The 144179-nt window shown below is 41.6% G+C and overlaps 1 protein-coding gene and 1 non-coding gene across 2 annotated transcripts; one reads left to right on the forward strand and one right to left on the reverse strand.

Annotated features, from left to right (window-relative positions):
• The first annotated feature begins 1009 nt into the window (after positions 1–1009).
• Positions 1010–99185, forward strand: MYOM2 (myomesin 2). The gene is made up of 36 exons (XM_073336199.2): positions 1010–1116; positions 2328–2450; positions 5649–5787; positions 5983–6140; positions 8595–8687; positions 22836–22924; positions 24651–24701; positions 24993–25157; positions 30363–30524; positions 34321–34462; positions 35490–35689; positions 36960–37013; positions 41449–41576; positions 48012–48195; positions 50416–50590; positions 51022–51143; positions 53972–54159; positions 57365–57491; positions 61376–61554; positions 61785–61899; positions 62838–62994; positions 63109–63215; positions 66972–67016; positions 67402–67538; positions 71707–71851; positions 71963–72022; positions 73872–73939; positions 80235–80348; positions 81813–81900; positions 82696–82734; positions 83458–83563; positions 86368–86531; positions 86859–86895; positions 86996–87018; positions 87778–87833; positions 98572–99185. Exons 1-36 carry the CDS (start codon positions 1010–1012, stop codon positions 98935–98937), a joined length of 4413 nt encoding a protein of 1470 aa, XP_073192300.1. The 3' UTR covers positions 98938–99185.
• Positions 99186–105608: 6423 nt separating this feature from the next.
• LOC140909824 (U6 spliceosomal RNA) lies at positions 105609–105712 on the reverse strand. Its single transcript, XR_012158362.1, has one exon. It is a non-coding gene; the product is annotated as a U6 spliceosomal RNA (small nuclear RNA).
• Positions 105713–144179: the final 38467 nt, after the last annotated feature.

Genomic DNA, 144179 nt, shown 5'->3' on the forward strand with positions numbered 1-144179 from the left:
TCACTGACCTCACTGGGAATTTGCCTGACTAAGGACCTCAGGATTTGGCCCAAAGTGCTTTGCAAACTTTATATATAGGAATTGCTCCACTCACCACTGAAATGCAACCACCTCTACTGTGGAATGTGGCAGCTGTTCAGCTGCTTGCAGCAATCCTGTGTGACCATTTAGGGCAGGAGAACAGGAAGTGAAGAATCCCTGTCCAACTGAAACTGCAAGAGGAATTTAGGCAGGCAGATTATAATTATGCTATCTGTAATATAGCATATTTATCCAGGACACTGGATAAATATATTTATCCAGGACACTGGTGGTAACATCCCTACTTTTTCAAAAAGGTGTCATTGGATTTTTAGTGAATACAAATGGATAATACCTCTGGGAGCACAATAGCTTTTCCTGACTCCATGCATGGGAATTACTTTAGTTTTGAGTTAGTGGGAAGTATGTCATATGAGGTCTCCCATCCAAGTACTGATCATATCCAGCCAGACTTAGGGCTGGTCTACAGTGCGGGGGGATTGATCTAAGTTATGCAACTTCAGCTATATGAATAACGTAGCTGAAGTCGACGTACTTAAATCTACTTATTGCAGTGTCTTCACTGCGGTGTGTCGATGGGAGAGCGTCTCCCATCAATTTCCCTTGCGCTTCTCACTGAGGTGGAGTACCAGAGTCGATGCTAGAGTGACCAGCAGTCGATTTATCGCATCTATACTAGACACGATAAATTGACCCCCGCTGGATGGATCGCTGCCCGTAGATCTGGCTGGTAGCGTAGACATGCCTTTAGTTAGTGAGATCACAGCCTGAGGTGGCTATATTAATCAGATATGACTTTGTCATTCATAAAATGGAATTGCTCAGGCCATAGTAAAATCACAAATACTTCAGCAAATAACAGTATTGTAAGATTCTCAGGAAAGCATCATAATGGGTTGAAAGCCTTGGCTAAATATGACTGCCACTACTTATTTTGTAGGAGTTGGGGCCTGGAGGAAATTGCAGCATGTCATCGAAGAGAGCTCCATTTTACCAGAGAAGGCATAAACACTTTGATCAGTCCTACCGCAACATTCAGACAAGATACTTGCTCCAAGAATATGCAGCAAGAAAGTAAGTATCACACATTTCCCATCAGTGTAGAGGAGCTTTTGTTGCAGAGGAATCCATTTCAAAATGTAGAATTTTGTAAAAGAAAAAAAAGTGACTTTGTTCTGAATTTCAGACGTATGGAGAGCAATGGTTCTCAATACTTTTTCATACTGTGAATTCTCTGTCCCATGATCTCCCTGCTATCTAGCTGGGACCCTCTTCTATTTAGCAATATGGAATGGTCATGGCTCCCTGATAGCTGTTCATTACTTCCAGGTTGGAAACTCCTTCCGGAAAGCAAAGTAATGACTCGTAAAAACTCTCTTTGATTTTAGGGATGACCATTGCTCTAGCATATATCTAAGCATGGGTGCTGTGTTTTTGTTTTTAAAATTCTTCCTGCCAAATCTGTTCCTTGAAGATGTTCACTGCCTTGAAGGGGGCCTCATGCATTATGGGCTATTCCAGGTTGTGGTCCTTGGGATTCTTATTTCCCCTTTTATACCAAGTTACAATTTCTCCCATGTTCAAAATGCCTTTTCTTACCCATGGGTTCAAGGAACCATATGCCTCAAGTTCTGTTGCTAGGGCTACCTGAGATCACCTTTCTCCCAGGGTGTTACTGCAGCACTTCAGATCATCTGAGATGCTTGAGTTGATTGGCCCCACCTGCTATAAATGGAAGGGGGGCTACTGTAAGAGTGTTCACTGTAAGGGGTACATGCTCCTGGAATACATTTCATTCCCTGGTTAATCAGGCCATTTGGTGGCCTTCAGAACATGCCACAAGACTAGCATGAAGGGTTAGAAAAGTGGGGTTGGGAGTTGTTTAGAGGTAGGAAGATACTGTAGGAGGCCTATGCTCTCTGTTGGATGTTTCATAGGAGGGCTTATTGGCCCTGATATTTTACTGAAATTGTTTTTATAAAATTGTGCAATATGGTCAGAGTTTGGGATGGGCACAGTGAATAAAGACACTGTATTAAATTACATAAAAGGGCTGACAGCCTCCACTGAGATGATAACACTACTAGGCATTAGATACTAAGGATGCATGGGAGTGAATGTAACCCAACTTCAGTGTGTGAGACCCCATGTGTAGCTTAAAGTGTAAGTTTCTCACACAACACCGCACAGTTCCATTTAGCTGCTTGAATATAATTTCTTTGAACTTTGTAATTCCATGCTTTATCCGTATAGCCATTTTACAGTAATTTCTTTTTGTTTGGAAGGGTCGCTTCTAGACAGGCAGCTTCTTTTAAGTCCTCTGCCAGTACAGAAAGAACTACATGTAGGCTCTGTGCCAGGAGGTTGCACACCTCAGCCGAAGAAGAGTCACAAGAATACAGGAAAAGGTAAACTTGCATTGGCGCCTTTAAATCACTTTGTTGGGTCAAATGCCATGGAACAGACACTTTTTTTTGTCAGTATACTCTAAGGGAAAATTCCTGGCATTGTTGAAGTCAAGGTCAAAATTTCCACTGTCCTCAGTGGAACCAGGAATTCACCATGAAAGTTTATTGTAAGACACAGCACTAAATTTGCAGTTCAGTAACAAGACAGTCACACGTTTTCATGACTGTTGACAAAAAGCTACCCAGGAACCTCTGAAAGGTAGCAAGGTGGCAAAGTAGGTTCACTGACAGAGCTGTCAACAAGGTGGGAGCCTTCTATGACACTAGGTTCTTCATTAATGTCTCATGGCTAGAATACCAAAGGGCTGTGTGTCTCTTACATTTTATATTTCTTAGACCTTCAGTCCAGGATTTTACTCCAAGTTGGCTGTGAAAACAGACTTAAAACAAGAAGAAATTGAAATCTACACTGAATCTGGCACTTTAAAAATAAGAGAAAATATACTGTGCCCTTACTGAATACTAAGATTATGTGTTGAGGACAGCTTAATTGTATTAGAGTCATCTCCCTAACATCCTATTTATCAAGAGGATAACTTGCCTCAGTTACAGCATTGATATGAAGTCCTATAATAAATGTGCTGACAACTATATTCCATTTCATCAATTTGAGTGGCTGTATATGTCCTGACGTACTCCACAGTAAATACACCAAAGACTCAGCCAATGTCTGTTATGAAGGCTATAGATAGTGGAATGCATTCTTCTTTTTCCTTTGAAGATAATGTGAAGGATTACAAGCTATCCCTTTGATGCCAGTTTTGCCATCATCAAGAGACATGTGCCCTGGAAGCAGGGTGCAGTTTAGAAAAAAATCTTAATCTGTTTTGAATTTTTAACCTATTTCATTATTTAAAGAGATACAGCACATGCTGAACAGTACAAGGCAGAATAATCCTGGAGCTCACATTATGAAGAAATTATACAAAGAAATAGCTTAAACAACCACACAAATAAGGGCTGGATTCAATATTCATTGAAGTAAATGGGAGTCATAGAGTTGAAGGTCAGAAGGGACCACTGGATCATCTCGTATGACCTTCTTTGTATCACAGACCACAAACACCACCCAGCACCCACACGCTAAGAAAACTGAAATGAGACCAAAGTATTACAACCCACAGGAGATTAGACTTTTATGTGCCACAGGCAGAGAATAGGAGGGACAGAGGTACACCAGTGCTCAAGGTCCCTGCATTGGCAGGGAAATGACTAAGTGAGATATACTCAGATAATCCCAGGAAGTGACACACTCCCCAAACTACAGAGGAAGGTAAAAAACTTCTAAGTTCACTGCCAGTCTGACCTCACATAAGGTGATGAGCATGTGAGCTAGAACCAGCCAGCCAAGCACCTGAGAGAGAGATTGCTTGAGGCTGCCTCAGATCTCTGGCTCTCCCCCAACAATGTTCCATCTCCTGCCATGGCCATTCCTGATGGTTCAAGGGAAGGAGGTGTGTGTGTGTTTGTGAAACGCTCCTAGAATACATTGGATCCCTGCTGGTGGCTGGCTGAAACCCTGAAACATGAGCTTTAGGAACATAAGACATAAACCAGAAGTGAGCCCTAGGGCTGTTGAGGAGTTTTTTCATGGGTGGCGGATTGGGTCCTAAGTTCTTATTTTCTGTTGTGAAAGTCATGGAAGGGGCACATTATGTCATACACTTTGTGAAGTTCACCTTGTTGGAATTTCCCTTGAATCAGCCCATTGGCAAGGCAAGCAGGTGTGGATTGCTTCCTGGACCATAACCATCAACAAAGAGGAAGGGGCTCCTCCTCCTAAACATGTTGATGATCTAAGATAATGAGGAGTCTTGGGAAACCTACTGAGAACCAGTGCCTCCACATTGCTCACTACCACTCCCCATTATTCTCCATGGAGGCCTGGCTGCTTCAGGAGCCTTACTCTCTACTGGTGGTTTCTCCCAACACCCTTTTCTGAGATCAGCATTATCAAGGGGGAGATGGGGGGGGAAGGAGAAGAGAGAGGTGCAGAATGACAAGCCTTCTCCTGACCTGGGGTGCCAACACCCCGGTTCCACAGTAGGGACATTCTTACAGCTATTCCTGACAGGTTATGCTAGGTTTGCCCCTCCTGCTCACACTCCTTCAGAGGAGAATATGGTTCAGAATACTTGTATCTTAGGCGTGAAGTGGGAGTGTGAACATGGCCCTCCTCCCTGTGTCTGAAGGACTGCCGGGCGGGGGGTAGTTCATGCTACACCTTTTTACAAAGGTGCATAAGGGCCACTGTTGAGCACATTACTCCTCATGACCTGGCGGCATTATGCTCACTCTTGGTTTATACGGGCAAAATGTCTCCAGCCACTGGTGTACCTCCCTAATTCACTAATCCAGCCTGAGCTATTATGGTTTTAAAGGGTCTCTTGGCCTAGATGCTGGTACACATTCCCTGCATGGTGTGTGGACTCATTCTGCATGAGCTCCTTACACAGCAGCAGAGGATAGGGCAGAGGATCTGTGCAGGGAGCCTGCAGAAACCGCTTCTGCCACGGGGGTGAGGCAGCCTCTACTGTGTGCTTCACTGCCTGAGGGGAGGATACTGCTGCTTTTTCCCCCCTTGGTATTTGAACAGGGTAGTGGCCCAGGATTTGATCTCCAGTTCTTAGAGTTACATGTTGGTGGTTTTTGTCTTCTACAAAATATGGGGTATAGATAATGATACAAATAAGAACAAACAGAAACTGAGAGAGGGGAAACCAATAATACACAAACCACAAAAGGGTAGAGAAAGGAAGGAAAGAGCCTGGATAGTCTTAGGAAATTTGGTATTTGATTTCTGTAGATTTTGTTCTTATAACTTAACTCTATTTGCAGAATCCCTGGGCCACCTCCTCAGCTGGGGTAAATCAGCAGAGTTCCCCTGACTTCAGTTAATTCCCACTGAAGATCTGGCCTCATATGCTCACAGGGAAGAGAAAGCAAACAGAAGGCTCATTCATTTGCAGTTTTTAAGATGTTTGTTTTGAGATCGGGAAATGGTTCACATGATCGAATCTGTATCTGTGTAATGCTGCTAATAGGACTTCCAAGCCCTCATCTGCCTGCTGTGTATCAGTGACAATAATAAAGCCTTGACGCTGGGCTAATCCTAAATAGTTTTCTCTTACCATACAGGACTCATGAGCAAAAGTCTGATATAAGTGAAGAGAAGAGGATCCGGTTTGCTGCCAATTTGGCTGATGTGGAAGAAGAGCTTCGTTCAGCCAGGCTCCTTGCAAGAGAACAGCTGGATAGAGTTACCATACAAAGGATGGTACTGTACCAGAACAATTTAATTTCCTTTCCAAGCAGAACTGTAAACTCAACTGCAGTTTAGAACTGTGCTTCACAGAGCCAAACAGCGGGTTGCATCTGTTAATATTTGAAGATAGCTTTCAGACTAAATCTCTGACTCTGGTGCTAGATGATGCCCCTTCTCTCTGCTTTTTATTTCTATCCTGTGCAATAGGTAGAAGAACAAATGGCCTTGGAAAGATACACCATTGAAGAAAGTATAAGTCGAGCTCCTGAAATTTTGGTACGACTGAGGTCTCATACTGTTTGGGAAAAAATGTCTGTGAGGCTTTACTTCACAGTACAAGGATTTCCTACCCCTGTTGTACAATGGTAAGAGTTTGGCCTTTCCAGTCCTCTAAAACTGGTGTTAAGCTTGTTTTCCATTTGGTAGCTCTGACAGAACTATTCAGTGTCATGTACATAATGGTCATATTAAAAACCCTTCATAATTCTCATAGATATGTGGATAGTAGTTGTGGATACTGCAGTTAAAGGACAAACTTTTTGTAGTGTATCAAGTAAATATATATTTCAGAATGCTAACTGCAAAAAATGGTCATTAATTTAATTGATAATAACCTAGCAAGTGGTAAAATACACTGAGTTTTGCTAAATGTTTTATAACAAGACAATAATATCTAGTATCAGGGGGTAGCTGTGTTAGTCTGTATCCACAAAAACAACAAGGAGTCTGGTGGCACCTTAAAGACTAACAGATTTATTTGAGCGTAAGCTTTCGTGGGTAAAAACCACACTTCTTCAGATGCATAGAGTGAAAATTACAGATGCAGACATAAATATACTGACACATGAAGAGAAGGGAGTTACCTCACAAGTGGAGAACCAGTGCTGACAGGGCCAATTCAATCAGAGTGGATGTAGTCCACTCCCAATAACAGATGAGGAGGTGTCAATTCCAGGAGAGGCAAAACTGCTTTTGTAATGAGCCAGCCACTCCCAGTCCCTATTCAAGTCCAAATTAATGGTGTAAATTTGCAAATGAATATATGAAAATATCTAGTCGTTAAACATTGGACATTGAGAGAGAATGCCTATGCTTGATGAGATGGGAGTGCATTCTTCTGTCAGTTACATGGTGCAACCTCACTAATGGGATTAAAACGATACAACTGGCAGGAGAATTTGGCCTTTGAAATTTATCATCAAAAGTGTTCTAGCTGGGGTAAGTTATCAGGGGTCTTGTCAAGAATCAGAAACCACAATAAGAGGCAAATTTCCACAAAAATCTGAGAATCGTGTTATTCTTAGGCTACAATTCAAAACAGATTTTTAGACCTTTTTGTCAACAGAAGGAAGTTGGGATCTCTTTCTCTGTCTCTAGAAATCCTTATTGAAAGGAAGAGTCAGGTTAACTGGTGGATTTAAAATGATAAAGACGATATCCTGGATGACATAGCCATTTTCAGCACTTGAAAGAAACTCAGGCACATATTTTAAAAATTGGAAATGTAGCTGATAAAATATTTATTCCCCTATGTCTAACATCCCCTACCACTGACTGAGCTAGAAATATGGAGTCTGATTCTTAGCTCCCCTTAAGTTTCTTTTGCACCACTCCAACAGTGCAAAGGGTACTCAAAGTAATTTCAGTCTGCAGCTGAGGATTCCCCTAGAACAGATGAATCATGAGCAGGTCTAGGCTTGGAATAGCCAGACATATGTCAACCCCTCCTGGCACTCCTTCACCAGCATCGTGTGTGTGTGTGTGCCATGGTGGGCTGAAAGCATGCCAGAGTGGGAAGGGCAAAATTAGAGCATCATGCTCTCAGGTGATCCTGGCCAGTACAGCAGCCCTTAGGGGACCATTATCTAGCAGTGCAAGTTGTTCTAACTCATGCAAGGGATCAGTTTGACTGCGCGGACTGAGGAGGGGCACATAAATGGCATGAAGCCACCTCTGTCCTCTTTGCTAGGTACCCAAAATTGCTACTCTGTGGATCTGAGAGCAGAGTGTACTAATTGGGCCCAATTCTGACCTCATTCACAGTAGTGTAAATCAGAAGTCACTCTGATGAAGATATCAGACTGTTGTGAGAACAAAATTAGGACCATAGTTTTTCTGCACTCAGCCCACCCTGTAACCCTCGCCCGCCCCATCACCTCCCTTCCATACTGTGCAAGGCATTTTTTTTTATTTGCATGTGGCAGTAATGACCACGCACACCCTGTCTGGGGCTTTCACTACTTCTGAGTTATGTGGCCAACCTTCGCTCACGTGAATAAAAAATAACATTATGGTACCTAACCTCATATATTATCTATGTGTACAGCATACACAGAGAGATAGCTGTAAGATTTCTAGACTGGGCTAGACTGAACTGTAAGGTTCAGGCCTGAGAAAGGGGTGGCAAATTCTGTCCTAGGGGAAGCCCGGGGGAGAATTGTCTCAGTCACAATTCTGTCCCTGCTGCTCACCCTTTTTACATGAAGTGACTTATAGAGCTAATGAGGATGCAGCTTACTTCTGTTTATGCCAGTTAGCTCTGACGGCTAGTGGGCTGGGGAGTTCAACACACTTTCTCTCATCTCTATCCCCTCCCCACTCACCTGCTCAGGGTGGGTGTGTAGCTTCACATGCCACCCCTGCCCAAACGATAACTACTTCCTTTCATTCCATTGCATGACCATGTATGGGCAGGTCATGGTCAGGCTCTCTGTATCTGTTTATGTATACAGAGAGAGCTCAGTTATTAATACATGACATCCTGTTGGAATAATCTATAACTTTTACTGTGGTTTATTTATTTTTTTCTTGATTGTTAGGTATAAAAATGAGGAATTGATTTCGCCTGCAAGTGAACCGGGAAAGTACAGCATTGAAAGCAAATATGGAGTGCATATGCTGGAGATACACAGGTATATTATTCTGATGAATAACAGAATGTTATTTAGATTATGACTTTTAACTGAAATAATTTCCTGCAAATACATCTGAAAATTTCTATAATGTATTACAAAAGAGTCACAAAATACAGCACACTTAACTTCTGCTTAGCTGTTACTTTGGTTTAGGTGGCAAGATACTTCCCAAGTAGTCTGGATATGGGGTCAGTGTAATGAAAAGCTAGGGATTTCTATCACAGCACCCAAACTGTCAGCAAGAAAAAAAACAAATCTAGAGGTAAGTGAACAGAAAAAAAAAGGATCAATTTAAAAAAAACCCTCATTATAATATTTTAATCTCATCATTCTGGCAGCTAGAGTGGCACAGTTTGTTTTTCTTTAATAGTCTATTCCACCATGGCAGCAACTCTTTGTTCAGAGCTTGAAGCTTAGAAAAGTTTAGCTAGTCGTGGCTAGAAAATTCAACGGACGGTATTTGGCTCTGTTAGCAGGTTGTCATGTTTTACTTACCTTATATATTTGTTTTCCTGTGGGTGGGAATGGGAGAGTCCAATGGTTTCTTTAAAAGGTTTTAAGTTCTGAAAATCTATATTTATCTATTTTAAACCATTATGTCTTGAAGACAATTTAAAAGTCATGGCATGAAAGAAAAACAAATGTCGTAACAGGTGTCAGCACTCAAAACCAACCTTCACTAAACCTCAGCTAGGACACAGAGTTGCAATACTGTATTTCACATATAATATATGACTTGGTACAAGTTTAAAAAAAAAACAAAAGCAACAACAGTGTGGATGGAACAATGGTGTCAAGACAGAAAAATAAGGGTCTAAATATTTTCATCTGTCCTTACTAATTTACCAAAAATCTGACCGCAGGCTACATTCAAACAGTTCAAATATTTGTGTGTGATATTTGGCTGGCCACATATTCACTCACCCATCCTGTCTCCAGCTGTCAGCCATAGCCCTGAGCTAGGCCAGCCAGAAGTAGAGGAACAGTAGTGCACCATTCCTTCTGCTTGAAGCAGGAAGCCCTGTCCCCAAATCTTTGGCTTCTGTGGAAAGGGATAGCTAATCCCTAACCTCCTTCCTTTGGCTCCAGTGGATAGTGGAGAAATTTATTCCTGTCTAGGAGACTTCCACAATAGCCACTGGGCTCTGCCCCACTTATCTTTATTCTTTACTCCCCTTCCTGGATGAGGGAGGAAACTATTAGCCTCTTCCCACATCTTCAGAATTCAGTTTGCTGGCCACTTCCCGCACCCTTTAAGGGCTCAGATCATGGCTGACTCATACCATCTGTCCTGGCCCTTTGGGTGTCAGGAAAGGCTGGTGAGAGACAGCCTGTTCAGAAGTGAGAATGGAAAAACTCTTCCATTGCTATTTGGGAGGGTGAGAGTGGTTGCTAGTGGGTGATGTTTGGGTGACTGAGTCCCAGTGGGTGGCACCTCGGGTGAGTGTGATGGTACCTGGGTGCCTTTGTTGGTGCCAGCAGGTGGCTGTGTGCATGAATGTGGGTATGGTTGCCTGTGAGTAGCATGGGGGCGAGTGGAGTAGTTTTGTGAGTGTCTTTTGTTGTGCCGGTGGATGGATGTCCAGGGGAATATGGGTGGACGTGTTGATGCCTGGCTGGGAGGGTGCTTGTTGCTGATCCCCTCCCCAAATATTTCCCCCCTCTCCTCCCTACCAGGCACCCACACTCGCCTAGATAGCCACCCACTCCCCCATAGGCATCCATACCTACTCACACTCACCCAGACACCCCAACAGAGTCATTGACTGGCACCCACAAACGCTCCCACACCCTCTGGCATTCCCCCTTGCCTAGCCACCACCCACTGGAACCTATGCCCATCCATACTCACCCAGACACACCCACACTTATCCAAACAGCTAACCCCTGGCACCCATACACTCACTTCATCTTTCCTATTCTCTGCCAATACATTCTTTTCCAAGTGAAGCTTCTCAACTTCTTCCTGAATTATTCACCTTTTCCTTGTTTAACAGTTGTTTGCCAAAACGATCCTGTCTAATTGGGGCAGCTTCATGACTGATTCTAACTCCGAGGCATACATTGTCTTGAACTAATATTTTTAAACTCCACTAAGCCACTTTATTACCGCTTTCTTTCATGTGAAACTGGTTTGTGGACTGTATGAAAATGATAGAAATATGACATGCACAAGGCCCTTCTTGAATAGTGAGATGATTGTCATAAAATTGCGGCTGAGGTACGGACAAGCCATGGAAAATTGTGGAAAAGTAATAATGGACCTTGTTATATGTGGTAATAAAAGTCCATTATTACTTTTCTGCTATTTTCTGCTGTTGGCCACCCGAGGCTGAGAGTGGGGGCTCCCGCTGTCAAAATTCAGTGGAAGTCTAATATTGCAGAATACGCAGTTTCTGCAATATTGTAAGTTAAGTAGGGCCTTAGACATGCAAGAAATAAAAGCCCACTTTGATATTACTAGCTATACCTTTTTAATACAAAAAAAATCCTGCCTATTTCTTGTATTTGGAAGGAGAAAAAAAGATGTGGTGTAGTCCTTAAAATGGATGATCCAACTATCTGAAATGTGCTTATATTATTTTTTGGATATAGAACAGCTAAGATCATTTACCTAGCCACTTCTGTACTCTTCTCAGCTGTCCATACCAAAGTGCTGAGCTACATGTCATCTGAGCTGTGGACAGTTTTAAAATGGCTTTGGAATTTCTTGGCTGTCTTCTTAGCACTTCTCCGAAGCTTATGTAGTGAACTTTTACTTATGATGCAAGTGTGATATTTATTCCTATGAATATACTGGGTGTTTCTTGTCCCCAAATAGAAAAATTCTTGAGATGCCAAAAACAGAGCATCACCTCATTTTAAAATTGTAACTGGAAACTTTCATCTGCCCATTTATCTCAGAGGACTCACAACCTGTACAGTAACCCAGATCACCTTCATAGCTCCGTCTCAGATTTTTAAGACATCCTTTGGTCAATTTACCATATCTTCTGGATTCACATGACACAACCCTTTTCATATACTGTTGATTTCTGGCTGCTTGGAGGGGTCTTATGCTAGCCTTTCACCATTGGGGACCTGAGTTCAAGTTCTGTCTTGAGTAGTAACGACAAATGGTGTTGATGTTTGCATTGTAATTCTGACTTGTGCACTTCCCCAAATCCCATTTCACAATTCTCAGAAACATAGGAATTGCCATACTGCATCAGGCTACTGGTCCCTCTAGTCCAGTATCCTGTCTCTGACAGCGAGCAATAGCAGATGTTTTAGAAGAAGGTGCAATAAACTGGGAAGAGAGGTAGATACGCTGGAGGGTAGGGATAGGGTACAGAGGGACCTAGACAAATTAGAGGATTGGGCCAAAAGAAATCTGATGAGGTTCAACAAGGACAAGTGCAGAGTCCTGCACTTAGGACGGAAGAACCCCATGCACCGCTACAGACTAGGGACCGAATGGTTCGGCAGCAGTTCTGCAGAAAAGGACCTAGGGGTTACAGTGGACGAGAAGCTGGATATAAATCAACAGTGTGCCCTTGTTGTCAAGAAGGCCAATGGCATTTTGGGATGTATATGTAGGGGCATTGCTAGCAGATCGAGGGATGTGATCGTTCCCCTCTATTCGACATTGGTGAGGCCTCATCTGGAGTACTGTGTCCAGTTTTGGGCCTCACACTACAAGAAGGATGTGGAAAAATTGCAAAATGTCCAGGGGAGGGCAACAAAACTGATTAGGGGTCTGGAACACATGATTTATGAGGAGAGGCTGAGGGAACTGGGATTGTTTAGTCTGCGGAAGAGAAGAATGAGGGGGGATTTGATAGCTGCTTTCAACTACCTGAAAGGGGGTTCCAAAGAGGATGGATCTAGACTGTTCTCAGTGGGAGCTGATGACAGAACAAGGAGTAATGGTCTCAAGTTGCAGTGGGGGAGGTTTAGGTTGGATATTAGGAAAAACTTTTTCACTAGGAGGGTGGTGAAACACTGGAATGCGTTACCTAGGGAGGTGGTAGAATCTCCTTCCTTAGATATTTTTAAGGTCAGGCTTGACAAAGCCCTGGCTGGGATGATTTAGTTGGGGATTGGTCCTGCTTTGAGCAGGGGGTTGGACTAGATGACCTCCTGAGGTCCCTTCCATCCCTGATATTCTATGATTCTATGAAATGGTTTAGGGGACCATTGGAATAGCCTACCTTTAGGGGAAATTTCTTCTTTACCCAAACCAATTAGAAACTGCAGTATGCCTTGGAGCATACAGGTTTATATCCCTTCTATTTCTGTAACTGATCTAATGTAAGTGTGGATGTTCTCAATTACCAGTATAAATGTCCTATTCTTGTGTTCATCTGATTAAGCTTCAGTGATATCACATAGCAATGTGTTCCCATGGTCATTATAAAGTATTTTCTTTTCACTCTTTAAACTTCTGCTTTTTTCTTTCATTGAATGTCCCCTTGTTCTTGCAATAGAAGAAATAGGATCATTTCCCTATACTAGTCACTAATTTTATGTCTTTATTCCCCCCTAGATGGGCTTCCTTAGTTAAGACAGAAGGCCAATCTTTTCAATATTTCTTCATATGGAAGCCTTTCCTGGCCTCTGATGATTCTTTTCTCCTCGCTCTAAACAGGCTCTATTTCTGTTCTATTCATTTGAGCTAGGATGAACACAGTATTCCAGATGCAGGTGTACCACTGATTTATATAATGGCAGACTATATTTTCTGTATTATTTCTATCCCATTCCTTATACATTCTTTTTTACTGCTACTGATCAGTGGTTTTTGTTATTGTCCACAGTAACATTTAGTCTCTCCTCTAACTGTTTACAGTTAATTTAGACACCGCAATGTTTGTGACTAGGTCAAAAGATTTCTTCCAGCATGGATGCTTTTGTCAAGACTACAAAAAGAAAAGGAATACTAGTGGCACCTAAGAGACTAACCAATTTATTTGAGCATAAGCTTTCGTGAGGTACAGCTCACTTCATCGGATGCATTCAGTGGAAAATACAGTGAGGAGATTTATATACACACAGAACATGAAAAAATGGGTGTTATCATACACACTGTAAGGAGAGCGATCACTTAAGATGAGCTATTACCAGCAGGAGAGTGGGGGTGTGGGGGAAGAAAAACTTTTGTAGTGATAATCAAGGTGGGCCATTTCCAGCAGTTAACAGGAACGTCCGAGGAGCAGTGGGGGGTGGGGGAAATAAACATGGGGAAATAGTTTTACTTTGTGTAATGACACATCCACTCCCAGTCTCTATTCAAGTCTAAGTTAATTGTATCCAGTTTGCAAATTAATTCCAATTCAGCAGTCTCTCGTTGGAGTCTGTTTTTTAAGTCTTTTTGTTCTAATATTGCGACCTGTAGGTCTGAAATCGAGTGACCAGAGAGATTGAAGTGTTCTCCGACTGGTTTATGAATGTTATAATTCTTGACATCTGATTTGTCTCCATTTATTCTTTTATGTAGAGACTGTCCAGTTTGACCAATGTACATGGCAGAGGGGCATTGCTGGCACATGATGACATATATCACATTGGTAGATGTGCAGGTGAACGAGCCTCTGATAGTGTGGCTGATGTGATTAGGCCCTATGATGGTGTCCCCTGAATAGATATGTGGACACAGTTGGCAACGGGCTTTGTTGCAAGGATAGGTTCCTGGGTTAGTGGTTCTGTTGTGTGGTGTATGGTTGCAGGTGAGTATTTGCTTCAGGTTGGGGGGCTGTCAGTAGGCAACGACTGGCCTGTCTCCCAAGATTTGTGAGAGTGATGGGTTGTCCTTCAGGATAGGCTGTAGATCCTTGATGATGCCTTGGAGAGGTTTTAGTTGGGGGCTGAAGGTGGTGGCTAGTGGCGTTCTGTTATTATCTTTGTTGGGCCTGTCCTGTAGTAGGTGACTTCTGGGTACTCTTCTGGCTCTGTCAATTTGTTTCTTCACTTCAGCAGGTGGGTATTGTAGTTGTAAGAATGCTTGATAGAGATCTTGTAGGTGTTTGTCTCTGTCTGAGGGGTTGGAGCAAATGCGGTTGTATTGTAGAGCTTGATTGTAGACGATGGATCGTGTGGTGTGGTCTGGGTGAAAGCTGGAGGCATGTAGGTAGGAATAGCGGTCAGTGGGTTTCCGGTATAGGGTGGTGTTTATGTGACCATTGTTTATTAGCACTGTAGTGTCCAGGAAGTGGATCTCTTGTGTGGACTGGTCCAGGCTGAGGTTGATGTGGGGATGGAAATTGTTGAAATCATGGTGGAATTCCTCAAGGGCTTCTTTTCCATGGGTCCAGATGATGAAGATGTCATCAATGTAGCACAAGTAGAGTAGGGGCGTTAGGGGACGAGAGCTGAGGAAGCGTTGTTCTAAGTCAGCCATAAAAATGTTGGCATACTGTGGGGCCATGTGGGTACCCATAGCAGTGCCGCTGATTTGAAGGTATACATTGTCCTCAAATGTGAAATAGTTATGGGTGAGGATAAAGTCACAAAGTTCAGCCACCAGGTTTGCCGTGACATTATCGGGGATACTGTTCCTGACGGCTTGTAGTCCATCTTTGTGTCGAATGTTGGTGTAGAGGGCTTCTACATCCATAGTGGCTTCCATTGGTCAAACTGGACAGTCTCTACGTAAAAGAATAAATGGACACAAATCAGATGTCAAGAATTATAACATTCATAAACCAGTCGGAGAACACTTCAGTCTCTCTGGTCACTCGATTTCAGACCTACAGGTCGCAATATTAGAACAAAAAGACTTCAAAAACAGGCTCCAACGAGAGACTGCTGAATTGGAATGGAATTAATTTGCAAACTGGATATAATTAACTTAGGCTTGAATAGAGACTGGGAGTGGATGTGTCATTACACAAAGTAAAACTATTTCCCCATGTTTATTTCCTCCACCCCTCACTGCTCCTCGGACGTTCCTGTTAACTGCTGGAAATGGCCCATCCTAGGAGTTCCCATCCTAGCACATACAAGCTGAGCTGCAAGAGCTAAGAAATATGGAGTGAGGTAAAAGACAAAATGACTGACCAAGGACCATGTGTTGTGGCTACTCCTGCAGTGAAAGAAGGACAGAAGGACTATGAAACTTCATGAGTTCAATTTGGTAGCATTTCTGACAAAAATCTTCCTTCATGAGGGAGGCAGTTAGTGGAGGAGGCTATAGAGGGGACTGCAAACACCATAGGGGCTGTTATGCACTCCAGCCACACCCCTTCTCACACCCTCCCCCAGCACAGCACTGACATGCCTCCTAAACTGGGAGCATGGATAAAGCTGTTCTACTGGCAGAGCAAAACTGAAACATTAAGCACCCCAGCTATGGCCCCTCCGACCCTCAGCCACCCCTACCAGGCCACCTATACTAGGAAGCAGGTGTCAAAATCTTACGCTGGGTCTGCGCTGACTGGAGAACCATCCGTTTCCCCAGCTCCATACTAGAGGAAGAGCTGATTAAAATAAAGCGTGTGTGTGTGTGTGTGTGCGTGTGTGGGGGGGAGTCAGGAAAAATTTTTGGGGCCCTCCCATCTCCATTGTCCACATTTTGAAAGTTAGCAAAACTTTGACCATCTCTACCAGAGGGTATCCCCTGGGGATCATCTACAGCCTTTTATGCCCAGGCAATGGAAAAGGTCCTCAGCATAGGAGAGACTCAGGACAACTGAATTCATACCGAAAGTGGGTGTCTTTAACCAAATGCGTGGTTACTACAGTCTCCATTCTGTTTTTGACATGGGTTGAAATGAATGCCAATTCAGGCAAAAATGTTATTTCACTCTGCACTCCTGTGGCGCAATCTATGCTAGCCAGACGGATGAACATGTGCATTTTAAATGTACGTATCTGCCAGTGTAAAGGTCCCAGTGCAAATATTAACACTCAAGAACATGATAAAGATTCAGGGCAGTTTTACCTTCACACAAACTATCATTATCTTGGGACAGACCTAATTCTGCATTCCCATCTCATGCTATTGAAGATAAACTGTATGCATTTCATCTGACCTTTTCAAAGTTTAGGAAACACATTCTTGACCAGAATATTAGGATAACTGATGAAGAAACCACTCCCCAGCCTCTGTAGACACCAAGAATCCACCATAATTTTTACACAAGATCCCGTATACCTTGGACTATCACTTAGGAAATTTAGTTTTGTTCAGATGTCCAACCAGAATAGATGCATTCAATAAAATTGATAGTTTGCTCACTGATATTGAATCTTAGGGCCTTATTCAAAGGCGAATCATTAGGAGCTGGTATAATCTGCACCTTTTTCTGGCCTCCCTCAAAGTACAAGTTAAACCAACATGATATGTAACTTACACCCACTGACCACGTTACACATTACCTTGATTTTGGCCCACTGAATCTAAAGACATTCAAAGGTCTCTCTGCACTGCATTCAGCTGTGTGATTGCAGCTGCTTTAGCTTTAATCTACTAGCCCGGCTGAAAATAGCAGTGAAGACGTGGCAGTATAGGCTTTGGCACAGGCTAGGGAATGCGTGTATGTATTCAATATCATGGACAGGCATGTACAGTCCATGCTGAAGTCCATGCCACTGTGTCTTCACTGCTATAGTTTTAGCCATGCTAACCAGATTAAAGCTAGCACGGTTATACCTAGCTGAGTTGCAATCACATCTTCACTTGCAGTGTAGACGTATCCTAAACTGGTGTAACGCATATGAGGCAGAACTAGATTAGAGAGACATAGCCGGAAATGGTCAATTGTCAAATTTCAAAGTAGTAGTCTCTAGCAAATGTGTAGACCTTATCTTCAAGTTACAAATTGCACAGAAGCCGGATTGTGTCACAAACCACTCATATTTATATTAATATAAATATGTCTTTTGCATGTTTACATACAACTGAAGAAACCTGTATGTACATATAAGCTCAAATAGCTTCCCTCCTCTGGGGGTATGTCTACACTTTGAACTGGAAGTGTAAATTCTGGCTCAAGGAGACTTACCCACTGTAGCTCTGAGCGATCATACTAAAAATAGAGCGTAGCTTTGGCAGGGCAAGCAGTAGGTGGGGCTAGTCACCTGAGGTACATCCCTACTGTCTTGGACAGGATCGTACTCGGGGTGGCTAGCCCCTTCCACCGCTTGTGTAGCCGTGGCTACACTGTAATTGTTGTGGGCTAGCTCAATCACAGCTCACATGGGTATGTATCCTTGAGCCGAGAGTTGCACCCCCAGCTATAAGTGTAGATTTATTCTAATCTAATGGAAATTTGTCAGCTTGAAATCTAACCAGTTTAAAAAATTGAATGATTCGTAGAGCTAGTGAATAACCAGCTTTTTGGATCAGTGGCTGAACTGCTGAATAGGAAAAAACCAAACCAAACCAAAAAGCAGTTTAGATCTATCTAAAATAAGCCCTGTTCAATTTTTCAGGCATAATGAAAAAGTTGAAAATTTTTGTTTTGGGGTCAAGCAAAACATTTTCTTTGACCCTAAATGTTTATTTGCCAAGGTTGTTTACCTTTATAAAGTGTATTTTAAAATAAAATTGAGTGAAATTCCAAAATAAATCATCTTTACAAACAAGAAGTTGAAATGACTTGTGTCAGAAATCCTAAATGAACCAGTTTGACATTTCTTAATTTTTTTGTGTTTGACTGACACAGTTTGCCAAAATTGACTTGAATTTGAGAGTTGTTTTGGTGGAACCAATGGAAAAAATGATTTTTACAATTTTTTTTGCCCAGCTCTAATTATTAGTAGTAAAAATACTTCACCCACCCAAATTCCCTACCAATACTACTGATTTTAAATCACATTATGCTATTTTTATAAATGTTTTTTCTGTCCTTTTGTTGTGTGAAAGACTTTCACAAACAGGAGAAACTACTATGGGCCAAATTCTTATCACTTATAACAGAATAAGCCAATCAACTGGGGGTTGCACATGTGTAACCGAGAGCAGAATTTGAGACAGTACGTTTATATATTCGTTTGACAAATTAATCGAACATCTCACTGTGCTTTCTTATTTCATGGAAACAATCCTGCATTTCTTGCATTCTGATTTGAGTCAAACAAAGGTTTGAGTGGCAAAGGAAGACAGGATGGGGCCCTACATCAGTTTAAAAAAGACATTTCTACAGTTTCCTGATTACTTGCATGCCATATGGTGGTAACTAAATAAATCATGGTTCTGAATACTGTGTAATTTTGATAACTAGCAATGTTTATTAACTGGTTACCAGTAATCAAATACATCCCACTAATACAGCGGTTCTCAAACTGTGGGTTGGGACCCCATTTTCATTGCGTTGCCAGGGCTGGTTTAGACTTGCTGGGACCCGGGGTCAAAGCCCAAACCCCACTGCCTAGGGCCGAAGCTCGAGGGCTTCAGCCCTGGGTGGTGGGGCTCAGGTTACAGGCTTCAGCTTTGCCCCCACGCCTGCTTGGTGCAGCAGGACTTGGGCTTTGCCCCCCCCTCCCCCCGACCCAGGACAACGGGGCTCGGTGAGCTCAGGCTTCAGTCCCCCCTCCTGGGGTTGTGTAGTAATTTTTGTTGTCAGAAGGGAGTCTCCGTGCAGTGAAATTTGAGAACCTCTGCACTAATAGGTATGAAAGCAAATGCTGAGTAAAGATGACGAATCCACTATTTTTAAAGTGGTATTTGGTTAAAAGTTATCCTTTTGATATATTATTATTTGATCCTCCCATTATCAGTACTAAGTCAAGTAAAAATGTTTAAATAATAATGAAAGCAAAGAAATCTAAGATTAAAGCTCTCAGTTCATTCTTTGCTTGTTTCATTATACCAAGGCATTTTGGCGGTGGGTTGTGAAAAGAGTGTGAATCCTATATCCCATGTATGTTTCAATGCTTAGGCATTATTGGGTGGGTTAAGAAGAGAGTGGAAAACTTACTGCAGGTTTTCCTTGCTTTTGACATTTTGCATCACACTGTTAATGTTATTTTATACTGATAATTTTATATTATATTTTTTCCTGTGTTTCTTATAAAGTCTAAGTACAGAAATATCATATTAACAAGCTAAGAATTAATGTCCAAAGTTTCGTGAGACCAGATACCATAGCAAAGGATCAGTTAAACTTTAGATATATTTGTGAACAATTATTGGTTTATATTTTGAGCGTGTATTAAAAAAGCATCTATTGTGAGTTAAAATTTGCTTAATTTGTTTTCCCAGCATACAATATTTCACCGTAACCCTACAGCGCTGTCATGTTTTTAGGGCACTATCCTGGGCTTTTGTGGTAACACAAGCCAGTCTCGGGGTTGTTGTTGTGTCTTTGATAATTAATTGTAAAATATACTCTGTATTATTCCACTTTGTTTTGTAAAATGCATGGCTGAAGATCTGCCTTTAGGGGGTGCTGTGAGCCCTGTACATTTATAGTGATGTAATTCCATTGCTCGACCCATCATCTGGTCATGTTTACTCTCACGAAAAGGCAAATTTTCTGAAAATAAGCGGGATGGGTTGTTCCACTTTGTGGCATGTCACAGTCCAGAGTATATGACAAGGCTCAAAAGCAAGTGTGTGACATGCCTGCTATGTGAGCAACACCCATGCTGTATGCCACAAAATCTGCAATCCTTTTGGGTATTTTGCATCAAACTTTTTTCAGTTTGTTCTGTTCTTTCACACTTGGTTTCCATCATCTTGTAGCCATATTTTTATCTATTTCATCTGTGAGTTTCCAGGATGATGCCAAATTATTCTTCTGAGATGAAAGTGAATGCAGGCATGTGCAGGGTTGCTTCTTAAAAGTCATGGTCTCCAATAAATGGAGAGAGCTTCTCTTAAATTGCACAAAGTCCTCAGATCATGAACCTACTCACGTGTCATGTATATTTACATAAAATTTATTTTTACGCAACCAAAATACAAAGAGCTATTCTCTTTTCCCGTACCACAACTTTACATCAGTGTAACTCCAGGGGAGTTACTCCTGTTTGAACTCGGTGTAAAAAGAATCAGGCCCATTGTCCTTGGATGTGGAAGTTTGCACTGGAATCTTAACACGAACAGATATGCAAACATGTTGCCAGTTCCACACCAAAGAAGGCTCTGAAGAGTGAGTTATTCCACCATTGGACCCTCTGCTGCTGCACTAAGGATCCTTTAAAAAATAAAGTTGGTTGGTCCTTAATCAACTTCTTTTCTTAAATAAAAAAATATCAGGTCAAACCCATTTGTCTATAGCAATATTAGGCCAGATTCCCTGGACTGCTCTGTTACCTATGTGTTGCCTGAGTGGTACAAAGGGAAAAGAAACGGCTTGCAATTTCCTGCAATGTGATATATGCCATCATGTGCCAGAAATGCCCCTCTGCCATGTACATTGGTCAAAGCGGACACTCTCTATGCAAAAGAATAAATGGACACAAATCTGACATCAGGAATTATAACATTCAAAAACCAGTCGGACAACACTTCAGTCTCACTTGTCACTCAATAACAGACCTAAAAGTGGCAATTCTTCAACAGAGCTTGGAGTGGTGGTCATGGAACCCCTATCCCTAGGACAATGCATCTCATGCCTTCTGGTTGATGAGGTTTCTTTCTGATACCTTCCCTCAGAGGGCTCTTCCAAATCCTTCTCCACAGTAGTACCTGTGGAGAAAGCCTCAAAACAGTTTCGCCCCTCTATCTGCATTGGGGGTACATAGGTTCTCCTCTTTCTTCTGGAGGTCACCTGCTGCCAATACTCTTCCCCGTTCTGTACTGCACACTCTGATTCTTTGGCATGTTTTGCTTCCAGAACCAAACACTGACTTCTATCCAGAAAATCTTGATTTTCTCTGATGTAATGGAGGGTTGATACCTGGTTCTCTAGTCCTCTAACCTTCTCTTCCAATATACAGACCAGCTTGCACTTTGTACATACGAAGTCGCTTCTGTCCTCTGGGAGAAAGACAAACATGGCACATTCTGTGCAGGTCACAACAGCTGATCGCTCACTATCCATGTCTTCCTTCTAAGAGGCTCCTCAGGTGTTGTATGTACTATTCACAGGAGCCTGAAAGGCAGAAACACTCTGCGAACTCCCCCCAGGCAAACTCCCTCTGTTTGCCTGACCTCGGTTTGCTGCTTATTCGTTCACAACTGACTGCCTTTTTATAAGGCTGCTGGCTTGAAGCAGGTGGTCTGGCTCAAAGCCTTTCCTCCAATCAACCACTCAAGGCCCACCTGGAACAAAGCACTCCCAATTCACACTTTTCAATCAAACACCCACACGGTAAAACAGTCACACTATTAGAACAAACAAACACATGATCAAACAGTCACACTATCTGAACAAACAAGCACGGGGTCAAACAAATGTTCTGCAGAAAAAAACAAGCACACAGTCAAACAGTCACACTGTTCAAACAAACAAGCACAAGGTCAAACAAATGCAGAAAAGGACCTGGGGATTACAGTGAACAAGAAGCTGGATATGAGTCACCAGTGTGCCCTTGTTGCCAAGAAGGTCCATGGCATATTGGGCTGTATTAGTAGGAGCATTGCCAGTAGATCAAGGGAAGTGATTATTCCCCTCTATTCGGCACTGGTGAGGCCACACCTGGAGTATTGCATCCAGTTTTGGTCCCTCCACTACAGAAGGGATGTGGACAAATTGGAGAGAGTCCAGCAGAGGGCAACAAAAATGATTAGGGGACTGGAACACATGACTTACGAGGAGAGGCTGAGGGAACTGGGGTTATTTAGTCTGCAGAAGAGAAGCGTGAGGGGGGATTTGATAGCAGCCTTCAATTACCTGAAGGGGGGTTCCAAAGAGGATGGAGCTCGGCCGTTCTCAGTGGTGGCAGATGACAGAACAAGAAGCAGTGGTCTCAAATTGCAGTAGGGGAGGTGTAGGTTGGATATTAGGAAACACCATTTCACTAGGAAGGTGGTGAAGCACTGGAATGGGTTACCTAGGGAGGTGGTGGAATCTCCATCCTTAAAGGTTTTTAAGGCCCAGCTTGACAAATCCCCAGCTGAGATGATTTAGTTGGTGTTGGTCCTGCTTTGAGCAGGGGGTTGGACTAGATGACCTCCTGAGGTCTCTTCCAACCCTAGTATTCTATGATTCTATGATCTTTACTTATGAATTTTGTTTATATTAACAGTACTTTATTTTCCTCTTTTCCCCACAGAGCTAATTTTGATGATACTGCTACCTATACAGCAGTTGCAACAAATATCCATGGGCAGGTGTCAACCAATGCTGCTGTGGTTGTGAGGAGTAAGTCCTATATAGCAATTAAACCTGGAATAAATATAATAAAAAAATCAGTCCTCATCCTCAAAGGAAACCTGCATAGCACCCTCAAAAGATGAGCCTGGGGACAAACATTCTTAACTCTGCTAGACACTAAAAACCACGGACTTAATAGAGACACTGTTTTTATGGCTTGCTACAACATTTTGTAGCACACACTACTGCCTGCCAACCCTTGATTGTCCACGTTATGCGTGAAACCCTTATGCTCATGTAAGCGGGGGAATAGTCCCGCTATTGTGGGGAACTTTCCTGGCTTCTGCACTACCCCAGTGAAGTGGGCTAGTGAAAGGATCCGAGTCCTCACTCCCACTTCTTTTACCCAGTGGCCTCCCTGCCCTTGAGGACTCCCCTTCCACTCTCCTGTCTGGCAGAGGCCTCGTAACCCCAACAAGGCTGGGCCCAGGATTCCTGGGGGGCTCGACCCCCAACCCTGCTGTGGTCACCTAGGACAGGAGCTAGGGTGTCCCCACTCCGGGGTACTTTCTCTGCATTTGGCACTTCTCTGACCCACTGACCATTATATACAAGTTAAAGGAAATGCAAGTTATTTAATCAACAATTAATTTTAAAAAGAATAAGGAAAAATGGGAAAGGTTAAAGGAAACACATCAACCCGCTCTGTGGCAGGGAATATCACAAACGGTGTCTCTGGAACGTCAGGGCAGTTCACAGTCTGTTCCTTGTAAGTCCCAGGCCTACTTCTCAGGCCCTGGCTGTGCTGCAGGGATGCTGTGGGTTGGACGCTTGCTCTGGTGGTGGCCACACGCTCTCAGGCTCTAAGTGGTAGGACCCTTCTTCCCAGTGTCGCCCCCACCCTGTTGGGGTTACGATCCAAGCGTGGCCTGCAGAGCCTCTTGGCTGAGGCGTCTCCCTGTGCTGGGCCCACTGCCCAGGGTCCCCCTCGCTCTCCCCAGCTGCTCACCGCACCCAGCTCCGGACTGCTCCAGTCCCAGCTCCACCACTCTCTCTCTGCTACTCTGCCTCCAGCTCCCTGGGCTGCTTCTCTGGCCCCTTTGCCTCTGGTTGCTGCAGCTCTGCTCCCAGGACAGGTGTGCTCTGCAGGCTGCTTCTGTGACTCTGCTCCCAGCACTGACCTGCTTCGTGGGCTGCTTTTCTGGTCCCTCTGGATCTGGCACAGCTCTGCTCCCCAGCTTAGCTTGGGCCCCTGCTTTCTCCTTAGCTCGGCCCCACTCCGTCTGACCCAGGCAAATCCAGCTCACACGGAGAACGGGACCTCCTTTGCTTCCTGACCCTCTGATTAGCCCGCCCGCCCTGTCATTCAGGCTGACCTGAGAACATTGGCCTCTCCCCATTGTTCCTGGGGACCATCCGTCTCAGGGTCCTGGTTTCCCATAGACCTTTCCCCTTTTAGTACTGGGAGCTAGCCAACCAAAACACCGCCACTGAATGTTAGTAAGAGGTCAACAGTCCCCTTACACTCAGTAATCTGTTCTACCTTGTATTGAGTTCAGACACTCTGGTTATTTTCTCCAGAACTGAAGAAAAGTGCTGTCTGAATCTTGAAAGCTTGTGCCTTCCACCGACAGAAGTTGGTCTAACAAAAGATATTACCTAACCTACCTTGTCTCTTTCATATGCTGGTACCAGCATGGCTACAATACTGCTACAAATAAGAAATAAATATCACACTCGTTTGGGTTGGATCTTAACTGTCCTTGTTTTACAGGGTTCAGAGGGGATGAAGAGCCATACCCTGCTGGGATATTACCCATCAATTGTAAGTATGTTTTCCTGTTTGTGAGAAAATGTAGACACGTTATGCAATCTTATCATTGTCAGGAGCCCGAGGAATATTTTTTCAGCTCAGAATAATAAATATTGCCTCTGGCTTTGCTTAAGATGTCACAATGTAAGATGTCCATATGCTTTTAACTTTCCAGCTACAAGTATTGACCAGCAGTATGTATCAGCTTTGGATTCAATCTACTGCTTTTATCTGGACAATAATCCTTTAGTGCCAAGTATCATGTACTAGTGCTCAATAGTCTCCTGATTTCTCTGTGTGCAGTGCCCCTGCCATCAGAAGTTTGCTTCACCCATATTGATGTTCAGTTTTTGGAGAAGTTTGGTGTCACGTTTGGGATGGAAGGTGAAACAGTTACCCTCAAATGTGCTCTGCTGATCACTCCAGATCTGACAAGGCTTCGACCTCGCGCTGAATGGTACAGAGATGGTAAGTGGATTTGCACTGAGATAATGTACATGCCTCTATGTAACTGAGTTTTAATTGTTCAGGTGTGGATTCTCTCCCTCAAGTCTGTATGTAGGCTTAGAATTCACCTTCCTAAGAGAAAAAAGATTGATTGTAACACAGTTCCCAATATATCTCCTTTTACCTCCTGTCATTATCTCAGATGAGAGATATTTTCCTTCATAGTCCAACTCTTCTGGAGTGAGTGTTGTCCAAAATGACCATGTTTGAAGAGTAAGAAGAAGTAGATGCCAAAATAACTTGGTAAGGGACACAGAGTGTTATGGAGAAGCTAACCGGGCAGTTTGAAGGAATCTGAACTTAGTGTCAACTGTCGAGACACAGATTCATCTCCTGAGGATTTGCATAGGTACAGTAGAACCTCAGAGTCACGAACACCTCGAGAATGGAGGTTGTTCGTAACTCTGAAGAAAACATTATGGTTGTTCTTTCAAAGTTTACCACTGAACATTGACTTAATATGGCTCTCAAACTTTACTATGCAGAAGAAAAATGCTGCTTTTAACCATCTTAATTTAAATGAAACAAGCACAGAACCAGTTTCCTGACCTTGTCAGATCTTTATTTAAACTTTCCCTTTATTTTTTTAATAGTTTACATTTAGTACAGTAGTGTACTATACAGCGTTTGCTTTTTTCTTTTTGTCTCTGCTGCCTGATTGCGTACTTCTGGTTCCAAATGAGGTGTGTGGTTGACCAGTCAGTTCGTAACTCTGGTGTTCGTAACTCTGAGGTTCTACTGTGCCTGTAGGTAGTGCCAACCACACATCATTTGACAGAGGCATCTATCATATTAATTGTTTCAGAAGTGTGGAGATTTACAAAGGCCCTAATAAGCACCCCCCTCACCCAGAATATCATTGGTCTCTTGATGGCCCCCTCCTCCTAACTCCATTCTGTTGCTTTCATCTGCATTAAAATGTGGGGATGTTGGGTGGAGGATTTATCTGCTGTCATAGTTAATCGGACTTCTTCCCGCTAAACTCTTGACATACATGTGGACACAGAAAACAGCCTCTCATCCACCCAAAGAAACGTTATAAGCAAACAAATATACTTGTGAAATAATAATTCCATTTCTCCTACAAGCTAGGAAGGAAGAGACACAGAATGATTTTATTGTTATTTCTATTTTTAAATACTTGGGAGGTGATCACATACTATAGTGATGGAGTCATGTAAGTACATAGAAGAAACCTGGTTATTGGAGAAGGACATTTGTGGAACAACAGCCCCATGTGCTCAGAGAAACATAACCACAAAGGCATTCAAATGTTTTGTATTACTGTACTGTCACTTCAGTAGCCAAGAATTCCCATTGGGCACTCCAGGCTGAAATTCTTTGGGTGGCTGTGTGTTAGAAACCTACAGGAACACTCTTTAATTTATACCTATTAGTGTAATTTTAGGTATTTTTTGGGAGGGAGGAGGAAGGGGAGGATATTTATTTGTAAGTAAATCATTCATAAAACATAAAAGTAACTAATACAAATATGTTCATTGGCTGTTAGGAGGGATCACTAGAGATTTCTCTTGCCAACGTACCTAGATACCCTCAAGCAGGACTCTGAAGAGGACATCTTGGATGTAGTGAGATGTAGTGAGAATATGGATCATTTGTCACGATCACTTGGGGCAGCCTCTCTCTGAAGTGCCCACATTTTGGAGGGAGGATTCCCACACAACTGTTGCTGGAATTGTGCCCCTGCCAGTCTGATGGAAATACTCACAATCACCAAGGTGTATGTGTGAAAGTGACAAACAACAATGGGGCAAACAAGATAGATAGGAAAAATACAAGACTATTTGTTTACATAAAGCAGGAATGGATTTTGGCTGGAAATGCCACTTTTTAATTTCAGATCTATGCTACGTATATATCTATTCTTGTCTGATCCTTTGGGGCAGGGACTGCTTTTTTGTTCTGGGTTTGTCAATGCTTAGCACAAGGGGTCCTGGTCCAAGACTGGAGCTCCTAGGTGCTACCACAATACAAATAATAAACAATAACTACAGTTTTATTCACTGTGAGCCAAACCCTGATGCCTGTATTCTGGGTGCTGAACCTGCTCCCACTGGGAGCTCGTTTCAGCCATCAGTTTTCACATTGTTGTTAGTCAGGCAAAACTCTGACTGGGCCCAATCCAGAAAGGTGCTGAAATATATAGCAGTTGCCACTGAAGCTAAACGGAATTGCAGGTATCCAACAGATGTCCAATTGTACTCAATTTTTAGTTCAATGGGAATTTTCCTTGGATTATGAAAAGTGGAAAAGGACTTCAAGATTTGGGCCTGTAGGTTTAGTCCCTAAGGACACCAACATATTCTCATTAAGATACGTGAAGATTTGTACGGTTGGTGTAACTTCCTCAAGCACTGGGATGAGAATATCCTCACTGAGGTGAAGATTGGGGGTGAAATCCTGGCCCCACTGAAGTCAATAGGTGTCTTGCCATTGACTTGAATGAGGCTAGGATTTCAGTCCAATATCCAAATGATTTAATGAAAAATAAAACGGTATTGTTCTCTTGAACACTAGCGGTAAAAACTGACCTGCGCACATGCGTATCACACTGACATCATGGGGAAGCTTACGTGGCGAGATTTCCTCAAAGAATAGCAGGGATTAATGTGATTATTATATTATTGTAGTAAACACCTGCTATATGCTTCAAATTGTGGCAGTGACAGGAGACCCACTGCATAAATTTTTGGGGGCAAGAAGGTTAATAATGGAACTAACATGATGACTGTCTTTTAAAGTGCTCTAGTTTCAGAGGGACTCTGGCCTTGAACTCAAATCTTGGACTAACATTTATTATTTCAGACAATTTATATTTAATTTTGGTTTGGTACTAAAATAATTTCTATTTTTCTTAAACGTTTACTGATTTTATTATGCAAATGATATACAACTAAAGACACGAGATGGCTCTCTGTGGATTACTTATATTAATTATACGCAAGAGAATGTTGTGTTTATTCAAAATTAATAAACTTCAGAGTAGTTGTTGGTCACTAAACTCTAGGAGATATGTAAATCTATTGAATCAAATCCTCTGAAATGGTTTCAAGGTTCTGACACTATAAGCAGTACATATAAAATTCCTACCTTAATTTAAACCGGTTTAAGATGCTAAAGAAACTGAAATGAAATTATTATTGAAGATTGTACATCTAAGTCCAGTTTGGATATGATTTTGTCTGGTTGCAGATTTTTTTAAAAAAAATTCTAAAGTAATAAATGCATTATAAAGATGTAGGGTCAGATTCTTCACTCATTTGTATGGGTATCTGAAGAACTCCATGGAGGTCCAAGGAGTTACATCAGATTTACGCAAAAGTGAGTGAGTGCAGAATTTGGCTGATGTTTTAACATAACATAATATGTAACATGGGAAATTAATGTGAGGGAAAAACCCGAAACACAGTAATTTCTATCAATGCATATATGATTTAAATAGAAACAAGCTGCAACTTTTAGGGAATGTTTGGCCTAATTAACACATGGCAGAGTTCTGAGTTTTCAGGGTACCTTGAGTGAGTCAAGATCCCTGGCACTTCCAGACTCATTCTCTAGCAGATTCTCGAGGAATTGATAGCATATAGTACATGGAGAAAGAGGCACATTCGAGTAGTTTGAGAACAGAACGAAGAGCCTGGAACTCAGATATTATGGTCATAGCAGACCACATAACTGCCTAGACAGACAGAACTCCTGAGTCCTATTCTAGGCTCCAAAGCTGACTCCCTTTCTGGCCTTGCTTGGGAAGTCACTGAAGCCCCTATATTTTCAAACTTGAATGCCTAAAGAAAGGAACCCATATCCACATTCAGGCACCTAAGTAAGTGGCCTGATTTTCAGAGGAGCTGAGCACTCAGTCTTGAACTTCATTGTGATCACTTTGCTCCAAGTTTTTCATAAACTGGAAATAAATTAAAAAGAAAATGCAAAAGTTCTAGCTGCAGGGGGCTTTCAGCTTTCATCGCAGACTGTTCACACAGCTCTATACAATGCAGTGAGCACAAACTGTGCAAGATGCAATAGAAAGGGGAATTGTAGGTATGTCATATAAGGAGCCCATGATTAAGAGCTGGAAAGAGATCTCACTGCAATTACCTTGTACAAATCCTGAAAAATTCCCTTAAGAATCAGGCTTGCAGGAAATACCTGGGTAATGGTATAACTTATTGCTTCAATTTATGTAGTCAGATGGCCAGATATTCATTACCTGGTCCTTTACTGTCAGCTTTATCATCTGAAGATTTGTCACATTTTTTTCCACCCCCTGTGCTTCACCACTGTGGAGCTCTGTCTTCAATATATATATTCATTGGCTAAAATAATTTGTCTGCAACCTTTTGAACATCTACTCCAAGTGTATTTGAGCAACAGGGTAATAACCAAGCATAGCGCTGTGGCTGAACTTTGAATGTAGTGCTGCTGCGTTGATTTGAATAGCACTCAGTGGGTTAAAAATCAAAAGTTCTCCAATCAATGATTAAAAGAAAAGAAGACAGAGGGACTTTCTTGGCCATCATAAAATATTCTGCTCATTCCATTGCTCCCAGCTCACTAGTCAATCAGACTAATTTACATTAATCGTGGGGCGCCACCTCTGACCTGTGAGAAATTCAGATTTAATTGGATTCGCTGCTCAGCAGGCATGTCTGGAGGGTTTAAGAGTCAGTGGATCTTTACAGCAAGGCTTCAGATTAAGCCTTTAAAGTTAAAGAAAGAAATCTGACTAATCTGACATTTGACCTGAATAGGTAGAAAAGGGTATTTAAAAGCATAAACATTACACATTGCTGTCGTTATTGTGTACTTTAGATTTTCAGCATTGTTTCAAAATGGGGCTTAAAATATTTTCTTTTCAGTCTATTAAAAATGATGGTGAAGGGAAGTCATTCCCTTTGCTGTAGCAGGTACAGCACAGAATAGCTAAATTGTACACTCCTCTACCCATACTCATTGGTCAAATGAGTTTTCATGGGCACAGCTTAGTTCTTGTAGATAAATATTTTCATAGCATACTAATACTACCATGTTGAGTAAAGCTGGCATAAACAGCAGTCCATGCCACTGATTAACACAGAAGTGAGCTTGGATGAAGATTGCTATTGCTAATTCAGTGACACATGCTTGATCACAATTCTCTTCCAGGTGTGCTAATAAAAGACTCCAAGTGGACAAAAACGTACTTTGGAGAAGGCCAGGCAGCACTGTCTTTCACGCACCTGAACAAGGATGATGAAGGCTTATACACCCTGCGCATAATCACAAAAGGCGGGGTGACCGAATACAGTGCATTCATGTTTGTCAGAGGTATGCTTTTCATTCTTCGTTGGGAGAAGACTTAGCAAATGCAATTAGGAAAAGTCACTTAATTTAGTACCATAGTATAATAAAGGAAGCCTAAAAGAAGTCCAAAGCATGGCATTATATAGATGTGAAATTTATCCACTGGTCTCTGTCAGGGACAATATAGTCACACTGTACCAGGAGAAGCTCAAGGTGTGATTGTGCTCCTGAAAATATGATCCTTTCTAGAGACCCAAGGAGGCCATTCTTCATGATGGTGCAGCCTACTCCTTTCTTCACAGAGGGCCATCTTTTCTGACTGGCACGCTACAGCGTAACAGGGTGCTGTCTGCTCCTGCCTCCTCGCACCACAGAAACTTGCTCAGACTCCATGGTTGTGTACCCACACCATGCCATTTGTTTACATTCCTTCCCCATGCTTATGGGACTTTCGGGACTCGAGAGGAGCACAGGTCTCCCTTTTATGAGATCTCTGAGACTGGCCTCAGTTAGGTCTGTTCCTCTCTCCCCCTCACTTCCTTCCTGTGCCTTTCTTATCAGTCTCCAGCTGATGGGCTATTTGACTCTTTAGCTCACCCACCCCTCACACCTGATTAGATAATTAACTTCAATTGCACCAGTCTACCTTCGCTGGGGGAACTAATTGGTGTAGAATGATCAGCATGTAGGATCACTGGTTAATTCCCTACACTCTGTCACATAGAGCCTTGAACGTGCCTGCACCAAACCCCTCCTCTTTGTGCTGGCTTTTGCTACTGGGCTCACTTGGCTGGGTCAGGCCATTTACGTTCTCAAGTTCAGGGACTGTTATGCCTGACCCTTGCACAGAGGGTGGGGGGGGAGGGGGAAAGAAAGATTCTAGTACCCTCCCTTCAGTGTATCAGAGCCAGTCACAGCCTAGCACTTTGTTTAACACTTGGGGAAGAGACAGAAAAAGTTGGCTTGCCAAAGGACTGTGTTTTTCACAAGAGACATAGATGAAAAACAGAGGAACATATTAAAATAGAATACAGGTCAGAGTTTGCCCTCATATTTGCATTCACAACTCCCACTGAATCAGCCTGAGCTCCCACATGCATCTGTGGGCAGAGCATGGCTCTACATTTCTTTTGTTTTTAAAAATGAGTATGTTTCTGTCTGTGCGGTTCTTTAATTCTGATCCTCAGCACTGGTAAATTGGTGCAGCTCCACTGAAGTCAAGGAAGCTATGCTGATATACTCCCACTGAGGATCTGGCCTGTTCTGTTTACAAGTGTACCAGCGTGTGCATATGGTCTTCCTCACAAAGATTTCATCCAGACAGTTCCATTTGTTTGGTGGGGTATGGGTGGTGGCTCAGTGTTCATCATTTCCTGTGGGGCTAGCGCACAAACTGCATTGGCTCTATGGCTACACTGCATTTTAACCCCCACACGGTGCGAGTCTCAGAGCCTGATTCTACTGACTCGAGGTCTCACTATAGCACTAAAAACTGTGTAGACATTCAGGCTCAGACTCTGAGGCCAGGGAGTAGGTGTGTTCTAGAGCCCAAGCTCCAGTCTGTGCCTGAATATTCACACAGCTATTTTTAGTGCCATAGCATGACCTACGTGAGCCTGAGTCTGTAAACCCAGTCTCTGAGACTCAGCCCCATGGGTTTTAAAATGTAGTATAGACGTACCATCTGTCCCTGGCAGCCACACTCCCTGCTCTCACTAGAGCCAGGCTACTAGGCTTTCCTTGTTCCTAGTCCACTCCCTTGGAGGGAGAATCCCACTTGAAAAGGTCATGGAAAGCATATTAGCATTCTTGGGGAATCTCCGCTGTGCAGGTAGGTGAATAATGAGCATATCCTTTCCCCACCTACACTTTGACCCCTTCTCACTCACAGGTCCCTGGATTTGTGGAGAGCCCTCCATGAGATCCATATCAAGGGGAGACAAAGTGCTAAAGTGGTACCTGATCCCCGTTTTCATGTGGGCCGTGATCTGAAGGTAGAGGGTAACCTCTGTGTATATAACATAAGAGTTCAATCAGGCCCATAGTTCTGAAATTTCAAAGGGTGGGATCATATAGGGGCCTGGCCCTGAGCATCTACCTCTCAACACCATTGTCATTGCAATAGGATGGCAAGTTGTGGACAGAGATACAGGACTTCTCTGACTCACCCTAAACTCAGGGGCTAGAATCCTGCATAAAGATACAGCATAAAAACTTCAGCAGGTGGATGTTTCTTGAGGTGCAGTATGTCTCTGAGAATACGCAGAGTAAGCCTTAGGAACAGTCAAGACTTGGGAAGAAGCTTTGTCATAAATAGAAAGGGTAACCACCTTTCTGTATACAGTGCTATACAATCCCTCCTGGCCAGAGACAAAGTCCTTTTACCTGTAATGGGTTAAGAAGCTAAGGTAACCTCGCTGGCACCCGACCCAAAATAACCAATGGGGACAAGATACTTTCAAATCTGGAGGGGGGGGGGAGGAAGGCTTTTGTCTGTCTGTGTGATACCTTTGCCAGGAACAGATCAAGGATGCAAGCCCTCCAACTCCTGTAAAGTTAGTAAGTAATCTAGCTAGAAAATGCATTAGGTTTTCTTTGTTTTGGCTTGTGAAATTTGCAGTGCTGGAGGAAATGTGTATTCCTGTTTTTGTGTCTTTTTGTAACTTAAGGTTTTGCCTCGAGGGATTCTCTATGTTTTGAATCTGACTGCCTGTAAGATTATCTTCCATTCTGATCTTACAGAGTTGTTCTCTTATCTTTTTTTGTTCTTCTAATAAAGTTCTGTTTTTTAAGAATCTGATTGGGTTTTTTGGGTCTTAAAAATCCAAGGCTGGTTTGTGCTCATCTTGTTTATTCTCAAGCCTCCCCTGGAAAGGGGGTGTATGGGCTTGGGGGGATATTTTGGGGAAATAGGAACTCCCAGTGGTCCTTTCCTTGTTCTTTGTCTAAATCACTTGGTGGTAGCAGCATACTGTTCAAAGACAAGGTGAAATTTATGCCTTGGGAAAGTTTTTAACCTAAAGGTGGTAAAAATAAGCGTAGGGGTTTTTTCATGCGGGTCCCCACATCAGTACCCTAGAGTTCAGAGTGGGGAGGGAACCTTGACAAGTTTAGATTGAGGTTTCTGTTGGGTGGTGGTTGTTTCTGTCAACAGTAGAGACAAAACCAGGAAAGACGAAGTTTGGAATTTATCCAATAGCTGTATATGCCTTTCCAAGCAGAATGAAAACTCCACCTGTTAATAGTCTTCATTAGGAGTTGTGGGCACTCAACACTTCTTAGGATCAGGCCACATATAGGTGTCTCATCTGAGAAACATTAATTACTTATCGGTGTCTGTATCTCAAGGTTTGAATTAGGAGGTACCCTTAGAAATATAGCAAATGCTCCCACGCCAAATAGCCTTAGGAAATGTCTTTTTGATGACCACATGATCTTCAGTGAGTGCCTCTCTCTGACTAAGGAATGAATGAAATCCATCTTTCTGAGGGGTGACATTTTCAGAAGCACAAAGGGAAGTTAGTTGTTCAACTCCTATTGAAAGACAGTGAGAATTTGGTGCCTATTATCTATTTCAACCCTCCAAAATTTTCAGCCAGGTTTCTAAACCTATAGATAGACCTCACTGGGCTTGCTTCACCACTGTGTTATTCCAGTGTAACCTCAGGGAAATCACTGGAGTCTCACTGGGATAAAACAGGAGTAGTAGATGGATTGGGCAATCTGTGTAATTCATCTTTGTTGTGCTATACAACGGAGTCTCTCTCCAAACCTGAGAAGTATTGTAGTCAAATCTGATTTGATTTTTTTTCTGATCTAGATGCTGACGCATTAATTGCTGGGGCACCTGGGGCACCAATGGATGTTAAATGCTATGATGCTAACAGAGATTATGTCATTGTAACCTGGAAACCACCAAATACAGCCAGTGAGAGTCCAGTCATAGGATATTTTGTCGACAGGTGTGTGTAAATTTGTTTTTGTGTATCAACCTGTATGTACTGAAAAAAGTCACTATTTTTATGCCCTGCATCCCAATACTGAGTCTATTTGGGGCCACTGTAGTTCCTGGAACAAGTTAGAGCAGCCTTAGGGCTGTTCTGATTTGCATCCTATGGGAGCAGCCCTCAAGGGGTTGTTCCAGTTGCTGGGGAGCATTACGTGAAGCAGTGTTCCAACCATACCCTCTTCTCCTTCACGTTATCTTAAACTGGTGTTTGTGTACTCCAGACAGTGATTCATCCAAACCAAGGGACTACTCAGCTGGCAGTTTAAGCCAAATTATAGCCCTTTTGTTCCTGAAATCTGCTCTAAATTATGTTGGAGGTCCTGCACAGGACAGGAAAGTCAGGATTAGGGGAATCCAAGGCCACCTTTGCACTCCTCTTGACCTGCAAGGAGTGCTCCTCAGCTGTAGTCAAAGCCCAGTATCTCATCCTTAATATTTAAAATGAGCAATGTACTATACACACAAATATTACTGATATAATTTCAGGATATATAGTATTCTATATTAAAAATAACAATGTACCCACTGTTGCTACATTGTTGTATCTGATACACTGTAGTTATGTCCTATCTCCCAGACTTCTGGGAACTGTAGGTAAATGTTGATTTTAAAATGGCATTCACTAGGGTGAAATTCACCACTCTGTTGAGGGCTTTACTATGTCTATGGACTATTTAAGTTCCATTTAAACAATCAAAATAAGGCTTTACATAGTGCGTGGACCATGGGTAAATTTCACCCATTAAGTGTATAATCTAGTGTATCGTTCCTTTTGATATAACACAACAAATTTTCTCTCCGTAATAAAGTATTATGGGCCATATACCCAGCTGACATCAATCGGGGTTTCTCCATGAAAGTCAATGAAGCTACACCGATTTACGTCAGCTGTGGATCTGGCTCTCTGTTAGTAGGCACAATACTAATTGCGCATGTTCACTTTGGCACCCTGATAAATGATCTCCTTTTCTTACTCCTAGATGTGAAGTGGGTACTGAAAACTGGGTCCAGTGCAATGATGCTCCAGTAAAAATCTGCAAATACCCTGTAACTGGACTGTTTGAGGGACGGTCTTACACATTCCGTGTGAGAGCAGTGAACAAGTCAGGTATTAGCAGGCCATCTAGAGTCTCTGAAGCAGTTGCAGCTCTTGATCCTGTTGACCTGGACAGATTACAAAGTACGTAATGCAACCACGAAGAAGCTGTTCCACATTTACACTGTAATTTTTGAAAGAAAGGTTTTATTTTCTGGTTCTGTTGGTGGGTAACCAAATGGGCAGTGCCAACCTCTTCATTTTAGATCTGCTTTTCAGCTTCCATTCTTTCCCAGAGCTCATCCACTTGCTATTTATAACAAGGACACTCCCACTGTGACAGCAAGGTCCACACTAGCAACTTGCCAAGAGCCCAAGGGTGCCAATTCATTTACATATATTTGCACAATTTTTAAATGTAAAAGAAATGCTTAAAGTCATAATGGATAACATTTTCAAAGGCACATAAAGGCCAGATTTTGAAAGGTATTTAGATATTGTTCTGCTCTGTGTTGCAACACATAAGGGCCAGGCTTTGGAAGGTATTTAGGGGCCTATTCAAAATCTGGTCCTATGTCTCATTTTCAAAGGTACTGTGATGCTGAGTGGAACAGTGCCTAAATGCCTTTAAAAATCAGGACCAAAGTCACTTTTGAAAATATTACTCTATGTCTGTGTTAGCTGAATGGAATTTGCTTGTTTGTATTCACTAGCAGTAAAAACCTACAGTCTATCATCTATTTTTTCACATGCAGTTGTTACAGGAAGAGGCCAGCCATTGGCTGCATATTGCTCATCTATCACACCCTGGGCACCCTTGATATTCTGGTCTGTAAGGAACACTGTCAGTGCTGCTCAAGGTCTAGGCTATGGTACCTGCTGGAGAGCAGTTAGATGGACATTCACTTTGACTGAAATTTAACACTATGCAAAGGGTCAGCATAAAGGCTATGGATTTGTGACACCCTACTTAAGCTCTGTTTTGTGCTGGCCTTCTGTCCAGGGGTGAATTTCACCCATTATGAAGACCAAAAATTCACTTGTTCCTTGTAACATGTTGTGCCTCAGTTAGCTCACTCACGTACCTTCATGTCCAGTCCTCAAAAGTCCAGTTGATAACACACATTGCCATGGCACTGATTTCATCAATTAACAATAGGATTCTTTTTTTCAGTTAATCTTTAAATGGTCCCTTACTGTTTGTGAGTGAGTACTAGTCAGTGTGAATAAAGGTGGAAGAATCAGTGTGTAACAATGAATGAGAATCCATATGTACAAAGCTGCAATACCGGCGTTGAGATAGCAGACACTACACAAAAGTGTTTGTCAGCACTGATAAAAGAGAGTCTTCAAAATCTGTAAATACTCTTTATTGCACAGAGAACTAACTGTAAATGAATGTTTTGGTCTACAGCTGTTCATCTGGATGGAGGCAGAGAAATTGTAATATATCAGGATGACCTTGAAGGTATGTAGCGCTACCATGATTTCATTTAATCTTTTTATATCCAAGGAATTTAAGATTATAATTAGAAACATGAGATCTTGAAAAAAAAAATCCACCCCTTAAGAAAATTAAATAAACGCAAAAGTCTGAGGGGTAGCATAGATTCATAATTTTGATTGTGCCATTTTCATTATGCATTTCTCCTTCTTTCTTTCAGTAGTCATGATCTGAGATTAAAACAGACGAAACTCGTGTTTGATTATTGCTAATTTATTTCTTATCCCTGTCCTATGAGCCTAGTGTGGCTTTTTGGTCAAAGTTTGAAGCTTTGGTAAACATTGCGTTTGCCATTTTTAATAGAAGTACATTAAATCCATCTTTATTCAAAGATATACTTTTCCTGAGAAGTGCTAAGTGTTTGCCACAGCCAGCGATGCCCGGAAGAGTTAGCGATTCTAAAAGTAATTCTCAGGATGAGATCCTAGATGCCTTCTACCTTTAATTTTGTTCTGGTAGAGTATTTGTGCTGCTTACTTTGCCTAGCAAGATACAAATGTTAACTAGGATAGCGAGTACTGTTAAAGATAAAAGGGTCTGATTAACCACTCTCACATCAGTATTAAAGTGGTGGAACTGCACTAATAGTGTGACATAGTGGAGTTTATACCTGTAATGGAATGCAGAGGCTGGCTAAGAGATTTGTGATGCCTTTGTCTGTAGGCATTCTGAACTGCAGAATGGAAAACTTTAAAGGTCCTTGATCTTGACAATGTTTGTTACTAATGAAATGACAGTGTTACTAGACCGTCCAATGTTTAAAAATAATCACAATTAATAGCAATTTTAATTGCAGTGTTAATAATAGAATAATAATTATTTAAATTTATCATAAATATTTTGGGATGTTTTTCTACATTTTCAAATATATTGACTTCAATTACAACACAGAATACAAAGTGTACAGTGCTCACTTTATATTATTTTTGATGGCACTGTAAAAATTATAAACAAAAGAAATAGTATTTTTCAATTCACCTCGTACAAGTATGGTAGTGCAATCTCTTTATCGTGAAAGTGCAATTTACAAAATGTAGAATTTTTTTGTTACAGAACTGCACTAAAAAACAAAACAATGTAAAAGTTTAGAGACTACAGTTCCACTCAGTCCTACTTCTTGTTCAGCCAACTGCTAAGGCAAACAAATTTCTTTACGTTTACAGGAGATAATGCGCACTTCTTATTGAAAATGTCGTCTGAAAGTGAGAACAGGTGTTCGCATGGCACTTTTGTAGCCAGCATTGCAAGGTACTTATGTGCCAGATATGCTAAACATTTGTATGCCCCTTCATGCTTCAGCCACCGTTCCAGAGGACATCCTTCCATGCTGATGATGCTCATTAAAAAAATAATGTGTTAATTAAATTTGTGACTGAAATCCTTGGAGAGATTTGTATGCCTCCTGCTCTGTTTTACCTGCATTCTGCCATATATTTCATGTTGTAGCAGTCTCGGATGGTGACCCAGTGCATGTTGTTCATTTTAAGAACACTTTCACTGCAGATTTGACAAAACCAATGTGAGATTTCTAAGGATAGATACAGCACTCTACCCAAGGTTTAAGAATCTGAAGTGCCTTCCAAAATCTGAGAAGGACGAGGTATGGAGCATGCTTTCAGATATCTTAAAAGAGAAACATGCTGATGCAGAAACTACAGAACCTGAACCACGAAAAAAGAAAATCAACCTTCTGCTGGTGGCATCTGACTCAGATGATGAAAATGAACATGCATTGGTCTGCACTGTTTTGAATCATTGGTTGAAGCAGGAAGGGACTTATGAATCTTTAGCTCATGTAGCACATAGATATCTTGCAATGCCAGCTATGACAGTGCCATGCGAATGCCTGTTCTAACTTTCAGGTGACATTGTAAACGAGAAGTGGGCAGCATTATTGCCTGCAAATGTAAACAAACTTGTTTGTCTGAGCGATTAGCTGAACAAGAAGTAGGACTGATTGGACTTGTAGGTTCTAAAGTTTTACATTTTTTAAATACAGTTTTTTTGTTACATAATTCAACATTTGCAAGTTCAACTTTCATGATAAAGAGATTGCACTACAGTACTTGTAATGGGGGAACTGAAAAATACAATTTCTTTTGTTTTTTACAGTGCAAATATTTGTCATAAAAATAAAGTGAGCACTGTACATTTTGTATTCTGTGTTGTAATTGAAATCAATATATTTGAAAATGTAGAAAAAGATCCAAATATATTTATAATAAATTTAAATTGGTATTCTATTATTGTTTAACAGTATGATTAAACTGTGATTAATTATGACTATTTTTTTAAATCTAGTTAATTTGTTTTATGTTAATTGCTTGAGTTAACAGTGATTAATTTACAGCCCTAACTGTTACACAAGATCACATAATCAGAGGGTTCTCCTCACTTATACTGGTTTTACATGGGTGCAATTCCAGTTACTTCAATGTACATCCATGTGAGAAGTGAATCAAGCCCAGGGCTTTGTATTTTGAATTTTTCAGGCACCAGCAAGGGTATTTAGATTTCTAAATACCCGACTTGTGGGTACTAGCCAGGAATATAGATATCTAAATGCTATTAATTATAAACCTATTTACTTAAATCGGCAAAATTGGAGGCTAGCTTTAAAAATGTTGGCTCCTTAGATCACATAATTTATCTCCCTACCAGTGTCAGATGACCTTGCAATCTGTAAGAAGAGGTTGTTAATTGTACCAGTACAATATTACATTATATATGATGTCATCTTTGGAATTCTAAGGGGTGAATATTTACCACACACTGTGGGGATTTAGCTATGTGAATTCTCCTGATGTTCATGGGAGCCTCTTGGCCCAATCCTGATTCATTCTGCTGAAAATAGATCTTTTAGAGCTTAAAATAATTTTATTTATGATACTTCAGCAAGTGTCTTAAACTCAACAGATCAATGTGTTTATCCAAAGAACGCACGTGCCATTTGCAGAGGATCAAACAAATAAAAAATACATTATGAACGACAATAAATGATGTCAATTGTTAGATGCAAACTTCAAAGCTTCTGATTTTGATTGGGGAAAAAAGTATCATAAAAGAAAATAACTTCAACTACATAGCAGGCTGGCTCACGGATCTATTGACATTGCTTAGAATCATCTAAAGATTCATTTTCATGATTAATATTATCATCTGGAAGAGACATTTTCTCTCTTTTTTTAATTTCAAATTCTAAGCATTTATCTATGCACTGTGCTTGCACTTAGAAAAAGAAAAATGACAAAATTACCTTAAAAACCACAAACAAAAGCTATGTCACACTGTATGTTTTAAACCAGGAGAACAGGATGTGCACAGACCTATGTTGAATTACCATTTCTGAAAATTACCATTTTTGCCTGTTGACATCTTATTCAGAGCCAGACAAATATGATTGAAGGTGACGTTGCTAGGCCCTAATCCTGCTCCTCATTACACCAGCGTGTAACTCCATTGAGACAGATCCTAGCCCGTTTGTATCCCTACAGTGACAGAGTGGCCCTAAAGCTGCCCTAACTGGGCAATGTAGGATTCTCTCAGGTTGGCACAGAGCTATACTGGCTCTATGCTACCATCCTTGCAGCCATTGGTGTGGCAATGGAAAGGGGTGAGGCCAGACCACTGCTGCACCCAGTTGATCCCCAGGAGGCATAATGGCCTGTGAAGGTAGGATCAAGGTGGCTGTGCAATGCATTTGCACTCCTCTGATCCTGAGCCTGTATGGCTGCTCTAAATTATATTGGCTGGTCATGTCACCCATATGGTAGGAGATATCATGAATACCTTTTTCCTGCCCACTTTACAGTAAGCTCCTTTTGTGTTTAAATGCTCCAGTCTTTTGAGTGAATCCTCCTTCTAGTTCAGTTTTCTATAGTAACTCTTGGACTCATCAGTTTTGATCAAACATGCAGGGCCCGCTCCAGGTACCGGCGGCAAGTCGGCGGTGAGCCCTGCAGTCCCTCTCTTTCTCTTCGGCGGCAGCTCAACCAGGCTTGTTTATTTTTTTTTCCCCCTTCGCTGCTTGGGGCGGCAAAAAAGCTGGAGCTGGCCCTGCAAACATGTCTTTTATATGCATATAGTGAGTAGGTTTTGCCAAGGCATTTGGCACATCAGATTAAAGTAATTCAAACGTGATCAAGGAAAAATCACGTGAGACAAATGAAAAGCTTCTATCTATGTGCTATTGAATATGTTACTTTGGTTGTGAAAATAAATACCCTGCTTGTAATTTGCATGCTTAGTGCTTCAAAATAGAAATGACGCAAACCATTAAACCGTAAAGCGGATACTTTAGCCCTTAATAGGCTCGAGTTTGGAAAGATGAGCTGTAGCATAAATGCTGACCTGGGGTTAATCTCTGGTTTAACACTGACTAAGTTTATTACTCCTCCAGGCGATGTTCAGATTCCAGGACCTCCCACCAATGTACATGCTTCAGAAACCAGCAAAACATATGTTGTACTCAGCTGGGAGCCACCTGTTCCCCGTGGCAAAGAGCCATTAATGTATTTCATTGAGAAGGTACTGTATAGTTGCATTGAGCTGTAAGCCATATACAATTTAATTCAAATAATTTTCAGAGCTGCAAAATGAACAATAAGACTAGCACTCACTGAGGTCTCGCAGGACTTGACCGTGGGACTTTAGAGAAGGCATTGACAATCGAATAAGTTCAAGAGCCATAAAAAATTGCCGCTGTGCTATTTTGTTACTGCTATCAAAAATGATAACAAAACTACAATGTATTGTAACAATTTAATAGAGAGCAGCACCTTAATCTTCTCCTCCCTCAAGGCTGGATTGGTACTTTGCAGTCTGCCCTTATTAAGGGGCAGCACATAGTTTCCCTTCCCCAGCAGCACAGCAGAGATTGAATTGTGGCTCACAGTTTGGTCCCTGGTTTCCCTTTTCTCCATGGAGGAAGTAAGCTGTGCCAGCTCCTTTCCTGGTGCAACTTATTTCCCCCTCTGCAGTGGCTGAACTATGCTAGCCTGTACATTGAAGCTCCACCCACTCCCCATTCCTGCATGTTCACTCCCTGTCCACCAGAGCAGGAGGAGATTTTGCTACCTGGTAGTGGTTGCTCTCCTTCCTGCTCTGTTACTCGTGATACAGATAGCCTGTGCTGGTAAGCAAAGGATGATCACCCCCAACATCTGCTTCTTTTGCTCCTGTTGTCTAACTGGGAGACATCTCTGGTGGAATTCCCATGACCAGGTTGTCTTCCTCCACTACAAATTCAGTCTCTCCTCCTTCAGTTCTGCCATCTTCCTAACAAAACAGCTCTCCTTCTCCAACTTTAACTGAATCTAATGTCAAAAATCCTAGCCATATTTCACCACTTTTGCCTCACGCCACACACCCTGCCCTCCTCCTGACTCCATTTCTGTCTCCACACAGGATCTCATTGGTGAAAACTGAGAAAATAATATGCGACCTGCCTTCCCTTCTCCTCCAACTCTCGCCCCCCTCTTCCCTGTCATTGGCACAAACATTTCTCATATGCTGTCCTCCCCTAACTCCTCCACTTGCTCCAGTGACCCCATCCCAACCCATTTCCTGATATCCCTTGTGCCCAATCTCATCCCCATCTTACTCATCCCATTAACTTTCACTCTGCTCTGGCTTTTTCTCTTCATGATACATGCATGCTTTGGTCTCTCACAGTTAAAGAAAAATGCCCACACTCTTGACCCCACTTGCCTCTCCAACTAGTATTCCAGCTCTCTTCTCCCTTTCATCTGTAAGCTCAGTGAACATGCTGTCTACAATCACTGTCTGGAATGTCTTCTCCAATTACATGCTAGACCCTGTCCAATCTGGATTTTGCCCCTTGGACTCCATTGAAACTATCCTCCCCAAAGTCTCTATTGAGCTCTTCTTAAGTAAAGCTCAGAACCAGGACTCCAGCCACATCCTTCTTGACCTGCTGGCTGCCTTCAACATCATCAGCCATGCTCCTTTTCTTGAAATCTTCTCTTCCTTTGGCTTCTGTGATGCTATCCTTTCCTGATTCTCTTCCTACCTCTCTAATCGTTCCTTAACATTTCTTTTGGAAGATCCTTCTCATTTTCCCTCCAACTTTCTGTGGAGTTCTACAGGAATCTGTCTTTTGTCCCCTTCTCTTCTTCCTCTACACCTTATCTCTGGGTAATCCCATCAACACACACAATTTCAGCTATCATCTCTGCGCTTTCAACTCTCAGATTTACCTCTCTACTCCAGACCTGTCTCCTTTTGTCCAAATTAAAATCTCAGCCTGTCTTTGACATCTCCTTGTGGATGTCTAGCCACCAGCTCAGACTCAACATGGCTACAGCAGAACTCTTAATCTTCTGTCCCTGCTTCTGTTCCAAGCTGTCCCTGCTACCTCCTTTCTCAATCACTGTGGACCATACCACCATTCGGCCTATCACCGAAGCCTGTAACCAAAGCATCATTTTCAACTTCGAGCTCTTTAGATCAGTGGTTCTCAACGTGTGGTCTGCAGACCCTTAGGGATACGCCACTATAATCAAGGGGAGGGTCTGGAAACTGATTGGTCCCTCCCAGAGGTGATGTGTGGTGGTGGGGGGAAGCATGCAGAGTCACGACCCCCCAGATTTCTGCCTTCTTAGGGGACCCAGCCAGAGGGACTGCCACAGACTCTGCCTCACAGGGCATTGGGGGTGGGCAAGGCCTTGGGCAACCTCTCGCCAGATTGCCCAGCAGTGAATAGGCAGCGGCTCTCCCAGTGGCCAGTCACTGCGAGTCCATGCAGTGCAGGAAGAAGGGAAGCAACAGGACAGCTGTCTGGGGGCTGAGGACCCCTTTCCTTGCTACACGGGGCTGCTTCTCCTTCCCTGCTACTGGAGCCCACTGAGATGAGTCGGGGTGGAGGTGGTGCTCTCTCCCTGAGCCCCACCATGCGGGGCTGGCCAGCCCTGCCCCAGAACATTTCTCTGCAGTTGCCTCTGGTCCCTCCGCTGCAGCTGCAGCTACCAGATCCTGCCCACCCTAGCCCGCTAGGTAAGCGGAGCTGGCAAACACCTCTTGCAGGGCCTCAGAGTCCGCCTGGGAAGGGCGACAGGGCCAGGGGAGGGGAAGAGGCCCACAGGGAGGTGCTGACTGACGGATTGGCACTGAATTCTGGGCTTTTGTCAGCTGCCCTGCCCCTGTGACAAGGAGTGTGACATTGTTCCTCACCCCCTCCAACACTCCCCAGGGACCGCCTCCCCATATACAAACACTCCTTCAGCATCCTCCCAGTACACAGACACCCCTCCAACATCTCCCAGATATCCACATATATCACCTAGCAATGCTGTAGTTTATCATTAGTATCTGGTAAGCTGTTAATATTTTAATTTGCAATGTTTTTGGTTGATCTGTTCAAATAATAATAATTTCTCTACAGAAGTATTTGAGATAACTATTAAAGTAACATAAAGAACCAAAAATTGTGAACAACAAAATAATGAGAGGAGAGTGGGGGGGCGGGGTGTCCACAGGTTTGTCTATTTAAGTTTAGGTGTCCCTGTGTAAAAAATGGTTGAGAACCACTGCTCTAGGTCATCACAACCAGACGGTCTAAATCTTGCAGATTTTTCTGCATAACAGCTCTAAGATACGGCCTTTGCTGTCCATCCACACTGCTAAAACTCTCATTCAAGGTCAAGGTCTCATCTTGTATCTTAATTACTGCAACATCTTTTCCCTCTGTCCTTGAAAAATGCTATCTTGCCCTGCTCGTAGCCCATTCAGAATACTGATGCAAAGATCATTTTTTGAGCCCATTGCTTTGACCATGTTATGCCTCTGTATGCATCTCTCCACTGGCTCCTCCTTCTCTATTGCATCAAACATAAGCTGCTTGTCTTCATTTGCAACACCCTTCACACCCTATTTCCATCCTATCTATCATCTCTCATTTACTGTTGAGATGTCGACTCCCACCTTGGATTGACCCGTCATGCCAGCTTTCATCACCCACTTGTTAAATATTCAAACAAGCATCTTTATGCTTTCTTTCATGCTGTCCCTTGTGCTTGGGAAAAGATCCCCATAAATAGAGCCCTGCAAATCTGCAGACCATTTTGTGGGATTTGATGTGGATACAAATTTTATATCTGCACAGGGCTCTACTGATAAATAGCTGCAAATCTAACTCATTATCCTCTTTCAAAACCCTCTTTAAAACTCTCCTTTGCTGTGATGCCTACAAAAAACTTGACAACTTTTAGGCCGCTGGTACTCTTATACCAATATTGTCGCTTTTTGTTTCAGTGTAATCTCCCATTGGTCTGTCCGTACACATCTGTTGTCTCTTGCCTTATACTTAAGTTGTAAGCTATGCAAATTCAAATAATATGAAGAGTCATAACCCCTCTATGCTAGAGTGTACCCACAATCTTGCCCTAAATGTCGACGTGGTCATATTCATATGCACAAGATTTACTGAAGGTGTTTTACAAGTACAGAAACAACATACATGAACAGATACCAGGCAATAGGACAAATGAACAATTCATTAAATACAAAACTTACTAAAGAAAAGCAAGACTGAGAACTAAAAAGTTAATAGAACAAGGTTTCTTTATGCAAATGAATGCCCAACCCTGCAAATCCTTACTCTTGTGAGTAGTTCTTACTTATGTGAGTAATCCACTCATTGCAAACAGGAATCTTTATCCTTTATATAGCATAGACTTCTATTAAATTAATTTTAAAGTTCATATATCTAACCTATCATAATAATCAACAGTGAAAAAGAATGTTTAAAGGTCTAACGAAACACAAAACCCAGGTGGGGTTCTCCCAGCTGTATAACTATAAGGAAAAGCAGTACCAGCTGCCAAGTACACAAGAAATGCTGAGACAGATTAAATCCAGTGCAGAGTAAAATTTAAAAGATTCAATAAAATATATCTGGATTTTAAATTTTAACTAAATATAAAACAGTACATTGATTTTTGTCTTGTCAGTCACACTGAAGCATGCACAATTAAATTCCTTCAAGTCCAGGCTTGATACTAATATATCAAATATAGAGCATAACAACATTCTTTCCATATTTTTCACCTTTTCATTAAAGAAAAAAAGTTATTTTTTTTTCTATAGAGAACAATGTGCAAGTGCGGTATCCACTAAAAAAGATTTACAAATATAGATTTGGGGTATTTTACCTTTTTTATTATTCATTTGTGGTCGTGCCCATTTTATATAAGGTGCTTTCCAAACGGTCACAAAAGACTATCTAGGCTTCAAGGAGTTTACAGTCTAGGTGGTTTTTCTTTTTAAATCTTCTGTTCATATAATCCCATGAAAAAAAAAATCACATTTATGCACCCGTCGGTGAGTGTCCTAAGAAAAATCAAACTGTCGACTGGACAATTCAGTTTTCCCTAAAGCCACTGAAATAATCTGTGACTCAGTTTATTCTGGGTCAACAGTTTATTTTAAGAAATTAATGGAGAGAAAAGTTCTCAGAGTGCTTGCTTCCTGGAGCTTTGTCTGGGCTCTCTTCCATATGCAATAAAGACAGTAGTTGAGCTTGTCACAGTTCAGGGCAACTGTACCTGTATTTCCCCCGGCGATGGTGCACCAAGGGAACCTACACTCAGGTTTCTGTCTCCCCAGCCATCCACCCCTCTGTTCAAAGACATGAATTTTTCTCTCTCCTAACCAGGGTATTTCCAGGCTGCACAGGTCTCTGCGGGCACTGTGAATTCTCCAGCCAAGTCAGACTGCCGAATCAGTCCTGCTCTGCTTTTCTCCTCAGAGGCTATAAAAAGTGTAATCACCCACAGTTAAGTTACCACACAGCTCTTTCTAAGCAGGCCCATTTATTCTTGAGGTAAAAGCATTACAGAAAAAACTATAAAAAAAACCCTACAGGCATGCTAATAAGCTTACCAAAGATCACCCCAACTCCAGGACTCTGGTCAGTGTCAGACATTACAACTCTTTCCTGTTGGTCCTGTTGAAGGTCCTGTCCATTTACTAGATCAGAAAGAAGACCCCGAGTCAGTTTAAACTCCAGTTAACTGATCCAAAGTGTCCTTTCTTTGTTTGCCGGGCTCTAGAGAATCCAGTCTGAATCAGTGTGTGTAAATCTTTCCAAGTTGTGGTGCCCTTTGGGAGGTGTTACAACCTGAGTGAATTTGCCACTGTTCTTAGTTCCCAGAGGACTGTGCTCTCTCTCCCCACACAATCCTGGGCCACAGTGATACATAAACTTAATAAGAGTGAGAGCTAACTCAACTCAATAAGAGCTGTCCAGGGTATTTCAAGAAATTGCCGCCTGTCACAGAGCTCAGCTAATATTCTATTGAATTATTCAAAACTAGTTTGGTCATTTTGTGAAAGTCTAGAAGAACGCAGGGTGTGGTTGTGACCTGATTCTATAGAGTGTGCAAAGGTGTGGTAGGGAGTAAGAAATCCCACAGCCCTTTTGCAGATTCTCTATTGGGGCTACTTGCATTGCAACTGAGCTCTGTGTGCTCAAAGGATTGTAGGGGCTGCACCTGAGATGCGATGGACTTGCCTTTGTGGCCCCCTCTACCCCAAACAACTGAGCTGCATGGCAATGCAGGGTTTATGTTGCATTCCATAAAATATATCACTATTCCCCCAGTGCAACAAGGGCCCTAAGAAAAATTAAGTTTCTCTTTTAGGCACAGTGCCACCCAATGCTCCCCCTGGGACTATGCACTCATGTTCTATCGCCTACTCTGGACATGCAAATAGCACAATCTAGTCCTTAACTAAAAAACTCAGATACCATAGCGTTCTGCATACTGTAAATGCCTAGCTAGATCAGCAGACACAGACAGGCTGTCAGTCAGAACTCAAGAAAGCATGAGCCGTTCCAAAACTATTCTGTGGTTTAATTTCTTACATCAGATTCATGAATGCATCCAATATGCCCACTTTTTTAACAATTCTGAAGTAATCATCATCTTTATTTTTTGGTAGTCTGCGGTTGGCAGTGGAAGCTGGCAAAGGGTCAATGCCCAGGTTGCAGTGAGATCTCCTCGCTATGCAGTGTTTGATCTTTCAGAAGGAAAATCATATGTTTTCCGAGTCTTGTCAGCAAACAAGCATGGCATTAGCGATCCTTCTGAAACAACACCACCAATTCAAGCACAAGAGACCATTGGTAAGACAGCATAGTAAATGCCACTGATACTTAAAAAAATGCAAATAAAGTATGCTTTTAAAAATTAAAGTGTGCATTATAATCAAATTGAATTGTATGAACAGGTGTATTTTTCAAGGGCAACCAACTTGCCACATTTTTGTTGCATTTGGGATTCTGCATAGCTATTGCATCTCCTTTTGCTGTGTAATGGAAGTGTTAAAATGTTAAATTAATTTCAGTTGGTCGTTCTTCAATGGCGCTTATTAATGTGAATTTTTACAAAAGTAGGACTAGATATCCTGGCCAGACTCCAGTTTAGGTAATTATAGGCTACCTTAATTTCCCTGTAGCTTCAGTTAGATGAAATAGCCTTTCCTTCCCTTCCTAATAACCCTGTTGAGGATTGTTGCTGGTGCAGAATTCCAATTTTTCACAGGTGGCTGCATTTCAGTGATAACTGAAGATATGTCTGCACACACAGTGGCTACTTTTCAAAATTCACCTAAATTGTATACTTGGATCCCACATGTACACATGCAAATGGGAATTTAGGGGAGCAATTACCTACTTTGTGTTCAAAAGTGTGGTTGTGTACTCAGTTTAACAGTGGTCACAAACAGAAAGCACCAGTTGCCACATTATGGAACTCAGATATCACAGTATTTCAATATACTTACTAAAGAATAAGAAACAACTATATTATTTAATATGGCACAATATATAAAATGCTAATAGATACTGACTTATATCAACCAGGGTTTTAAAAATTCAACTCACCACCTATAAGGTAATTTGAGATCATTTGGGATGAAATAAAAATATTTTGTGTTTGTACTTCTATAGTAGCTTTGATTTATACCTACTTAATAAACATAAAATACTTAAATTGTTTCCCTGACATTACGGGGGCCTCGGGCCCTGGTGCATCTCGGGTCCTTTCTATCTTCTGCCTGTGGCACAAAATAGTCTAGTGTTCTGTGAGCTGTAATACCATGGTCTAATTTTGATTATTGGGTCTATTGTGTGGGTGCTGGGTGGTGTTGATGGCCTGTGATGTACAGGAGATCAGTCTTGGTCCCTTCTGGCCTTAAACTCTGACTCTAAATCGCAGAACACTCCACTGAGGTAGGCAATAAAAATACTGGATTTATTTTACCCAGCTCTAAAAATCAGCCACACCTAGGAACAGCTGAACATGGCACAGTGACAACTTGGGACAGGAAGTGAAAGATACCATTTCAATTGAAACTGCAAGAACATTTTAGGTAGGGAGAATTTAATTACCTGAGCTGGAATTTATGGTTAACCTTCCTACCATTCAAGCTGCAGTACCAGGTAAATGTGCAGTACCGTGTAAGGTATTATTATTATATTTAAATAGTAACAGACCAGAAATTGTGTCCATCTTCTTTCTTTAGTTTTGTGCTGCTTGCTACAGTTCCGGCTACAGTCACTTGATCCTTTTACTGATATAGCTTTGTGAGCTATTATTCACTGCTGGGTGAAATTTACTCCTGTGCACAAGCTCCATGCACCACTTATGTCCCGTATTTTGAGGCCATAAGTGGAAGTTACTTGGTGCATAGACCTTGTACAGACCTTCAGCACAGAGGTGAATTTCTCCTCACTATAAAGATATTCAGGCCCCCATTCAGGATTTAAGTCTATCTATATTCAGGGAATCCATCCCCGTTTAACTAAGTTCAGTTAAGACTTGCTTAACTTCACACATGTGCTTAACTGCTGTAATGAATAGCAATGCTTTCCTAAATCAGGGCCTTATCAGTTGTTTTGAAAGTAGTTTTTCCTACTGTTTTTTTAGTTTTGTAGTCTTTGTACTTTTGTAAGTTTCATTTGCTTCTGATAGGTTCAAGAATACTATAGTGGGTGCATTTAAAACATTTCTTCTGCTAGTATTCATTGTAAGGGCAAGCGTTCGTTCTCATACTGAGATACTCTTTCAAAGAGAAGAAACTTTAAGTGAGTCTACTTTATATAATGTAAGTAAAATCAATAAAGCCCTGCAGTATGTAACAGGAATAGCCAGACATATGAATCACTTATAGTACAGCAACTATGCCAATGTATCACATAACAAAATGAATAGAAAAAGTCACAGCTAGTAAGATTTAAATCCTGGAAAGTATACAATGCTGTATCTAGTTGAATTAGTCACTACTTGTTTATATATCCGTTACTATAAACCTAGTGAACATTTCTGATATCTCTTTTGCATAGGTGTCCCATCTGCTCCTGGTCGCATACTGGCAACAAGAAATACAAAAACATCAGTTGTAGTACAGTGGGACAAGCCAAAACATGAAGAAGATCTGTTTGGCTATTATATTGATACTTCTGTGGTTGGAACAAACCACTGGGAACCTTGCAATCATAAACCTATTAAATATAATAGGTACTGGTAATACCTCCGTGTATCCAGATAGTTTGAAATCTATTGCATATTAATATGCTGTACAGAGCTAGTTGGAAGCTTTCTAACAAAATGTTTTCTATGAAAATGTCTATTTTCAGGAAATTGAAGTTTTTATGGGAAATGTCCATCTTTGATGATAGGGGGCGAGGGGAGGGATTTTCACCAAGCAACCAAAACCTTGAAAGCTGAAAAAGAATTCAGATGGTGTAGCAAAAATTCGTTTTCATTGACATGTTCCTGTGGAGGAAAAAGGCATTTTCTGACCATATCTAATAATATACCCCACCCTTTCATCAGAAATCTATGTCTATCCCACCCGTAGTAAGTGGCTCAGAACATTAAAGAATCTGTTAAGGATACATGATTTAAAATGAACAACAAATATTTGATGGTTTTTTTTTTTAAATCAGGTTTGTGGTTCATGGTCTGACAACTGGAGAGAATTACATCTTCCGTGTGAAAGCTGCGAATGCTGTGGGGGTCAGTGAAAATTCTCAAGAATCTGAACCTATAACAGTACAGGCAGCCCTCAGTAAGTGTGGTTCTGGGCAGCTCTGCTTTGCATTTGTTTTGTGGGTTAAAATTTTGATACCAACTAACTCCTATGGTCTTATTTAGACTAAGAGTACCCTTTTCAGACATGGAACATCTGTCAGCGTGTTAAAGTTTACTATCATGCATTTGGCTACTGTGCAGGGAAAAGACAGTGTAAAGGAAGAAAGTTTTTTTTATGAAAGACATTTTAGAAATCCAGGGCCAGATTTACCCCTATTCCCAGGCTGCTTTGTGTTGTTAAACTTGCCTGTGACAGATTTCTAATGCTCATTTAGGGCAAATCAGTTTACTAGTCAATCTGGTGCACCAAGAAGACTTTCAGGTACTACCAGGCTACACCCAACAGAAAATTGTTTGATTGCTGGAACAGTCAAGGCAAATGCCTTTCCTGTCTCTCACAAACAGCCTTGGATGCCTTCTAGTTGGTTATTATTTATTTATTACCCTTACCTAACCACCATCACAGTCATATGCAGCAAGTCTATTTACAGCTTTTCCTAATCCTCAGCCTTTTCTCCCGAAAGAGAAAGAACTCTTACCATCCTGAGATCCTCTTTCTGAGCTTTGCTAGCCTTTTCCTTTGGACTTCCTTTCGGTGCTTTTAACTAGCCTCTCCACCAGGTGGGATAATTTAGCTCTTTAGCTAATAAACCCCCAGTCTGCTTAGGCAATTAAGTCCTCTCCTCTTCCATCAGGCCTTTCCTAGTAAAGCTAATGAATGCTTAACTGATCAGAGTGCTGGATCAGCTACTGGCTGTCACAATTAGATCAGTAGGTTTGATGGAAACCCAGATTTCCTTTTAATACAAAATATAGTCGGGAAGATCCGCATCTTCCAGCATTCTGCAAGCAAAGCCTCAATCTAAGCAATCCATTTCTGCCCTTAGTTGCATGCTCCATTGGCTTGAATAGGCATCATACAGGCTTATTGGAGGGCATAATGGTTCCTAGGGCCACAATGCACACACACAGGTAAAGTATAATCTCTATTTCTATTCTGCCTTTGATTCCCCAATTGCATTCACAGCCTTGAGACTTGAATGAAAAGTAACAAAAATGTCCTGCACTTGGAAGATCAGTTTGATTTAATAGTGTATTCTTTCAGTAAGAAAAATTTTCAATTAAATATTTGAATGTGTTCTCTTTCAAAGTTGCAGAGGAAGGACAATCAACATTGCTTTCAGAAATATTTTTTTAAAAGATTTGGATATTAGAAGACTTTTCCTTAACCTTTGATATTTTATTATTGAAAAAAATCTATTCTATTTGATTGTTTTAGGAGGGAGTGTACCTCATATCGGTAGGTAGTAGGAAAGTATGCTTACATTTGTTTACCTTTAGATTCTAATACACCTGCACTTTTTAACGTTGCAGCATCTCTTCTCAGGCACCATTGCAGTCACTTAGTCAGTTGGAAGGCATCAAAATAAAATAAAAATAACAGATTTTTTGGAATTTGTCTTCACATTTTATTTGAAGTTGTTGGTTGCATGGGGCTGCATCATTTAACACTGCACCGTCTTATGGCCCAACCTTGCAAACCCATACACCTGTGAGTAGTGCTTATCCATATCAGCAGTCATAACTGGGAACTTAATGGGAGCACTCACATAGCTGAAGTGACTGACATGTGTGGGTTTGCAGGATCGAGGCTTTCCACCGGTAAGAATTCACTGGTGCTCACTACTATTTAACTTGATGGGGTAATAGCAGAAAAGCCCAGGCTGGTTAACAAAAGCTAGACCCACTCTGAGGTGCTGAGATACGTTTCACATGCTTTATTACAACTGGCTGTGAATGGTGCTCTGGAGTTTCACCCGTATTTGGAAAAGAACAATGCCTGTCTTTGCTGATTGCTGTCAGTACTTCATGCTGATCGTAAATACAGCTCTAAAAGCAGAGACTATATTGGGCCTCGGGTAGATTTTTTTTTCTAGTCTTTTAAATGTGATGGGCCAAATTCTATGCAGGAAGACCCAGTAACTCAGCTGAAATGCTCTGGGGAGCTCCAGGGGAGGGAACCTAGCTAGCACTGCTTAGAGAACTACAGATACAGGAAGGGGCACCTTTAGCGAAGGTTATGATCACAGATGGCAAATGCAAGATAGTGCTGGGGGAAGTGCATGTTAGGCCTGTTGAATAGGAGTAACAAGCAGCACAGGAAAACAATCTTACAAACCCTCTTGCAAGCTCTGGAGATATGCCTTCTCCTGGCTTTAGCAGGTATAATGTCTTCGGGGAAAACTCACAAAGAACATTATTCTTCCTGGTTCAATGTAGCTTAGGCTTGTGGCATCTTAACAAAGCTCACAGCAGTGAACATAGCAACCTCGGTTTGAAGTACATGCTAGAAGATTTCAGAAGCCTTGGTCAGGAGGTATTTTCATTAACATCAACATTGCTGAAGACCCTTTAGTGTTGAGTGAGACATCCTTGCACCTATTTGAACATTTCAGCGTATTAGGAATGTGTTGATCCAGACAGCCTTCTGTTCCATTCCATTCCAGCCATTTTATAACTTGCATTGTCAGCATTATTGCCAAAGAATGCAAAATCTGATAATATTGGGCAGACATAGCAGCAAAAACTCTTTTGGCAAAGGGTCTCTTACTTGCTTGCTGTTGTTCACCAAGGTATTAGTCATCTCAAAGTGAATTTTTATTACTATTCTTACAGACCATTGCGTAGATGCAGTAACCTGTAGCCATATGTTATAGAAGAGAAGAGGGGGAAAATGACTGTATTTCTTCTAGCTGTTGTGTTTTGAACACTGTACTAATACTCAGTATGCTTATTTTCTTGTAGCCTGTCCATCACATCCTTATGGCATCACACTCCTTAACTGTGATGGTCACTCAATGACTCTCGGGTGGAAACTGCCAAAGTTCAGCGGAGGATCACCAGTCCTTGGTTATTATATAGATAAGAGGGAGGCTCATCACCATAACTGGCATGAAGTCAATTCTTCCCCTGTTAAGGAGAGAATTTATACGGTTGGTATTATTTTACTCTTGGACAATTGGCAAAGTTTTACTTGTTTGAAGGGACACTACTAAAAATGGCTCAGTCCCCTCAACTGTGTGTTGTGGAGAGCTACAAAGTGTGACAAACTTGAGAATTGGGGTGGAGAGGCATGCAGAGGGAAAGACAGCAATGCAGTACAATCCACTGCCCCCCTAGACCTAGAGAAGTATGGCTGGTTGATGAGGGAGATTTGAGGAATAGATTGGAAACATGTTTCCTATTCAGGGCAGAGTAACTTGTGATCTAAAAAGGTGTCATACACCAGGTCTTTAACATATGGTGGGAGGGCAGACGAATATGGCTGAGCAGGCTACTATGCTGCCTGTAGTGTGGGAGGTCTGGAGAGAGAACAGAGATGGGCCAAGATCAAAGGAAGCAGGCCTGCCCTTTCTGTGGCTCTCTCCCCTCAGCTAAAAAGAAAATCATGCTCCAGCCCTACCACTTTGCCTCTGGTCCAGCTTCCAGTGGAGAGCAAACTCTGTTCTAGAGCAACAGAGGGTCATTATGGATTGATTGATGGTACTTCACATAATTTATGAGGTGCTTTCCAAACAGAGAATAGGGCATGGCTCTTGCCCCAAGGAATTTACAATCTGAAGACACAGAGAGAGATTGGGTGGAAGGGATACAACCATTTAGTAGTGAAGGTGGTGCTTCACCACGTTGGGGTAAAATTAGGTTAAATTATTACATTTTTATTTATTTTTCAAATTTTCTTTCATTTGAAGCATCAAGGATTGGCTACAACTAGAGATCAGACACCTGGTGTCTTGGTCACGTGCTTAGGGGGTTAACCTGCTTGGCATATTTCAGGATGGTAGGGACCTTTCCTCAGGGTCAGATTGGCAGGGACCAGGAGATGGGAGGTTGCCTTCTTCCAGCATGGGGCATGGATCACCTGCTAGGATTGTCTGGGCATGCCTCATCTAATCAATTCTCTGCCATGGCAGGGGAGTCAAGCATTGGTGGCAGCTCAGTCTCTCCTGTTCTCTGCCCGTGGCACACAATGGTGTAGGACTGAACTGCTTTAGTCTAACCCAAGATACTGGACTCCATATAAGGGTAACTGGATGGAATGTAATAGGGGAAGTCAGATTAGATGATTTAATGGTCCCTTCTGGCCTTGAACTCTATAAAACTATAAATTAGAAATTATTCGCAAATACTCCTCAGAATTATCAGTATGAGTCCCCTAATTTCCCCATAAGCCTCTCAGCAGGAGTGAGTCTTTAGGAGAGATTTTAATGCAAAGGAGGCAATATCCTTGCTGATGAGCTCATGCACAGGAGCCAGCATGGAAGACACAGGGATGTATGTGTGAGAGCTGACAACTGAAAGGAAAGGCGGGCATTACTGGCTGAGCAGCTGGAGCAGGGGGCATTGGGGAATGAAAGAAGGGCGGATAAGTATGAAAGGGCAGAGTTAGTCAGGGTGTTAAGTTTTTTCTTCTATGCCTTTGTAAACAAATAATGCAAATTAAGAAAAACAAATTAGTCTTTAATTCATTTGGTATCTAAGGTCACAGTCCTCCAAGTGGCTGTGCTTGGATGCAGGAGTGTATCTGCTTGCAGTCATCTGAAGGATCGAAGCCTGAAATACTGATTGAAATAAACAAAACAAAGCTTTTAGGCACATAACATATTTTATGATGTCTGGTAAGCATACTAGGCCCTCTGATACACAGTATTAGAACATAAATAGATAGAGAGAAACCAGGAAATCTATGGAGATTCATCCTTTTCCTAAATTAAATAATTGTACCTTACTCCATAAATATGTTTTCCCCTTAACTGGTGGAGGGTTAAACCATTTTTACTGGCTGCACTAAGTTCTTATGTTGTTAGTTAGTTTATATTTTAAGAAATTCTGGCTAAATTCTTTTAGTGCCTGGCATTCTCCTAGCTCAGTTTGGTTTTGCTTTGATCTTGTATTTGACGCTAGTTCAGAAAAACTTTCAAGCATAAATCTCTCTATTCCCATCAAAAATTAAATACTACATTAAGATCCTTCTATTATCTCCTTTTTCTCAAAGACTACTGACCTAGTTTCTCTAACATTTGTGAACATCTAAGATCCTCCAGGCCCTCCACAGTGGTGCCTGTGATTAGCTGAGCCTTCCCTTTCACAATTTTAACGGAAAATAAAACGGGAAGGAAATCTGCAGAGTCTGTGGAGGGTCCAAATGCAGAACCACCACAGTGATTGTGCTGCTCAAGGGGCCAGGCCACAAATAGGCCCTGGGACTTTATGGTCTCCATAAGCTGCAAAGCTGAGCTCAAATAGTGACGCGCTCACCATAAAAAGCCAGGAGAATGACAGATGTGACTAGTGGCTCTGGCTTGGATCTACTGGCCACCAGCTGTGCCCTGCTGATCTCATCCCCAGTGCTATCTCCTCCCTTTCTAGTGTCTATAATATTTAAAGAAAAGAAATAAAAGCCCTACACAACTAAGTACAACAACTGAGGAAAAGCACCCAAACAAGACAAATGCAGGATCTGAGTTATTTAAATATACTCCTCTCCCAAGGGGTTTATTTCCTTTCCCCTTAGATTTCTGTTATCCACCCTTCTTCCCCTTCCACTCCTCAGGATGTGTCATTATTTCCTGTTATGACCTAGGTTGTGCCCTTGTCTTATTCAGCCGAGAAGTACGGCCTCTCTAACACCCCCGGCTCAGTCAATAAGGCCTACATGTATCTGGGCTCTGATTGAACACAGCTCCTGCTCTTCAGATATACCCCCTTGTGAGCAATTGGTTGGGGAGGGGATAGAAGAGTAGAGAGTGGGCATAGGTGATGGAGATGATCCTCTAAGTAGCTGGTCACTCATGAGGTCAAAGTAAGCTCCACCTTTTCCAGAGTGCAAAAATGTATTTCCCACTGCAGCAAGAGGAGGGAAGAGGAGGAACTGTGACTTGAAGGGGTGTGTGTGAGGGACATTACTAAGGCTGATTGTGTGATGGCGAAAGCTGTGCCTATATGAGCTCTCTTGTTTAGACTGTAAGATCCTTGGAACAGGATCTTGTTTTACTTCCTTGTACAATCTATAGTGCTTAATAATGATTACATCAATCAGTGAATAAATGAAGGTTTTTATTATTAAATTTCCAAGGCCTTGAATAAAAAGTAATACATTTTCATGTATATTAATTTGTCCTTGGCTGTTTTGAAAAGGTAGAGGATTTGACAGAAAACTCCTTCTATGAATTCAAAGTTGCTGCTACAAACCTGGCTGGTATAGGACTTCTCTCAGATCCCAGCGAGCACTTTATGTGTAAAGCCTGGACCATGCCAGAACCTGGTAAGTCTATTAGTTCCTCATAATACTCAATTTAATGCAAATTCCTTGCAACACAGTCAGTTTGAAATCCCAGTGTGAATATAGAAGGAAGCTGTAATTTTCTTACAAGAGTTCCTGTCAAATTGCTTCAGTAGGATGTGTCTGATTTTCAAAAAGCTAAACTAGAAGTGTACTAAATTTGCTGTTACACTGTGAGTGGATGAGATGGCCCAGGTGATATGAAGTGTGTTGGGGGGAGGGATAGCTCAGTGGTTTGAGCATTGACCTGCTAAACCCAGGGTTGTGAGTTCAATCTTTGAGGGGGCCAGTTAGGGATCTGGGCCAAAAATTGGGGGATTGGTCCTGCTTTGAGCAGGGGGTTGGATAGATGACCTCCTGAGGTCCCTTCCAACGCAGATATTCTATGTTAAGGTTTGAATCAGACACTTATTAGTGGTGAACAAAAGTCATTGTCACTCGATGGCTCTGTGTCCTGTGTGAAATGAATTGATGCCTTCAGTCAATTGCAAGTGAACTGATATATCCATAGCACAATATACACCCTTACAGTTGCACCCATTACTGGCAGTCCCAACAATGTAAGTGATCTCTAATAAGGCAGTTTATAAATAGGCTGACACAGGAAACAAGCCACTACTAGGAAGGCTATTGGCAGTGTCTAGCAAAGACTAAGGGAATGTTCTATATCCCACTGAAGTCAGTCAGGGTATGTCTATGCTACAAAGAAACCGCAGCACCAAGTCTTGAGCCCTAGTCAACTGACTCAGGCTCACAGGGCTACAGCCCAGGCTCTGAAACCCTGTGTGTGTGTGTCTCAGAGCTCAGGCTCCAGCCTGTGCCTGAACATCAACCAAGCAATTTTAGCCAAGCAGCCGGAGTCAATTAGCCTGGACTCTGAAAATCGGTGCTGTGGATTTTTTTTATTGAAGTGTAGATGTACCCCTACACTCTTCCCATTGACTTCAGTGGGAGTTGTGTTGGGCCCTAAACAAACAGAGAGGTAAAAGCCCTATTTGTAGTCCCAACAGGACAGCATTATGGCCCATTAGCATATTGCGAGGAAAACTGCAGTTCTGCTCTCCATCCTCCTCAAGCTTCAGGCTTCAGGACTGTTAATCACAAGCACTAAATTTACTTTTAAAAAATGTTAAATGAGAAAATGTTACTGGCCCAAGATTCACAGATCACAAATGCTTAACCCGTGTAGGATTGTAAAAAGTAACTCTTCTTTGGTTATTATTGGGGAGCATTCAGAGCGATAATTTTGACTCCAATTTTATTTAATTTCAGGTTCTTTAGTAAAGGGCACATTTTGATGCCCTCATTCACCTTAAGTAGCACCTTTCTTCATGAATGGTCCCATTGACTTCAATGGATCTATTCATGTCTGCTTCCTGAACCAAATGCCTTATTGCATTAATTTTCTCTGGGGAAATTTAAACTGCTTTTCCTACAACTAGATAAAAGTTCTCCCTGACTCCAGTGTGGCTTGATGGGGTTTTAAGTCAGAGGATAATTTTATGATTCTTTTTATTTTATATATGGAAAATAACTTTGGACTGGAATGAGAAACATTTAGCGAAATTCTCCATTGAGTTATACAAGTCCTATCTGTTGGCTTCTATGATATTACAATGGTGTAAGTAAGAGAAATTGACTTGCTGTCCATTATCACATGTGAGATTTTCACATTCTTTTGTAAGTACTGAGGATCAAAATGACATCAAGGGGTAGTTACTCTTCTGAATGGGCCAAGTACTGCACTGATTTACTCCCTCTGAAATCTTCCACAAAGTCAGTGGAATTACCCAGTGTGTGAACAAGCAAGGATTTTGCCCTTTTGAGTTTATGTCTAAAAATAAAATAAAAGGTGTCTTCAGGAGACAAAGAGGAAATAGCTTTCATTTCCATGATGAACTGCTTGATCTTTTGCGCTCCGCAGTCTGATTGCATTGTTCTCATTTATGCAGTTAACTGAACAGGTGGTATTAAATTTCTTCCTGCTAGAAAAAAAGCTGTTAAAATGTTCTCCAAATGTTCTTTGAAAGTAGTGTTAGAAAATGGCTTAGCAACAACCAAAAGGAGGAAGTGTGATTTGAATTAGGATGGAGTGAAAGTCTGAGCCTTTTATGCTTATTACATAAAGAAATTCCATAAAAACATACATGTCTACCACACACCTGTAATTGCTGTGGATATTGGAAGAGCTCTTACACATTTTGGTACAGAAGTGAGGTTCTTCTACAGGTAGGCCAAAACCCAATGCAAGGTTTCCAATTTCTAGTCCAGTGTGTAGGGGAATAGCTGGTGTCCATTTTTTTTCCTACAAAGCCCCAATCTTAGGTATATCTGTGAGCCTCTATGAGTTTACAATGTCAGCTAATGAATTAGTATTCTACATGAATTAGAACGACAAAAGATTGCACTGTTTACTAGTAGTATAGAGTCCTCTTCATCAAGTCTCGGACTACATTTTTCTTCCACCTTCTAGGACTTTAGCAAATACATCTGCCTATAGGAAATTTAACTATTAGTGGCCATAAAGACATTGAGCTTGGGATTTTCAAAGGACCCTAAGACAGTTAGGAATCGAACTTCAGCTCCTTTAGGCTCCTTTGGCAATCTCAGCCTTACATTTACATGAGAAATCTCTTACCTGTACTCATTGGTCTGAAAAAGTGCACAGGTTTATAAAGAAAACTCACTGGTAAATTTATGAATGGAATTGTATGACAAGGTTGCCTGAGACAGCAGGGGACTAGACTTGATGAACAAAGAGGTCCCTTCCAATCCTATGTTCTGTATTTTATATCCAATGGAGAATCACCCCTTTATTGCTCACTAATGATATCCTTATGCATGTCTGCAGAATTATATCCATTATAGCATTTCATGTTGGTTATTTATCATTATTGAAAGTCAGATGGAATGGAGGGAAACACTAATTTATTCAAAAGAACCTGTTTTTGTTCTGTATTTTTGAATGATAGCTGTATACTATTGTAGGTTTGTTCTGTGTGATTACTGTTTTGTACTCTGTTAATAAAACTGAGTTTGAACATTTTCATATATAAAGAAATATTGTAAATTGTGTGGTACCAGAACAATTTCAGTGAAAGAAAAAGAAGATGTGGTGGTGAGAATATAAGCCTTCAATATACAAAGACACAAGAACACACATATACTACTTACAGTGTCAGGGGAATTTGAGTGCCTACTATTTTAATAGTTCTTTGTCTAAATGTCCTCTTGAATTCCCTTCCTCTAGGGTGATCTACACCCATCCTCAGACTGAAAAGTGATCTTCTGTCAATGCATATAGAGCCTGATCCAAATCCGATCAAATACATGCAAAATCTCCCACTGACTTCAGTGGGCTTTGGATCAGGCCAGTGGCTCCTGTTTCATACTCACCAATAAAATAGAAACAATAAAACTGAAAATGGAAGTATTGATGCTTAGTCACCAATTTGATTCCAAACTCAACGGAGCAGCCTTGAATTTGAAATAGTGAATTAAAATAACAATAAAAAGAAGCATCTATCCCTCCTCAGAATATTTTAGAGTGCCTGGATTTTCCAGATGAATAATTTAACCTCAAAATTAAACAACTGGGATCCAGCTAACAATGTACGCTTTGGAATACTAATGTTATTCTTGCATAAGGGAGGTGGTGCAGTAAACAGTTTTTGTGAGTTGACATAGACATAGGCATTTTAACCTGAGAAAGTATTGCAATATATACAACTTCTTTTTCTAAAGGGGGGGAATTGAAACGAAACAAAACAAAAAAATAAATTGTACATTCCTCCCCCGTCCAAAAGGGCCAGGTTATAAAACGTTATTAAGTTTGACTAATTTTTTCAATATTCAAAATATTTTAGGGCCTGCCTATGATCTGACATTCTGTGAAGTTAGGAATACATCACTGGTACTTCTATGGAAAGCACCTGTGTACATTGGTGACAGTCCTGTTACTGGGTATTTTGTGGACTATAAGGAAGTAGATTCAGAAGAGTGGACCACTGCTAATGAAAATCAAATATCACACTGTTACTTAGAGGTAACACTTCATTTACTACAAGGTTGTTGTAGTTATTGTTGTTTCAATGAAAAAGTGACCAAGCAAGAAAACCTGGAGGTGAAAACCTGGCCCCATTGAAATGAATAAAAGTTTTACCATTGATTTCAATGGGGCTAGGATATCACCCTTGGACTTCTGCTAACAAATTCTTATTACTCAGTTATACAAATTTATGTAATTAACACAAACTTCACTCTGTCCTTTTCAAGGTCAGTGATTTACATGAGGGCAAAACCTATGTTTTCAAAGTCCGTGCAGTAAATAAAGCCGGTGTAGGCAAATCATCTGATATTTCTGAGCCAGTGCTTGTCGAGGCAAAACCAGGTATGAACTAAATTATGTTATCCCCCAAACATAAAATGTAGATATAATTTAGAAAATGGTGTAAACACTACTGTAGCAGAAATAAGTATTCCAGGAACTCAGGAGAGTTTAATGTTGGTACTGAAAAACTTGTCAGTTTTAACTGAGATAACTATATCTGCTGATATGGTTATCAAAATATTGGCAGTGTGTCCTTGTAATTTCTTTTACTTACTGAGGGAAAATACCTGGATTAATACAAATGCTGAGATTAGCTAACTGTAAATCTTATTTAGTTATTTAAAGCAACTGGAAAGTTTTTAAGCATTGCCTTTTCCGTTAAATCTAATTAGGAACAAGACATTTACAACAACCACTGTCAGTGCTATCTACTGTGGTAGGTGTTGAAAGGACATGTATTATACACAAGGGTATTAAAAAAAAATTTTAGTTACCATGTTGCTAAATAATTAATAAGGCCTCATTTTGCCACCCTTATTCACACTGAGTAGTACTCCAAAACTAGTCTCGCTGATTTCAGTGAGTCTGCTGATACAGTAAAGTATTGCCTAATTTGAGTGTGAGAGGCATAACCTGGTATGCTGATTGTTAACACTGCAAGAATTTTTAAATAATTTAGTTTGTGTTATAATTTATGTTACTAGTTTACTTTTCAAGTTTACAGTTAGTTTTTTTTCATAGCTTAGTATCACTAAGCATTTTTTAGACTTCTGTTTCCTTGTACATTATAAGAAACCCCATTCTAGGATGTTAAGCAAATCACTTCAATGCATGCTTAAAGTTAGGAATGTGCTGAAGCCCGTTTTAATGTGCTTAAGACACATTGCTGAAGAAGAATGGATTTAAGTACCTGCTTAAGTGCTTTGCTGAACTGGGGCCTTGAAGAATAAATGCTGTTTATTGACTGCTGTGTTTGTGAACTGATTCTTAATTTTCAGGAACTAAGGAAATTACTGCAGATGTGGATGAAGAAGGTAACATTTACCTAGCTTTTGATTGCCCAGAAGTTACAGAGGCATCAGATTTTACTTGGTCTAAATCCTATGAAGAGATTACTGATCTTGACAAATTTAATGTTGAAACAACTGGAGAGCAGTAAGTTCTGCAACTCTGTATAAAGGCACTAGAAGTTTGTTCTTGTAAAACTTTGCCCACTTGTGACAAAGCCACTAACTGTGTATATATATATATTTTTAATGATTTCTTTAGTTCTAAGTTGTACTTCAAAAATCCTGATAAAATGGACTTGGGAACCTATTCTGTAGCTGTTAGTGACACAGATGGCATCTCATCCAGCTTTAAAATGGATGAGAAAGGTAAGAGCACTATTATTTAAGCACTGCCTCTCTTTATTTGTGGGGCTATATTAAGAAAACCAGATGTACAAGCAAACTAGGTAATTTCATAAGAAGTTACTTATGGTTCCTGACACTAAAGCACCCATTCTATTTTGTGCAGAAGAGCAAAATAAATATGAATGAACAGGCATTCTGGGAGTGGCTGTCTATTTTCCTGGTTAGCATACAAGTGAAATTTCAGCATTGTGTACTTAAGGAAATAGTTAATTAAAAAAAAAGATAAAGGTTGTACACAATTAGTATTAATTTTCAAATTTACTGTAATGCAAGGATGCAATAAAATCTGCAAGAAAACAAAACAAAAAAACACTACCAAAAAAAATCTGGTAGTTTCAATTGCACGAGCAATTCAGTTAAGCTTCTGAAAATCCAATTAGCTGTGTGCACTATTTGGTGAACTTATGTCCCTAATTCTACAGTTAACATGCTCTGAAAAGCTGGCCCATAGTATGTGTCTTTAATAATCAACCATGTAACAGCTAATTAACCTAAATTCAAAATCCTATACACTATCCAAAGTGACTTAAATAGTTTGAAAAATACAGATACAACCTCTGGAGTTAAATGTATAGAACTAGGTTATAAGTCTAAGATGCAGAGCTGTAATGGGAAGGAAGGAGGAAGAACTATATTAGTTGAATAGCAGTGTCTTGAGATATTAGGCCAAATTCTTCTCTCAGTTACCTTGACATAAATCTGGAGTAGCTATGCTCTACTTCACTGGGGTTGCCATTATTTAGTGTGCCCATCACCATCCAAGGGAAGCTGGGAGGGTGAGGGTATTGGAGAGGTTCACTTGCTACATTTTAGCAAGGGTCACACCCATGCTCCCTCCAGTGATCTCCTGGCAGTTGTTGCGGTACTTAGAGGGTGGTGATCTGGTCACACCCTTCCCTGTCACCCTTTTATGCCATCAGCAGCTACAGACAGCTCTGGTTGTTGTCCTCCCAAATAGACGTTGTATTTTATGGCTGCCTCTTGTGTGGCTGCATCTATATACGACCCAGCATAATTTGGCCCATTAATTTTGGATTAGATCTAGACTTCTTCCTACTTTAAGGCAGGCTTTACTATTCAGGGAACCTTCCTATCTTCCTCCCAATTATATTTTTTTATTCATCTACATTCATCTTTTCCTTCAAATATTATCTGCCTACTTTCTAATAACTGATTTGTAATGCATCTTGAGATCTAACCCAAACCTCACATTTTACAGCTTTCAATTATTGTCACATAATGTATATGCTTTCTTTTAAGCATCTAAAGCTGACCCAAAGCCCATAGAATTCAACTGGAAACTTGATTTACACTCAAAATAAATTAAAGGTGGGTGGAATCAAGTATTAGAGGTGGGACATTCAATGGGACTTGTGCTCCAAGGACTTGAGCTAAGTGACTTAGCTCATGTGTACACTGCAATCAGAGGGGCAATTGCAGCTCAGGTAGATGTACTCACACCTGCATTAATCTAGCTAGCATTGAAGCCAGGATAGCACAGGCTAGGAACACAAGTACGTGCCTAGGTGGATGGAGCGTGCTTGCACTGCATTTTGTGAAACAGACTGAAAGATGATCTCATTACAATTTCAGAAGATATGAAAAAATCTAGGGATGGGATTTTCAAAAGTGCCTAAATGACTTAGGCCCATTGAATGTAACTGAATATCAGCAGGACTTGTGCTCCTAAGTCAGACACTGAAAATCCCACTCCTGGATTTTTTTTTCTTTTCCTATGAAACTGTAATGAGGTCACCTTGTAGACTTATTTATTCCATGAGAAACACACTTGAACCCTTTCAAGAGATCTTTCATACCATACATTAACTTTCCCTTCTCTGTTCGCCCAATCCTTGATTACTGCGGGACAGTAGCATCACTGTAGTGAGGCTGAGACCAATTTACTCTAAGAGCTGATTTTTCTAAGTATTCTGCAATCCACATAATTATTCAGATGTTTAAAAAATTGTTGTGCCTGTATTCAACCGCTTCATGTACTTTGCACAAACTACCCCAGAGATGCCAGATTCTACTGTCCCTTGACCCTTGTCCTAACTATTCACTCTGGAATGTCACTTGCACTTACTTATGTCCTGTAGTACACTGTAATGTATGCCAGTGGACTGCTACAGATTGCCGTGGCAAGAATAGACTGTTATGCCCCTGTACTTGTATTACCAATCTAACTCAGCACAGAAATGAGGGGTCCATGATCCTTTTGGGTGTAGATGCACCTCTTCTCCTATCATAGTGTGAACTGTGGCAACCTGCTGTAAGTAAGCTTAGATCAATCAATATAGCTGTCCCTAAAACTGTGAAGGGCAGCTGGAATCCACACAGACGAGTGAGAGAGCACAATTCTGTAGATCACAGCCCACTGCGTAATAAGTCACATTTACTGTGTCTTACTCATTATAGGGCAGTTTTTCTTACACCTACTCATTATAGGACAGTTTTTCTGAAACCTAGTTATAGTGTATCCCTAGTAGTGCTTGGCAGGATTAAGGTTTAGGGGCAGGACTGGTGTGTACCTTAACTCTGTATTTCCTGGTATTCACAGGCTTAGATCTAGGTGCACTTGATGCTCTAAAGGCATTGATGGTCAACCTTCACTCTGAGTTAATGAAGTTTTGGGGCACTGAATAGCCATTATTATTCTGTCTAGTCTTAGACAACCCCATCTGTACATACTAAAGATGTGGCTTTTAAAGGCCTTTAAAGCCTTTAAAGGCTTTGTCTAGAATATTTAATTTATCATTGTTATTATTAGTTTTAAGTTAACACATATCACTGATCCATCTGTGCATCCAGTTGTATTTTTAGTGGGCCCATCACCATAGCATCTGTGTGCCACCCTAACACATTCCTAGTCTTTTTTTTGCTGAAAGCCATGCACTGTGACCCAACCCTGGTAGTATTTCCCCCACTAAACTTAAATCCTTTCTTCCTCTGCCATGACTAACACATGGAATGATCATTTTACTTTTTGTCTGCTCTTCCCATACGTATTTTGTCTGCTCTTCCCCTTACTTATTCCACCATTGAAAATAATCTCTTAGCTATCCAGACATTTCCCAAAACTAGATCAAATCCTCTGCAACTTTTTTAAATCCTCCACTGTGTCCTAAAATCCTTGATCGTTTCCTCTTGTCTTTGTATTATCTGTAAATTTTGAAATGATGCACTTAGTTTCTTCCTCCAAGTCCCTACCAGTAATAAATATGTTAAGTAGGATTAGTCCTATTTCCCAGCTACGTGGAACCTAGCCTGGTACACAATCTTCATAAGGATTTACTGCTATTTGAACCTTTCCTACCAACCAGCTCTCAATCTAGCTGTTTTAGCAAAGAAACCTTTTGGAAATGATACGTCAGTGAGCCAGGTCAGCAGATAAAGAGGGTGTTAGATGCAGGTTAGGTGCATAATGCCTATATATCTTTAGTGTAAATCCCATAGAATGAGTTTTAGCTCCATGCTTACATTCTCATACATTTTAAATATGAAAACTTACTAACTCCATGGGCCAGAATTTTAAGTTTTTCCTGTCTTCTGAAATTTAGCTTTTGAGACCTGAATTTTCAGAGACTTTTGGAGTATTTTTCCCACAAGCCATAAGCAGATTATTTATGCATTGATGCTGATTTGTACACTGTTTTAACAGTTGCATTTTAACTCTGTCAGAATAAATTAATACCTCAAACTTTTTAACAATTTCAGAGCTTGAACGTCTGATGACACTAAGCCATGATATAAAGAACCCAAGTAAGTAGAACTTCTGAATTTAATAGACAGTTCATGAAACAATTACACATTGATGGCTGTGCTTCCCAAGGACAATGACAGTCTCATTTTTCACAGCAAAATTTGCTTGCTTATCTTTTGATTAATTTAAAACAAATTTTAGCTCTTATCTGATAGCAATCTTCATCACTCAAGAGTCCTTCGATGTTGTCCATACTGGCAGGGTGTCTATTATGCAAAATCCTCAAACACTGCGTTAAGGATGTAGTGGAGATCGTGCTCTGACTCCTAGAAAGAAGCTTTAAAATGCATAACAAGGGTACAGGAGAGTTTTGTTTTTTATTCCTCTCTTCTTGCTCACAAGGGTTCATGCATTATTGACTTTTGCTTGCTTTTATTCTTGTAGCAATTCCTCTGAAATCAGAATTAGCTTATGAGATGTTTGATAAAGGAGAGGTTCGTTTCTGGGTTCAAGCTGAGAGCTTGTCACCGAATGCCAGCTTCAGATTTGTTATTAATGATAAAGAAGTTGTAAACAGTGATGTAAGTACATGTGGAAGGCTATAGTTGCCTTTACGTCACTTTTGCATGTGAATTACTTAAATCTGCATTGTCTACCCTATTATTAATGTTGATGTATTGGTAGTGCCTGGAAGGAATGCCACTGTGCTAAGTACTATATACACAACTCATAAAGTGACAGGCCCTGCCCCCAAAGGTCTTATAATTTAAGCATATTCTGAGATATGGAAGCTAGGGATAATTGGACAAACAAGTGATGGGGAGAACAAAGTAACACTGAGATAACCATACGTGGTGTAATAAGCATCAGTCATGGTATGCCTACTGCTCAGCCGTTGCCAAATATTTTGTAGGCATCACAATACAAGTATGATTTAAGAAGGGATTTGAAGGAGGATAATGTGGTGGCTATGCAGGTTTTTATGGGGAGCTTTTCCCATGTGTTGGAATTTTTATTATTTATGCAGAGTATTATCAGAACAATAATCTGCAGGGCTGCCTTGCCACTAGAAGGGTAAGGCAGCAGCTTCCCCTACCTTTGCACTGCTGCACTAAGACCATTCACTGCAATGGACCCTGTAAAGGGATCAGGGAAGGATAAGGGTAAGGATAAGCACCATGCTCTTTCCCCTGCCCAACCCCCAACCATCAGGTCGCAGTGCAGGGCCAGCACACCGGGGGGAGCACATTGCTCACCCTCTGTACATAAAGAGCAGCATTCAGAGAGTCTGTGCCTGTCTGCCACACAATCCCCGCAGTAATCTTTCTGGGGTGGGGTGCTTTCACACTGCTCCCTCAGCATGGCTATGGCTTCAAAGTGATTAATCTGTCCCTTAGGTTGCAGAAAACATTTTTGATAAGAGAAGTTTGTCTGCATTTTTTGCAAACCCTAGAGAGCAAAGAACATTCCCCTGGATTACATATTGACAGGATTAAGAGAGAATATTTCTCTGTTAGAATAATAAATTTCTTTCCCCCTTATAGCTTTTCTTGAGAAGTAATAAACTGTAACATTGAAAACATGAATAAAAGATTACTCGCATCTATTGAAGTTTCAATATTCTGGATTTGGAACTGTTTACAGAACTGATTCATCTATTTTTAGTGTGCATCTGTTTTGAAAGAGTTGACATCATAGATAGCCTCTTGCAGTCGAGCTGTATTATTTCACCATTTTAATTAGTAATCCACAGGTGACATTTACTTGTGGAGATTGATGATATTTTTGTGGAAAGTCACATAAAAGTCTTGTATTTATGGTACCCATAAAATCATTGAACTTCATCTTGCTGCATAATGGCAACAGCTCGAAGCCTAATTATTTTCCAAAACCTGCCTAGAGACTGGACTGCAGTCAGTGAACATGTTCAATAGACCATTGTGCTGGTGAGAATGTAGTTTGATTCTGGTCATTGATGAGAATGAAATAACTTTCTTCTGGGCCCTAATTGGGAAAACTTCCTTTGGTCCCACTTCTGAAAGATGTTTGAAATGTAGTAATGTGAAAATGGAATTAACTGGCACTGTTTAGTCATTTTAATCTTGCTCCCTGTGCCCAAAAGTAAGAAATATAACAAATTCAAGAAGCAAGAAAAAGGACAAGATTGAGCCTTTGTATTTTCCCTTTTCTAATTTCCTTTCTACTGCTGGAAACACCAATTTAGTTTTCTCTCTTGGGTCTGTTTCTGTACCATTGAAATCAGTGGGCATTTTGCCATTGACTTCAATGAGTACAGGGTCTGGAATCAGAGACCAAGAGAAATGTTTTCTTGATTTAGTTGTACTGCTTGATACTTAATTTAATGCATAACATGTAGCTTCTCTTCATTTCACACACAAATCCCTCTTTTTAATCATGACCACCAACTCTTTTGTACCTTCTTTACCTACAGACTTTGATTATATATGCCAATGTCCTGTTTAATGTGGTGACTGAGCCAATTCTCCTTTATCCTGTGATATTACTTTACTATGTATGTTCAAAGAAAGAAGTCAACATCCAGATTTTATGACCACATCTCCATTGTAATTATGTGCAAATAATGTACATATTCTCCTCTCTGTATGTCATTCCATTAATAAATACTCTAGTTATCATACTGGTTCTTTCTTTACTTCTCCCTTCATTATTTTTTCCCATGACATTCATTTCATAGTTGCTTCCTTGATATTTTAAATTAAACCTTCAGATTTCAGTACCAGTAATCTATTTTTCAAAATGGCCTCTTGTCCTTAACAAGTAAAGGCCTGATCCTGCTAACTCTTCTTGACACAAGTTGTTATTGATACTAGTAGGCACATTGATTTTAGTGGAACTCTTCACATAAGTAAGGACTTTATATGGGAAATTAATCTGAACCTATCTTTCTTTTCTATTTCTGTTAGCAGCTCTTCCATCCTTTCTGTTCCTCAGGATTCTGTAATTTGTAGACCCATGCTCTCTTTCTCACTCCACGTCAAACCCACCAGTTTTTTCTCAACGGTACCTCCAAGATCGTCACCTTGACTACTGTAACCTCTTCCCATCGTGCCCGTGATCCTTGCACCTTACCTCTCTTCAATCCATCCAAAACGCTGACACAAAATCATCTCCCTCACTTGTTGCTCCAAACTTGTCCAGCTCTCTTTGGATTCCTTCATATTGTTTGGCAGTAGTTGATTCCCCTTTTGTTAATGTGCTTTCCATGCCTGTTTGTTTATTTTTTTTTGCATTTCATTTATTCTGCTATAACTTTTTTATGTTTCATATCAAATAATGTAGCTTCTTATTTTGCTTTATTTATTGCATTTATAATTTTGTTCATATTTTCAGTTTCCCTCTATTTAGTTTTAGATCTTTATTTTCTTTATTGAATGGCATATGTTCTCACTATTGTTTATATGTTTAAGACCTGTTTCTGTGAGCCACTTGATTCCACTGGAAGTTGAGAGAGCTCAGCTCTTTACCACAACATGCCATAAGTATTTCCCTTGTATGATTTGTACTTTTGAAAATGTCAGTAATGATTATTAAAAATACAGGGTCTAATACTGCTCCCATTCAGTATTGAAAGGCCACTCCATTTAACTGGACCAAGATCCGTCTCATAATGAGTGTAATGTAATAATCTAATCTGTAGTAGGGTACATCTGTACTGCAATCATGAGGTATAATAGTATCTTGAGTAGACATGTCTGAGCTCGCTTTAATCTAGCGAGCTCAGGTACTGGAACAGTGAAGCCATGGCCACATGACTGCAGTATAGACATACCCTTAATCTCATGTACACAGTTTTCTTTCCAAAATGATGCCATCTTGTTTCCTTTCCCACATCTTCTTTGCAGCCTATGGAAGAATTCACTCACTGCCTCCTCGTGGCCAGTCGTAACATAGCAGCTCTCTCCCCATCTGGTAGCCCCCTGCAGACCATTGCTTCTTCACTGCAGTGGTGTCTTTTCCTGTAACTCAACCCTCTGGCCAGGTCATGATTTAGTCTATCCCTTCCGGGGTATCAGAAAAATACTACAAAAAAAGTCCAACACTTTGTATCAGACCTTTGGCTCTGACTCTGGGCCTTGTGGTCCTCAGTGTCTTTTCTCAGGGCTCTCTGTTATCCTTGCCCCCTTCTTCATGCTAGCTTCCTTGGTGGCTGGTAGGGGAACCCAGGGCTTCTCACTGCATGGGGTTCCAGCCCAGGGACCCTACAACCAACTGCCAAGTTCTGCTCTTTGGATTGGTTATAGTAGTTCTATCTACAGTGTGAAGATATTTCTCTTAACCTCGACCTTCCAGCTGGCCTCAGTGGAACTCTACTCAGCTCCATGCTGGCTGATATCTTTGCAGTATTGAAGCCAGTAGTAGACTTAATAGTATCCACTCTGTGGGCCAACTACTCATTCACATGAAGCCAGCATGGTCCATTACACTTAGATTTATAAGTGGTGAAAAAAGAATTGTTGTTACGATTATTGAACATTCATATCATAGTAGCAGAGAGGCCCCATTGTACTGGGTACTGTACAAAAACAAATAAAGAGACAGGGCCTGCCCCAGAAAGCTTCATAGTAAGAGGTGAAGAATAGGCAATTGGGACATAAAATCAGCAAATGAATATGGTAATGACTGGTATGTTAGGGAATTATAAATAAATTGCACTACACATCGCATTGTGTAGCTATACTTACCTGCTGTAATGCTATGTAATTCCAGCACCATAGAATTAAGTGTGACTATTCAAATGGCATTATTGAGATGCTGATGGACCAATTTACAATTGAAAATGAAGGAACTTACACTGTACAAATTGAAGATGGAAATGCCAAGAACCAGTCTTCATTAGTTCTCATTGGAGATGGTAAGTTCCCTGAAACATTTGGCTCAGCCTATGAAAAATAAAGCACTTCAATTATTCTTTTGAGTTCTTCAGCAACTAACATTTTTTAATACTTTTCTACCATTAATTTAGCATTCAAGGCTGTATTGGCTGAGGCTGAGCTCCAGAGAAAGGAGTATCTCCGGAAACAAGGTAAGAGAGGAAGGGCTGGTGACTTAGGGCTGAATTTTTGCAGCTAACGGAGCACCTCTTGTGAATGATGAGTGTCCTCAACTCCCCTTGACATCAATAGGAGTTGAGAACACCATGCAGGACATACTGAACACTTTGCATTCTTATTTCCCAAGAAGTCTATATTACACACACTATTTCCCAAGAAGTCTGCTTTAAACACATTTGCACACACTATCAGAAACCATAATTATGCTTTCTTAGGGTCATTTACTGCTCTCAGTTTGTGGTAGAGCTTCCACTATGTGATGATCACACAAGTGCAGGGCAGGTAAAGTTGGGGACCTTATAAGAAGTTCTCTTCTGAATTAACGGGTGTGGGATCCTACTGTAGGCTCTGTCTGATCCAGCAAAGCATTTCAGTATGTGCTTAATTTTAAGCATGCAAGTAGTTCCATTGATATCATTGATCAGTATCTGTGTGTGGGGTGGGGGGGAGAGAGGGGTGTATTCATATGTGCAAAGTGTAGTGTCAAATTCATCCTGTAGTCCTTGGATAGGCAAAACTCCAACAAAGAATAGAGGACTGGGCCCCAAATGTGCACCTATTATTTTCTTTGTATAAAGTTCAGTCTACATTTTATTAGAATTCAAATCAAGAATAATTTTTGCAGTTCAAGGAAATTAGCATACTAGTTAGATGTCTAATTCAGAATACATAGCTGTTAAATCCTTCTTTTAAAATATTTTCATTCTAGTTGTAATTTATAATTATAATTTATTAAGTGTATGTTATTTAGAATGTTTGAAAAAATATTGCTTATTTTATTTGCTCCAAAGTTTGCATAAGTACCTTTGTATAAGTACTAATCTCAGGACACCAGCTAGCAGAATCACAAAAATTAGAGATGGCAAAAACCTATTAGTTCATCCTGTCATCTCCCTGCTAATCCACCTATTTTTATTGATATCCCTAGTATATCTGCATAAATAATGTAATTTTGTATTTTCTGTGTTGGTTTATCTAAAGTCTTATGAACGAAGATACAAAATATTCCCTTCAATGCACAAGCTCCAAGGATTTTTTCCTGTGAGGAGCTGAGCACTGCCAACCCTCATTGATTTCAGTGGGAGTTGTAGGGACTCAACATCTCATAGGATCAGACATTAAATTTATGTTGTTAGGTTCTGATCTTGCAAACACTTAAACATATGCATAACTTTATTCACATGAGTCATCCCACTGACTTCAAAGGGACTGTGCCTGTCAGGAAAGCTACTCATTGGCATGCCTATTTGCAGGATTGGAGTAGATTATGGGGGAACACAAGTAGTTCAGATTTCTCTTTAGCAATATTAGAACATTATTTAAATATGTTTCATTTAATGTAATTTGGAAAAATAATGTTTGGTCAAGGATTTTTGCTTTGAACATATAATTGGGTGAGCATTTTGAGACACTTGTTTATTCTCCAATTCCCTCTCCAGTAAATATTTCATTTGGACATTTATTGGTAACCCTATTCTATCTCTTTCGTATGCTTAGTTGGCAACTGGGTAATATCAAATTTAAGGACTTTATTTGTCTCACTCAGTAAGCTGTAGTGCATTTGGGAATGGTACATCTCCTCAGCTGCAAACTAAGATGGGTCCCACTTTTTTTTTTCCTTCTGTATCCCACATCAATAAGACAAACACCCATTGAAAGGTTTCTCCTTTAGGAAATATGTAGTTCATGAACGACTGGGACCAAGGCTCCTGGATCTACTTTCTATTGGATCAACATCTACTTTCCCCTGCTCATACTGAAGTGAGAAGTGTTCCCTTGTAGGTTCCATAGCATATGTTTTATATTCATTTTGTTTCCCAGGTCCTCATTTTCTGGAGTATTTATACTGGGAAGTTACAGAAGATTGTGAGGTTTTACTTGTCTGTAAGGTGAGAAAACATATTTGGAAACATTTTCCAGGCAGTTGTATAAATCTCACAATAATATGTGAGATAACAGTAACTTGCTGGAGGATTCTCTGCTCCTTGAAGTCTTTAAACCATGCTTTGAGGACTTCTGTAGCTCAGATATAGGTTAGAGGTTTGTTACAGGAGTCGGTGGGTGAGATTCTGTGGCCTGCGTCGTGCAGGAGGTCGGACTAGATGATCATAATGGTCCCTTCTGACCTTAATATCTATGAATCTATGTAGATGATGCATTTTTAAATATTATTTGTTTTTGATAGTGAGCTAAGCAAACAAATATTTCTTGTATGAATTTAGATGACAAAACAGGACTTCTCATATTTTCAGTCAATGGTTTTGAAAAAGTAACATCTTAATTTCAAAGTAATGTATACGGAGTTCTGAGAAAGCTCTTACTGTCATTAATTGTCCTTACATGCTGTTCTAGGAGGCTTGACTATTCTAGTTGCTTTACTTTTTATAAGAACTCATAATGAGAGTAATGAATAATTAAAAGGATTTAATTTGGGAAACATCAAACTCAGGATGTTCACTGCTTTTTGAGCAGCGCAGACACTTTTGTATTAGTTTTAACTACTCATTTTTAATAGGTTTTGGGTTTCTAATTAGAGTTGATTGAATAATTCATTATGAGTAATTTATCTTACACATTTAGTAGCTTTTTTTTCTGTTCACAAATTATCTGTGAACACACATAGGACTTTAGCTTCAGCTCCTGCCCAGCATAACTGTGTGGGGAGGCAAAAGTGCCTCTAAACTGCCATTCTGCTTCTCCCAGTCCTGGAGCTGAACTGCCCTCTGGTACAAATTAGAGCAGCCACATGCCTGTCTCTAACATATATTGGCTAGTACAGCACCCTAAGGACCATTCCTCTAGCCAGAGATAGCTGAAGTGTGCCATGATCCACTCACACCTTCTCCCACCCAAGTCATGCTCTGAGCTATGTCCTCTATATATACTGAGCGAAGCAGGTGCCATCGAGTACACTACACTCACTTTAAACCCTTACAATAGGGTAGTACCAGAAGGACGGAGTTAATTTCTAGGCTCTCATAGAAGAAGGCAAGATGGTTGCCAGGGCTACTTTTCCATCAGTGGTAGATAGAGCTGATACATCTCCAAGGGTGATGGCTTCTGCCTTTATAATGTAGTGCAGGGAATCAAGGTTTCATGCTTCAGTGGTTCCAGAGAGGTTCAGAACACCAACTGAAGACCTGCCCCTTGATGAGACTCATCTGTTTAGCCAGAAGAGAGATGTGTCTTTGCACACCCTGAAGAATTCCAGAGACACCTTTCACTACCTGGATATATATACTCCTGCCCCCAACAGAAAAATTCATAGGCAATCATACAAGCCTAGACCAATGACTCAATTCTACCACCAGAGACCTTATATGAGCAACCCCAAAAGAGACACAGGGTTCAAAAGCCCCACATCTTCCACAGCAGATTCTTCATCCCAATCCCAACCCCAACCCTCAGCTAAGTGTTATTTTTTGATGGGAGATCAAGAGCTGCAAACCACTAAGTTCAACACCCGCTGATCCCCATGCACTTGTTTGGGTTTGTCTAGCACTATTTTTCAACACCTAGAGTGAAATAACAATGGATAAATAGGTTCTGAATGTCATGCATTCTGGCTATACAATAGAGTTTACATCTGTACTACCTCCAATATCTCCTTTCCCACCCCCTTTTGGGGGCTACTCTCCTGAGAAGATTCTTAAACAAGAAGTAGAATCCCTCTTACAGCAAGGAGCAATAGAGTGGGTTCCTTTCGAGTACCAAATGTGGGGTTTTCACTCAATGTACTTCCTAGTACCCAAAAGAAGAGCAGTTGGAGACCCGTTCTTGATCCTTGCCATCTCAACAGTTGTATTCTCAGACTAAAGTTTCAGATGGTCATATTGGCATCTATAATTCCATCCCTGGAGAAAGACGTGGTTTTCAGCTCTTGATATGAATGGCGCCTACATTCACATGGACATCCACCCCGCTCTTGGGAGGTTTCTCAGATTCATGGTGTGCACCAACCACTTTCATTACAGAGTACTCCCTTTTGCCTCCCCCAGGGTCTTTACCAAGGTGTTCTCTGAGGTAGCAGTCTATATCAGATGCCATGGTTTCATGTTTTTCTCCTGTCTCAACGTCTGGCTTCTTGTTGCCAGGACATGCGAAGAGCCTGTGAGTTGACGTTGCCAATGCTGCAACTTCTCTTCTCTTTAGGGGTCAATGCAAACTCCAAAAAGTCCATCCTCACCCTAACACAGACTTTAGACTTTATTGGGATGTCCTTAAATACAATCACAGCAAGGGCTTACCTGCCTATGGACAGGTTTCAGGCAATGAACAATCTCATAGACCAGGTCATAAGAAACTCTTTAGTACTTGTCAAGAGTTGTCTCTCTTTCTCTCCTGGATCATATGGCTTCATGCACTTAGGTCATGCTTTTTGCCAAGTTCCACGTTGGTTGCCTGCAAGCCTGGCCTCAAACAGTGTACTTACCAAATCTGCAGTCCAGGAGCACCATAGTTACTGTTCCCACCAAACTAATATCCCTGCTATGGTAGAAAAATCCCCACTGGGTATGTGTGGGCGTTTCATTCCTTGCCTCCTCACCACATAGGATGACCATTACAGATGCCTCCCTGTTGGGTTGGGGAGCCCACACGAACACTGTACAGCACAGAGCACCTGGACATCCCAAAAGTCCAAGATGTACATCAATATTCTGGAATTGCAAGCAGTTCAAAGGGCTTGAGAAGCCTTTCACCCATTCATTTAAGGTCACCAGGCCCTCATAATGTCAGACATCACACAATCGGATCACCCTATTGGCAGTCTGCCTCTCAGGGAACCTAGTGTACTCTCTCAGCAAACATTTTGCTGTTGATCACAAGTTGGAGCTACACGACTCTGTGATGAATAATATTTTTACTTAGTGGGGGACCCCCACCAGAAACCTGTTTGCCTCCCAAAATGAACAGGAAGTGTGGCATATACTGCTCCAGAGGTGATGCTCTACTTCTTTCATGGTCAGATCACTTGAACGATACCTTCCTTCCACTACCACTCCTATGTTGGGTCTTACAAATAATTCAGCAGGACAGAACATGAGTCATTCTCCTTGCCCCCAACTGGCCCAGACAATTTTTTGGTTTCTGAGCCTCCCATGCATGTTATCTTGGGCACCGATCATATTTCTGATATTTTCCTGTCTCCTGATGCAGTGAAACAGCAAATTCAAGCATCCCAACCACCGTCTGCTTCATTTCAGGGCTTGGTTTTTGGATGGGCATTATCCTCAGAATGATCATGCGGTGAAACTGTACTGAACATCTTTTCTAATAGTAAAAGGATTCCACTAGAAAATGTTACCTAGCCAACTGGAGACATTTTTCTATCTGGGTGCATCAAATATACACCCAGAAGCTGCCTATATGCCTCTTATTTTTGTCTATATACTTTCCTTAAGATTTGTCTATCAACTCCTTATGAGTCCACTTGGTAGCAATCAATGCATACCATCCACCTTCACAGGGTATCTTGATCTTTGCACAGCCACTGAATTGCAGATTCTGGAAAGGCCTAATCAAAGCCTTCTGCCAATAAAAAAAGCCAGGTCCTTGCTAAGCCTCCCTTTGAACCATTAGGTTCTGGCTCCATGTCTCTCCTTTCCATTCAAGTTGTATTCCTGGTAGCGATCACCTCAGCCAGGAGGATTGGTGAGCTTGGAGTCCTGATGACAGATTTACTATATTCCATAGGGACAAAGTTTCATTAAATTCACCCCCAAAGTAGTTTGCATTTCACCTGCACCAGTAAGTTCCAGAATGTCATGCATATTCAGAAGAAAGGAGGCTCCGTTCTCTTGATGTTCAGTCAGCCGTGGCCTTTTACCTGCAGAGAACATAAACAATCAGAAAGTCTCCTAGACTATCTGTCACCACAGCAGAAAGAGTTTCGGGTTAGACTATATTCTCTCAAACTGGATCTTGGGCTGTATTTTGCTCTGCTGTCAGCTGACTGATTTCCCCCCTTCTCTTGGGATAAGGGCTCATTCCACAAGAGTGCACATCAGTGGCATCAATTCAAAAAGTGCCTCTACTTGATAGCTGCAAAGCAGTTACATGGAGTTTTATTCACACGTTTGTGAGACATTGTGCCAGGGTACAGGACTCTGCTGATGCATCTTTTGGAATAGTGGTCCTTCATTTGGCTGTGCCACCTTCATCCTCACACCCTCCTTCTACTTGAGTGCTGCTTGTCATTCACCCATAGTGGAATACACATTGGGACCAGCACTCAAAGAAGAAGAGAAAGTATTTACTTTATAGAAATTAAAAGTTCTTCGAGATGTGTGGTTCCCATATATATTTCACTCCTGACCTCCTTCCCTTCTGCTTCGGGTTGTATTTTGGTTCATGGTAGAGAAGGAGCTGAAGAGGTAGTCAGTCTGCCCTGTCCTTTATCTCCTTGATCAGAGGCACAAGGTGTGCAAGAGTGCATATTCAGACCAATGATTCTCTGGCTCTGGGTGTATGGAGTGCATGCATACCCAGAGTGGAATACAGATAGGGATCACATATCTCAAAGAACCTCCAGTTACTATAAGGTAAATAACTTTCTCTCATTAGTAGCTCAGCAACAACCAACACTCACATCTTCCAGTGATTAACAAAAGAATAAAGAAAATGCAAGAAAAATTTACTACATTTCACACATCGTTTGTATCCCATTCACTCACTGAGATCATGAATTAGACACTATGTAGCGAATAAACCACTCTTGCAGGCCGCCAAGAAGACTTCCAAACAGTGGGCCAAATGCTTAGCTGGGGTAAGATGGCATTGCCCCACTGACTTTGCAAGAAATTCATTGCAGTAATCATTGCCCACAACTTGTGCAATTAGTACAAAAAATCAAAACCAACTTTAAGAACTAGGCATGCAATTGTAGGTCCTGTTTGTTCAGGGGCACAGGAAAGAGATGTACAAATACACAATAAAGAGAAGTCACAAGCTTGCTTTTATAATCATAGATTTTTTTATTACCATATTATTACCAGATTATTTTATAACCATAGATTTGAATTATCAGTTTCTCTTTCATTTTATCTTCTAAGCTCTGAACTCAGGGTTCCTTGCTGTCTTAGTTTAGCTCTCCAAAATGTGCCCAGGTTGAATGCTTAACCGTGTTAGGTAAGAGTGCATCTGCTGAAACCCAGCAACCTTTTATTAGACCTACCTTTAATTTTATGACACTGGTGTGTCTTTATTTAGTATGTGAATGCAACCAACATGAAACAGTGCAGCTTGCAAAACTCTGAGTGACAAATCTTTTAGTGAGAGACCTGCGAAATGACATAAAACAACATCAAAATTACATTGGCAGCACCTCTAAAGAGTGCTGAACTTCTGCTTCTAGTCACTCTCCTTTTAACTGCTTCTTTGAAATCACACATTAAACTCGCCCATCCAGCAGTATTCTAAGTGTCACCTGATACACAGCTATATTTCAAACATAAAGCAACGCTGAAACCGCAGCTGTAGTCTCTTTCTCCATTGTTACTGCTGAAAGGCCACTGCTGCTTCAAGGTCACTCCAACCTCCTGAGCCTTCCTCCCAGCTGCCAATGGATAATTTTGTAGCCAGAACAACCAGAGCACAAAATGATCCAGCCACTTCCCCTTCCACCCATAACTGCCCCTTCTCATCCCTGGCTACTCCCCCAGCATGACCCTAGCAGGTTGATGTATGGCTGCACATGTTGCCCCTGAGTCAACCCAGCCTGGGGGAATTATTTTGGCACTGCCCCTGCTGCCTTTAAGACCCCTGCCAAAGCAATGTAAGTGGGCCTTGGCGGGGATTGGACTCTGCCACATAATGTACATAGGCCCGAAAGAATTGTACCAGACTCTGCCTCCTAGGCAGAGAGTAGAAATTAGTGCTGATGTGGAATGGGTGCAGCTCTGGAATGCCCATTGGGATTCTGTAGTGCTCTGTAACCAGAGTCAGGACAGGCCGTGGAACTCAGGCCATAGAATCTGTATGCTACAGATGTGTTAGGACAAAGATTTGGCCCAGTGCAATTTGATTGTAATGGTTCCATACTCTGCTTATCTGATCTACACAATAGATAATAGCAAAATGTATCCTCTTGTATTGCAAATACAGTTAAATGGAGATATATTTATATATCTATGATATATATATTTATGTCAACATATAATAATATATGCTTTTTCTGTTGTGCAGGTGGCAAACACTAAGAAGGAGACATTTTTCAAATGGTACAAGGATGGTTCTGGGCTTGAGGTTAAAGAGTTGCCTGATTTACAGAAAGGAGTGTGCCAGCTAGCTATTCCAAGGGTATGATATAATCTACCAATTAGCAGTGACAATTTCTGCATAGCATTTTATCAGGTTGAGTCCTAAGACAAGTGTCACTATAGTATTTCTATGGACCATTTTGAATGAAGGTACATTTGCTACTCTCTAGTTTGCTGGCATAAGAGCTAGCGCTAATAAGAGATTGCCCATTTTTATTATCTGCTCAACCAGTTCCTTCAGGACTCGTGTATGGATATGATGTGGTCCTGATGACTTGTTGCTCCTTAATTTATCAATTTGGTCAAACCTCTCATCTCTGACAGTGTCTCATTTTTACTGCCTGAAATGAATAGGTCTGAGGTAGGAATCTCCCCAGCATCCACTACAGTGAAGACTCATGTAAAAAGATTATGTTTGCTTCTCTGTAATGGCCTCATCCTCCTTAATTGCCCCCACTGCTCCCTAGTAGTCCAGAAGACCCAGTGATCCCTTGCACATTTCCTGCTTTGATTGTAAAGCGTTCCCTGTCACTTTATTTTATCTTTGGTTATTTGCCCTTCAAAGTCCCCATTAGCTTTTCTAATTTCCAACTTACAATTTATATGCAATAGTTTATGTGCTTTCTCTTGGCTTCAATTGTGCTGGGTTAATACTTCCTGAAGGATATCTGTTTGGCTTGAATAACTTCTTGTGCCTTGACATTTAGATACACTTTGATTTTCCTCCTGTTTTCCTGCTTCTGTTTTTGTTTAGGACTTATGATTCTATTATGTAACCTCCATGCTAAGTCCAAATATTTAGATTTCCCCACTTTTGACTTTGACCAACTTCCTCATTTAAAAAAAAAATCCCCCTTTCTAAATCATAGTGTAACTTCTCTGGGGATATTGAATTTATTTATACTGTGGTCGCTATTGCTTAGCTATTATTCAACTACAGTTATACAGTTATTCAACAACAGTTACTTCTTGAACCAAATGTGGGGTGCTAATGGGACTAAATCAGGAATATTGAGGCCTCTTACGTGCTCTAGAACGAAATGTTCCTAAAAGCAATAATTTTGTCTGAAGAGAAGTTGTGTCTCTAAACTTCGTCCCAATGATGTGTCCCATTTGACTAGTTTATACATCAATAATTGAAGTTACCCATTATTAGTATCTTTTTTTAGACTTGATTGACTTTTGGATCTCACTAAACTACTCTTGGTTTACACTGATCAGAATCAGGCCATATGTATTTGTTTATATGGAACATCAGAGAGAAGCAACCTTTTGATAGATAATTGAGCTAACTTTGTTTATAGTATAGCATTAGTGATTTAGCACATGTGAATACAATAAAAAGAGCTTAATTACCAGGCCTAATCTAGAGTTTCTTCTCATTGGTAGTCATTGTTGAAACAATTCAAAATAAGATCCTTGATATAGAAAATGGTCTAGTACTTGCTTATATCTCCAGCTCTAATTTCAGTTATACAGTAAATGTGCCATGTTTTATTTCTAGTTGTCTAAAAAGAATCAAGGTGAATATAAGGCAACAGTGTCAGATGACAGAGGTCAGGATGTGACTACTCTTGATATATCAGGAAAAGGTAAAGCTCAATTTTTTATAGTGAAGTAATGCATGACTAACAATTCTTCAAAAGATGGTAAGGCATCTTCCCTTGCAAATGGATAACACAGGAAACTCTTGTGCTCTGTCTAATTTCAAAGCTTTTGCTGTTTTTTAGAGGACTCAGAAACCATATAGGCTCTGGACCAAATTCCTTCAATCTTGGACTGAGCCAAGCATTCTTCCTCAAGTAGATTTCCTCAACTATTCTTGGAGGGAAATATGCATTAATAAAGGAGGCAGAATCATAGACTATCAGGGTTGGAAGGGACCTCGGGAGGTCATCTAGTCCAACCCCCTGCTCAAAGCAGGACCAATCCCCAACCAAATCATCCCAGCCAGGGCTTTGTCAAGCCTGACCTTAAAAACTTCTAAAGAAGGAGATTCCACCACCTTCCTAGGTAACACATTCCAGTGTTTCACCACCCTCCTAGTGAAAAAGTTTTGGTCCAAAAATCTGGTCCAAAATACCAGCTTAGATCACAGGCAGCAAAAGAAGGGTTTATATGTCATGACAAATGATTGAGATAGTGGTGGACTGTTCCAGTTTAATGTGTATTCCCACACATTGCTCAGTAAAATGGTGTCAGAGTTAGTTAAAATATGTGAGTAATATAGAATGATTTATTGCCAACATAAATGTTTCTACATAACTACTACAATTTCTTTTTTTCCCCTAATATGGTGATTTTCCATATAACTTTAAACATAGCAAGGCTATATTCTGAAAAAAATTTACAGTTTGTTGGTATGTTTCCTTTTTTCTTCTCCTCAGTGTTTGATGATATAATCCTGGCAATGAGCAGAGTCATTGGTAAGTAAATGCTGTCTCTGACTTTCATGTAATATTTTGATATTAAAATTATGAGAGCCTGGGGCAAGCAGGAAATCTCTGGGAGTCACAATGCATATCCTATTATGGGCACATTATTAAGTTTCTAAATAGGGATATGATTTTGCTAATTGACTTTATTAAAGGGGAACAAAGTATTATTCCACCTGGCTTGTATTGTTTAATTACTATAAATGTCTTAGGACTATAGTTTATAGTTTTCTTCACATTAGCCTCAGGTAAACAAATGACCATTTATACAATATAGAGAGGGTCTGATTCTGATCCTACTAACACTGATGCAACTCTGGAGTTACTCCAAGGTTCCAACAGAGCTGCATCTGTGTAAAATAGGTGTGAAATCAGTATCAGATCAATATTATTTAATGATCTTTATACAAATAGTTTATTACTTTTAAAATAATCATATTGGTAATAAACTTAATAAACGGCAACAGAAGAATGATACTGGACCAGACCCTGAGCAGGTGTAAATTAGCATAGCTCCATTGAAATCAACAAACTATGCCAGTCTACACCAGTTGAGGACCTTGACCCCAAGATAATAACTATTTCCTAATTATAATTGTAGTTTTTGTAGGTGAACCCATGTGTCGAGAGGGCAAGTATTATGAAAGCCCGATTTGTCTTTTTGCACTACAATACACTGTGTTCTTTAATCGGAATATGTTTTATTTTATGCAGGTAAATCTGCTTCTCCACTGAAGGTCCACTGCACTCCAGAAGGAATAAGACTTCAATGTTTCCTGAAGTACTATGCAGATGAAATGAAAGCTAATTGGTATCAGAAGTAAGTGAGAGTGGCTGGTCAGACCCTGAATTCAGTGGGAGATTTAAATAGATGCTAAGTCTGCAGGGTTTATTTTTATTTATTATCCTTTTTATGACATTCAGATAGCACCTCCCATACCATTGATCATCCCAATGCTCCTGTAAGAGAAGAAAGTGTTATCATTCCCATTTTACAGAGGGGGAACGAAGGTACAGAGATATCAAGTGGCTTGCCCAAGGTCACAAAGGATGTCTGTTGCAGAGCCAGGAACAGAAGGTCTCCAAAGTTCCGGTCAATTGTTTTATCCACAGAAAAGGAGGGTTTGCAGGACAGCATTTTTAAACGCAGTAATTCCTTGATATTCACCAAAGAGTGTGTAGGAAATTAAGTAGTTTGAATTGGACAGAAAGGGCCTTAGTCAGCAACACATTACCCCAGTTTTATGCTCATGTAAAGCCATTGATTTTCATTAAGAAACACAGCCACACAATGGGAGTAACAGTACTGAATTGGGTTCAAGGAGCACAAGGAGAGCATCTATAAAGACTGTTCATAAGGTGAGCTTAGTAACAAATAAGTTTCACCCTTTGAACAAATGTGTTGTTCATATGACTTAAAAAGCAGAAAAACTATTTGCCTATTCACCTTGGCTCATGCTACAGGTACTTAAGATTTAAGGCAGTTTACGCCAAACCCTTATCCAGTGCATATGGGTAGAAGTCCAGAAAATAGAACACTGGCAAAGTGGAGGCATCAACAGACTTATATATATATATATACACACATATTAGAAATGTGCCCAATTGCATAATATGCTTTGCGCACAATTTTGTCTTTTAAAATAAAAAAGTAGCTATAGCTAAGCCAGAAAGGAAATTGCAATCCTGCTATGAACAGAATTATTATAAATCAGAATTATTTAGAGTTAAATCAAAGACTGAAAAAATACTGACTTTCTATTTTAAATTAAATTCCAGCTACCCATTCTTAGAAGGAGGGTAAACAATCTTTGTTTTTCATCAGCCCAGCACATAGCATAGCATGCAAATTCCCAGTCAGCACTGAATCATCCACCACACTGCATACAAATCCTAAAGCCAGCATGCAATCATCCGCTCATTGCTCAGTGGGGAGCATAACATAGTTTCTTGGCAGATATCTATCTGGTCTAGTGAGCTAAAGCTAGTTCTCTTCCGAAATGGTAAGAGTGCTGAAAAAATTCCTTTTCTCATCAAGGTAGCTCTTTGTAGGTATGAGGCCAAATCAATCCTGTTTGGACAAATTATTTATTCAGTCAAAGAGAGGATAATCCTGACTTTATCAATTTAAAAATTAATCCAGGGCAAATATGATTGAGGAGAAGGAAGGAAGGATAGACTATGTTAAATTAAGTTTGGCTAATGGGAGACAAGAGAAAGTTTAGGAAATAGTCTGGAGCAATATAATTACATCAATATTTTTTAAGACCTCCTTATTGATTTATTGTAATTGGGAAGTTTTCTTAAAAGGAATGGCACAACATGGCCTCTGATATGTAGTGTAGTTTCCTAGTGTATATTTCTCTGCCTTTCCCTGTTCATTGGCAGTATAACTATCTGGTTGCAATAGGAGAGTATAACTGAATGTTTTTGCAAGCCATATATGAAGTTCAGCTCTTTTTGAAATACTTTGTTCGCACAAAATTTTTGTACTTTTCTTTGTTATTTTTGAGTGGAAAATATCTACTTTTAAAAAAATGCACTGACAACTAACAGCTGAAAAAAAAGTCTTTGTACTTTCCCCCAAGCCCTTCAGCTTTGGGATGATAGCATGGAGAGATTCAGCCCCCCAAAAGAGGATTTTTTCTGAGGAGGTTAAGATGAAAGTCATACTGCAACTTTAACTATAGCAAAGAAAAAATAGACTCGCACAGGCTCAAGGCCACCAGTGATTGCTCTCGATGATACACAAGACTCTGCACATCCAAAAACCTCTCTGAACATACACTCATCTGAGCTCCAGGCACCTCTAGAAACAAATAAATAGAAATAAATAGAAATCTGACTCAATGACAGAGTATTATATTGAGCCCCCAGAGTCCCATCCCATCTCTGATAGTCGTGTACCAAAGCATAGGCTGGATTCCCTAAGCACCCTATCCAGACTTTACTTTAGAAATTTGCACTTCACCTTTGCTTCTTGATCCACAAACACAGATCACCAAAAGCCATGGAACTTTACAAATAAGTGAGGAAAAAAGATGTCTCAACCTGAGGGGCCAAAGGCACAAAGACACCACAGGATGTATGAGTTATGGATACCTGTAGGTGGGAGCCATCTGGTCATAAAAGGAGAAGAAGATAGATGGAACCCAACAGATATTTCTTCTCATAGATCCATGGGAAAATCAAAATGGCCTGGATTAGGATTGTGAAACCTCCCAGTTTCACCAGGAGTTTCCCAGAGTCGGGCTCTATCTCCTGGAGGATACTGAAGCCAATTTCAGAGATTTTAGGCCATTAAATGTCCAGCAGCGCAGAGGGGCTAAGGCAGGATTGTGGGGGTGGGGGATGTAGGGGCTCTGCGAGCTGCCCCTACCCCGAGTGCCGACTCCGCAGCTCCCATTGCTCCCCAGAATTGATATTTTAACTTTAATGGTTCAGAAATGTTTCATATCCATATTGGGAAGAAAAAAAGAATCCACTGTGAAATTGTTCTCAGTAATTGTAGTTTATTTGTAATTTTAAGTGCATTATGTTATCCTTTATAAATTTAATAGCCAAATATTTTATGCAGAATGTACATCAAAGGATTTTCAAACCTATTTTTGTTCATTTTTCAAGGGAGTCTAAGGTTTCTTCTAGTGAAAAGATGAGGATTGGAGGTAGTGAAGAGGTTGCCTGGCTGCAGATATTTGAGCCCACTGAAAAGGACAAAGGGAAATACACCTTTGAAATTTTTGATGGCAAAGAATCCCATAAGCGCATGGTTGATCTATCTGGACAAGGTAGAATACTGAATATATTGTAGTTATAAGACATGATGCATTTTCATTAACTGGATTAAGTGGAAGAATCACTATAAAAATGGAAAGCTATCAGCCAAATTCAGCTATGCTGTAAGTGGACCCAACTTTTCTGGATACCTTAGAGTTGAGACCATTTCCACCGAGGCTGATTTTGACCCCATATGTTCAGTTTTCATTTGATATGTTGTAATTTTATGAGAGGTTTTAAAAGAACATTAACATAGGAATGAGTGACAACATTTATGTTTACTTGTAGATAAGAACTACATTATATTTTATATAATGCACTGAAATATTTCATTACAGCTTTTGATGATGCATATGCAGAATTCCAGCGACTCAAGTAAGCCATACATTTTTTATTTAGATCCTGTAGTTAGTGCCTTAATTATACAGTAAAATATTAATTTATTTCTGTTCTTTCCCACCATTTCCAACTATAGGGCAGTGGCTTTTGCTGAGAAGAGTAAGTATATTTTACATATTTTAAGAGACAATCTACTTCTAATCTTGTGATTTTTTTTTTTATTTAAAGGCAAACCTAATTCCAAGTTCCCATGTTTTCCATAGTTCCATGACAGCAGAATCAGCACATTGCTGCAGAATTCAGCCACAGGATTTGCTGTCATTTTTCAAAAGTTGTGCGTCTAATTTTCTTTAGTTGCAAAGAAAACCTGCCAAATGAGAACTGGGTGGGTGAATCACTGCTATGCTGTCTTAGAGAGCCTGAAACAATAATTTAAGAGTTGTGAACTTTCTTCATCACACTGCAATGTTGACTCTGAAACATAATGATAGCTACCACCTGGATGCTAAAAGCCTAAATCACTCTTGCTTTGTTGTGTTCCAAAAGCTTATATTGTTCCAAAACCTCTCTAACAACTTCTTCAAGGCAATTGTATGTTTGGTACAAAAATCTGTGGCACATTGTACATTAAAAATTTGAGGGAAGCATAAAATATTTGATATCAAAATAAATAATATCAGGAATACTGTAGGGATTGTATTATTTATTTTCATATTTCATTTAATAAAAATTCCTATTTTTAAGATACTGCTTCTAAATGCTTGAAACTGCCCAAGAATTTCCTTTTGTTCTGAAGTCACCAACTTATTGCTAATACTACATCAGGATTTATAAAGATGAACATATTTAGTGAGTAATAAATTCTTTCAGACTTTGTGATGATTTGTTGTAGTATGATTATTATTTTTTAATTCCTAGATCGTGGTAAAGTGATAGGTGGTTTGCCCGATGTGGTGACTATAATGGAAGGCAAGGTAAGGATGACTTTTGTCATTGAGTCATGTTCGTATGTTAGGATTTCTGTGTTAGTGGGGAGGAGGCAGCGGTGCAGAGAAGTAGAGAACCATGCAGTGTAGCCTTTTGGATGGAGAATGTATTAATTATTATGATTAAGATTTTCAAAGCCGACCGGGGATTTAATGACAAAGTTCCCACTAATTTCAGTGGGAGTTTTGTGGTAAATGCCCCGTCAGCTTTTATTAATCTCCACCCATTATTTAATTTCAATTATTTCTTTTATTATTTACTTGGATGTTTACTGTTCTATGTGTAGCACCCCCCTGCAGCACACCAGATCTGCAAGGGTGGCAAAGTCCCTTATTCGTCCATTTCAGGGGCTTGGTGACCCCTACTTATGGTCAAGTGGGCCCAGGGTCCTGTGCGCTTGTGGCTGGGTTCATAAAATAGCAGACAACTGATAACCCTTACAACCACTAGGAGATTACAATTTATTATTGCAGTGGATGACACTTATTAATAACCTCTCAGTTCCCCACAGGAAGTTGCTATTAACTGAAGGTTGCCAATCAGTGACAGGCAGTTTTGCGGGACTGCAGCCAGGAAAGGAAGCACTGGAATGTGTATAGCCTGGGCCCTTGAGGCCAGGGCAGGGTATAGCTTTGAGAGCACAGGGAGAGGTACAATGAAGCCACATGAGGCCGCAGCTCTCTGTGCTGCAGCCCTCTTGTCTTCTGGAGTCTTGGTGCTGTGGGCTGGGAGGGGCAGCAGCAGGCCAGCCAGTAGTAAAGAGAAGGGCTGCTAAGGCTTTCCACAGGGACTGAAGGCACTGGTGCTGCATGGAACCTCTCCTTGCACTATCTGGGCTGTGCCCTGCCCTGGCATAGTTGTTAATAAGCAGCACGCCTGTTGCCAACATCTCTATCCCATTAACATTAAAGTCAATGGGATGGGATCAGTTCCTGGCAAAATGCTGCTATTAACTGAATGTTGTTAATATTGGGGTTGCTATTAATTGGCATCCACTGTTGAGGAAATCAATGACCAACAGATATTTTTCTTCTTCTTCTTTGAGTAGTGTCCCTGTGGGAGCTCCACTTTTGGTGCGCATGCGCCTCTCAAGCCCTGGATCAGAGATTTTTCTGCTAGCAGTGCCCATTTGGACCAGGCACATGCCCTGTGCCTCCTTGTGGCAGACAAAGGCCGTATAGGGATGCGTAGACAAGCCATCCTTAGTTCCTTCTCTATTGCTCGGCCTGAGCTCTAACATGCCCACCTTGAGCATGTCTCAGCTATTTCATATTCTTCTTATGGTAATATTAATTAGTGTAGTTAGTTGTTAACCTTACTAACTACAACTATTTCTATGTCTACACTAGAGAACTTACAGCGGCACAGCTGTACTGATGCAGCTGCGTTGCTGTAAGATCTGTTGTGTAGTCATTCTATGACGATGGGAGAACTCTCCCGTTGATGTAATTAAACTACGCTCAAAGAGCGACATCAGCAGGAGAAGTTCTGCCGCCAACATCGTGCAGTGCACATAGCCACTTATGCCGACGCTGCTGCATCAATGGCAGTGGCGCTGACTTAGTGTGGTAGTGAAGACAAGCTCTCAGTGTGGTGAACAAAATTAGATGGGACAAGACCAGGGTAATCCTTATAGTACCAACCCAGCCGAGACAAGCTTGGAACCCTTACCTATCTCATCTATGCATCCATCCACAGCTCAAGATACCCATCACTCCGTGTCTCATCTCACAGGATGTGGGACTCATGTTTCACCCCAGGCTAGGGGTTCTCTGCCTGCAGGCATGGTCCCTTAATAATTCAAGGGGCTAGAATCCTCCTGCTCTGACGAAGTGCAACAGGTGTTACTGAATGGTAGGAAGAAGTCAACCCGTACTGCTTATCTGCAGAAATGAAAGAGAATCTCCCATTGGTGCTGTCATTGCTACTTCCCACCTGGATCTGTGCCTCTTTCAGTCATCCTGGATTATCTCCTGGATCTGACGATATCAGGGTCATCAATTAGCTCAGTTAAGGTCCATTTGGCTGCAATATCAGCCTTTCATCTGACTATAGAGGAGTTTTCCATATTTGCTCATCCTGTATTATCTAGATTTATTAAGGGTTTAGGAAATCTCTACCTCCAGCTTAGAGACCCCACTCTGACTTGGGACCTCAACCAAGTACTCAGTTACCCTTATTAACATCCATTTGGAGCTATGGCAACCTGTTCTTTACTCCCTTTATCTATGAAGACGACCTTTCTAGTAGCCATCATGCCATTGCGTAGAGTTGGGAAGATTGGTGCCTTGATGGCAGATTCCCCCCTTTAAGGTAGTCTTTAAGGATAAGTAAAAGCGGCAAAGAGTCCTGTTGCACCTTATAGACTAACAGACATATTGGAGCATAAGCTTTTGTGGGTGAATGCCCACTTCGTTGGATGGTTTCTTTACACCCACATCCTAAATTCTTACCTAAGTTTCTCTTGGAGTTCCACCTTAACCCATCTATTCATATACCAGTGTTTCTCCTGAAGCTCTCTCTTCAGGAGTCTTGTTTTCATACCCTGGATATTAGAAGGGCACTGGCCTTCTTCTTGGATAGGACCAAGCAATTTTGAGGGTCATCCAGGCTGTTCATCTCCTTCATAGATAGATCCAAAGGATCCATGATTTCTGCTCAGAGACTATTGAGATGGATATCTGGATGTATTGTCACTTGTTATAAGACCGCAGGGATTCATCCTCCTGAAAAGGTGATAGCACATTCTATCAAGTCACATGCAACATCCACAGTATTGCTTAAGAATGTACCTGTGTCTGAGATATGTACCTGTGTGGTCTTCAGTACATACATTTGCAAAGCACTATGATTTTATCCATGCCATCAAATCCTATTCAGCACTAGGTACTGCAATTCTGTCCTCAGTTCTGGACTCAGTTCCGAAGATCCCTTCTCCCTCTGGGGAAACTGCTTAGAAGTCGCTTAAAGTTGAACACCCACAAGGACACGACTCAAAGAAGAAGAGGTTACTTACCTCATTCAGTAACTGCATTTCATCGAGATGTGTCCCCCTAAGGGTACTCCACCACTCACCCTTCCTTCCCCTCTGTTTTGGACAGTTCTCTGTGGAGATGTTCAAGTGGAGAAGGAACTGAGGGTGGTTCACCTATGCATCCCTATATAGACTCAGTGTCAGGCATGAGGAGGCACAAGCTGCATGCATGGGCCAAATGGGTACTGCTAGCAGAAAAATCTCCCATCAAGGGCTTGAGAGGCACATATGCACCTGAAATGGAGCATCCATAAGGACACACATCTCGAACTGTAGTTACCATACAGGGTGAGTAACCTCTTATATGATTTTGTGTGTGTGTGTGTGTATGAAAAACAGAACTGCCCCCAAGTTTTCCAACAGGCCTTACCTACTTAGTGCTATAGAAACCTGATGAGAAGGGCTGTTGTCCATGGTGGGAAGTCAATAGTTCTCTCCTTTTGAATGGAGTGGATCTCATGGTCTCCAGCCTTGTCCATCCTCCAGCTCTGGATGCTGGAGAGGCCTGCCAGGCTCATCTGGCAGCTAGTCCTCACAGAAGCAGGGGAGTGTGGGGGTTCAGACTCTCCATCATGAAACTGGTGGCTCTAGATCAGTCTCGAGCGCCAGCGCATAATTTGTAAAGAAAGAGGCGGCAGGGCTCAAAATAGCATCCTCCACACAGCGTGACCTTGCATGCACCGTACGTGCAAGGTCACACCTTCCGCCACTGAGAGAAGAGGGGCCAGAGCTGAAAGTGCAATCAAGTTATAAAAAGCAGTTACAACAAAAGGATGGAACATTTTCTTAGTATGAGGATATATACACATACATATGTGCATATAGGATAACTGACACTTCTAAAGGGACAGTAGGGAATCATAGAAATGTAGGGCTGGAAGGGGCCTTGAGAGGTCATTCGGTACAACCCTCTGTGCTGAGGCAGGACCAAGTAAACTTAGCCCATCCCTGACAGGTGTTTGTACAGCCTGTTTTTAAAAACCTCCAACGACAGGTGTCAGGTTAGTCACATAGAAACAGAGGCATGATGGATGCTAGCAACAACAGCTTTATTGTAAAAAGAATGTGTACTGTCTCTAGCTCTCGATAAAGATGTGCTGCACTATTCTTCACATACCACCACCTAGTGACTAAACGTAATGCAATTGAAACTTTCCATCACCTCTTTTCTTTTCTGCATTTTAACAATTTTTAAAACTATACAATTGTTTTTTTCAAACTAACTTTACATCTCAACACATGTCCATCTGTTAATTATCCCTAAATCACACTGTTTTTTCAACTCTGTGGACAGAACAGATAACTTAGTGAATAGGCTGTCTTTTTATTTGCAAGTTTCAGAGTAGCAGCCGTGTTTGTCTGTATCTGCAAAACTAAAAGGAGTACTTGTGGCACCTTAGAGACGAACAAATGTATTTGAGCATAGACTTTCGTGAGCTACAGCAAGGGCTCTCTCAAGCAGGTTTGGAGTAGGTGAATCTTCTCTTGGTTCTTCATCTGCAGTTTGTAGAGTTTGTTCAGTTGATTGTTCATTCTCTGGAAAAAACTGAAGATGTTGATGGTTCCTGTTGAACTCTCCACCATCTGTCTCAATAGCAGTCTGTTTTCTTTACTACAGCAGGAGTTGTCCATCCTTTACCTCCATCCAGTTTTGACACAAACATTATTACCAGGTTCCAGATCAGGCAATTATCTGAGTGATATAGGCTATAGAAGTGTTCATAAGATCTTTTTGCCTTTTGATCCAATTTGGCTACTCTTCTTAGGTCTGGCCACTTTGGGGCTGAATTCTTTTCCAGGGTTGGAACAGTAATCCTGACTTGCCTTCCCATTAGTAATGATTAACAGTGTAGATCAGAAGAGCAAGGAATGGATCTTCCTGGTTCAATATTTTCTTGGCTGTCTGAACAGCCCTCTCAGCCTCTCCATTTGCTTTTGGGTAACGTGAGCTGCTAGTGATGTGTTCAAAATCATATTTTGTGTAGAATGACTTAAATTTTAGCTGTGGTGAATTGTGGTCCCCATTGCCCATCAGTAGTTGTTCTGGAACAGCACAGTGGATGAATGTGCTCTTTAATTTCTTGGTAACACTGTTACATGTTGCATCTTTCAGATATATTGTTTCAATATCTAAAAAAGTAATCCACTATAATTTGGTAACGGTGTCCTCCGAATTCGTATAAATCTTCTGCTAGCCTCTCCCGGTGTCTGTCTGGTAGAGGTATTATTAGAGGTGCTTTGCGTTGTGTTGGTCTGTTAGTACTGCAATGTTTGCATGAAAATACTTCATTCTTCATATCCTTGCTGATTTCAGGCCACTACACTGACTGACTGGCTCATTCACAGCATTTACTTAGTCTTTGATGTCCTTCATGGATGTGATTTAGAATTTCTCCTCTCAAAGATGGCAATGTGATCACCTTTAATCATTAGTCCGTTGGACTCACTTAATTGTCTTCATACAACAAAATAGTCTTGTGCCATGGCTATAGTGTTCTTGAGATACTTGAGCCATCCTGTTTGAATATAACTAAAAACTTATTTGAATTTGCTTATATGCCCAGGTAGCTTTTTGTAGCAGGTATGGTCATGCACCTCACACTGGGCTGGAAGCTTCCAATTAACAGTCTTTCCATAAATATCCAGTTTCACCCTCCACGCTGGCTATGTGTCATTACACGTGCTTAAACCCAGAAAAAATGGCTCTTGATTCTCGGTGGTCACTTCCTATACTGCCTTTGTTAGGCAGAGAGCTGCAAAATGTCCAATTTTTGTGCATTTATGGCATTTGGCTCCTTTATCTGAGCAATCTTGGACTGTGATCTTTCCCACATCTTGTGCATTTAATCTGAAAAGTGTTATGTCTTACCTGGGGCTTACCCCACATTGCCTTTGAGGATTACTGCAGTTGCTTTTTGCAGCTGTGCTATATGTCCTGTTGTGACCCTGTTTGTAAGTCACTTCTAGGTTTCTTTCTGGCAGTCACTCGTCTCTGTTTTGATTTTTGATGATCTCTGATTGTCTTGCCATTTCTATTTCTGTGTGAAGGGTTAAATCTCTCTTCATTTGCAGTTTATCTGCAGTCCCTGTCGAAAATGCCAATCGGTATTCTGTCTCTAATATGCTCTTTCTTTTTGTCTTCAAAATCACAGTTTTCTGCCCTGTCAGGCAAGTCTCTTATAAAAGGTTCCACAGATTCCCCAGGATTTTGGACCTGCTGGTAGAAAAACGCTTAGTTATAAACCACATTATGCTGAGGTATAAATTGCTCATCAAACATAGCCAGGACCACAGCGTAACTGTTCTTGTGGCTTTCCTCTCCAAAGGCAAAGGACTTAAAGATATAATCAGCTTTCCTGTCCATGGCATAGACTAAGTAATGTGCACCTCCCTGAGATTACTTGTGATGCAAAAACATGGAAACTACTCTTTCCAAACAGGCCACTCTGATGGCCCGTTGAAGTGAAGCTCTCTGGGGAGTGAAACTTTGGCATTTTGATGAAATTCTGCAGTTTCTTTTGTTTTTCTTCTAACACCATGTCAGGTTAATGACAAAGAGACAAAGACAAAATGGATGCTAGCAACCACAACAACTTTATTGTAAAAAGAATGTAGACTGTCTCCAGCACTCAGTAAAGGTGTGCTGCAGTATTCTTCATAAAGTTAGTGACAAAATAGTATACTGCAACCTCCCTTAGTAACCTATTCCAGTACTTAACTATTCTTATAGTTAGAAAATTTATTCTAATATCTAACCTTAATCTCCCTTGCTGCAGATTAAGATGATTACTTCTTGTCCTGCCTTCAATGGACATGGATCATCCTCCTCCTTTTAATAGCCCTTAGTGTATTTGAACACTGTTATCATATGCATGGTTTTTAAGGTGACCACTGTAGTTCAGTAAACCAGAGCAGCCCCAAATACGCAAGAGTGACAATTTGGGATATATACATGCATCCTAGGTATCGGCACTCTGATTCATTCTCAATATTGACATATTAAAAAATCTTCAATATTGATGGGTGTTGAGGGCAAAGTGGTGACATTTAGACATTATGTTCTCTCTCAAATGCTGCAGTTTACATAATTATTGCTTAAGCAAACAGTCACTTTTAAAAACTGCTCTTTTATTTTAATAAAGTATAAGGCCTGATCTTACTCATATGGGTAACTTTATCCATAAGAATAGTTCTATTGATATTGAAGTTACTCAGAAGTATTAATGTTTACAGGATTGGGCCCACAGTTGGGGAGTCCTCTGACATGGGAAGCATGTGGTACCCATAACTGCTTGTTTTTTCAATGTGCAGCATTTAAATGTACAGCAGTTCTGAGCACATTTAATAAGCCACTCCCTACATTCTGAATTGTTTTAATAGATCCTGTGGTCTTGAATAATTTAAATGGAGTTCAAGAAAACAATTAATTGTGTACATGCGCGCACACACACAGACAATTACCTTTCTGGGTCCTGAGAGTTTGTAATTGGGAGGCTGAAGTGAGGGTGGAGGAGCAGGGAGTATATCTGTGGAAGAGGCTGGGGTTTTTTAGTAAAATGGTGGATGTCTGAAGCAGTTCAGTGGCCTGAAATGTTAGAAATAACTCCATTAGAGTGCGATTTGTGGGCAGAATGAAAGGGAGGCAGTCAAAGGTGCATTATATTTGAAATGAACCACATGACTATACACTGTCTCATGTAGGTCTTCCATTTATTGTACTGATATCATCACCACATATATAGTGCATAGACAGGCATATATATTATATAAATATATCTGACATAAATTTCTCTGTCTTATACTTGTAAACTGTACTGTGTATAAAGACATATTCTCCTTAAAGTGTTATTATTTAACCATTAAACAGAGCCTAGATGACTGGAGAGTCTATAATATTAATTGCTTTCACTGTGAATTTAAACATCTCCAGTAATATTCTTGGGAGGCTCGCAGCTGAAGTAGTTTGCTCAGCTCTTCCAATGGTGCGTAAGTAGAAACTTCAAGGATGTTTTTAAATGTATCATTGTCTGAACATCATGTTAGACTAATGGCTTGCCAGGAGTCTGCTGCAGGCAAGACTGCAGTGACAGTCCAACTTACCATCGTCAGACAATGTTACCCTGGGGCTATTATTGAATCACAGTCACTGGTAAGATGGTGGAAAGCTTGTGTCAAAAACAAGGAAAGTTAAAAATATACTTTATGTATCTGTATTTTCAGTCTTCACAAGTCTAAATATATGTATATTAGCCTCCGCTTGATGAGTGAAGCTAAAGTTACACCTCAAAAGGAACCCTTAAACAAGTGTGATCCTTATATATATTGTGGATTCCTTCTCTCCCTCTTCCCAGAAGACCATAGGATCATAGAAATGTGGGGCTGTAAGGTACTTTGAAAAGACAACTAGCCCAGTCCCCTGCACTGAGGTAGGACCAAGGATACCTAGGCCATCCCTGACGGGTGTTTATGTAACCTGCTCTTAAAAAACTTTCAGTGAATGGGATTCCACAACCTCCCCTGGAAGCCTATTCCAGCACTTAACACTGTACTTATATTTAGAAAGCTTTTCCTAATATCTAACCTAAATCTCCCTTGCTGCAGATTAAGCTGATTACTTTTTATCCTACTTTCAGTGGACATAGAGAATAATTGATTACCATTCTCTTGATAACAACCCTTAATATATTTGAAAACTGTTATCCAATCTCCGCCCTCAATCTTCTTTTCTCAAGACTAAATGTGCCCAATTTTTTTAACCTTTCCTGAGAAGTCAGGTTTTCTAAACCTTCTATTATTTTTGTTGCTCTCCTCCATACTCTCTCCAGATTGTCCATATCTTCCTTAAAGTGTGGTGCCCAGAACTGGACATAGTACTGCAAGTGAGCCTCACCAGTGATGAGTAGTGGGACAATCACTTCCCTCGTCTCACGTACAATACTCCAGTTAATACAATCCAGAATTACTTTAGCCTTTTTAGCAACTTCATCACCTTGTTGAACCAATGGAACAGACTGCCTAGGGAGGTTGTGGAAGCTCCTTCCCTGGAGGTTTTCAAAAGGTGGCCGAAGAGCCATCTGTCTTGGGTAGTTTAGAGACAACAAATCCTGCACCTTGGCAGGCGGTTAGACTAGATGATCCTTGCTGTCCCTCCCAACCAATGATTCTATGATTCTATATTCCATTTCTGATCCACTATAAACCACAAATCCTTTTCTGCAGTATTACTGCCTAGCTAGATATTTGCCATATTGTAGTTAGGCACTTGATTTTTCCTTCCTAAGTGTATAGTACTGTGTTCTTGTTGAATTCAGACTAATTCTCTAATTTGTCAAGGTCATTCTGAATTCTAATTTTATCCTTCCAAGTGCTTTAGACCTCTCCCAGCTTGGTGTTATTTATCTGCAAATTGTATACTCTCCTCTCCATTACTGGAGTCACTAATGAAAATATTGAACCAGACCTAGGACAGACCCCTGCAGGACCCTACTAGATATGTCCTCCCAGTCTGACAGTGAATCACTGATAACTACTCTCTGAGTACAATCTTTCAACCAGTTATGCACCCACCTTACAGTGATTTCATTTAGACCACCTTTTCCCAGTTGGCTTATGAGAATGTCATGTGAGACTGTGTGAAAAGCCTTACTAAAATCAAGATATATCACATTTACAGCTTCTCCCCATCCAGTTGGCCAATATTCTGTCAAATAAGGAAATTAGGTTGGTTTGGTATGATTTGTTCATGACAAATCTACTCTGGTTATTCATTATGTAGCCCTATTATCCTTTAGGTGCTTACAAATTGATTGCTTAATAATTTGTTCCAGTATCTTTCCAGATATTGAAGTTAGGCTGTCTGGTCTATAATTCCCCAGATCATCTTTCCCCGGATCCCCTTTTAAAGATAGGTACTATATTTGTCCTTTTCTAGTGCTCTGGGACCTCAGCCATCCTCTGAGTTCTCAAAGATAATCACTAAAGGTTCTAAGACTGCTTCAGCTAGTTCCTTAAGCACAGTAGGGTGGATTTCATCCGGCTCTGCTGACTTGAATATGTCTAATGCAGGGGTTGGCAACCTTTCGCACGCAGCCCATCAGGGTAATCTGCTGGTGGGCCATGAGACATTTTGTTTATGTTGACTGTCTGCAGGCATGGCCCCCCGCAGCTCCCAGTGGCCGTGGTTCACCATTCCCGACCAGTGGGAGCTGCGGGAAGCGGCATGGGCCGCAGTGACGGGCTGGCTGTTGCTTCCCGCAGCTGCAATTGGCCGGGAACAGTGAACCATGGCCACTGGGAGCTGTGGGGAGCCAGGCCTGCAGACAATCAATGTAAACAAAATGTCTTACGACCTGCCAGTGGATTACCCTGATGGGCTGCGTGCCGAAGGTTGCTGACCACTGGTCTAATGTACCTAAATATTTTGGCTTGCAGTCCTTCTCCTTTGTTGCTAATATTAATTGTGTTAAATATCTGGTCACAATTTACCTTTTTACTGAAGACTGATGCAAAATAGGCATTAAACTCCTCAGCCTTCTTGACGTTGCCCATTGTTGGCTCTGCTGAGTAGAAGACCTACACTTTCCTTTGTCTTTTTCTCTTGTTCCTAATGTATAATAAGTGTGGTGACAACCAGCATGCTCAAATAAACCTTCTGTTTCACTGATGCCTAAAATGATTTTTCTTTTCCTTAGACTTTGAATCTGACCTGTTCTGTATTTGGAAATCCTGATCCTGAAGTGGTGTGGCTTTGGAATGACAAGAAATTTGAACTTAATGAACATTATTTAGTTGCACTGGAGCATGGAAATGTTGCCAGCTTTACAATCAAGGGAGTGTCCTCAGAGGACTCAGGCAAATATAGCATCAATGTCAAGAACAAGTATGGTGGGGAAACAGTGGATGTCACTGTAAGTGTGTACAAACATGGTGAAGAGATGCCTGACATTAAACTTTCCCAGTTTGCTAAACCACGGATAATACCACCACCAGCACAAGCCACAGAACCTCCAGAAAAAGCAAAAACAACCTCCACAGCTGAGAAATCCAGTAGGAAATAAAGTTTGAAAACCGTGTTTGACATACAAAACCATATAGATGAGCTGTAGTTGAAGTGTTGCTGCAAATAGGTAACTGCCAGTGTCCAAGGAGATGAGCTTTTAAAGCAGAGGTGGGCAGACTACAACCCAGGGGCCACATCCTCCAGCCTGTTTAATCTGACCGTTGAGCTCCCACTGCGGAGCGGGATTTGGGGCTTGCCCTGCTCCCACGCTCCAGCTGGGAAGCAGGGTCGGAGACTGTTCCGCATGTGTGTGCCGAGGCTCCTGGAAGCAGCAGCATGTCCACCCTCCGGCTCCTACGTTTAGAGGTATCCAGGGGGCTCTGCGCACTGCCCCGACCCCAAGCGCCACCCCTGCAGCTCCCATTGGCTGGGAACTGCGGCAAATGGGAATTACAGGGGCGGTGCCTGCAGAAGGGGCAGCATGCGGAGCTGCCTGGCCACACCTCCACATAGGAGCTGGAGGGGGGACATGCCGCTGCTTCCAAGAGCTGCTTGATGTAAGCGCTGCCCGGAGGTTGCACCCTTGACTTCCTCCCATGCCCCAACCTCCTGCCCCAGCCCTGATCCCTCTCCTGCACCCCAACCCCCTGTCCCAGCCTGGAGTCCCCTCCTGCACCCTGAACTCCTCATTTATGGCCTAACCTCAGAGACTGCACCCCAGATAGAGCCCTCACCCCCTCCTGTACCCCAATCCCAATTTCATGAGCCACCACACAATTTCCATACCCAGATGTGGCCCTTGGGCCAAAAAGTTTCCTCACACCTGTTTTAAAGGCATGCAGTTGTGCAACAGTATTGTACATTTGTGCAATTATATCTTTATGAAAAAATACAATATGGCACGACTTACAAATAGCAACAGGCCCAATATCTGCCATTGGTTTAATTATCAATGGCAGTTTCTATAAAGTTACAGTGATATAAATTTTCTTCGCTGAGAATCAGTTCCCCAGCAACAAAAGTAGCATGCTGTAGTTAAATATGCATTCAGAGCTGCACTTACTCATTACTCACTTGTGGAGTCTCTTTGACTTTGAAGGTGCTCCTCATATGAGTAAGGGAAACTGAGATGGCCACTGTAGTCTGTATTTAGTAGCATTGTTATTCTGTACTGCAAGCTGATCTTTGGTAGTGCTCTACAGATGATCACAGTGGACTTGTTAAAGCATAAGTTACATGGTTGTATTTTGTTTTTCTTGCTTTGTGCTGATAAAACTTAAAAAGTCACCTTGTGCTTCTCACTGCACCAAATCACACCTAACTAATTTGGTTTATTCTCTTTCATTGTTTAATTATGGCTTATTGCATAGTTTCACAGCTGGTAGCATGCAGACAATTGATTTTCAATAAAGAAAACAAACTATGGTTAATCACCGTCACTGTGTGGCACTTACAACATTACGTTTGCTCTTTATGGTATGGGTCAAGATGCAAATTTAAATTGGAAAAACAAGACATGTATACAATTGTGCAGCTTTCTAGGGTTATTATGGGTCAGATCCTGCTTTTGCTAAAACCAATGGCAAGACTCTGATGTCTATGGAGCAGGAGCTTAATATTAGACCCTGATTCTGCAGATACTTAAGCATGTGCTTACCTTGAAGCATGTGAGTAGTCCCATTGCATCAATTTTAGTGGGACTACTCAAGTGCACTTGAATGTTGGCAGGACTGGGGTTTTAGGGCCAGATTATCTATACAATTACAGCCCCATTGTCCATGCAGGCTCTAATCTGTTCATAAATGCCCAGCAGAGAATTCCCCTCTTGGAGGGTAACTTCCTGCTTATACAAGTATGCTGGATCCAGGCCCTGCACCTGTGGCCTCCCCTCCCCGGAGTAGGGTAAGTATCGGGGAGGAAGGAGAGGGGAGGGCATGGTGCAATGGAACTATGCTATTCAAAAACTTCATTGGGTAGGCTCCTATGGCAGTGGTGCAACTCAGCGAAGCCAGCTGCAGCCGTAAGTCATGTTGGGGGTCACAGCTGGCCCCTGAGAATCAGGGAGCCATAACCAGCTGCCTGATGGACACCTCCTACATCAAGTAGTGCTCAGGTGCAGGAGAGAATTGACCTTTAGTGTCCTCCACACAACTGGAAATCCAAGGGTGGACTAGAAATCATGGCCCAAGTCCACAAAGGTATTTAGCCTCCTAGCTCCTATTGAAATCAACAGGAGTTAGGTGCCTAAATACCTTTGAGGATCTGCGCTTAAATACCTAATCCTGCCTCCCTTCCTCATATAAGTATTAGACCTCTACAGCAGTGGGACTACTAGTGTGACTAAGGCAAGCAGGATTTGGTTTGATATTACAGTACCATCTGAACAGCTTTGTGATTAAAAGGAAAACTGATTGACAACAAAATTCTCTTTTAAATGGGGCTACTTTTCCACAGTACCAAATAATGAAGTATGGTGTTATTGAAGAAAAAATCTGCTCTTGAAACCATTATCAACTGTGAGTAGCCAGTGTAAAAATAAGCATAGAAGCTCTGGGAATTAAATATTTTTATAGTATATGTATTAAAATGTATGTAATTCTTTTTGAACCATTTCATTTAACAAACTGCTCTTTTAGGAGCTGTGTATCCTTACAGTTATGAAATGGAGAGGTGAAACGTATGGATGATACAAACAATGTAGAAAAATGTTAGGCAATGGTCAGAAATGGCTATTCCTGTGTGAATCAGACCTGTATTTATGGACTCAGCATATCTAGTCATTAACTGGGATGACCTAAGAGGAAACACCTGCATTTAACATGAGATCATTTGATCTGAGGGGTTTTATAGAAGACAAAAGCAAAGCAAGGATTTATCACTAGAATACCTGACACAGTAAGAAAATGAAATGTTTTATTTGAATTTGACATCACAAGGACGAGACTGACCCTCTTAGTGAAATAAAATAACCCAGTTTTTCAATTATTATTCCAATTTAGTATTTAAGACCTTTTCACTAAACATCAGAGCCAGACTCCACAGCATACAAAGTGAGCATCAGCAAGAATTTAATATTATTCTTATCTCCTTCTACCGTACACAAGTTAAATGTAGTTGAGACTATCAAATTATTGCATGTTATGGCAGCTTTTCAGAGGTATCCTTGGGCACAGCAGACAAGGTTAGACTCATCTCAGTTGTACCTTTTAGCTGGCTCTTTTAGTTAAGCAAGCTTCAGTTATTTCCTTTCAGGCAGAGGGAAATAATTTCTGTACTTCAGCAGAAGATTAACTGTCATAATAAATTATCATTCACTGAAATATTATATTCAAAAGACCTAGGATTTCTTATAAGATGTTTCATCTTTTTCAATGTGGCTACACCTGTTTTCTTTGTACACAGTGATCTCATTTTAAAACCAGTAGTACGAAAATCAGGTGAGCATTCCGTTAAAAGAGATTTTTCAAAGCAGACTTGCATTGAATTGTCCACAGGGATTTTAAGGTCTAATGGGTATTAGAGAGGCAGATAGGGTAGCTTAGTAATCAAGTCAAATTGAATTCATGATTAGGTATGTTAGCATTTGCATGTACCCTTTATAAGCTTAATTTCCCTTTTAGTTTAATTGAATTACATTTTAGGACGGGGTGAGACAAAACTGTATGTTTACTGAGCCAGATCCTTAGCTGGTACAAGTCAGTGGAAGTCAATGAAGTGATACCAGTTTACACAGTTTAGGATCTGGCTTGTAATTTTTACAAAGCCAGGGTCCCATTAAAGTTAGCCATACCTCCTAGAAATACTTTTATTACAGTGCGGGCTTGTCTACACGACAAAATTAAGTTGACTTTATCTAATGCGACCTTGAGCCCCCAAATTAATGAAGTCGATTGTGCATGGCCATACCATGGCCATTGTCTCAATGGAGTGCATCCTCACTCTCAGCTCCTGCATCAATGCACAAAGCAGTGCATCATGGGTAGCTATCCCAAAGTGCAACTTGCCACAGTGTGCTTTGGGAAGTTTGTGCAATGCCACATGGGACCAAAACATTGTCACAGGGGAGAATGGGAACATTGCATCGGCATCCCATGATGCACTGTGCTCCCTCCCTCACATCAATGGCAAACAATCCAGTGGTTTTCGTGCCTTTAAACCACTGTGCATATGCCATACACCAGAAGCCTGGAGCCTGCTCACCTGTGCACTCTTGCTGTGAGCATCTCAAACACCTCATGTCTTCGCCTGCAGTATTTCCAGAGCCAAAGTAGGGTCTGCCACGTGGAACATAGCGATGTCCTGCAAGCAGCCCCGCTGCAAGCCATTTAAAAAAGCAATTCACAATTACTGATGGCAGTCACAGAGCAGCTGCACTCTGCTGAGTGCTGTTTCTGGTCCCATGAAACAAGCACTGACTGGTGGGACTGCATCACTTTGCAGGTATGGGACGATGAGCAGTGGCTGCAGAACTTTCAAATGTGGAAGGCCACCTTCCAGGGACTTTGTGCAGAGCTTTCTCCTGACATGCAGTTCAGCAACACAAAAATGAGAGCTGCTCTGACAGTGGAGAAGCGAGTGGTGATCGCTATTTGGAAGCTTGCAACACCAGACAGTTCCGGTCAGTGAGAAATCAATTTGGAGTAGGTAAATCAACCATGGGAGCTGCTGTACTCCAAATGTGCAGGGCCATTAATTGACTTCTACTATGAAGAGTAGTGAGTCTGGGAAATGTGCAGGACATAGTGGATGAAAGGGATAATGGACTTTTCGCCCACCCCTGATGCAATGCTTTGGGGAGGGTGATTCTGCACCCGGTGATGCTGGCTGGCTGTCCACCAGGATCTGCAGAGGGACTCTACCCTCCTGCTTCTGTTCCTGCAGTTCAATCAGACGCCTCAACATGTCTGCTTGTTCCTTCATAATCCGAAGCATATCATCCTGCACTGCATGCTCTCGCTCATTGGAAGCTTTCCTGCTCTCCATGTCCCTGTCTAACTTCTCGGACAGTGAAATCCTCCATGCTCTCAGCTCTGTGTCAGCTGTCCTGGAAGCGTTCATTATTTCAGTGAACATGTCCTCCTGCGTTCTTTCTCTCCTCCTTCTAATCAGCAAAAGTCTGCTTTCAGGTGTTGATGACATGCAGAAGGACACATTTCGAGCTGTCAGGGGAAAAAATAAAGGAGCCATTGTACATGAATAAAATGTTTCCATAGTAAGGCAGTTTTCATAAAAAACCAACAACCCCTTATTATACTATGTACATATATACAAGCCATAACATAATCAGAATCCGTAACCGTTCATTATGCTGCTTTGTTGCTCCAGCCATGGTGAGTAGGTCCTCCCCGGGTCACAGGTGACCTCACAGGTGGTCTACATGCCCTTTTTTCCCCATGTAAGAGCACTTTTAATGAGAACCTCCCGCACTTCCCCTAGACGACCCTATGTGATATCAGTTTCCTGAGGGTAACAGAGGTGTAAAGGAAGGAGATGCTGCAGGCGTCTGGGAATAGACCTGGTCCTTATGCTGCTATGCTGTGTACCACAATGATGCCAGCAGAATTAATTCAGGAGTTGCATGGGAAGTGTCCTACCATGGTGGAAGAAATAAGACTGCCCTGCCCAGAAACTTTCTGCAAAGATTGCAGAGTACCTCCATGAAAGTTTCCTAAACATGCAATACCACCGAATGTGTGTGCCCACTAAAGTTTAACTGGACTTTCATTTTAAATGTTTACTCGTGAGAGGTGCCTTCCCCAGCATCATGGTTGGCCACCGTGCTGTCCTATGATCCACTGGGTTCCAGGGTTCAAAATATTTCCTGGCTCTCAGGGAGAATGGATCCACTGCTTACCTGTCTCCCGTTATCCTCCTCTTCCTCATCCACCATATCATCCTCCTTGTTGTCCCTAGACTCACACACCTGTGAGGTGTCCGTGTTGCTCGTGGGGGTGCTGGTAGGGTTCCCCCCCGCCGAGAATTGCATGGAGTTCATTGTAGAATCGGCATGTGTGGGGTTTAGCACCAGAACAACTGTTTGCCTTCCTTGTCTTCTGATACGCTTGGCGAAGTTCTTTTATTTTCACGCAGCACTGCTGTGTGTCCCTCGTGTGTCCTTCTCCCCCATTCCATGAGCGATCTTTGCATAGATGTCAGCATTTCTTCTGCTGGATCAGCACTCTGCCTGCACAGACTCTTCTCCCCACACAGCGATGAGATCCACCACCTCCTGTGCAGACCAGGCTGGAGCGTCTTTCGGGTGTGTCGTCTCCATGATCAGCTGTGCTCAAGCTGGCATGCTTCCAGTGATCAAACAGGAAATAGGAATTCAAAAGTTCCCAGGGCTTTAGCAGGGGAGGGGCTGTTTCCTGTGTACCTGGCTGCAGTGCAGCAGAGTTGAGAATGATCTCCAGAGCGGCCATAGATGAGCATTGTGGGACACCACCTGGAGGTCAAGTAAGTCATATTACACAACGCTGCATCTGCACTACCTTGCAGTCGGCCCATGAAAATTGAACTAAGCACTACGCCTCTCGCAGAGGTGGATTACAGAAGTCGACATTGGAGGTGACTTAGGTCGATGTAAAGGACCAGGTAGTGTAGACACATATATTAAAGGTCGACTTAAAGCGGCCTCCTTCGACCTAACTTTGTAGCGTAGACCAGGCCTGATTTTCTCTCATTTTATGTTTTGAGAGTTGTGCTTTTCTAGGCAATCCTAGAATAATGCAGCATAACTGGATTTTCACGAACCTGCATGTCATCCTTGTGCAGGGGCCATGCTAATCTTCTCTGTATCATTCCAAATTTAGTATATGTGCTGCTAAGATATCAGCCAGTTGTGCTGATAAGCCTGAAGTTGCTGCTGGATCTGTCATGTTGGCAGACTGTTGCAAGGCTGGCTGGGCTGCCTTTCCTCTGTGCACCTGCTTCCTTGGAATCGTCTTTGATTTGTACGCTGTTTACTTGCTTGAATACAAGACCTATGAAAATTCCTCTCAAGATCAATTTACAGGTGTTTTTTATGGGGAAAAGATTTTTTTGTCATGGCTGTATTTGCCTTTAGTGTAACACTTTCTCCAGCCCATAGGGTTCTCTCATATCCCACAGCCCAAACATACGCACACACTACATTCATCTGCTCACATATGGAGAAAGAGTTTCTGAGATAATAGCACCCTAAGTGCTGTTAACCCACAGATTGTTTTTAAAGGAAACTTCTGAAAAATAACAAAAACCCTTCTTTCCCACTTTGCAGGAGAAGAATTAATCCTCTAGGTGGCACCAAAAGAACAAGATAAAAATGAACAGGTCTTAAAAAAATTCCGCCAACTCTAGCATATCCATCTTTTTGAGGCAAACACATCACTTATGGAATGGGAGATTATTAAAAGCATTATGCTTATGCCTGTGACAAGGACAGGTCCAGCAAATTCTATTTCCAGGAAATAGCAGATGATTTTGCGGGCAATAATGCTGCCTCTTAATCTTTTCATGATACACTTTAGGAGGAATAAAACATTCCTTGCAAGGTATTACAAGACTCTTCTGACATTAAGTGTTCCTTATGATGTGAAACATACAGAACATGCGCTCTACCTGAGCAGTGTAATTTGAAGATGAAGTTTAAATGAATACTTATCAAACCTCGCTGTCTCAGCAGGTTTTCAAAGCACTGTCTCAAAGCTCTGAACGTTTTGCACAGAGGACCCAAGTCCTGCTGTTCTTATTCTGTCCTTACCCAGACAAGACTCCTTTTGAAATTAATGGTTACAGAGTAGCAACCGTGTTAGTCTGTATTCGCAAAAAGCAAAGGAGTACTTGTGGCACCTTAGAGACTAACCAATTTATTTGAGCATAAGCATAATGCATCCGATGAAGTGAGCTGTAGCTCACGAAAGCTTATGCTCAAATAAATTGGTTAGTCTCTAAGGTGCCACAAGTCCTCCTTTTCTTTTTGAAATTAATGTGAGCTTGGCAGGAGTGAAGACTGCAGGATCTGGCTCTAAGCACTGACATTGCAAGATTCAGTGATGTCAAGATCTGTAACAAACTACTAGGAGTATATATTAATATTTCACTCCTCCTTGGAATGTGCAGTGGCTCAGTGCCTATGCTGTCCTTGGATATTAGCTCAGGATTTATCAGCCTGCTACATTTTAAAAATAGCATACTTGACCTCCGAACGTTTTGTTTATGAACATTTGAACTGTGTGGCTGAGCGTTAGAGCATTGTTACCCAGGAATACACTTCTCATTGTTTAAATTAACATCGCCTGATTTCCTGTTTTTGCTGCTACTTTGTTTTATGGTAATTTGCTAAGTTTTATACTCTGCCATTGGTGTGGGTGGAAGAAACAGGACACAGACACTCTAATCTGGTTAATGTGGAACCTGCAACTTTATTTAAAACTATCACCTAGCTGAGCTGGAGAAGCTAACCAGCAGGGTTTTTTCTTCTCAACTGGCACCAGGAAGGTGACTGAAAGGCCATGCTCTCTCTGTACCCTCAGGCCTGCCATAAGTCCCTGACTAGAAGCTTGAATCCCAGACTGCTCCCTTCCTGCATGCTGGAGGTGGGAGACATGAGATGAGGGAAGCCACAAGCTGTCTACAAGCTGCACGCTTTTTTTGGTGGCATGTACGTAGTGTACAAAGTCATGTAGCCCTAGCGTGGGTATAAATAGCATTGTAGATGGTGAGGCATGGCTTAGTTGAGTAGCATAAAGGCATGCCTGAAAGGGGTGGGTATGTATGCAAATACACGCTCAACAACTCTCTACTTTCCCAAGCAGTGCCTCCCAGTCTACACTGATATTTTTAGCAAAGGAGTGTTTTGCTGCCTCCTCGCTGCCAGAGCCTTTCCTTGCTGCTGTGAAAGGCTCTGGCAGCAGGGTGCTGCTGAAGGCTTTCCCCACTAACTCCCCTTTGCCAGAGCCTTTCACTGACACATGTAGCTACACACCACATTGTGGAAGCTGCCTGCTTTTCACTTTGGTGTGTAGCTATGCATACCATACTCGCTACCACCAAGACAACCCCCTTATAAGCAATGCTGTGCTCAGAACCAATGCCCAAAAGCCCAGTGGATTACAAGAACCACATGTGGGGCCAGATTTTCCAAGGATCTCAGCTCCCATTTAGGCATCTAAATAAGGATCGGATTTTTAAAGGCACACAACACTTACCTACCACCTGGCAGAACTCCAGCACCTCAGCTTTCACCCGATGTGCTGGGCACTTCTGAAAATCTGGCCACTTATTTAGGTGCCTAAATGCACCTGAGCAATCTTGAAAATCCAGCCCCAAGCAATGGGCTGAGTCCTTCTGAAAATTGTGGCCAGAAACACTTATATGACATCCCCCACCCAGTGTAGGATTGATCTGTGCTCATCACAAAGAGCCTCACAGTGCCCATGTGAGCTAGGCAAGAAGGGTTATCCCCATTTCACAGAGAGGGAAATGAGGCACACAGAGATTAAGGGAGAGATTTTAAAGGCACAAATGGAAGTTAGACATCCAACTCACATTGATTTCCAATGGTGCCTATCTCCCATTTGTACCTCTGGAAATCTCCAAGTGACTTGCCCAAGGTCAAGCAGGAAGTCAGTAGTAAAGCTAACAATAGCACAGAGATCACTAGAAACCCAGCTCTGTGCCTTAGTCACAGACCATCCTTCCTCCCTACTCAAAACATTTCATAATTCAAAACAAAACAAAATTAGATTTAAAAAGAAGAGGTGTTTTTGTTTTTTTACAAAAGATAATTGGGAAGTACTATATCAGAATTGCTAATGGAATACTAGTTGAAACTTAAAGTTAACAAATATAGAACTCAGAGGACTCAATTGCCATGGAGTGTAGAAGGTACTGTGTATAATCATGTTATTATTCTAAAGGGATAGACAGTGTTCCCATGACCTCTGATCCATCAGATTTGTGATACAATTTATGTATTGACAGACAAACTTGGAAATAATTCTGTCTAGCAAGCAGGATCCTCTTCTCTTTAAAAGCTGTCCAAGCTCACAAGCCTGAAGAGAGATTAACTTTCTACTATGCTACCACTTGTGCTGCTGGACTGCTGCATGCTCTGTTTTATAATGAGCTTCGCTCCCTTCCCTCTCCCTCATCTTACATGGTATTGAAATAGAACAGGGGAAACGGAGAGGGGACGCAGTGGCTGTTCCCAGTTGCTGATATAAGTCTCTCTACTTGAACTCCATGTGGCTGGGTCTTTGCAATCGTGGAGGGGATACATAGTGAAGGGTAGAGCAAGGAAGCAGGCTCTCTGACTGCCATGTTCAGCATATTTCTATGGTAGTTAATGCTGCTCAAACCAACCCAGCACTGTTTCTCCAACTACAGCTCCTACTTCCATGAGAAAGGCAGACTGACTAGTTCTGGGGAAAGGACATTATAGAATCACCATTCCTGGTGGCAGGCTCTGAGCACAAGCAAAAGCATGGAGAAAAGCTGTAGCCGTTGCTAGATAACACATATTTTTGCTGGATATTATTGTTTTCAACTTGCCACAAAAAGTTCTACAGAGGTGTAGAAACTCCACTTTGACTGCACTGTGGGTTAGAAGTACCCTGGAATACTGCCCAAGTAAACAAGGCTTGGAAAAGCTTTTGCACCATTCCAAAGCTTCCAGCTGCCTTCTTGATCTCTCAGAATACCTTTTCACGCACGCTCAGTCCCCCCTTGACTTTTTCCTTCTCAGCTATCTCTTGCACTGTAGCTGTTCGTTGCCACAACTAAGCATAAGTACTTTACATATCTTCCTTTCCCAGTGTCAAACGACTTAAAAATAAATTGGCCAGATTCTGTTCTTGGCTAGATCAATAAAAAAATCAGGGTAAGTGCACTTAAGCCAACAGAGTCCCTCTGGATTGCCACTGGTGTAAATGAGAGCAGAATCTGGTGCAACCTCTTTACAGGGGTATGCTACCATAGGGGCTGATCCAAAATCTACTGAAGTCAATGGAAAGACACCCATTGACTTCAGTGGGCTTTGGATCACGTCCTTAGTACTAGAATGAGCCTTCAGACTTAGCTCTGAATGTGGCTGGCATGTAGCTGCACTGCCCCAAGAGGAATACCAGGAATGAATTCCAACCCAGAGAGAAAGAGAATTCCTCTCCAGGCTCCCCTTTTGCATCAAGACGGGGCAAGGGGAGAGGAGTAGTTTATTTCAGACTTTAAGGGATAGCATACTCCTCCCTGCACATCTGGTTAGCTAATTTATTCAGTGCACACTCTCTGCCCATCTCCACCCACTCACAACCCATTTGCTCCTGGTGCAGGGAGCAATATTGGGTATGCAGACCCTGCTTTCCCTGATGACTAGAGCAGGAGTGGCCAATCTGCGGCTCTTCAGAATTTAATATGCGGCTCCTTGTATAAGCACCGTCTCTGGGGCTGGAGCTACAGACGCCAACTTTCCAATGTGCTGGCGTATGCTCTCTGCTCAACCCCTGGCTCTGCCACAGGCCCTGTCCCTACTCCACCCCTTCCTGGCCCCTCCCCTCAGCCTGCTTGCTCCTCCCCTCCCACCCAAAAGCCTCCTGCACACCACGAAACAGCTGATTAGGAGGGATGGGGAGGAGCTGATTGGCAGGGCTGCTGGTGGGTGGGAGGCACTGGGAGCGGGGTGGGGGAGCTGACGGGGGGCTGCTGACATATTACTGTGGCTCCTTGGCAATGTACATTGGTAAATTCTGGCTCCTTTTCAGGCGTAGGTTGGCCATTCCTGGACGAGAGCCTTCTTCTCCCACGTAATTCTGCATTGCACCAGGACACAATCTCAGTGTTATTTTCTATAAACAACAATTGTCAGATAGCAAATTCATAGGGAGAGGCATTTAATTTTCAAATTTCTAATTGCAGAAGTATGGGAAATAAAAATTACATCTTGAAAAAAAAGTCTAGGTTGTTTGGCTCAAATTTGGTTTTGTAATAACACACTTAATCTACAAAACCTACTAGAAATGTTTCCACTTTTAAAAAATTCCAATGTACAGAGAGATTTTAGAAAAGCAAATATACATCATCTGCAGGGTTTGCAATCCAAATATTGTAGAATTGGGCTAGGGCCTGAGAAACTGAAATGGACTCCAAACAGACCACAAACAGAATTGAAATTGACTAGTCTATATTCATTGTGCAAACTGAAAGGCAAAAAAAGTAAAAGTAATAAAAGAGCATAAACAATGAAAAGTACATTTGATTGCTAAATTCTTCTGCGTGGAATAGTCTGTGGCATTATTTGTTATACACATAAGGAAGTTCTATTTTCTAAACAAACAAAAACCCTGTTATTTCTCAATATGTCCTATACTTATTGTCATTTAAATTGTGTTTGTGTTTGGAAAGTATTTTAACTGAATTGTTTGTTTTTCTCCAGTGAGCCAGCTAGACTAATTGTCTAGCAAGCGGACTAAGACAGGGACTGCAGACTGATGCAGCAAAGGAAAAAGCATCAGCATGCAATAAATACCATGAAATATATATCTGCAAGTGTACATTATTGATATTATTATCACAGGCATTATTTGAACCCCAGTCACTGTGTACAGAGAGAAATGGGTAATAGGGGAAAGTAGTTTTAACTCCTGAACAAGATGTCAATCTAAGACTTTTTTTCTTGAAAATACTTAAAATGGCTCACAAGCGACTATTCCCATTTCAGTGGCACTACTCATATGAGTAAAGTTACCGGTTCATATGCACACATTTGAAGATGGGTACTAAGGCCCAGATCCTCAAAAGTATTTATGTATCTTACTTCCATTGATTTAAATAGGAGTTATACCAGTCTAAGGCCCATTCTTGTTCCCATTGAAGTCAGTGCTAACATTTCCACTGGCTAATTGTTATAAGTGGGGCTGGTAGTACTGCCTACTATTAAGATTTCCTGACATTGCTCATTATAAGACTCTGTTTTCAGTTGCTTATAACTTTGCCAACCTTTGCCATTTGGTCTGAAATGATCCAGGCCAGCTGTCTGCCTCAGAAGGCTATTTTGTTTGTTTGTAGCTCAGTTAAAACGGTGCATCCATTTCCATGAAACAGGCTTAGGAAAATACATTGTTTTGAAAAGGTTAAATAATTCTGGTGACCTTTTCTAGAGAATGCCTGACTTGAAATTTGGAAGGGGAGTTGCATTTGTGTCAGGGACATGCCTTGTGCCAGCCCTGTTAAAATCCATCCAAATTTGGCCAAGTGAAAAATCACAGGTCACACACAGGTCACAAGCTCTAGATTTGCTAGAGTTTAACAGCTAAAATCTGTGATAAGTCTGTATGCACTGGGAATACTCCAGATCAGGGCTGAGAAGGGTGTTCCATGCAATTGCAGTTTCAGGCTGCTGGGTGCCATGCAAAGTCCAGGTCCAGGCCCAGGCTCCAGAATTGAGAGCAGGAAGCCTGTCTCTCCTATGTTTCACGATTAAGGCAGCTGAGTTCTGCCCCGGAGAACTGGATTATATCCCTGCTTTGACACACAGTTCCTAAGAGATGCCTGTCAAGTCACTTAAACCAAAATTTTTCACAGCTAGTCACTAACTCATTTTCTGGGTGCCTGACTTGAGACCATGGGGGTCTGATTTGTGGAAGCGTTGAGCACTCACAACTGCAGCTGAAGTCAAAGGCAGTTGCATTTTGAGCATTTAAAGCGCTACATAAAGCCAAGTATCCTGAAAAATCAGATGCTCACCTCTCACGTTAGGCACCCAAATTTAGTGGATACTTTTGATATTAATCTCTCTGTGTCTAAGTTCCCTGTATGTAAAATGGAGATAATACTATCTCCTAACCTCGCAGGGTGTTGTGAAAATAAAGTAATTAGTCTTTCTTATATTAGATAGCACAATTCAGGCAAAATACGTTATAGGACACTAGATGAAAGTGCAGTAGCAAACTAATAGTCAGGTTTTAGTTTTTTAACGGCAAATAAGCTGGTTCCTTAGTAGTAGGTTCAGATCATACTTTTGAGGCTGCCTTTGAGGAGTTAAGCCTTATTATTTAAAATGGTCACCGAGAAAGTGGGAATGAAAGGGGTGAGTAGTGCACAAGAAGCGGTAGACTGTTCCCTTCAGAATGAACAGCCCGGAGGAAGGATGCAAATGGAGTTATTAAGAAGTTTGGAGTGACCTAAGGGAGGGAGTGGGGAGATGGGAAGAGAGGAGAGCAGAGCTGTGAATAGGAACAGCTTTGTGTAAAGACTTGAAGATTAAGACAAGAACATTCAGAAAGTGCTGGGAAGCTGGTGAAGGGGAATGACAGGGCTAGAATGGCAGGAGACAAAGCTATTCTAAGCAGTAGCATTTTGGATAGGCTGGGGGGCAGAAACAGAGGGGAAGATGTGGCAGTAACCAAGGTAGACAAAGACCAAGGTATGGACAAGCATTGGAGTGATACAGAGGGGGAGGAACTGAAAGTGAATTGAGTTCTGAGATGTTGTAAAGAAAGAACCAGCAGGATATGGCATGGACAATAGCCAGAGTTAGTAGGGAGAAGAGAGGAGAATCAAATATGGCACCAACCATGTAAGCCTCACAATGGGAACGATAGTGGAGATTTTGATAGTGGTAGAAAGGGGAGTTTTCAGGGGAAAGATCAGGACTTCTGTGTTCAGCACTTGGAGTTTTAGTTGGTAGCAGATGTGGGAGATACAGTCATAGAGACGAGACTGGGCAGAGGAAGAAGGGTCAGGGTAGATAGCTAGATCTCAGAGCTGTTGGCTTATAGGTGGTAGCTAAGTTCATGAGGGTGGGTGAAGTCACCCAGGGTTGACCTGTAAAGGAAAAGGGGGAAGGGTGGAAAGTTTCTGGATAAACTGCTAACTAACTTGCATCCAGGCGGCCCAGGGATATATCCACTGTGCAAGTATGTGTGTGTGTGTTGATGTCTCCCACAGTATTCTTGTCAGCAAGTTAAGGAAGTATGGGCTGGATGAATGCACTACAAGGTGGGTAGAAAGCTGGCTAGATTGTCGGGCTCAACGGGTAGTGATCAATGGCTCCATGTCTAGTTGGCAGCCGGTATCAAGTGGAGTGCCCCAAGGGTCGGTCCTGGGGCCGGTTTTGTTCAATATCTTCATAAATGATCTGGAGGATGGTGTGGATTGCACTCTCAGCAAATTTGCGGATGATACTAAACTGGGAGGAGTGGTAGATACGCTGGAGGGGAGGGATAGGATACAGAAGGACCTAGACAAATTGGAGGATTGGGCCAAAAGAAATCTGATGAGGTTCAATAAGGATAAGTGCAGGGTCCTGCACTTAGGACGGAAGAACCCAATGCACAGCTACAGACTAGGGACCGAATGGCTAGGCAGCAGTTCTGCGGAAAAGGACCTAGGGGTGACAGTGGATGAGAAGCTGGATATGAGTCAGCAGTGTGCCCTTGTTGCCAAGAAGGCCAATGGCATTTTGGGATGTATAAGTAGGGGCATAGCGAGCAGATCGAGGGACGTGATCGTTCCCCTCTATTCGACATTGGTGAGGCCTCATCTGGAGTACTGTGTCCAGTTTTGGGCCCCACACTTCAAGAAGGATGTGGATAAATTGGAGAGAGTCCAGCGAAGGGCAACAAAAATGATTAGGGGTCTGGAACACATGACTTATGAGGAAAGGCTGAGGGAGCTGGGATTGTTTAGCCTGCAGAAGAGAAGAATGAGGGGGGATTTGATAGCTGCTTTCAACTACCTGAAAGGGGGTTCCAAAGAGGATGGCTCTAGACTGTTCTCAATGGTAGCAGATGACAGAACGAGGAGTAATGGTCTCAAGTTGAAGTGGGGGAGGTTTAGATTGGATATTAGGAAAAACTTTTTCACTAAGAGGGTGGTGAAACACTGGAATGCGTTACCTAGGGAGGTGGTAGAATCTCCTTCCTTAGAGGTTTTTAAGGTCAGGCTTGACAAAGCTCTGGCTGGGATGATTTAACTGGGAATTGGTCCTGCTTCGAGCAGGGTGTTGGACTAGATGACCTTCTGGGGTCCCTTCCAACCCTGATATTCTATGATTCTATGTACTATATAGCACAGCACATAACATAAAGCTCTGTACAGATGAAAATATCCCCAAGAGCAGGAAAGCCTTATTTAAACATCATAATGCTGATTTAGCATCTCACTAAATTAATGGGAGCTGTGAGGCTAAATCCTCGAGTCAGCTTTGAAAATCTTAGCCCAGGGGTTCTCAAACTTTTACATTGGTGACCCCTTTTACACAGCAAACCTCTAAATGCCACCCCCCTTATAAATTAAAAACCTCTTTTTTATATTTAGTACTATTATAAATGCTGGAGGAAAAGTGGGATTTGGGGTTGAAGGCTGACAGCTTGCGACCCCCATGTAATAGTCTCAGGCCCCCCTGAAGAGTCACAACCCCAAGTTTGAGAACCCCTATCTTAGCCTGAAACTCCCTCTGTTCGGTCCACCTGTTCCCCATCTCTGGAGCTGTATAGGGCATGGGACCTGATACAATCTTAGGGGTGGACTAATTTCAGCATAATCTTTATCACAAGTCGTGGAATGTTCCTACACACCTCACTGCTGTGTGGAACTAGCTTTCCCAAGTGCAGTAGGGCTCATTTTCTTCCATCTTATGGGCCACTGCAAGGAAGCAGACTTCATCCCTGTGGGCTCCATTGCCTTTCCCCATCAAAGTGCCACATCAGCACTGTGGGCAAGGGAGTGTTCACCTTCAGGCTGCGCAGCCCCTTTAAATTTCCTTCCCTGGTTGGCTGATAGCAGGATAGATCTCAACTAGAGCACAGCAGTAATTGCACAGCTATCAGAATTCTCTGTGCAGTGATTTCATACATCAGAGCGTATACAGCTCGCTGCTTTGGTTCTGCAAACCCAATAATACCTTTAATAGAAAGAAAAGAAGAACTACTGTGCAGCGTCAGATTTACTGATGTGCTGAGGTGCTCTGCACCACTCGAGTGATGCAACACAGCCATAAACCTGGTTTAAGCCAGCTTTATGGCTGCTCTGCATTGCTAGAGTGGTACAAAGCAGCCAGAGCAAACCGGTGAATGTGGCCCTATATTTTTGTGGAAGTTCTTTCTGTAGACACCCTGAGCAAGAATTTCTGATGGTTTCATTTCATTGCCCTGGTATTAGATATTGACTGAGCAGTTGCTACATTGCAGTACTTGGCAAAAAAGAAAGCAAAGTCATATATTTTATCTTCTATTTCCTAGTTTTAAAAAAAATCCTGCCCTGTTAGGCACCTTTTATTTTGCTTCATTGTAACAAACTGCTTCCATGCAAAAACTGCCTTGCAAGAGTCATGGGAAGCTACTTCATTAGCTCTCACTTTAATTTTTGCCCTATTTTATTTTTGGTGAGTACTGCTAGCTCAGTGGAGCCTCATGGCTTTTCAGCATGGGTTATGAATATATCACAAAGCATAAAACATAAAATGGAACAGGGAATGTTACAATAAAGTCACTTGTCCTGGGGCACAGGATCAACAAAAGGCTTGTGCACCACTTAAGTCTTGCTCTGAAGGTTTAACTGGGGCTGGTGCTCTGACCGGGGTGAACTGCAACCATGCTATGCAGATACTTCTAGGATGTTAAGCAAGCTGCTTGCACCTCTTCGCCCCCTTCCCCCTGACCCCCACCTGCTGCTCACACCCCTTCACCCCCTCCCCGAGCCATTCACTGCTTGCATGCGTCTCCTTGCCCCTTCCCCTGAGACTGCCTGCCCATCACAAGCACCTCTTTGCCCCCTTCCCGAAGGCCCCCATGAAGAAGGAAGAGGCAGAGGGAGGGCGGGGCCTGAGAGGGGGGAAGAGGATGAGTGGGAGCAGGGCCTCGGGGTGCACTCCAAAGGCGATGGGCTGGCTGTTTGGGGAGGCTTTGCCTCCCCTGGCCTCTCATGCCTGCCACCTATGAAAGTGTCCTCACTCATGTTGAGCCTCTTCCTGTTTTGAAGGTCGTGAAATCTTGCCTGATTGGATTCGTGTCTTTCATTTCTTCTGTGGCAGTATCTGCTGCCAGTAAATGATAATCAGATGAGCAGGACAGGAAATATGCAGCAGTTCTGGTTTCTGATTGAGTTTAATCTCCTGTGTAAATTTAGCCACGTAGGAAGCAGAATGTGTGTTAGTTGTGGCTACATTTTCCCAAGTTAGCTGGTACATCTCAAACATGTCATTTATTGCTGCGGCTGTAAACAGAGGGGATGAATGTCACGTCAGTGCAAAATAAATGTGGGTCTGTTTGCTTTAAAATAAAAAAACCCCCTGCAAACAGAAGGCCAAGAATTGGACAGTGCAAAGCATCTAGTCAAAAAACAGACTAGACACCACATTTCTATCTATTCCTTCAATCAGTTTAGATCTGAAAGCATCATCATTCTCTTGCAGATACTTACGAAGGGGATGCCAGAACAGGGGAGCCAGGGGGACATGGCCTCATGACTTTTTACTGGCCATAAGGGTGAGCGATGAGGGGAGGGGCAGAGAGGAGCAAGCAGGGGACAGGGTTTTGGGGGGAAGAGCTGGCACGAGGGTGGGGCTATGGGAGAAGGGGTGGTGTGAGGGCAGGGGAAGTGGCACTATGGAAGTGGGGCATCAGGGGAATTGGCGGCACGGGGTGGAATGTAGGGGGAAGGGGCTCCACAAGGGCAGGGACATGAAGGAAAGGGGCGGCGTGAGGGGGTGGGGCACAGTTCCCACATTTAGGGAGCTTCCATCGCTCCTGACTTATGAGTGAGGTTGTCTGCATTAGGAAGGGTTTTTGCTGCTGGACAGTATTGTCACACAAAGTCATCAATAGGCCCTTCTGCTATAAACAAGTGGTTGTCCAGCAAAACAAAGAGCAAGCACAGATTCATTGACACAATCACGCTGTGTCCTCTCTTTCATCAAAACCCTGGTGAAAGCTCCTGATATTGACTGTTTATCCCAAAGCTCACTTTCTTCTTTAAGCTTCATGTGTTGCTTGCTTTCAACATGCTCCTTTATTCTGTCAGCGTGAGCACTGACCTTAATGCTGCAGTACTTCCAGCGCAATGCATCCTCTTCGCTCCCGTCTTTACTTCTCTTGAAAATTTCTAAGCACTGATTTTCTTGTTGGTATTCAGGCATATCTTTGCCACATGTTTACCATTTTACCGTATCTATCTGTAACCCCCAAGGAGTCTACCTAGGTTCCTGGGGCTCTGTGTGCTGGTAGCTCAAGAAGAGGCACACTGTTCCTGGTGGGGAGTGTGGGGGATGAGGGGAAGGGCAAGGGCAGACTCAGTCTGCTTGGCAACCCAGAGAGAGAGAGGAGAGGCACTATCTGGAAAACAAGGGCCTCTGTTGATTTGGGGAAGGATAGCAGGCATACCTGCTCAGAGGAAGGGGTAGAGTCAAAGGATTGACAAGAGAAACCCTGGGAAGAAGAGCTAGCCTGACCAATAGGGAGTGAGATGCCCTCCCCTAGTGTCCCTGGAGGAGGGAGAAGCCATTTTTTTGGGTGTCTGGAGCCAGCCACAGAAAGAGCAAGACTGGCTGTGTGGGATCAAGAGGAATCCAGGCCTGTACATCCAAATCCAGAAGGAGACTGGCACTAAAGGAGGTATCCGGGTGAATAGGGAGCATTACACATCTTTATCTGGGGAGGATTGATTGTTTAAATTCAGCACCACAGTAAATGGACAAAAAGAAATAGGTGGGCCCTGTATCTTTGTGAGCCAATCATAGCACAATATTAACATTTGATTTTCCAACCTCCCATGCATGTGTGTTCTGTGTTTTATACTGTGGAACTGCTTCAGTCTCAGAGCTGTAGGACACAACAATTGTGTAAAACTTTAGTGTTTAACAAAAATAAGTACCTAGAAAAATACTCAGTCGATTGATAAATGGGTGTAAATCAGTAAAAACTGAACTCCTTTAATAAAAAAAAACTGGTAATTTATCAGTGAAAATCAATAAAAACTGAAATGCGTAACACTAAGAATTCACCAAACCTTGGATCAGCAAATGACGATTGGGCATCTTCCTAAAAGAGATGCCCTAGATCAACCATAAATTATGGATCTTGATTCAAGAATTACTGGGTAAATTTTATAGCCTGTGTTACACAGGATGTCAAAATTGGAGATAATTCACTTCTAGCCTTAAAATCTACGAATCAATAACAACGGCCCTGTGACAGGTTTCAGTTGGTCCTCCAAGCCCCTAGGGGGCGATGGAGAGCTATGGTCCCACAGGCAGGCTTTAGTCACACCTTTCGGGTGCTGGGGAATTAGCGGAAAAGGTGTGCCAGCCGGAGTCAGCAGCGCGCCCCTCAAGCGCCGGGGAGCACCGGCACGAGTCGGCAGCGCGCGATTCTGCTACCCAAGGCGGGCTGGCCGGGGTAGGGGAACGCAGGCCCACCCAACTCCACTGCGTTCCAGCCCAGGGCCCTGACCGTGGCGGGAGGAGAAGGTCCCACCACTGGGTCAGCGGGGGACTATCCGCGCCCCGCTGACCACATACACCCATCACACGGTGCAGTTCTGCCCCTGGGCTACTTCCTACCCGGTCTCTCCAGCGGGCCTCTCCGGTCCCTCCAGCTTGTCCGGGTATTCAGCTGCTGGCAGCTCCAGCTCCCTCTCTGTGTCGGGCTCACGCTGGCCCAGGTTACAGCCTGACCCCTCCAGGTTCTCCGGGTGCTCAGCGGCTGGCAGTCCTGGTCGCCACAGGCCTTCCTCCCGGTCAGGTTCCTCCGGGCCCAGGGCCTCCCCTGGCTCAGCAGCAGGGTCTGGAGGGAGCAGCCTGTGTTTTTCTCCCTCCCTGGTGCTGCTCTCACTGGGCAAAGGGCCCTGCCCTTTGTACTTCCTGTCCCACCCCTCCCCTTCTGGGGGTTGGCGTAAACTTGATCTGGCCCCGCCCACTCAGGCTGAGAGGGTGGCTCTTTACCCTCTGGTTCGGAGGAGAACCACCCTGGCTCTCTACAGGCCCCATAACAATCCAGCGTCATTAACTGAAACCTTTGAGTATGCCCTAGACCAGTGGTTCTCAAACTTTTCTACCGGTGACCCCTTTCACATAGCAAGCCTCTGAGTGCAACCTCCCCTTATAAAGTAAAAACACTTTTAAATATATTTAACAGAATTATAAATGCTGGAGACAAAACAGGGTTTGGGGTGGAGTCCGACAGCTCGTGATCCCTCCCCTCCATGTAATAACCTCGTGACTCCCTGCGGGGTCCCAATCTCCCATTTGAGAACCCCTGCCTTAGACCGTGCAATACAGGAAAAAAAGGATAAGAAACTGTGTCCGTTAAAGGAAATATTAATGACAATTTAATAATAATTAAAAGTAGAAGACAGGGGATGTGTTTCCTGATCTCGCTGCAAGATAACTTGTATCTAGTGAGGATGTGTGAAACTTTTCCCAGAGTCACAGATATGTGTCATGCTATTCGCAATCTTTGCAGCAAAAGTGAGACAATTAACAGTAATGAGTTATGTGCAACCTCTCACGTATCAGGCTGAAATTTTGATTCACACTGACTTGCCAAGTCATTGAAAATAATGGGTTCATGTTAAATGACAGTTCCTTGGGCATTCTATGAGTTGTGGCTCCCAAGGGATTAATTATCTCTTATGCTACTTTGAGCACTATTACTTCATTTCTATGGTGATTCTGCTGATACTCAACATGTAGTTCACATTTAATCCTGAGACTAAAATATTCTTGCAGGGGAATCTTAATTTGGGAGCCCATTGTATGCTCTGCAGGCTAATGAAGCAAAACAGCGTTGATATTGCCCTTTTAGTATTGCTCCTACAAGGGAAAGTCTCATAAAAAAAGAGTTCACAGCAATGTACCTCACTTGATTGTTTTTCATTTCAGCCATAAAAAAACTTACTTCCATGAGCTTTGTATTTGTGGTACAGGAAGAATTATATAGAAATAATAAATACATTATTATTATTAGGGCTGTCAAGTGATTAAAATATTTGTGATTAATCACATGATTACTTGTGCTGTTAAACAATAATATAATATCATTTATTTAAATATTTTTGGATGTTTTCTACATTTTCAAATATATTGATATCAATTACAACACAGAATACATCGTGTACAGTGCTCACTTTATATTTATTTTTTATTACAAATATTTGCACTGTAAAAAAGAAACAAAAGAAACAGTATTTTTCAATTCACCTAATACAAGTAGTGTAGTGCAATCTCTTTATCATTAAAATTGAACTTAGAAATGTAGAATTATGTACAAAAAATTGCACTCAAAATAAAACAGTGTAAAACTTTAGAGCCTACAAGTCCACTCAGTCCTACTTCTTGTTCAGCCAATCGCTCAGACCAATGGGAAGGTAGAACTTTTTCAAATTGGGAAAGAAACTTTCCCTTTGTCTGTTCTCTCTGGGCTGCAAGGACATGGAGAAGCAATGCTTTAAGCATATTTAAGCCTGGTATGATTACAGATTATCAGTTCATACCTTGAACCTACTTATCCGAAGCCTCAGATATGTAAGTAAATTAGGGAATGTGTAGAAAGACATGATTAGGGTTATTTCTTTTATTTCTCATTGGCTTGTGGACTCCTCTGTCCTAACACCAGATGCTTTTGTTTGCTTGTAACCTTTAAGCTGAACCCCCAAGAAAGCTATTTTGGGTGCTTGATTTTTGGAATTGTTCTTTTAAAATCTAGCAAATGCCTAAGTTCCAGAGGTATTTTCTTTCTTTTTGGTTTTAATAAAATTCACCTTTTTTAAGAACAGGATTGAATTTTGGTGTCCTAAGAAGTTTGTGCATATGTTGTCTAATTAGCTGGTGTTAACAGCTAATTTCCTTTGTTTTCTTTCTCAGCTCTTCCCTGGAGGGGTGGTGGTGGTGGAAGGGCTTGAGGGTACCCCACAGGAAGGAATTCCCAAGTGCGTCTTCCTGGGATCTAAAAGGAGTTTTGCATTTGGGCGGTGGCAGCGTTTACCAAGCCAAGGTCAGAGAGAAACTGTAACCTTGGGAGGTTAATACAAGCCTGGAGTGGCAAGTATTAATTTTTAAAATCCTTGTGGGCCCCCACCTTCTGCACTCAAAGTGCCAGAGTGGGGTATCAGCCTTGACACTATCTTTAGAAATCTCACATTGGTACCTTCTTTGCATTTTCTGAAGTGAAAGTGTTCTTAAATGGAACAACATATGCTGGGGTAGTCATCCGAGACTGCCATAACATGAAATATATGACAGAATGTGGGTAAAGCACAGAGTAGGAGACATACAATTCTCGTCCAAGAAGTTCAGTCTCAAATTTAATTAACTCATTATTTTTTTAACGAGCGTCATCAGCATGGAAGCATGTCCTCTGGAATGGTGGCCAAAGCATGAAGGGGCATAGGAATATTTAGCATACCTAGCACATAAATACCTTGCAATGCCGGCTACAAAACCTTGCCATGCGAACACCTGTTTTCACTTTCAGGTGACATTGTAAATAAGAAGTGGGCAGCATTATCTCCTGTAAATGTAAACAAACTTGTTTGTCTTAGTGATTGGCTGAACAAGAAGTAGGACTAAGTAGACTAGTTGGCTCTAAAGTTTTACATTGTTTTGTTTCTGAGTGCAGTTATATAACAAAAAAATCTACATTTGTAAGTTGTACTTTCATGATAAAGAGATTGCACTACAGTACTTGTATGAGGTGAATTGAAAAATGCTATTTCTTTTATCATTTTTACAATGCAAATATTTGTAATAAAAATAATAATATAAAGTGATCACTGTACACTGTTCTCTGTGTTGTAATTGAAATCAATATATTTGAAAATGTATAAAAACATTCAAAATAGTTAATAAATTTCATTTGGTATTCTGTTGTTCAACAATGTGATTAAAACTGCGATTAATTGCGATTACTTTTTTTGAGTTATTTGCATGAGTTAACTGTGATTAACTGACAGCCCTAATTATTATTACTACTTAAGGCTTATTATTACTAATGAAAAGTTTATGAATGAAGATAATCGAAGAGAACAATGGTGTATGATAAAACCAAAGCTGGGTCTAGGGCAGTGATGCGCTGGAGCCGGTTCATATCCGTTCGCTAGAACCGGTTGTTAAATTTAGAAGCCTTTTTAGACCTGGTTGTCCTGCGAGGGAGAACCGGTTCTAAAAGGGCTTCTAAATTTAAACACCAGCCAAAAGTGGTGCCTTAGGTGCCGACTCCGTGGGTGCTCCGGGGCTGAGAAGCAGGCAGCGGCTTCGCGCTTAGGCCCAGGGAGGCGGAGCGGAGGTGAGCTTGGGCGGGGCACGAGGAGGGTCGCTCACGCCGCAGCAGGTAACCTGGGGAGGGGGAGGAGAGGCGGCGTGCAGGGGAACCGCTCCCCGCCCCAGCTCACCTCCGTCACCCTGGGCCTGAGAGCGAAGCCGCTGCCTGCATCTCAGCCCTCCCTGGCTTCCCGCATGAACAGCTGATTTGCGGGAAGCCGGGTGGGGGGGTGGGGGTGGGGTTAGAAGCAGAGCAGGGCGGCGCATTCAGGGGAGGAGGCAGAGCAGACGTGAGGTGAGCTGGGGTGGGGATGGGGCAGGGAGCTGCTGGTGGGTGCTCTGCACCCACCAAATTTTCCCCGTGGGGGCTCCAGCCCCAGAGCACCCAGGGAGTCGGCACCTAAGGTGCCACTTTTGATGTGATCAGTGGGGGGAGCGGCTGCTCCCCCGTTCCCCCCAGCTATGCTCCCACGCCCCTAGAGCCAGAGGGACCTGCCGGATGCTTCCCGGGAGCTGCCCCAGGTAAGCACCGCCGGGATTCCCCACCTCGCCCTGGCAGGTCCCTCTGGCTCTTAGGGGCGGGGTGGGCACCCACTACAGTGGCCCACGAGACCCTCCTGCCTGGTTCTGGGGGCAGTCAGGGGACGGGGAAAGGGGTAGATGGGGCAGGGGTGCCGAGTGGGGCGTCAAGGAATGCGGGGGGTTGGATGGGGCAGGAGTCCCAGGGGGCGGGGGTGGGCCACAACCCCCTCGTGGGGTGAGGAGGGAACTGGTTGTTAAGATTTTGGCAGCTTATCACTGGTCTAGGGGTACCAGTCCTAGAAGAAGACACTGAAGAAGGATTGAGCAACATGAAAAGTAAGAAAGCTCTTGGCCTCTATTGCCTACTAGCAGAAGTACAGAAAGGAGAGATCACAAAGAAAGTTTTCCAGACTCTTTGAAAAGTTAGGTTATTTATCCACTGTGTCACTAAATGCTAGCTAGTATCACGAGACAGTGATTACAGTGTCTAGTAAATACTAAAAAAAATCCAAGATTCTTCCCTCTTTTACAACAGTGTAAATCAAGTGTAGAATCTAGTAAAGCAAATGCAGTTACACTTGTATAAAACTGGTGTATGTCAGAAGATCATCTGGACCTCTCCCTCCTATTTCCAAGCCCTGAAAAGTCATGAGTCATGGATGCTGGCTCAGCTACAGGCTAGTTTATTCTGGTGAAAGTTTGGTTAAGTCTCAGAAGCTAAAACACCACACCAACCTATCCCTCAGGAACAGCCAAAAGGGAGTGGAGTGTGCTATACAAACTCTGTGCTTTTCACACTGCTTGTGAAGCCCATGCACTGCTTAGGAGCCCATGGGAGTTATTCCAGCCCTAGAACTCATGTCCTTTACTGTCAGCAGCCAAGGGAAGCTCAGTGAATCCAGGCCTTGAGCTCTTTTGAATTCTTTTCTATCTCACTGCTATTCTATTCAGTGGGGAAGAACCTTCCCCTCACACTGCAAGCTTCACAAATAGGAAGAGAGCTGTTATGAGGTACTCTGTGTCTACTGAACAATCTTCCCGCAGGAAAGTGGAAACATCCTCCTCAGGAGAAGACCTTCCATTGGGCAGATACACTGGTGCTTCCATTTCTGTTGATCTGGAGCTCAGGCTGGTTTGGACCCCAAGGGGTTTCAGTTTGACCACAGAGTCAATGATAGATTAGAGAACCCTAATAAATCTGAAGTCATTTTGCTGACAGTTAATGATGCAGAAAGAAATTGAGCTGAATTTTTGCCCAGCCTGTAATTAAACTTGTGTCAGGACTGAGGTTTATCAGGAAAAATACAACAATGCCATTACTCATACAAGGATCTGCTTTTTGGGCACAACAAGGTGCTTATCTGTGCATGAAGCCTACTTGATCATATTCTCATAATAGTTTACTTACTAGAACATACAGACAAAACAATGATATGATGTACAGCTTTAATGACACACTTTTATCTTTAGGATGTAAACTCATAAATAAGCCTTGTTATCTAGCCAAATGGCTGCCCTTTTTAATCTTTCATCATTTATTGCTGCTACTCTAAAGCAAATTACTTTGTACTAATTAGCATAATTATCAAGTTTCTATGGCAAAAATCTTGACTTGAGAAATGTGTAATAGTAGCCTTCTCTTTTCATTCTGTGGAAATGAATACACTTCCACCACTGCTTTGTAGATATGAAGATCACTGTGAGCAAAATTCACCCCTTCTCTACCTTTTAAATGTATTGTTTAGCGGATTTATGTGGAACTCAGGTGATGTCTAGACCTTATGTTGGCCTTCGCAGTGGAGAGTAAATCCTCTTGTGCCATTTTTGTTGATAAGTAAAAATCTACCAGCATCTAAACTGGTCCAGCTTCATAAAAATGGATGTCCTTTTAGACAAAGGGCCAAAGCAAAAGAAGAAGGAACATAAGTAAAGTCTCTCTGAGAACATGATAAGGCCCATTCCCTTGTTGTGTTCTAGCAAACTGCAGGCACTCAACAACTCAGAAAATCAGGCCACTTATATAGGTGCCTAAAGTGTGAATATTCACCTAAGTCTGAGTATTTTGCCCTGAGTCTGCTCTGTAACATGCTGTATCCTCTCTGCCTCAGAAAATGGCAGCACCCTCTGCAAAGTGCCAAGTGATAGAAGTTGAAACGATGCAGCACACAGAAATCGTAACTTTTACTAGCTATCTACACCCCATCCCCCATCAAAGTGACTAGCTGGTAAGACATAGGCAGAGCTGCTGCTACCTGATTTCTTGTGGCATTCATCTCATTTATCAGTAGTTTATTTCATCACAGTTTTTTATTTCCTTTTGGTAACTTGGGAGCAAAGGCATGTCACCAGCAAGCATTCATACTATAAACATAAGTTAAATGATTTCAATATTAATGGCCCAGATTCTCAGCTGCAGACAAGGAGCACGCACTACTCAGATACTTTAAAATACTTTTGCAACCTCCATCCCGACCTGGGCCAGCTGTGTACCAGGTCAGCCCCCTGGCATAAATTACAGCATCCTAAGCACTGCTCCAAGGACTATCAAGGGGGCTATGGCAGCGATGTGATACCAAGGCTAAGTGAAGTCCCTGCCAGGTCTCTTCTCCCTGGACCGTGCCCTTTACAGTGGCCAGAGGGATGGGGCAGCATAGTAGCTATTATGTCCTCTTTACACCACTAGAAGATTCCCTCACACTGGGGTGATTTTTGTTTTACTCTGCCTGGATGACAGGCTACAAATCATCTGGAACGCAAGGCGCATCTGAGCCAATACAGCCTTCCTTGATTTGCATTTGTTTCTATTTTGCTTTCTATTTTATCCGAAAAGCATGGCTACCAATTTTGTTTTAATTGTAAAGCCCAGATCCAAGAAAACCCTTTTAACAGAATCAAAGAAGTATTCATGTGGGAAAATATGGTAACTGAAAAGAAATGTAATTGGCGAAATTATCCGTCAGTGCAACAGTATCCTCTTTTCAGTTTTTACAGTGTGATCATATTAGTGCACGCGAAAGCTGACTGGCTGCTCTGCTGCCTGTTTTTTGGCGATAAGTATTATCTATTATATTGCAGAGCCTGTGGTCAGAGCTTTGTATATTTTGCAGCTTTCTGAATATACTTCAAGATCTTAACTTTGGCTTTTATCATCTGCAGATAATTGTCACAGACAAACTAGCAGAAACGAAAGAACTGGAAACAACATCTGCAGCCAGGAGCACCAACAAACGAAAGCTCTGAGGTAACAATTGAATCATGCGAAAGTAGGACAGTCCTAGCAGGGAACAGCTACTGTTCATCTGTGCAATAAAACCCATGCAGTGTAAGTCACAATTGTAAAGTTAATGGAGTTTTGGTGAACTGCAGCTCCCCAGGGAGAATATCCAGCATATAAGAAGCCATGCCTCGCTTTCTTATTCTCTTCCTTCCTTATCCATATAGGCTAGACTGTGACAGTCCTTCACATAGGCCTCCCCACCTCTCCTCTGTGGCCTATGCAAGGGGCTGTCACAATGCAGTCACTGAGGTTAGGGGAAGTGTAGAGACTACTCTCTCAGTGTGACCCAAAAAGGGGGTAGGAAGACATAAAGACCCCAAAGGGCTGGGGAAGGGCAGGGAGGAGTCAAGGCCATGGTTTGTCACCCTCTCCAAATAGCCGTCAATGAATGATGCGCACAGTGCAGTTCTAAGGTATTCTGAGCCACTCGCTGAGCTGCCAACAGTGGGTATGAAATTAAAAAATAACAATATTACCTTTTCCTGGCAGCAAGGCCTTTGTATTCCCTACCTGTGAATGAATGCAAAGGCTCTGGTGGGAGATCTTAAAGCTATTTACTGTGACTTTGCTGCTGGATTATTGCTGATTGCTGTGTATATGATTATTAACTGTTGAAAGTGGGGATGACAGAAGGGGTCTATTTTATGACTGTATTGTATGTATTGGGCTTACTCTGTACCCCAACTCCTTAGTATGCCAGTAGCGTGCTTGGGGTACTGCGTCTTGGAGACACCCTCTGTAGGTGCTTCAGCACCAAGTCTTGTTGGCTCGGGGTCCCAATAACCACTCGGACACATGGCAGAGGGAAAGGTTTTTATGAGGGCTGGCAGGAATGGAGAAAGTTTGCAAATATCCTAGGTATAGAGGTTTGAACAGTTACAGTTCAAAGTGAGCAACAGCGGATCCAATTTGGGGCAGTCCAATAGAAAGTCTGGGCTCTTCAGGCCTGGTGCATGGATGGCCCTCTCCAGTCCAGTCTCTATTCAGGCAAATAAGTATGTGCGGGTTTCCAAGCAGGCTCACTTAAGGTCTCTCTCTGGGGCCCCTCTCTAGGGTTGCCACCTTTGTAATGGCACAGGACCCCCTGAGACCACACCCCTGCCCCAAGATCCTGCCCCTGCTCCGCCTCCTCCCTCGAGGCCTCAATCCTGTTCCAACTCTTCTGCACCCCCCTCTCCCCGTCTTCCCCCCCAGACTCCCCACTGCATGCCACATGCCATTGCAAGCCACATGAACAGCTTGGCATTTGAGGCAGCAGTGGCTGCTGCACTCCTTCCTTCCTTTCGCTTAGGGTTGCCACAGATCAAAAGAACAGGACATCAGGGCTTGTCAAATGGCACCCGGACATACAAGTTGAAACCCGGACTGTCTGGATGAAAACTGGACAGATGGCAACCCCTCTCTGCACTGCTTCTTCCCCAGTCACTGCTGCTCCCTCATAAGCCCTGCACAGATCTGTACTCAGATGTGATGAGAAGCAGTTATAAGCCTGTTCCACATGTAGGTCTGCCCATCATTCTCCCCAGCTCCCTGCTGCCATCAGACCCTTCCCACTCCCAGGCAGAGCCTACTGCTGCTTATCTGGTCCGAGGAAGTGCACTGGGGAGGGGACTGATGGGAGTTGTAGTCCCCTCCATAGCAGATACACCTCAATATTTAAAATTGCCAAAGGGCGTCTAGAGAAAGGGATAGATGCTGCTTTGGATATATACTGTATATTTAAATAAAATACTTTCCCCCCCCCAGATGATAGCACTGAGAAGATCACACAGGTGGCTCTCAAAACCTTCCTTTGATGAAAACAAAATTTGATCAGCGATTATATATCAGTTCCACTATGTCTTTCAAGATACTGGGAAAAGATTTCACCATCAACAAACGTGTATTGCTTAGAAATTACACAAGAGCAGTAATTAGCTAGTAACTGTGCAATTATGTTTTTCTTTTCTTGGGTGATGCTAGCACGGGAGTTTAGCACACAAGCCATATTTCTGAGAAGGCCTCTCTAGAAGGCCTCTTCATTCTATAGTTTATGCTGTTTGCCAAGCCAGACTGCTGATCACTTTAACTTGTCTAAATGTTATCAGAACATCTAATTTCTCTTCTGCTGTAGGGTCATGCTAAATAACCAAGTTAGTACAGCTGCTATGATGTTGACAGTTGTAATTTGTTCCACTTGATTGGTTAGTAGGCCTATTGTTTGTTCAAAGTAGATTTTCAGGTTGTGAAATAGATTCTGTATTTGCTGAACACAATGCACTTTGTACTCCTATTGCAGCTTCAGACACTTCCTTGGGGACAAGACCAATGGAAGTTGCTTGATTTTTGTTACCAATTCACAGTCTTCAAATTCTATTTCTTTTCATCTCAAAACACTTAAGCTCCTGCAGTATTAACAGACCTACTCAGGTCTCACATTTTCACCTGGTCTGGTGACCTAACCTCATCTCTTCTCTTCTGCCAGCTAACATCTGAATACCACCTCATCAGCTCTGATAACTGTGTGAGAATTTGTTTTTTCCTTTTACAAATTATTACAACTAATTCACAAATTTAAAGTCGGATTATCATGCTCTAACAAATTGAGTAGCATCTTACACCCTTGGCTTCAGTTAGACTTCTTGTAAAGCAAGGTATTAATCATTGTAAGAAAATGAACCACAATCTGTCTCTTGATCATATAATATTCATTTCAAGGGCTAAAATTTCAGAAATGCTTGGGCAAGTCACTTTGCTTGAGCATTGTGTAGAAACTGCAAATGCAATTCTCCCTAGGAAAAAAATGGTTATATTGTCCATTGTAATAATCATGGAGTAGGTTATGAATAGAATAATATATGTTCATATGCATTTTGCATAATCTTTAATGACACTTGTTAAAGGAGGTAAAGGGTACAGTTGGAAATTTCCACAGAAGCATATTCTGCATAGTATAAAAGGCCCAGATATAATAAGACTGCTGAGTCTAATTCTAGGAAAACAAAAACAAACAAAAATGCATCCGATGGATTACTGTGGGGGTTTACTAACTTGTTTGGTTTCGGCAAGTACTTTAATTCACGTCTTAGATACCCCAAAAAACAAACAAAAAACCTGATACACTCACCCTCCTATAGAACTGGTGTTTTTTGTTTTAACAATATTTTTTGTTTTATTGAAAAATGCCAATACATCAAAACCCAAACGGGATCAGGTTCACCAGAGTTCCCGACTCAACAATATGTTTAGAACAAAAGTTTTCCATTGTCCAAAGACTTCATTTGAATATTTTCTGTTGAAAAAGTTTTTTTTTTCTGGTTTGAAGTGACTTTTCAGTTAGAAATTTAAGTTAAGTAGATTGAAAAAAGTTAAAAAGGTCAAAATTGAAATAAAATGATTAAAAATCATCAAATGAAATGTTTCCATTGACTCAAAATGAAAAAAAAAGTTACATTTTTTGGTTCACAAATATTTTCACAATTTCTATTCTTCATCCTGATTCAACATGGGGAAAAATTCTGAACTCTCAAGATATTCACAGGATGGGAAAATTGTTTCCTGCTCACCTCTCATCTCCCGCACTACTAGGTCTTTTTCTATGTCCTTCTGGACATGACTACAGCTTGCACTGCAGTTCAGGGGAAGTATTATTCATTATGTTAGACTTCACTCTGCATTCATAGCAGAATGAAATTCCTCCTTATTTCAGACCAACTGGCTAGTCATACAAAACACTCTTCCTAGCTAATATCTCTATTCCAGTTCATGTGTTGGCTTCCTCCTATGGCTTTTCCATCAACACACAGCGATGATCGGACACTTCACTTATCACCACCGGACCTCTTCTGTCTGGCATTTAAATGCTTTGTTTTCAGAAATGAATGTATGGGGATTCATATTTCATTACTTATTCGGTGGGAAAAAAGGAGACTGAAGGATAAAGACCACATAGATTGATATAAGTGCAGGATCCTCTGGTTCACCAAGTTCACTCAGAACACTTGGGGATGACCACTGGAGAATTTCCCCTGTGTAGGGGCAGTTTATGATGCAGTAAAGCCAGCTGCCACTCACTCCAGGCATAAAGGGGAGGAGAGGACATATTGGGAGTCGGAGAAGGAGGGGTCATAGCGGAGTCAGACTTCACTGGGCCTAATCCTCCACTAGTGCAGTTTCCTCTACTGGCAGAAATTGGCATAGCCCCTACTTATCCTCTAAATTCTGTTAGAGGATCAGGGGACTGCAACTGGGCCTGTGGCTTCCTCATCTCCATTACATTCAAGAAATAGCAAAGTTGGAAGCAACAGAGATTTGGGCTCAAAGAAGTGTAAAGGAAGTGGAAGTCTAGAGAGAAAATTCACCTGACATACCGCAGGTGCATAAACTGGACATTTTTTTTAATTTTTAAAAGAGATTTCTTTTGGACACAGCTAATGAAATTACCTATTGTATATTTTTATTTTAAAACTTAAGCTCAGAAGACAATGGATAGTTTTTCTAATGCTTCACATACTGAAATATTTAGAGCAATGGTGGGAAACCTGCGGATCGCCGGCTGCACATGGCCCATCAGGGTAATTCACTGGTGGGCCGCAAGACAGTGCTTACATTGACCATCCGCAGGCATGGACGCCCACAGCTCCCAGTGGCTGCGGTTTGCCGTTCCCAGCCAATGGGAGTTGCGGGCGGCCATGCCAGCGGATGGTCAATGTAAATACTGTCTCGCGGCCCGCCAGTGGATTACCCTGACGGGCCGTGTGCAGCCAGCAGGCTGCAGGTTGCCCACCACTGATTTAGAGCATCAGTTTATGTCCCACTTATAACCTAGTCATCTGTATAAAACCATATTTCATTGACTACCATACGTGAAGGACTAACATATTATAAAACCACATTCAGCAGAGATCCACATCAAGTTGTATATTGTTTTGTAAATCTGGGGTTTGTGAAAGTAAAAGACGCATAGCACTTTCTAGAGCCAGGTATAGCAAAAGCAGGCACTAAGCAAATTTATCCACACATTGCTGTCAGTTTACCTCAATTCTGAGCTGCAGGAACCAAGCTAATACATCTGAATCCTGATTTTGCTCTAAGCAGAAACAGACATTTGTGCTGAATCAGGAAATAGTTTTTGATGAAGAAAAACATGAATATTTGGGAGTTAATGTTTCCAAAGTGCTATATGGCAAACAGTTAATTCTCATTAACCCCCTGCAGAGGCAGGCCAGTATATCTTATTGTCCTTATAGATGGTAAGGCCTGGGCCATGGATGGCCATGTCTAATGGTCAGGGTGTGAAGGTGGCCTAATGGTTGGAACAGGAGGCACCAAGTGCAGTGGCCAGAACCCAAATCAGGAGCAGAGTTACTAAGCCCGGGGAGTGACCAGGAGTTGGGAGCCAGGAACTAGGGCCCAATGCCGGGGTTAGAAGCCGTATACCAAGTTTGACATTGTGGGGATCACTCAGACCAGTAAGGGGTTCTGTTACCACCTGCCTTGTAACTTTGGGAGCCTTAATCCTGTGCTGCTATGGCCCAGAGCTCTGACACCAGTAGCCAGTCTGCAAGCGTAAACATCTCACCCTCACTTTCACCCTCAGTACTCTTTGCAGGGTGACCAACAGCCCTTCTAGTTCCAAGTCTCCCCAAATCCACCCCCTGAGTTCTTAAACTACCAGACACTCAGATTTTTCTTTCTTGTTCCTCAACCTCAAAGGAGTGAAACCTGCCCTCAGTTACCAATCCACTTGGGCCGTGCACTCCACCCAGTTTGCACAACAGAGACCTGCTCAGGGGGAAAATAAAAAAAGTTTATTTAATAGAAAAATCATAGATTCAAAGAAGAAATAGTAAGGAAAAGCAAACACACAAAAGTTACACAGAAACTAAACATAAAGTTTCAACCTCAGGCTTTACACTACTATATTATCTAGATTCCCTTTTCTAATACAAGCTAGCTATTGCGTCTGGGCACTTTCTCAGCTTGCCTTCTGTCCTAGAAGGGATCCAGTGTTTCATAGACAGCACCCAGTTTGCATTCTGACCCTCGATTTCTGGATAGCCTTCGCTTCGAAGGTCTTCCCTTTTAACAGGGCTTGCCCTATTGTTTTTCCTTTCTCTCAGACTATGATAATTCATGTTTACACAGAGCAGAGGAAGCTCCCTCCTTCCTTGGTTTTCCAAGGCAAGGGTTTTCTTTTCAGTGTCAATGTCTTTCCATTAACTTTAATGGTGCACAATTATCTTTTCTTGGGTTGTACAATGTTAAGGTTTGGGGTTAGTTTTGTGTAATTAACTTTGTGAGGTGCTCCTGGCTATCTGATTCCTTCCTCGCACTGCTGTGAGGTGATGTTCTACACATAGGGCATGTCTACACTACAGACTTAAGTCAACCTATGTCACTAGGTACGCTTCCACCGAGTTAAGAGCCACAGTGTGGGGGGCTGAGAGCCAGGGCTCTCAGCTCCATGCAGCTCCCCACTGGGAGCCCCAGCTGCCTCCAGAATCTCAGCTCCCTGCTCCCAGCCAGGAGTGGGGGGCAGCTGGACGGCTTCTTGCCTCCCCACTGGGAGTGTGGGGCAGCCGGCCAGGCTTCTCGCATCCCTGAGCAGGGAGTGGGGAGCCAGACAGGCACAGCCCAGTTGGGAGTGGGGAGCTGGAGGCAGCCGGGCTCCAGCTGCTTGGCTTTCTTGTCAATTTCACGGCTCCAGAGTGGAGCCCTAAAAGGAGCTGTGAAATTGACAAGACAGCCAAAAGCCATGTAAGTAATGCAGTGTCTACACAGACACTGTGTCGCCCTAACTACACCTCCATGAGAGGAGTAGGGTTTATTATGTCGGTATAGTAGGGCACTTACATCAGCAGGACAAGGCTGTAGTATGTACACTGACATAGTTAGGTCGATGCAAGCTGCCTTATATCAACCTATGTATTGTAGACCAGACCATAGATAACGTGCATCCATTCATAACCATAACCGGGACACATATCTCCTAATGACCATCAAGTTCATAACACTACATGCTTTCATGAAAGATTTTATTTGACATATATTTATACATAATTACATTGTATACAGCCAAGTGATTCAATTGCTTATTCTGTGAGGTTCAGACCTCCTGTTCTCTCCTTTGGGTGTCTAGACTCTGATTGTCACACCAAGCCCAGGGAGTGAGCCAAATCCAAGAACCAGGAAGCAGGAGCCAAGGTCAGAAGCTGAATGCCAAGTCGAGGGATCGAGCCGAAGCCAGGAGTCAGAGCTTGCAACAAGAGTATCAGATAGAGCAGAGCCAGGAGAAGGAACCAAGAGCCAGAGACCAGGAACAGGATCTAGGAGCAAGGAGAGAGCTGAGAGCAGGAGCAGGAAACAGGAAGTGGAACCAGATACACAGCTGTGGGTGTGGAACACTATTTGAGAAGCCAGGTTCATTAACTGAACTAGCTGAGGGCAATGAACTGAGGCTGGGTTCTGCTGTGGGTCTTTTACAACAGATGGGGAACTGGAACACGTAAAGTTAAATGATTTGCCCATAGTCACAGAGTGAGTCAATGCTAGAGCTAGTAACAGCTTTTATGAGCTCCTGGCTCCTTACCCTTTTACTCACTTAACTAGATAGTGCATCTTAGCCTCTAGAGACTATTATGAGACTTCTAAATTCTTTTCCCTTCTGAACTAATTTAGGATACAAAGTCAGATTTCTAAATGGAAAACAAAATGACCTCTACAAATGTTTCAGAGTGCCCAGTCACTGTCTATTACTTAATGTCAGGTATATAAGATTATACAATAAGAACAGCCATACTGGGCTAGACCAGTGGCCCATTTAGCCCAGTATACTGTCTCTCACAGTGGTCAGTGTCAGAGCTTCAGGGGAGTCTACAGAACAGTGATCTGCCCCTGTCTTCCCCTCCCAGCTTTTGGTAGTCAGAGGTTTAGGGTTGCCCTGAGCATGGGGTTGCATCCCTGGCCATCTTGGCTAATAGCCATTGATGGACCTATCCTCCATGAACTTATCTAGTTCTTTTTTTTAACCCAATGATATTTTTGGCCCTCACAAAATCCCAGGGCAATGAGTTTCACAGGTTAATTGTGTGTTGTGCGGAAAAAAGTACTTTCTGTTGTTTTTATTAAACCTGCTACCTATTAAGTTTATTGGGTGACTTCTGATTTTTGTATTGTGGGAAAAGTAAATAACAATTCTCTATTCACTTTTTCCACACCATTCATGATTTTATAGACCTCTATCATATCCCCCCTTAGTTTTCTCTATTCTAAGCTGAACAGCCCTAATTGTTTTAGTCTTCCCTCATATGGAAGGTACTCCATAGCCTCGATCATCTTTGTTGTCCTTCTTCAAACCTGTTCTAGATCCACTACATCCTTTTTGAGATGGGGTGACCAGAACTGGACACAGTATTCAAGGTGTGGGCATACTATCGATTTATATAGTGCCATAATTAATTTTTCTATTTTATCTATCACTTTCCTTATGGAATTACACCAGTTTACACCAGCTGAATACTTGTCTCTCTAAATTCTAAATATTTATATTTAGAAATATTTTATTATTTTATTATTTTTAAAAATGTTTTTTATAGTAATACATTCCAGTATTTCCCTAAAGTGAAAAGATATTGTGGCATCTCGGATATGATGGTGTGGCAATTCTTGGCAAATATTGCCTTTTTAAGGCAATCACTATAAATCTTTGATAAGATAATATACAGAACCATCTTCAAATATAACACACTTCTGACTTCTAAAGCCTTTCCACTGATGTATATTTTATCCTCTAGGTCACATGAAATTTATGACACTTAAATAAACATGTGAAGGTAAATCTCTTCTTTAAAGAATTCATAGAAACAAACTCTAACCAGACAGTTTGAGAAACATTTTGGACCTCTGTTGTCCAGGAGTAGGCATAGGAAGAGAAACGTTTTCTTCTGGGGAAAATGACCTCTGTTTGAATCACTGGTGGAAAAATACCTCATTGCAATATATATATATATGCAAGCTAAGGTCCTGATTCTGTAATTGAATCCGTCTTAGTGTCCACCTAAATGGCTGCTACATAGGGCTCCTGAAAACTGATGCTATATTATATCAATTTTGATATTTAAACAAATCAAGACTCACTGGGAATGGATGGCATTACTGAAATTAAATCATGCTGTGAAAAATTATCCTGGTTCTGCGCAAGTCTTAACAGATTTTTGCTGGTTGGTGATATTTTTATTAACCTTTTTCTACTGAACTGATCATTCTGCTAATGTGTAAAACAGCCAGACAGAAGTCTAGTTACTGTGAAGTTGAAAAAGATTAAACACAGCAAAGTCTGAGGGAAAATTGTACACTTATTTCCTTGATAGCAAAAGTTTTCAGCAGGGTTTGGGTTGCTCATTTTCCCCTTCAATTCAAACAATTTCCCTCAAGCAAAAAATAATATTTCCATAAAGAATGTTTTATATTTATAGCACATGGTGACTATACTAAGCCTGTCAAGACCATGAGTAGTGTGTTCTATTCACCAAATCCTAGCCACAAGGAAAGAGTAGATTATTTTTTACATCTACTTGCATGAATCAGCAGAATTTAAGAGACTGTTTCTAGCACATAATATAGCCACTGAAACTAGTTAGTATATGCATCTTATTGCTGCATGGTAATCAGAAGTAGCTTCCTTGGTTCATCACCCCAGTTGTGAGGTGTATTACTGGTTTTTTTTACAGCAGAATGACAATGGAGAGTTTATGGTTATAGGTTTTAGATATCACTGAATTTGTAAAAAGCTATTTCCATTTTAGATAGTTTAAAACTGTAACCCTGATTTTTTAATTGAGCAAATCCCCAGAACATCATATTCAAGTTACTAGCTTGCGATTTATTGAAAAATAGTACTGCTTGGCTTTCAGCATCAGCTTTCAGAGAGCTCTGGTGCTGCAGAGGCATCTACATGAATTTAGCACTGTTGATTAAAAGAGAAGGAAATGTTAAAACGCCATTAAAATGGAGCAATAAATCTTTTGCTTAAAAAAAGAGAGAGGGAGGATTTCTCATTGCTCATTAAAGGTAGGGGAGTAATTAGTCTCACTCCAGTTAATAGTTGAGTTACACAGAAGATGGTTGATGCTGTCTGGAATTTTATCCTTTGAACATATGGCAACAAGAAACACTGAAAGAGTTTTCATCTTTCATGTTTGCGCTAGTATCTTCAGATGTGGGGGCTGTCTGGTTGTTGCCCCTTTGGCTGTAAAAAAAGCTATGATTCTACTATTTACAGCAGATAAAGAACTGATGCTGCACCGTCAAAGATAGTGATCTTAACCACCCACATATATTGTTAATTTGAGTTCAGATATGGCTCTTAAAATCCACACTGGGAAGTCTGGGTTTGGGGGAGGGCAATGCATGACAGGAGATGCACAAACCAAGCAATGGTGGCTGGTAGCATTAAGCCAGCATGAGGGATCATGTACACTCATAGCCCTTGTTGTGCTTGAAGCAGGCATGTACCTTGGTCTGTGCCCCAACATAAGGCACTAACTAGCCTCTTTGTATCATGTGAAGAAGGCAGGGCAATGGTTGCATCCTGACCAGCCCTTTCCCTTTTGGAGGAATGTAGGCCCCATTCTGCTCCCTTGAGAGCGGATTTCCTGTGCCATATGCTAATTTGGTTCATGAGATTTTAAACACTATTAGTAGCATAAAGATGTGTGGACTGGATGCACTATCAGTCATTTGTGGGTATATTTTTCTTCCCAGGGCACAGGGATAGAGTAAGAGCAGACTCTCAAACAGTGAGGCTGCCAGGGGCAGGTGTCATATATATATGTCATATATATTTCTCTCTTGCACTTCAGCTTCCTTTCCCGCAAGTCTCTCTTTGTCTCTGCTTGCCCACCACTTCACTTCCCTTCTCTTTTTTTGTTAATTTTTATTCCCTCTGCTCCCAGTAAAAATTCCAGTCCAAATTTGGGCCCTGATTCTCATACACTACTGCCCTTTACACTGCATTTTTAATGCTCCTTTTGACGGCCATAGTTCCTTTGTGTGCTTGTGTTTCTGTTTCCACCTGGGAAAAGTATTTTTACACCCACCTCATGTGAAGTACGTAGCTGTGGCGCACGAGGCTTGTGGAGTCCAATTCATCCCAGCTAGTACAGGCACTGGGCCAGCAACTGCTGGGAGGCCATTTGCATCTTCCCAATTCAAGGATGCAGGGGCTGGTGTGGGCCCTTGCATAGGTTAAAGCAGCCTGAAGGCTGCTCTGAAGTTGCACTCCTGCTATGTTGTCCACTGTGGGCCACTGTAGGAGTGCAGAATTGGGCACAGAGCTGCCTTGGCCATACCTCCTCCTATCCCATATGGGTTTCCCCTCACCCTGGAACATCTTGTGAAGAGGTGCCTCAGAGTTGCCAGAACTGGCACTATGCCAAACATAGGCACTCCCTGGGCCCGAGATACTTCTCTTGGATTGGGAAGGATGAGTCCTCTAGCCCCTTTGTGCCAGTCTGGGGTTTAACAATTGCTTTCAGCCTAGAAAACAGACAACTAAGGAGGACATGATAGAGGTCTATAAAGTCATAGTGGGGAGAAAATAAATAGGGAAGTGTTGATTATCCTTTCCCACAATACAAGAAACAAGGGGTCACCTGATGAAATTAATAGGCAGCAGGCTTAATACAAACAAGGAGAAGCACTTTTTCACACAACACACAATCAACCTGTGAAACTCATTGCCATGGGATGTTGAGAAAAGTACCACTGGGTTAAAAAAACAAAAACTAGATAAGTTCACGAACGATAGGTCCATCAATGGCTATTGGCCAAGATGGTCAGGGATGCAGCCATATGCTTGGGTGATCTTAAACCTCTAACAGTCAGAAGTCAAGAGTGAAAGACAGGAGTGGATCACTCCATCCACCCTGTTCCATACGTTCCTCCGAAGCTCTGGTACTGGCCACTCTCAGACACATGATACTGGACAAGAAGAACCATTGATCTGATGCAGTATGGCATCTCTTATGTCCTTATGTGGGGTCAAAAGATGCGGTCAATTAAGGTCACCCATTCTTAATAATAATAAACAAAATAATTTGAGCAGAATGTTATTAAATGTTAGTTTCATACGTGTTTTTATGCTTTTAACACTATGTAAATTAATCCAATTCCCAATAAAGAAATTAATGTAAATTCAGTATCACAAATGTACTTGTTTATATACCTCGCTCTATGAATATTTTCTACAATAAAGCATATTTTCTGCACTGTTGCACTCAGCTTATCTATGTGTCTCTGCCCCTTTCGGATTTATGCATTTACTTGAGAATGAAACAAGAGAAGGACTTGTCTGCTAGAAGAAGTGAGTTTCATGAATCATGGAAATAGCAAATTACATGTACCCAAAGCACACTATGATTTTTATGGCATAATTTGCATGTTAACAGAACAATTATTAAATTTGCAGATGTAACCTTGAATAACTACTTGGGTTTTTTGCTTCCTCAATGGTTTTTGGTTTTGCAGTAAATATCATAGTGTTGTTTTGATACACTTGAACCAGTAGTCTGTGAACTTTGATTTAATGATGTAGAGAATGAGTTTGATAAAGAACCATGGTCATTTTCACTTTTTACCATGTGCAAAATACTCTTGTCTTGTAAATTACACCTTAAATGGAGTCAGCCTTGCTAGATTTATTTTTTTGTCATGATCTAGTTTTCTTTCGTGGAATGAAATGGGACATTAGGGGGAAGATCTTCAGCTGGTATAGAGGACAATATATTGAGTTTTACACTGTTAAAACTATGTTTCCAGGCTACTAATTCAGGTGAATCAACACACCTATATATTTGCTGTAAAAGTATATTTATATAATGGCATTATGAAAATATTTAGAAAATATCATAATGCCATGCTATAAATTCACCCACACCTTGACTACTGCAAGCAGTCCTTGTCAGCCCATCTTAAAAATGATATATTAACCTTGGAAAAAATAAAGAGAAGGGCAACAAAAATGACTGGGGTATGGAGCAGCTTTCATATGAGGAGAGATTTAAAAGACTGCCATGCCTCTCATTTTGTACCTATTGGTTTCCACTTTACATAACTTGTTTCCCCTGGCCCCTCCACAGAAAGATGGTCATTGCATGTCTCACTACATTGTAAAATTGAGCAATAATTCTCTTATGCTAAATCCAGACTGCGAAGAAAAGAGACAAAGTTGGTCAGAGGATGGAAGTGAGGAAAAGAAAGGGAAAAAGAGTTGTTATGTAATACATAGCTAAAAGATAAAAGACACAGAAAAAGACCCAAACAGAAGATTTCAAGAAAGATGAAACCGTATAACAGAATCAGAAAAATGAAAATGAAATGGCAAATGGTAAGGAGACAGAGTAGAATGGAATCAGAAATGTAATAAAAATACGTTTTATTTGTGAGTAACAACAGGAAGAATATTGTATTTTTATATTTTCCTTGTATATTGTCAAATGTTCCTCTACCCAGAGTGGGAAATATCAACAACAGGTATTGTGTTGATTCAGAAAATAAGGGCTAGGGCATTTTAAATTTCTTCTAGCACTAGATCCATGTAGCCACCAATGGTACTTAAACAACTGATTTAATAACTAATGAGTATTAAAAGTATTATTTTATGACACTATGCTATCTACAATAATGAACACTATACTATTAAAATCTTTAAATGCTGTTTTAAACTTCAATTGTATTTCACATATATCAGACTGGTAACTAACAAATCATTAAATGTGATAACCTCTGAAATCAGGAGACAAAGTGACAATATAATTTCTATGCAGCCATATCATCACAGGCTATGATCTTGTTGCACCTCACTAGCTAGATAAGGTCAGCCTGGATCAATACTTGAAAGGAAAATCCCAAAGGAAAATTTCCTGTTGGAGGAAATTCCTATTTGGGATTCAGTACAGTAGGTACCACTCTACTTTCGGAGTCAGTACTGAATCAGTACACTTTTGTGGCACTGGGGTCACTCTGCTGTTGAAGATCACTCTTAAAAGAGAGGTCCTGACCACTTGAAGACATGAAAGATCCCATGCTACCTTTGCAAGTTTTAGCTCCAGTGTTTGATACATAGAGAAATGATCCTTATAAATGTTATCACGTGGAGAGGGGAAAGATGCTGTTGCAGCTAAGGCACTGGCCTGGGGCTGAGCAGATGTGGGCTTTGTTCATGACTCTGCTACAGACGCTGGGGGAGAAGTAGGCATCCAGCTCCTATTGATTTTCAATGGGAGATAGACGCCTAACTTTGTGTGAGGTCTCAGACAAGTAACATGATAATCTCTCCATGCTTCAGTTTCCCATTTGTTAAATTTTACTGCTCTCTCTCTCTCTGTCTGTCTCACTCAGTGGTCCTGTATGTCAGACACTGAAACACTACGGTGATAAGCACCACCAAAGAAGCCTGTAAATGAATCTGACAATCACAAATTCTCATAAGCAATTTTTACTGTATAAACATTTCATTGAACAAAACATAACCTCGGTATACAGTAACTGCTCGGAATTAAAAAGATTTCAAATTGTTAAAGGGATAGTAGTCATGTCATATACTCCCACCACAGCCATAAATCATGTCATAATACCAGAGTATCTATATTTCACTGCATCTTCATGACTGTAGGATAAATGAAGAGACTTTCCTGGATTGTGAAAAAGCCCTGGGATATAACTGATAATCTTCCATGAATGCTGTAAAATATAACAGTGGGTTTTACATTGTTTTGCTTTTCAATCTTTGAATTATGTATCTAATCACACATTTAAAAGTCATTAAAAGTTTAGAAAATTTTCTATAGTTGCCTGCAGACTTTATTATTAATTATTATTATTTATTCCAAAAGGGTGTTTATAATTATTTGAATTTTTCAGTTCATTAAGATGCTGAAAAGGAAAACACAGCAATAACATAAAAAATTCTTCCAATGATATGAATGTGAATATCGCATTTTGCTGCTTTGAAAAAATTTGTATAGTGAAACAGAACAGCTGTTTTTAAATAGAAAGCTTTTCCCTTTACTGGATTATGGATTTTAGTTGACTGTATACCTTGATAGGGTTTGGGGAATTCATTATCAGAGTTTACCTCTTCAGACCGATTTGGTAGACTTTCTGCATCTCTATAAACTGCACAATGGAGACATTATTCCCTGAAACTAATTGGAAGAAGTAAAATGAATCTAGAATCATTCTGGTTCTCTCTCAGTTGCTAATCAGAAGGGACTTTTTTTTTCAAAACTTGATGAAACTGGTTCCACACAAAACTTGATGACTCTAAACCCAACATTAATTATAACATCAAATATACATTTGTATTTCCAAATATATCTGGGACCATTGTGCAAATACTACACATCCTATATCTTAGTGAGTCGCTCTGTGGGGGAAAATATCCACAACATACCAAATGTATAGATCAAAAATGTTTTTGTTTTCTTCCCATGGAAGGACTAACCAGGCATGATGAGCTAATCCCTGGTGCTCTGGTGCCTAAGGCTGGGTTCTCTGGCCAGGACCAGATTCCCTCAGTCCTTTTGTATTTCTCTTCACATCTCCTAGACATACTTGTGTGGTTGCCTGGCACGCTCATTTTGGAAACATTTTAAATGTGGAATTAAAGACTCAGTTTATGCTTGAGTGGTTTTATATGCAAGTGTATACAATATGGTCTAGTATCTTTTTTAGTGTTTTGTCCAGTTTAGTTTAAATGCCTCAAGCATAAGATCTGGCATTTCTTCCTTTGGGTGATTATTCTACAGATATAATCTAGCCCTCACTGTTTCATCTATAATTATCTTTCCTTAATTTAATCTAGCTACTACTAGCTCTAACCCTCATATACCACCCTAACTACTATAAGCCTACAGTAAATATTTTCTTTACATCACTGGTGTTTATAGTCTTCAAATATTTATAGGTATCTTGTGTTCCCCCTTCTTGTTTTCTTAGCCAGACTATAGATCACTAGTAATTTATCACACAGATGTCACCTCCACATATATGGTATATGCAAGTTGGTGTGTTGTTTTATGAAACTTGTAAAATATTTAAAAAGGTTGAAAAAAACCCAGGTAAAACATAATAAAGCTGAGCTCTTCTCACTATTTGTAATCCCTATTTATATGAGATTTAGTATGGAAATTCTGGCATTTCTCCTTCCATATTCTAGCACAGAGCAGTTTCTTCACCAACATAATCATATTGCAGTGACTTTGAAGTATTTTGAAATTTGGTCTGCTTTACAGTGAACCATTTCATATGGACTTCTCTATGGGGAACGAAGTGTTACATAATTTTTTTTTTCAGGAGCCTATTCTTTCAGGAAAGGAACATACCTCTGATTAGAAAGATAAGTTGCTTTACTAAGGATCATGGAGATGTCTGAGTACCAGATACTTGTTCTCAGCTAAGTTCAGCACATCTCTAATTTAAAATTAGTATTTAATTTACACTTTGCTCTCCTACAGTACTTTCCCTTTTTTTGTGGTTTTGCCCTTGTGATAAAGTTCTGGGAAATTAAATTCTTGCTATTAATTACAGAAAGAGCTAGATGAGTTTGGATGTTTATGATAAAATATTCAGAAGACAATGGGGACTTGGCCTTAAGCACTGCAGTTTTTACACCACATCCTAAGATGACCAGATCTTCTCACTCTTAATGGAATATTTATTATTTGTTATTGCCACATTTTTGAGTCGTCTAGCTGTTTTACTGGAAGTATTTCCTCATCAGCAGCTGTCAATCAGATTTTAAGGGACCTTTTTGTGTAAAGAATCTTAAGATTTCTGAGCACACCGAGTCTTGGAAACTGAGACTGTTTCAGTCTTGCAGTAGAATTCTTTCTTCTTTTGGAACCGCATGTAAAATTAAGGTATTGAAATATCTTATATCCTACTTCTTCTGGATACGAAATAAACTCAATCAAGGAACAACAATTATACTTACACTTAAGTGTTACATAAAATACAATAGGCCAATTTCACCCTTCATTTAGACTTTATTTTAGGAAAGCACTTAAGAGTCCTTAAATCCCATTGAAGTTATTGGGACTTAAACTTATGTTTAAGTGCTCTTCTGATTTTGGGCCTTATAGCCATTATGTCCAAGGGTCACAAATGAGGACAGAACTTGGCCGGATGGTTTAGCCCGTCTACTCATTTCTGACCAGTGGTTCTTAAGAGGCCATAGAAATTTGAGGGTTTTCACTGGACACAATAATCAGTGTTTTTAGTAGCAACCAGT

This window comes from Lepidochelys kempii, chromosome 3 (genome assembly GCF_965140285.1).
Source record: "Lepidochelys kempii isolate rLepKem1 chromosome 3, rLepKem1.hap1, whole genome shotgun sequence".
Classification (NCBI taxonomy): Eukaryota; Metazoa; Chordata; order Testudines; family Cheloniidae; genus Lepidochelys; species Lepidochelys kempii.

What these genes read in the sequence shown, in the direction of transcription:
- MYOM2 (XM_073336199.2), top strand. Translation starts at nt 1,010, where the DNA reads ATGTCATCGAAGAGAGCTCCATTTTACCAGAGAAGGCATAAACACTTT. An exon ending in TCAAGCACAAGAGACCATTG is followed by an intron (nt 48,196 to 50,415) that starts GTAAGACAGCAT and finishes TCTTTTGCATAG; the next exon opens with GTGTCCCATCTGCTCCTGGT. An exon ending in AGGTTTTACTTGTCTGTAAG is followed by an intron (nt 73,940 to 80,234) that starts GTGAGAAAACAT and finishes TCTGTTGTGCAG; the next exon opens with GTGGCAAACACTAAGAAGGA.